The 112,693-nt window shown below is 38.4% G+C and overlaps 5 protein-coding genes and 1 pseudogene across 13 annotated transcripts; 1 reads left to right on the top strand and 5 right to left on the bottom strand.

The window, feature by feature from the left end:
• Positions 1-17,312: 17,312 nt before the first annotated feature.
• Positions 17,313-18,405, bottom strand: LOC110795145 (abscisic acid receptor PYL4-like). The gene has a single exon (XM_022000127.2). The coding sequence runs from the start codon at positions 18,199-18,201 to the stop codon at positions 17,374-17,376; it is 828 nt and encodes a 275-aa protein (XP_021855819.2). The 5' UTR covers positions 18,202-18,405; the 3' UTR covers positions 17,313-17,373.
• A 23,604-nt stretch (positions 18,406-42,009) lies between these two features.
• Positions 42,010-43,851, bottom strand: LOC130469804 (uncharacterized). Of its 2 annotated transcripts, none has more exons than XM_056839295.1 (5): positions 43,640-43,851; positions 43,405-43,568; positions 43,066-43,309; positions 42,783-42,925; positions 42,010-42,714 (listed from the first exon to the last, which is right to left on the bottom strand). In XM_056839295.1, the coding sequence occupies exons 1-5, from the start codon at positions 43,848-43,850 to the stop codon at positions 42,172-42,174; spliced, it is 1,305 nt and encodes a 434-aa protein (XP_056695273.1). In that variant the 5' UTR covers position 43,851; the 3' UTR covers positions 42,010-42,171. The 2 variants fall into 2 exon arrangements, with proteins under 2 accessions (XP_056695273.1, XP_056695275.1); XM_056839297.1 differs by having other exon boundaries at positions 43,066-43,306.
• A 2,809-nt stretch (positions 43,852-46,660) lies between these two features.
• On the bottom strand, positions 46,661-55,517 carry LOC110795146 (SNF2 domain-containing protein CLASSY 2). 4 transcript variants are annotated; one of them, XR_008930086.1, is made up of 9 exons: positions 54,852-55,516; positions 53,782-53,846; positions 52,220-52,291; positions 51,725-51,972; positions 49,567-51,057; positions 49,317-49,472; positions 47,179-49,166; positions 46,795-47,085; positions 46,661-46,691 (listed from the first exon to the last, which is right to left on the bottom strand). XR_008930086.1 is itself a non-coding variant. In XM_056839286.1 (9 exons), the coding sequence occupies exons 4-8, from the start codon at positions 52,266-52,268 to the stop codon at positions 47,208-47,210; spliced, it is 3,903 nt and encodes a 1,300-aa protein (XP_056695264.1). In that variant the 5' UTR covers positions 52,269-52,291; positions 53,782-53,846; positions 54,393-54,709; positions 54,852-55,517; the 3' UTR covers positions 46,736-47,085; positions 47,179-47,207. The 4 variants fall into 4 exon arrangements, 3 of the variants coding, with proteins under 3 accessions (XP_056695264.1, XP_021855820.1, XP_021855821.1); XM_056839286.1 differs by lacking the exon at positions 46,661-46,691 and adding an exon at positions 54,393-54,709 and having other exon boundaries at positions 46,736-47,085; positions 54,852-55,517; XM_022000128.2 differs by lacking the exon at positions 46,661-46,691 and having other exon boundaries at positions 46,736-47,085.
• A 14,851-nt stretch (positions 55,518-70,368) lies between these two features.
• On the top strand, positions 70,369-75,458 carry LOC110795178 (18.1 kDa class I heat shock protein-like; annotated as a pseudogene).
• Positions 75,459-76,577: 1,119 nt separating this feature from the next.
• LOC110795148 (dehydration-responsive element-binding protein 2C) lies at positions 76,578-79,150 on the bottom strand. 5 transcript variants are annotated; one of them, XM_056839280.1, is made up of 3 exons: positions 78,849-78,902; positions 78,153-78,241; positions 76,578-78,009 (listed from the first exon to the last, which is right to left on the bottom strand). In XM_056839280.1, exon 3 carries the CDS (start codon positions 77,856-77,858, stop codon positions 76,944-76,946), a length of 915 nt encoding a protein of 304 aa, XP_056695258.1. In that variant the 5' UTR covers positions 77,859-78,009; positions 78,153-78,241; positions 78,849-78,902; the 3' UTR covers positions 76,578-76,943. The 5 variants fall into 5 exon arrangements, with proteins under 5 accessions (XP_056695258.1, XP_056695255.1, XP_021855823.2 ...); XM_056839277.1 differs by having other exon boundaries at positions 78,150-78,241; positions 78,849-78,894; XM_022000131.2 differs by lacking the exon at positions 78,153-78,241 and having other exon boundaries at positions 78,849-79,150.
• An 8,075-nt stretch (positions 79,151-87,225) lies between these two features.
• LOC130465604 (uncharacterized) lies at positions 87,226-89,508 on the bottom strand. The gene has a single exon (XM_056834434.1). The coding sequence runs from the start codon at positions 89,506-89,508 to the stop codon at positions 87,226-87,228; it is 2,283 nt and encodes a 760-aa protein (XP_056690412.1).
• Between the last annotated feature and the right edge of the window lie 23,185 nt (positions 89,509-112,693).

Genomic DNA, 112,693 nt, shown 5'->3' with positions numbered 1-112,693 from the left:
ATGTTTAAAATTAGTAAAGCATATGAATTTATTGGTTTGAGTGGGAGCACTTTTTAGTCATAAACTCTTGATTAGGTCTACAAATCCTTAAGGTTAAAACAACTCGATTAGAATTAATAAGGACTGAATAATTGGTAGATTATTGATGCCCTTGATTAATTGCTGCAAATGTTTACGTGATGCATAATGTGTTTAACTAACCAGCTATGTGGGCCATTCATGATAATGAATGGGTGAATGGTATATATTGTATATGTACTGTTTTGCAGGTTATGAAGTGACTAGTATGGCCCAAATAGGATAGAAAATATGGTCTGCGTACCATTAATTTGAATGTAATTGGTCTAAAGTACCAAAGTTGTTTTTCAATTCAAATATGGTCTGCGTACCATCAAATAGTTGTAATTAGTTATAACTTATCCTATTTGAAGAAAATGGTGCCTCCCACGGAGATTTTCAAGACGGACTTTGAAGTCAAAGCTTCAAGATGAAGTCGGGCCATACTAGATCACAAATATCTTATGCATGTTTTAAGTTATTTATTGCTTTAAATATGTCTTAAAATGCATGAGATCAAAAGCTTGATTATGTTGCATGATTAAGGATTTTAGTTCACTTAAAATCTAACCAACATAGTAAGAGCCTTAAGTTCCAAACTTAAAAATTGAGTTAAAAGGTGCCATGCCAAAATATACACTTGCTTGGATATCCTTTACATCAATCTAGTAATAGTTTTCGCTCAGCGAGGTGTTACTTATTGGTCCTAAAGGGGCAAGGTACACAAATAATTGTGAGTACATGTTAGTTTTGGTGAAACTCAACGATATAAGTAAGGAGTCCTTTTATGTCGTGGCAAATTCGATAGGTTTACCTAATAAGTTCTTAGACGTACCTATCAACCAAGAATAGTTTCTAGACTATTAGCAAAAGGCTTTTGCTTACCTAAGATGTTCTAGGATTAAGTCGACAAACTGTGCTTAGTTCTTCAATGATTTTAGGATCTTGGAATCATTTTATTCACACCTGCCGGAACACATAACTTGAATAAAATGCTTAATAAACATTGAATTATGCATGAATGCTAGAATTTAAGTTTATTAAGAGAAACTGTGAATGGTTATTTATTTGTTTATTCTTTTCAATTGTAGTTTTTAATATGGCAAACAACAATTCATTCAACATTCGATCAATTCTCGAAAAGGAGAAGTTGAACGGGAAAAACTTCCTTGACTGGCAAAGGAACTTGCAAATAGTTCTTATGCAGGAAGAAAAGGAGTATGTCCTAGATGAGGCGATGCCCGAAGCTCCAGGCGACGGGATCACTCAGGCAGCCCTCAATCGTTGGATTGATGCCAACAAGGATGTGAAATGTCTAATGCTCGCCACTATGAGTGCGGATCTGCAGAAAACGTTCATCAACTCAGATGCTTTCACAATCATCAGTGAGTTGAAGAACATGTTCCAAGATCTGGCTCGAGTCGAAAGATTCGAGACTCATAGGCAAATTCTTGAGACCAAGCTTAAGACAGGCGAGCCCGTAAGTCCACATGTTCTCAAAATGATTGGACTCATTGAGAATATGAGTCGGCTGGATCAGCAATTTTCTCAGGAAATGGCTATAGACACCATCCTCCATTCTCTTCATAGCGGGTATGATCAGTTCAAACTGAACTACAGTATGAATAGTCTGGACAAAACGCTCACTGAGCTTCACGGTATGCTGAAGACCGCTGAAAAGACGCTCAAAAGTGATAAGCAAGATGTGCTTATGGTGCGTGGGGGCAAGTTCAAGAAATCTGGAAAGAAGAGGAATGCTAAGAAAGGTGGCAACAAGGCCAGCCCAACTAAGCAAACTGGCGCCAAATCTGCAAAGAGGAAGGTCAGTCAACCCACTTCTGAATCCGAATGCTTCTACTGCAAGAAGAAGGGGCATTGGAAGAGAGATTGCTTGAAGCTAAAGGAAGATCAGAAGAACGGAACAATCGTTCCATCTTCAGGTATTTTCGTTATAGACTGTATACTTGCTAATTCAACTTCTTGGGTATTAGATACAGGTTGTGGCTCACACTTATGTTCCAATCCACAGGGACTAAGAAGAAGTAGAAAGTTAAGCAAGGGTGAAGTCGACCTACGAGTGGGAAATGGAGCACGGATTGCTGCATTAGCCGTAGGAACTTACTATTTGTCGTTGCCCTCCGGGCTAGTTTTGGAACTGGAAGAATGTTTCCATGTTCCAAGTCTTACTAAAAACATCATTTCAGTTTCTTGCTTAGATGCTAAGGGATTTTCCTTTATAATAAAAGACAATAGTTGTTCGTTTTATTTTAAAGAGATGTTTTATGGATCTGCTAGATTAGTCAATGGACTTTATTTATTAGATCACGACAAACAAGTATATAACATAAATACCAAAAAGGCCAAAAAGGATGATTCAGATCTCACCTATCTGTGGCATTGTCGATTAGGCCATATAAACTTGAAACGCTTAGAAAGACTTCAAAGAGAAGGAATTCTAGAACCATTTGACTTAGAGGATTATGGTAAATGCGAATCATGTTTACTTGGCAAAATGACAAAGCAACCTTTCTCTAAAGTTGGAGAAAGAGCAAATGAACTATTGGGTTTAATCCATACAGATGTATGTGGACCAATGAGTACAAATGCTAGAGGTGGTTTCAGCTACTTTATCACTTTCACTGATGACTTCAGTAGGTATGGTTATGTCTACCTAATGAAGCATAAGTCTGAATCCTTTGACAAATTCAAGGAATTTCAGAGTGAAGTAGAGAATCAATTAGGCAAGAAGATTAAGGCACTGCGGTCTGATAGAGGCGGTGAATATCTGAGCTATGAATTTGATGACCATCTGAAAGAATGTGGAATTCTATCAGAATTGACTCCTCCTGGAACACCACAATGGAACGGTGTGTCAGAACGGAGGAACAGAACCTTGCTAGACATGGTCAGGTCAATGATGGGTCAGGCCGAACTTCCATTAGAATTTTGGGGACATGCACTAAATACAGCTGCACTCACTATAAATAGAGCTCCGTCTAAAGCTGTCGAAAAGACTCCATACGAATTATGGTTTGGAAAACCTCCAAATGTGTCTTTTCTTAAGATTTGGGGATGTGAAGTATACGTCAAACGATTAATTTCAGACAAACTTCATCCAAAATCTGACAAATGTATCCTTGTGGGCTATCCAAAGGAAACAAAGGGGTATTACTTCTACAATACATCTGAGAACAAAGTGTTTGTTGCTCGAGATGGTGTCTTTTTGGAGAAAGATCACATTTCCAAAATGACAAGTGGGAGAAAAGTAGACCTCGAAGAAATTCGAGTCGAACAACAAACTCTAGAGAATGCTCAAGATGACATTCAGGATGAAACTCAGAGACCTTTAGAAGAATCTGGTGAGAATCATGGTCAATCTAGAAATGTTACCCCGCGTAGATCGCAAAGATATAGATCTCAACCGGAAAGGTACTTAGGTATTTTGACGAACGAGAGCTATGACGTTCTATTACTTGAAAGTGATGAACCTGCGACCTACAAGCAAGCTATGACGAGCCCTAGCTCCAAGCAATGGCAAGAAGCCATGCAATCTGAATTAGACTCCATGTCTGAAAACCAAGTATGGGATTTGGTCGATTTGCCAGATGGCTACCAAGCCATTGGAAGCAAATGGGTTTTCAAACTGAAAAAGGACAAGGATGGGAAACTTGAAGTTTTCAAAGCTAGATTGGTTGCAAAAGGTTACAGGCAAGTCCACGGTGTGGATTACGATGAAACCTTTTCACCAGTTGCAATGCTAAAGTCTATTCGAATAATATTAGCAATCGCTGCATATTACGATTACGAAATATGGCAGATGGATGTCAAAACTGCTTTCTTAAACGGCGTTTTAACAGAAACTGTGTTTATGACACAGCCTGAAGGTTTTGAGGATCCAAAGAATGCTAAAAAGGTATGCAAGCTAAAGAAATCAATCTACGGATTGAAGCAGGCATCCAGGAGCTGGAATATACGTTTTGATGAAGCGGTCAGTGACTTTGGTTTCATCAAGAACGCAGACGAATCTTGTGTATACAAGAAGGTCAGTGGGAGCAAAATTGCTTTCCTAGTATTATATGTCGACGACATATTGCTTATCGGAAATGACATTCCTATGTTGAACTCTGTCAAGATTTGGCTTGGGAAATGTTTTTCGATGAAGGATCTAGGAGAAGCACAGTACATATTGGGCATCAAGATTTACAGAGATAGATCTAAAAAGATGATTGGACTTAGTCAAAGCACTTATATCAATAAGGTGCTTGATAGGTTCAAGATGGCGGACTCCAAGCGAGGCTGCCTACCCATGTCTCATGGAATGACTCTAAGCAAGACTCAGTGCCCAAAAACACTTGATGAGCGTAGACGAATGAATGGGATTCCATATGCATCATTGATTGGTTCAATAATGTATGCTATGATATGTACACGCCCGGATGTTGCGTACGCACTCAGTGCTACGAGCAGATACCAGTCAGACCCAGGAGAGGCGCATTGGACTGCTGCCAAGAATATTCTGAAGTACCTGAAAAGGCACAAAGATGACTTCCTGGTCTATGGTGGAGATGATGAATTAATTGTTAAAGGCTATACGGACGCAAGTTTCCAAACCGACAAAGATGATTTCAGATCACAGTCTGGGTTTGTCTTCTGCCTCAACGGAGGAGCAGTAAGCTGGAAAAGTGCTAAGCAAAGCACCATTGCGGATTCTACAACTGAAGCGGAGTACATTGCTGCACATGAAGCAGCAAAGGAAGCTATATGGCTAAGGAAGTTCATAGGAGAACTTGGTGTAGTCCCCTCCATTAAAGGACCAATAGCCCTGTATTGTGATAATAACGGAGCTATTGCACAGGCAAAAGAGCCTAGACACCACCAGAGAGTCAAGCATGTACTTCGTAGATTTCACCTTCTACGAGAGTTCGTTGAAAGAAAAGAAGTCGAGATAAGCAAAATTGGAACTGATGACAACATATCAGATCCATTAACTAAACCTCTGCCGCAAGCGAAGCACAACTCGCACACTGCAGCTATGGGAATCAAGCATATTGGAGAATGGCTTTGATGTCTCTGTTTAATGTTTTAAAGTTTTAGAGTTTAAATCTTTGTAAAACATTATTGGTTAATCATTCACAATAAATGAAAGGAATTCATTTTTCCATTTAATTTGTGGTTTATTAAATGATGAGTCCCTTCAACTTGACGATATATTCAAGATAGACTGTCAGGACCAGTCCTGTGACTAAGAAATGTCTATCAAGTGAACTTGAATGTCAAAGGTTGAAAATGGTCCCTAGTCGGAGTTTTCTATAAAATTGGACGCATAGAAAACGTTAGACGATTAGAATGCAAGATGACTAGTAGTTCTGTTTCTTGAACTATGTGGACATGGCAATGTCATAATCATTTGCATAGATACTTACTTTGGGAAGACTAGTATCGGACAAGACCTATGAAACTTTACTGTAAGAGATGAAAGTCTGTCATAAGTAAATTTCATTAAATTATTAGACACTAAATCCTCAATACCTGAGTGATTTGAGATTACTTGTTTGAGAACTGGTTGCTTTGACGTTGACCAACCGTCGCACCGTAAAAGGAGGCTATAAAGGCAACGCTCAGGTAATCACCTATCAAACGAAGTCTAATCTCAAGATCGCAAGATTGGGATTGTCCTCCCATAAATCGGGATGAGATGCTTAAAAGTTGTACAAGGCCACTCGGAGAGCTAGAAACTGTGAAATGCATGGCCGTGCTCGGATGAATCATAGGCTATGATTATCTGTTTATTTGATCAGTTGAACTCTGAAACCGAGGAACACCTCTGGACATAATAAGGATGACAACTCTTACCTTATGTTCAAGAGCAAGCATCGAGCGACAAAGGAATTAGGAAATGCACACTTGTCCCTAAGGACAAGTGGGAGACTGAAGGAAATAATGCCCTTGGTCCAAGTATGCATTCTATGTTAAGTCTAATAAATGCGGTTCAGTATTAATTAACAAGTTAATAATTCAGTGAGATCAAGTGAGCTGAATGCCTAGCTAGAGGCCGCTTCAGTTCAAGTGGAATTAATGATATTAATCCACAGCTTACTCTTGACTGAACCCGTAGGGTCACACAAATAGTACGTAAACGGATCAAGTATTTAATGGCATTAAATACTCCATCTATGAATATTCGGAACCGACGGATCTTGGTTTCAGTGGGAGCTAGGATCGTCACAGGCAAGAAATGAATACTCCGGAAACGATGATATTGCCGGAAACGGAAATATGGATCGTATCGGAAATATGAATATTATCCAAGTCGTAGATGTTGCCGGAAACGGAAACATGGTACGTATCGGAAAATATTGTTGGAAATGGAAAAATTACCAGAATCGGAAATATTTCCGGAAACGGAAATATTGTCAGAATCGGAAATATTACCGGAATCGGAAAATAATTCCGGAAACGGAAATATTAAATATTCGTTCGAAACGGAAATTAATTCCGGAATCGGAAATATTGAATATTGTTCGTATCGGAAATAGATTCCGGAAATGGAAATTTAATCGGAAGCGTATCGTACGAATTAGCATCGGACGAGGCCTGCCGGACGAAGGCCCAGCACGAAGCCAGGCCATCGCCCAGCAAGCACGCACGCCACAGCCCAGCGCGCACAAGGCCGCGCATGCGTGGGCCGCGCTGCGTGGGCTGCTGCTCGCATGCGTGGGCAGCCCTTGTGGCTGCCGTGTGTGTGTGAGTTTGAGCTCATGCGAGATTCCTGAATCTGCAAGAGTCAGTGTATGATTAAATGTCTATTCCTATTGGATAAATTGATTAAGTAGAATTCATGTAGAATTCTAATTCCAATTAATTCGCATCCTACTAGGATTACGATTCCTTTTCCATAACTCTATAAATAAAGGCCTAGGGGTCATAATTTATACACAAGTTTCAAAGTATTCAAAAGTGAGTTTTTTGAGAGAAAATTCAAACACCCATCTTGCCCCAAAAGTGCCGAATTTTCTGAGTACCTTAAGGGCGATTCTAGTTGGTCAATCTTAAGGCGGATCCGGACGTGCTGTGGACTTTCTACGGAGGGACGACACTTGGAGTCCTAAAAGACTTGTTCTTGTTCGGTTCGGGCGCAGCTAGGGAAGGCACGCAACAAAGAGTATGCATCTAATTATGCTATATGATTATGTGTAAATAATATGTTTCCTGGGTTAATGGTTGTTTCCGCATGATTTATGTAAATGTCATATGTATCATAACCTAACAGGTATTGGAGTATATAACATAGTATAGAACATTAGCTTGTAATTAGTTTGTTACTTAGTATAAATACTCTAGATTTGTACCATCTCAATTAGTTACACAATTAATAAAAATGTAGTCTCTTGTTCTTTACTCTCAGCCACGAGCTCCTCAAGCTCATCAATGGCTTCCTTAGTTTTCCTTCCTTCTTTCTTCTTCTTTCCTCCTTCACTCACAAATTCAACAGAAGCTACACCTCTTGTGTTTACCAAACACATAATGCTCATAAAAGCCAAGACTTCCAAGCTTCAAACTTCCAAAACAACCTTGCTTGCTAAGCTCCGACATACCATACTCCCCCATATGGCCAAGTCTCAAATGCCATAACTTGGTTTAACTATCACTAATATTACCCGTGGAAATATTTGCCGAGCCTACCATGGTGGATCCTTGCAATGAGTACAAGCTACCCACTTTAACACCCTTCATCAACACAAGAACACTCACAACCTTCATTACTCCACCTTCCGCTATATACTTACAACCGTTAGTGTCAAGAGTGCCAAGAGAGATCAAATTCTTCTTTAGCTCCGGAACATGACGAACTTTAGTTAAGGTTCTCACAATACCATCTAACATTTTGATGGCTACCGTTCCAATTCCAATCACCTTGCACGTTGCATTGTTTCCCATGGTGACATTACCTCCATTATACTCCTCACAGGAGCTAAAGAGATCCTTGTTGGGGGTCATATGAAACGAGCAACCCGAATACAAAATTCATTCATCCTTACCCTTGATTCTTCCATGAGTGGCAACCAATACACGGAAGAGTTCTCCGAATATTCTAGTCTTGATTAGTGATAGCTAGCCTCGACGTACGGTAGCATGAGGTTCCTTTCCCTTCCGGACTTACCATCACCTCCCGATTGTTTCTTTTGTCACTTCCAACATTCCGACTTAATGTGGCCTTTAATGTGACAATAATTGCAAGACTTGTTACGGTTAGGATTCGGTTTCTTTGACTTGGACCGACCCCTATTCTTTCCCCCATTACCACCATTACTAGTAGAAGTCGTCTCATGATTTCTACCCCTCACAAACAATCTATCATTTATTTATTTGATGATTTAGAAATTAATTGATTATCAATTAAGTGCCTTTGGGTCAAAGCATCTCTAACATCATCAATACGCAAGTCATCTCTACCATACAAGATAGTTTTACGAAAATGTTTATAGGAGGGTGGTAATGACCATAACAAGTAAATTGCAAGATCCTCATCATCTAAAACAACATCGATATTTTGAAGATCCATAACAATTGAAAAGAACTCATCTAAATGAGACTTAAGAGAATTACCTTCCTCAAGTCGAAGATCATAGAGTCTACTCTTGAGTAGTAGACGATTGGTGACACTTTTAGCCATATAAAGAGCCTCCAACTTCGACCATAGATCATCGGGGGTTTTCTCCTTGGCAACTTCCCTCAATACTTCATTCGAGAGGCAAAGTTGTATCATCGACAAAGCATTCAAATCAATCTCCTCCCACTTCTCTTCAGTCATGGTAGTGGGTTTCTTATCCTTCCCATCAAGAGCTTTGTGCACACCATTTTGTATCAAAACAGCTTTCATTTTCAATTGCCAAAGGCCAAAGTTGATTGACCTATCAAACTTCTCAATATCCAACTTCATTGTCATGTCCCATGAAATCAAAAAACAACCCAAACACAACCTTAACTCTTGATACCAATTGTTATGAATGAAGGACCCTTTTGTGCTTAAATGTTGATTTATATGACAATTTGATATTGGAAAAATGAGAAGAAATAATTGAAGAAATTAAAACACACACAAAGATTTAAGGTGGTTCACTCTTCAATGAGCTACATCCACCAAGGGGGAGGGTTTGGAGCTTGTATTACTCTTCAATGGAGAAAGAATTACAAAGAGGAATTCTCAAAGGTGAAGAAGAGAGAATTCTATGTATGCTTAGATCTAGGGTTTCAACCTCACTTGTGTTTCTCTCTCCTAATTATGAAATTCTCATTACATTTGGTATTTGTAGTATTAGACATCAAACCAATCTAAGGGACAAGAAAAGGCCACGTCGATTGAACCTTGCGGAGAAGAAAACAGTTCACCCGCAGGGTTCGGTCGAACCTTTAAAGGATTTGGCCGAAACAAGGTCAGGTTCGGCCGAACTTACCCAAAGTTCGGCTAAAACTCCAAAATCTCAAAGCTACTGACTCTCTCAGGTTCGGTCAAACCATCTAAGAGTTCGGTCGAATTTCCCATGCTTCATGACAGCTTCTCGTAAAATAATCATAACTCCCTCATTTCTCATCCAAAATGAGCTTATGACCAAGCGTTGGAAAGGTATTGAGACAAACTTTCACCTAAAACTTGAATCAACTCAATCTAATGAGTAGATCATGAGATATGTCCATTTGAAGTCAGACCTTCCACTATAACACCCTAACATCCTTCAAGTAAGATTCGAGGCACACATAACAGTATGTATGCTTCGCCAGTTTGGTTATCCCTACTTAGTAACATAGGACAAAAAATTTGACTAGAAAGTAAGACCGCAAGCTATTTTGAGACTTAACGACCTGTTTGGTAGCCGGTAATAAATGGAGGGAATAGAAATAAATCTAAGTGTAATATGGCAAGAAAATAACATCGTGATGTTCATGGTAATGAAATTTTATCTCAAACTTAGTGTTTTTCTTCGTAATTTTGTATTCCCACCTAATACCACAATTGATACTTCGTTGCTCAGGAGTATACAATGGAGAGGTGAACCAGAAGGTAACTGTTACAATGAAACAACTCCAAATCTCCAATAGAGGATCCTGAGTAGGAGAGGGGATTAGTTGTGGGCTCTTAATTGTATTGGGCTTATGTCTACGTAGCAATATCAAGTAAACAAAACAAACGATTTGATTTTAGGCTCTTTTTTAAAGTATCTCGATGGCTTTTGCGCAATTTAGATGGTAGATAACGATATTTACCAATTTAAGTTTTATTTCTCCTTGTTTGGAGAAATTGAAATTATCCAAAAATCATATAAGCTAAGTTTTGATAAATTTGGTGTCTATGTAAGTGAGTATAATAAGAAGTAATACAATTAAAATGAATCTCGGTCTTTAACTCTTTTTTATTTTCCAAACCTTAACTTTAATCATATCATTTTATTGTATGCAAGTTGTATGGAGTATATACTTTCCATACTTACTACGTACGTCTTAAAAGATTTGTCATTAACAATGAAAGTTAAATCAATTTTCCTAAAACCATGCCTGTATCAAAAACAAGTTGAATAAATAGGGATGAACACAATATAAAATTATGGTTTATTTTCAACTCTATTTTTACACCCCGTTCTTGAAGCTACAGTCCGAGGAAGTCCAAATACATGCCTGACATGTATTTGCAAAAACATGCCAACCCCAAATAAAAAGGTAAATGTTAATGTTAAATATTTTTGGGGGGTAATGTATAACGGAATTGTAAATTTGTAAAACGGGGTGGTGATTTGGCATTGCTGAGTTGGTATTGGTATTACAAAAATGGTATTGGTATTACAAAAATGGTACTAAACTTTTTTTAAATGAAATTCATTTTCCTTAAATGGTACTCGTTTTGTACTAAATTTTATAAAGTGGTATTAATATCACAAAAATGGTGCTAAATATTTTAAAATGGTACTCATATTACAAAATTGGTACTCAATTTTTCTATATGGGATCCAAGTTGGCAAACGGGATTGACTATTCAACAATTTCAAAATGGCTGGGAAATTACAAACAAGCTCATGACATGTATTTCATAATACAAGCCTGGCTGCGATTTTGACGCCCTCGCTATAGTCCAGTTGATCCACTTGGAGAGAGAAAAGTATGGTCTTTACATTTTGGGAAGAATAATGTAAATGTATGGATCGATCGACACTTCACTTCTGGCAAACTGCATGCCATACTTACTGGACAGAGTATCATCCTTTTCAATCTACCAGCCCACTTTGACCATTCACAGATCGGTCCTAATCCAATACTTCTATTTATCATAATAATAATAAACTCATAAATGTATGTTACTATGCTAGTAACACAATTATTATAAACGTGTGCCTTATTGTCTCACAAGTGGGATGCTTACTTTCGCATCCCTAAAATACCCTCCAGGAACATTTTATTTTATTGCCTATTATTATTATTGATATTTCGTATCTTTTGACCTTAATTTTATATCAACCAATAGGCCATTATTCTACTTTAAGGTTCTATTTTCTATAATAAATAAATTAAAATTCTATTATAGGTTACTTGCATGTACAAATAAATAGTACAAGTTTATATATACAAGGTTACCCTAATGATGCTATGGGTTGGTTGCACATGAAAATAAAAATAAACTATTGATCGACTATGTGTCTATGTTACAACTAATCAATAAATTTTTATTTTCTCATATTTTTTCAATGTAAAATACTAATTAATATCAGATTACGATACAATATCCAGAATTAAACTATCTAGGCCTACGTTTTGATGTTAGGTTCACATGAAGGTAAATGAGTCATGCATATAGTGATATAGATAATGAGCGACTCAATTTTCTAAATTCCTTCACCCGAACATGACTCCGATTAATTACAGGACGTAAAGTAGTGTACTTACTTGATGTATCTGCATTACAAAGAGAACTATACAAAAAATTGGTGGTAAACTCACCTTGTGATTTTAAGGTTACAAGTTTGAATCACACCACCTGTTTGCGTCATTCCCTCCCCCCATGCTCTCGATTTTACCTCTGTAGTTCTCTTATCAACTAAAATATTCCCTCCTTCCTTAGAAGATTATCTCATATTCCTTTTTGGGTGTACCTTTAAGTTTGCCTCGGCTCATACCTTAAATGCAATGGTAAATTTACCTAGTTGTTCTCTCTCTCTCTCTCTATCTCTCTCCTCGTGTGCCTACTCTATAAACTCATGTGCATATTTTACACTCAATTATTAATAAAGTGACTTTCAACCATAAAATAATCTTTTAGAGACGGAAGAAGTAGCTGACAATCGGAGTTGAAAGTGTATACTCCCTCTGTCCCTGAATTAATACTCGCACCGTTTTGACTGGACACGCTTGTCAATGCACAACTTTGACCACCAATATTTTTAACTACATGTTATAGAAACTTATAAAAAATTTAATATTTTAAAAATATATATCAAGATGAAGCCAACAATATATTATATACTATCATTTGTTTTCATATACTAGAAATAAAATAGGGTCAAAGTAAATTATATGAATAGTGCAAAAAGTCAAAACGGTGCGAGTATTAAGGGAAAGAGGGAGTATATTGATTGGTCATGTGAGAGTAGTATATACTGATGTGGTTAACATAGTTGTATTTATGATAATACTCCATAAACAAAGTACGTGGCATTAATGTGATTCTGAATTGTTGTTGCAAGTTGAAAATGAAAGCCCACTTGCATGCCAAGTTGCACTTCAATAACAACCAAATGGAAGTATAAAATTTCAGAGAAAGAATTGAAGAGGCCGGGATTAGCAACTTGCACCGTTTGTTTTCCTTTTCCACACTTTTCCTTTTTCTAAAGCAAATTCAAATTTTCGATACTCAAAATTACAACTTGCAAGCGTCTGCTATGCTTTTGATTCCTTCCCGCAGTTCTACTTCACACGCCAATAGGACAACATAATTTTGTTTATAAAATTAGGGTGATGATAAAGGTCGCAAGTTGCGACAACATTTAGTTGTCGCAATCTTACATGTCGCAGTTTAATTGGTAGATATAAGCGCCACGTATGCTATGCGTCATCATACATATTTTACTATCAATGCAATATTTTTACTATAAAAATATATAAATTAGGTAATCGATGTAAAGAAGGAAACAAATCAGAATATTAAGATTTTCCTACCTTTTTTTGAAACATATATAATAGATTATATAAGTTAAATATTTTAGTTTCCAATTTAAATCATGACACATAAGCATGCCATGTCATCATTGTGACACGGCTTAAAGGTCGCATGTTGCGACCTTTATCATTTAAAGGTCGTAACATGCGACATTTAAGCCGTGTCACAATGATGACATGACATACTTATGTATCATGATTTAAATTAGAAACTAAAATATTTAACGTATATAACATATTATACATATTAAAAAAAATGTAGAAAAATCTTAATATTCTAATTTGTCCTAAAAAAAAGAGTAATATTTTTACTTTGCAAATTATTGCGAATGTGAGTATTTTGATACGGGGTAGTTTGAAAAAAGAAGTAAAAGTTCCTTACAAGTTGAGTCCCTAGACATGGTTGTTGAGCTAACATTTTAGTGAAAATTTTGGAGTGTCCTCTATTTTCTTATTCCAATAACATTGATCAATCCATAGGATATACTTGTCATGTTATTTATTTGTACCCTCGACGTATCTTTGAATATAAAAACCTTGTTTTTCTCAATAATGTATGGGAGAATTATTAAGAATTAAGAATACAAGCTCAATTCCAATAAAAGGAGGATGAGGCATGATGCGATATAAGGATGAGGCATGGTAATTGTATCAATACACTTTAAGGTATAAATATACTTTAAGCTCGTATTTCACTACAATAAATTGTACTATTAACGACGGAAAATCCCGTCGCTAAAGGTCAATAATTATTGATTAACGACGGATTTTCCGTCGCGAACCCGTCATAAAAGGGGGCCGTCGTTAATGGAAAATCTCGTCGTTAATCCGTCGTAAAAGACATTTGCGACGGTTGTTCCCGTCTTTGTTGGGTTGTTATTCCCGTCGTAAAAGCCCTTTTACAACGGAATTTTTACCCGTCGTTATTAGATTGTCATAAAAGATATAAATTTTTGTAGTGTTTGTATCAATACACTTTAAGGTATAAACTCCGTACATGCATGATGCGATATAAGGATGAGGCATGGTAATTGCTAGTTTTGGATTCGGTCGTATCAATTTTAAATAAAGACTTGTGGAGTACTCCGTATAAAAGTTAATTAGAAAACATGCACTTGCATATTGAAGTATGTCAGAAATATACGGCTCATAAAGTGCGACAAAAATGAAGGCCTTGAAATTTGAACACCGTTAGCCTACTTGGCGGGTCGTTTTTTTAGATATTATATATGTATGGCTACACACATATCAGCTAAAAGACTAATAGCTAAAAGATAAAAAAGGAAGTACTATTATGTAAAAAAAAGTGCCATTTTGTAAAAAAAAATACATTCTGTAAAACAAAGTACAATTTTTGTTTTAAAAAGTAATTTTTTGTATTTTTCCTACTTTTGTCTTAAGCTATGATATACATTAGCAAACACATATCAGACATGCAAAAATATTTCCTCAATTTGAACCCGCTCGCCTACTTGGCTACTTGCAAGTTGCAACTTACTCCACTAGTTACGGAGTACTACTCTACTGTACGTAGCTATGCGGCTGTGTTGATAATTTGCTTGCCTCACTGCTTGGAACTTGGAAATCATCGGATCCCTAATTAGAACTTGTACGTGTGTGATATTAGCAGGTTGGTAACACCCTTTTTAAGAACATGGCAATAAGGATAATCCAAACAACTTTCCTATCAGTCGATATAGTACCATCCCTACAATCCCGTATCATATCGGTTGTTGGAGTAGGACTAATCTATAGAGGGAAAGTCAACGATCGCTATCTTATGAATACAGTTCTTATAATATACCTCATTTATTGCGAAAGGTACGCAATTTCAATCATTTCACTTGACTCTTTTTTCATAATCTCTATATACTCAGTATCTGAGGGGATTCCCGAATCATCCTGATCAAGGGCAACCTAAAATTCTTACCAGTACAAAATAGTACCAAGAGGCAAATCACAAAGGCAAACGACATGATTTCTCAAACCGTTTCTAATATATACCGGAACAAGAACATTGTTAATTAAACCCATAGCATAATGCACATTTGCGTCTACATCGTGCTCCAGGCGTATGATCTACAGAGTAATACAATACTACTCTTATGTATTTCATACAGTACATATTTTCTCTGTTTGAAATTAACTATGCATAACTGTGGAGAAGATTAATCCACATGTAAGTTGAGATTAATTGTCCTACATAAAAGAAATAGAGGGAGATTGACTAACATATACTTCCTCCGTTCCGCAAAGGATGCATCATTTCTATTTGCACGTATGTCAATACGCTTCTTTGAACATTAATATCTCTAAATGCGTGTAAGTAAAAATTATAAAAAGTTGATATTTGAAATCATTGCATTAATACGAATTTAACAAGATCACTTGACTATGTTTTTTCTTACACAACAGTGAAAAAATGATTGTCAAAGTTGATTGATGAATAGTGCGCAAATGAGAAACGATGCATCTATTGTAGAACGGAGGAAGTATATAAGATTGGTGGGCAACTCCACATATCACCAATTGGTTTTAGGATGAAAACTCATATAACTATATGCGCTCAATCTCTTCTCATGCATGGACTTGTGGAAGGGCCGGTGATAAAACCAAAACAAGTTGGCGAAATTAGTGGGAAACTTACCTTGTGATTTAGAGATCGAGCCCCTTCAACTGCAATTTTTTTTTTTTTGGTGAGGACTGTGGGAGTGGTTTAACTTATAGTTGGTCTGACTACTCCTTATTCCTTAATAGATAAACAAAATCTAATCAATTTCTAGGTTTTTAATTGATTTAGCCGCACCATTTCTACCAGAAATATCATTCTTTTCATACATGATACACGCATCTTAAAATGCTAAGTTGCTAACCCAAGTTTATTTCTATATGCCCATTTATAGATCAAGAAGATCGATATATTCGTACATTTTAATTTGTTGGTTAATTTTATTTCTATAGTTCGAGGTCGTTCACTTCTTCCTTGTTAAGTCTTTTTCGAAAACGACTTCGATCAATAATTCGAGTTAAATTAAGTTATATATGGAGGTCAAGTTATAAACTAATCAGCCTGCATCATTGAATTGGTAAATATATACAATTAGTATACTTCTTGTTTCGCAAATTTTATAATTTATACTCGTATATGATCATATAGACTATCCAAATTATATAGTTGACCATCCACAACTCTTAGCTATAATAACGTTTATTTAAATTATTATAAGGTACTGTAAATTAAAATACTCTATTAGGATGCTCAACTTATTAAGATCCATTGAATAATCCTCCAAACTTGATGTTTGAAATAGTCTTAACATAATAAAAAGACAAAATGTATCAGAGGACCAACTCAACCAAAAGCTTAAGCTGATGGTTGAAGCCTCAAGATTAATTTTATACTCTATCAAGCCCCTCACATGAAAGCCCTTTGGGCTTGAAGTGTGGATGCAACATAGGCTACTCATACCCAGCGCGAAATATTACACTTTAAAAGGAGGGATGGATGGAATTTGAACCCGTGACCTTTGCGTCACGCTGGCTTTAATACCATGTCAAAGGACCAACTCAACCAAAAGCTTAAGGGCAACCATGTATCTATCTCAAATTCTTAGCTGACACAAACTATCAAGAATTTACCCGATGAGCCATACATACATTGCAAAATTATTAATGATGAATGTGGATCCGAACCTACAACCTTTTGTAGAATCATATTTTTTTTCATAGTAAAATCAATTTATTCGGAAAAAAAAATTGAATCTAACTAATACTTTTTACGTACTTAACAAATTAAAGTGAGACAAATAAATGTATCTTTCATTAAAACTACGATCGTAAAACCACACTTGGCACTTAGAAAAGGCAGTAATAAACAACGAATAACATAGTAACATGAGATTAAAATGTTGTTCGTAGCAAACAACCTGCCCTCCTTTAAGGGTGAAAGGGGGGTGTTAATTGTAACCACATTTTCAATTCCTCTCCCTAGAATCAAGGGAAAGAAAGAAAAATCCTAATCTGTGTATCAACAATTTTTAACAAAATTAAAGAAATAACAAAAAGAGAATTAAATTAATCTTTCAAATCCAAGATTAAACAAAAAATTAAAAAAAATCAAGAAACTTTACATGAAGAAGAAGAAGATGGAGTAGTAGGTGTTGTACATGATGATCTGGCGATTCTCTCAGCTATTTTGGAGAGAGACTGCAAGTTGCAGCGTACAATTGTATCAACAAACACACACGTCTCTTCTTTTGTATTACCACTCGGTACGTCTACGACATACGACTCCACCACTACTGTCCCCTTGCAGCCGCTCGTGGGACTGTCTGTTGTCGTCGTCGTCTCACCACCGTTGTCCTCTCTTCCACCACCACCACCACCAGCACCGTCGGTGGTAGAAGAAGAGTAGGACGAGGGGTGCAGCGTGGTTACGGATCGATAGTTGTGAAGGCGGTGCTCACCGCCCACAACACGGAATCCTATCGCGTGTTTCTGCTCGTCTAGTACTTCCAGCCGCTCCGTACTGCAATAAGCTGGCAAGCCTGACACCACGTGAACCTCCCTTAAACATCCGACTTCACACCCGTCTCCGGCGATCACGCGACAGCTTCTCAGGAAATGTTTGTACGTCTGCGGCTGGTCAAAGCGGCGGACTAACGCCCATACGGTTTCAATAGGGGCGGCGATCCTCTGTACGACAACAGAGCAACACTGGTTTGACCCCACCTCGTGGTTGTGGTACGTAGCTACTGTATCCATTTCCTTGTCAGGAGACGGGCAGCAGAGAGAAAGCTCCCTCGCTAACTCATGAGCTAGCGACGGTTTCATCTCTGCTGCCATAGTTGTAACCACCGGTGCGATATCGGTGGTATCGGTCATGAATGTGGTGGTGGTTGTAGTTGTGGTCGTATATGTTTGAAGTTGTAGAGTAGGAGGCATGATAGGAATATAGGATACTCTCTTTTTTCTCTCTGTTTGTAAGAGAAAATAATTTGGAAGGAGAGAGATTAAGGAGAAGTGGGTGTGATTAAGAGATAGAGAAAAATAAGGGAAGGGAGGGTTGATCTTATCTGGCGGGATTACGCCGGACAAGGCAAGTGGGAAGAGCAAGTTGCATCAAATATATTTTTGGACGTGGTTTTTAGGAACTTGCCCCTTTCTTTTACTAGTACTACCCAACTACTCTAAACTTTTCCCAATTGTACTTTTTTTTTAATAGAATTTTTATTCAACTATTGCCAAACTGCTATTATAATATTCTAAAATACACCCTCTAGTCCCGAGTCTTAAGTTCCCTTTTACTCCGTATTCGACTTATTTTATCTGAAAATAACTTATTCGTGTGAAATATTTTTCTGAATATTTTTTTTTTTGAAGTAAGTCGAACGTAATAGACCCTTAATCCCTTCTCTTATTTCCCCTACTATCCGATACAATATAGGTGTGCATACATTTTCAAAAATCGTGTTTCATAAACAAGCAATATTCTATTTTTTTCCCTTTTTGAGGGAGCAATGTTCTAACATACTTCCTCCATTTTTTTTTAATTGCACCATCTGGGATTTCACGCTTGCCAATGCACTATTTTAACCACTAATATCTCTCATTATACATTTTGAAAAATTATAAAAATTTGAAAATTTGAAAGTATATTTCGAAACGAATCTAACAAGATCCCACATGAATATATTTTTCCTTGCATATAAATCACAAAAAATAACTATATAAGAATGTGTGAATAGTGTTAAAACCAAAATGGTGCAATTATTAAAAAATCGAGGAAGTATAAGTTTTTTTTTATGGAGTAATAATAAGTAATGGTATTATGACATTATCTACTCCGTATATTTTACGTGGACAGTTGGACAAGAGCTCAAAGGTAAATTTTTTTATGCTAGAGATATTGCGAAATTCACTTTACTAAGGTTTGGACATAAAAGTTACACAACGATTAATTTTTTGTCCTTTTGTAAGATTGCAACTGGAGTATGGACAAGCTTAAACAGATATCGCCCAAAAAAATGTGGAATTGCAATTGGTTTATAAATACACTGGTTTAATTGCGGAGATATGAACCAATGGGATGCCATCGTACCAATTCTAAGTTAAATTGGCTCATTTATTTATTTATATTTTTTTTCAGGATGAAGAGGAGGTTATTTATGGGTTACGCAAGTGTGGGAATGGTCCACCCTACTTACTCTAACCTCGGACCATCGTGCAAAGTATTATTTATCATATTGGTTTGGAGTTTGAACAATGAACATGACTACCAATCACATCGATCGTCTTGCAATATTATCTTCGTTCGAAATTAATAGAGATCACCTAATCTAAATATCTAATTGTTATAATAATAATTGTGGATGCTAATCATAACTAGTTAAGTTGGCTAAAGTAATAAAACGTGGTACTCTTGTTTTGAGATTGAATTTTGTCTAAATTATTTATCTTTTGTGGCTCGCTTTATATCAATGAGGAAAAAAAATTGCTATTGATAACTAGTACATACTCCGTAATACAATTTCTATCTTTAAAAAAAATTATTTTTTATTTACGATTAGTCGCATTAAAAAAAAAAATCTTGATTATCGTAATGTAATAATCTTCTACTTCCTATATTTTAGGAGAGAGTACACGTCCAATTTACATGGTCTGACTGTAAAAGTTATACCTTTTATAGTTTTATCCCTTTCGGTCACGTATTTTTTGCACATGAGTATATGGGAACTATTTTTTTTTTTGGTGCGAATGAGCCACAAGGGCAATATAAATTACAAATGGGGGCGGGGGGATTCGAACCTGAGACCTATCGTACACAGACCCTCAGTCTTAACCACTAGGCCAAGACATCATTGGTAGTATATGGGAACTATGAGTATAAAGGGACCGGGATAAATGTAAAAGACCGAGTATAAAATTTTAACTCGAATATAAAATAAAAGGTGTATTTAGGAGAGATTTGGGGGATCGAGTAACGGATTTTGCGTATTTCCGAATGAAATGGTAATTTTGATATTAAACGGTCGATGTCTAATAGAAGGAAGAAAAAGATTCAGTAAGGTAGCCAGGATATATCGGACATATTCAAAGTGAAATGGCTTAGTGATGAATCATGTACAATGACTTAACATGCAACTTGGTTGATATCTAATTATCTATTAATAATCTACATGTGCCATGGAACTTTTCTCAGTACTTTTTTATATTTATTAACACCAACTTATATTATGTGACGCAAGCTAATTAATAAACTTAATTAAAACTTGGTTTCTAAGAGAATGCAATAAATCAAGATATATTATATCGTACTATTATGCTTATTTTACGAAGATTTGTTCATCTACTCATGCATACGTACTCTAGACTAGTTAGATTAGATATTTAACTTAGCTTTTTATTTGATGGAACGTACACTAGGACCTAGAACAACACTAGAATGTCACGAATTACGTGGCATTTTTTCTTAAATGAAAAATACTTCAAAAATCGTAAAGTATTTCAGATGATGTATGTTCAACGGTTCTTTTGAGAGTTAGATCGACCTTTCTAATCCTAAACGAAAGGGAATATGATTCCCTAGCAAGAGATTTGTAGGTTAGATCTCCTTTGCTGACGGGTGCGATTTAAATCCGTATTTTACACGTTCTGGTTGGTCCACACTACACTTTACAAGATAAAAGGCGTTTCTACCTTAAAATCGATCATATGGCAATAAGGGAGTAGCGTCTTAGCTTTATAAAGTGATTCTCTCTCTTCTTTTATCAATGTGAGATACTTGTAGTGTTATATTTCATGGGTCAGATTTTAACAACCTTTTTCATTACGATTTACGGAGTATTTTGAGAAGAAAACTAATGATGGGAGTTGCTTGGCTTTGAACATCTCTCTCACCTGCAGTACTTCTAAGGAGCAACTTGCGTTGTAGTTTGATTACACACAATTGGAATCTAATTTTAATTGAATGATTAGAATCCAAAACCCTACCAAACTTCTCCATTCTACTCCTTAACTTTAATCAATCCCGTCCCGTACGGACATGCCCACCCCCTAGCTCTTTCGATCATCATGTCAAAGTAATTCCTTTTATTGCCTTTAATTTAGTGTCGTGTCTAGCTAAATAGCTAATACAGCTCTCTTATTGTTTTTCGGAATTAATTGTTACATTGTTATTTCAAAATATACCCCCTAGCTCTTTCGATCATCATGTCAAAGTAATTCCTTTTATTGCCTTTAATTTAGTGTCGTGTCTAGCTAATACAGCTCTCTTATTGTTTTTCGGAATTAATTGTTACATTGTTATTTCAAAATATACCACCGACTAAGGTGAAAATTGATTTCGTGATACACATATATAGGTCGTGTTACATGCACAAATTTGATGCATACCATTGATTAAATAATGAAACATAAAACAAAGAAATACTACGAAGTATAATTTTAAAATAAAATAATAAAATTATTGTGAAATGGTAGGGGATTATATTATGATCGGGTGTAGGAACATCTTTCCAACAAAATAATTATGAATTGCAATTTGCATAAAACTTGATAGTTCTTCTTGAGCCGATGAATACTAGGGAAAGATAGGACCCCCCCCCCCCCCCCCCCCCCTAAAACCCGCAAATCCGTGGCAACTTGTGTTTGACTTTAATTTCTTTTTAACCATTTGGTAATTTTTCTTTTTGACAAATTGTTGAAGAATATTTATTATGTTTATAGCTACTTGCAACAATATTTTCTTTTTACTTTGTCACATATGTTCTAGTTGAGTGGTTGATCAATGATGCAAGTTTAAGGGAACGTGTTTCTTGTCTAAGGTTGCATTATATTCAGCTAATTAATTTTTCGGAACTTATCTTGTCTAACTTATCAAAATTTAATTTAAATAGTTATAAATTGTACTTGGATAACCCGACTTAGCTTATTTTTCATGATATCTGAACATATTTTTTCTGAAACAAGTGTAAATAAGGTGAATAGAACAAGGCCTAATTGTTTTGTATAGTAGAGAAGACACTACTCCGATAGTCCGATCCACTTTGTAGTACTACATGTGTACATATCTCTCTTGAGACGCGCGATCATTTTATTTTCTAGAAAAATCCAAAATAAATTTTGCTTGATGACTGATATGAGACTCCATTACCAAAAATAAACAATCCTTAATTAATTAACTTGATTAAATAGCTTAATTAGTTAAGTTTAGATAAGTGAAAATCAAGTGAATAAAATGGAAAGCACATTTGATGACATCCATACTAGTTGATCTTTGATTAAAAGTTAGAGGAACCTTCTTGTATTGAATTGTAGAAAAGAAATGTCAAGAAAATATAGATTAAGAGAAATATTCAATCAAATTGCATGGATAAAAGAGAGATTATGTTATGTTCAATGCATGTGTAGCAAGAGGCATAATATATAGCATATATTTTCCAGATCGAGGAAATTGAGAAATGCAAGTTGTGAGATGATTTAGTACCAACTACCACGGCCACCCTGAAAAGATTATATGGAATATTTGGTGTACGTATGCAATGATCAAGTTTGGCATTGAATAGTATGCACCCTTTTGCAAATTGCTACTCTCTCCGTGGCTCCGTCTCTTAATACTCGACCTGTTTTGACTTTTTGCACTATTCACATAATTTACTTTGACCCTATTTTATTTCTAATATATGAAAACAAATATTAGTATATAATATATTGTTGGCTTCATCTTAATATATATTTTCAAAATATAATATTTTTATAAGTTTTTAAAATATGTAGTTAAAGAAATTGGTGGTCAAAGTAATATTGAAACCGAGTACTCTGTATAAGGTAATATTGAAACCTTCCAACATGAGTTACCTAGTTGTTATCTTTATGTGTATCGAGTATCTTGTTGGTCCTCGTTCTCTGATTATTTGTTATGAGTTCGTTCTTTTTATCTTATTGGAGTATATAACATAGTATAGAACATTATCTTGAAATTAGTTTGTTACTTAGTATAAATACTCTAGATTTGTAATATCTCAATTAGTTACACAATTAATAAAAATGTAGTCTCTTGTTCTTTACTCTCAGCCACGAGCTCCTCAAGCTCATCAATGGCTTCCTTAGCTTTCCTTCCTTCTTTCTTCTTCTTTCCTCCTTCACCCACAAATTCAACATGGTATCAGAGCGGGAACGATCCCGACTCTACAATTCCGCATAAAATTTCCGTTCGGTTCAACTCATCAATTTTTCCCCAATTTTTCTGCTTCGAATTTATTTTTGGGTCGAATTGAGTCAAAACTCGACGAATTAGGATGTAATTCGCCCTAAAATCTCATATTTTCGCTCACAAATCTTCTTTCCATAATTGAATCAAACGTTTTTTGATTCTTGAGTTTTCCCCCAATTTCTAGGGTTCATACCAAATCGCAGAATTGAGCGATTTTCCCCAATTCGATTTTGCTGGGTTTTCGATTGCTTTGGATTTATTGAAGTTTTTTTGTCGTCGTCTTCTTCGACGTCTTCTTCGACGTCTGCTTCTCCTACTTCAAGAATCTGGGTACTCCTGAAATTAACCGCAAACGTCTCATCACATATTCCTCGCCGACGATAACAAGAGGAAGATGGATAATCGTCGCCGCCATGGAAGAAACTCTTGGAGGATTGCGATTCTTGAATTCGCACGTTGTCTGGAGAGTTCTTGGTTTGATTTCTTGATCTTCTTGATTAATTCATTTGATTACAATTCGCTGCTTGGTGATTGTTGGTGAATTTCTGGGTGATTTTGTTCATTAGGGAATATCTACAGTTGATTTTAAATTTGGCAATATATTTTGTCTTGCCTGTATTCTGGGAATTACTTCGTCTATCGTCCACGAATCATGGCTCAATTTTAGCTAATTCCCAATCATCTGTTCAATTGAATTTTTGCTGTTGGTGGTTCTTGTGTGAGAATAGGAGTAAGTTTAGGTTGAGATTGTTTTCGATTTTTGATGGAGCTCATCTTCTTCGATGAATGTCTACAAGCAGTGGTATAGCTCTTTCTTCTGCAATACATTTGTGCCCCTGGTCTGCTGGTTTGTTCTGTGGTCATGTGATGATCTTATTTGGTGCTCAACTATTTCTCTACACTATTGAATTGCAATATAGACAATTCAAATGGAAATTGCATAAAAAGGCTGCACAAGTGTTGTTGTGTTTACACTTTGCATTGAAGAAATGTGTGATAATTGGGGATATTCACGAAAAACAGGAACAGTTTAAAGAATGGCTGCAAAACCTTGGAATAGTAGATCATGCAGCAGTTTTGCAAGAGGATAGTATACAGTTTTGGGTTGAAGTTTTTTTTTTTCTTTTGAATGTTGGCACGATTCAACATTTCTTTCCAGCAACAGATCTGGAGTTCAGTACCTGTATAATCAGGTCAATTTTGTTCATTTTTCCCAGCAACAGATCTGGAGAATCAGAACCTGTAAAATCAGGTCAATTTTTGAGACCCAAAGAGGTCAGTTTTGAGACCCAAAGATGTCAGTTTTGAGACCCAAAGAGGTCAGTTTTGTGACCCAAAGAGGTCAGATTTCATTGATCCATTGTGATCATTCTTTTGATGAGACCCATTGAGGCTCATTTCTTCAAGGCAATATTGGACGTTGCAGTTTGATATGAGCAGTTGGTACAACAGCAACAGCAGTGGCCAACATCTATGCTTGTTCATGAGGAGTTCTTGGTGCAAAGTTAATGAAAGAGTCTGTTTTGAAGCTTTCAAACTGAAGATGTTTACACCATCTCCAGTTTGAGGGGGGGTATTGGAGTATATAACATAGTATAGAACATTAGCTTGTAATTAGTTTGTTACTTAGTATAAATACTCTAGATTTGTAATATTTCAATTAGTTACACAATTAATAAAAATGTAGTCTCTTGTTCTTTACTCTCAGCCACGAGCTCCTCAAGCTCATCAATGGCTTCCTTAGTTTTCCTTCCTTCTTTCTTCTTCTTTCCTCCTTCACTCACAAATTCAACATATCTGAATCATCAATTCTTAATTAACTTATCCGAACTTATATGTTGCTTTTTACATTACACTTTATTACATGCATGTTGGTGTAATTAAGTTGGAATTTTACTTGTGCTAGCAAGTTATTCATGTAGAATCTCAGTTGTGCTTGCGTAAAGAGTAAAGACCATTATATTTGCAAAATGGAGGAAGTTCTTCAAGGAGTTTACTCCCAACTCCCAAGCCCCTTCTTAGGGGTCCAATGGGTTCCCCCCTTGCCAATTGCCAATTGCCATTATGGTCATAATAAAGTCATATAGATGGTACGTACACGTAGGGTTGTCAAAAGGTGATCCAACCCGAAAAACCGACCAAAATCAATCGACATTCGAATCAAATATATTCGAGAAATAGTGAGATCAAAATCGACCTGGATCGTACTGTTGCTGACCCGAAATCCGATTTAATCCGTGGATTCAAGACTCGAACCCGGACAGCTAGGATCTTGATCCGACAACTATTAACCGAACCGAACCCGTATTCGATCCGGTAACAATCCGAAAACTAATCATACTGGATAACAACCAAAACCAACCCGATCCGATAAAAGTTGATCCACTCGACTTAACCCGATAAACGAAAGTTACCCGAGATTTAAAAAAAATTAACACCGAATTTAACCTGAATCCTATTCAATTTACTCGTCATTAATCTAACTTAAGATAACCGAATTGATGTACTCCGTATTAATTATGTAAATCCAACTCGATATATGAAAATAAATTCATTTATATATGTTCTATTTATATTAAATATTTGTAGACGAAGTAATAGAAGTTCTTAAAATTATTTATGTGGCATGAAGTCTTAGAATAATAAAGTGATCTAAATTTTAACGCGAACACGAGAGTCACTCGATTAATTATAGAACACAAGAATACAAACTTAACTCGATCTAAACTTGAACCGGAAACCCAATCCGTAATTGACCCGAACCCGAGGTACATTTTAACCTAAACCCGAGACTCACCGATTCATACTTGACCTGAGACTTAGCCGATTCGGACATGACACCTATTCTAAGTAAAACGGTCAAATTGTGCCCGAATCCGAGATCCACCGGGACAAATCAAACTGATACAAAATCGTTTTAATCCCGAATTACTTTCAACCGAACACGAAATTGACCCAAATCGAAACTGAGTTAAATCCCAAACAATTTATAACCTGAAATTGACCCAAACCGAAACTGAGTTAAATCCCAAACAATTTATAACCCGAATCTATCCACCCTAACCAAAGGTATTCATACCAATCCAAATTGACCTAAATAGAAATAATGATCCGACATTAACTGATTTTGACGTGATTGTTTAAAACCGATCCGATAATTTGATTTCTGCTTACACGTGCTACTCGATATCTCATGAAAATCCATCTTATGCAACTATATGACGCAGTCGGAATTACCAAAGAAAAGCAAGCGCTTATCTTTAGAACGAACGAACAAATTTACGAGCGATAAATCTGTAAAAGCTCCGGAATCCACCAAAAAAGAGATTAACTCTCAGAATTTTATTATCAAAAGAATAGTTCCCTTTTATTGACGAAAATAAAGTGTTTAAATAGTTAACACAAAACCCTAATACGAAACGAAATTAAAAACAAAAGTCGAAAATAATTAAACTACAGTTTTCGAGCCCTAAACGAACTCGGATGAACTTGTGGGCCCGTTTCCTTTCCAAAACATATTCTATTAAGCAATCGGACACCGGAGGCTCGACTAGTAGAAATCATTTCAGCAATTTTTGGCAATTTGCTTCTTTGTCGAATCGTGCAGCCATCCTTCCTACGTCACTATATTCACGCCGTTACGCGTTATTAGTATGATAGGTAGGATTTGAGATCAAATTCTATCTATAACTGATGTGGGCTTGAACAAATCTCCCACAAAGCCCAAAGAGGCAGCCTACGACTCATACTGATCATATGGGCCCAGGCCTGGAAAGAAGGCCCGAAGTCCTGCTACTCCACCAGAGTAAAGACAGAGCCCCGTTGGGCAAAGCCATTGTCTTTAAAAGCCGGTCCAAATATGGGAGGCCCATCATTGCAGGCCAAAGGCCACGTGTCCTAAATCCCCAAGGGGCACGTGTCCCATAGTTAGGGTTGAGGGTGCAGTCCCCAAGGAACCCTAGCACTATAAATAGCTCAGATCCCAAGGTAAAGGATATTCAATTCTTGCCCAACAACAACAAACTTATCTTTGCTCTGCCTTCTCTCTACAAATTACTTATCTGTCTAACTTATACTTACTTAAGCATCGGAGGGAATATTCCTACGGGAATATTCTTGTTTTGCAGGTTGCCAGAAGTTCGTGCCAAGTCATACTTGATACCTCCGAGGAGCGCGTGCCACATCAGCACCGTAAAAGTTCCAACAACATTTGGCGCCGTCTGTGGGGAGGTACAGTGTCATGGCTTAACTTCAAACTGACTGCGGAAAAACCAAGGGTAAATCAGAACTCCCAGCCAGAAAAGGAGTGTTTAAGGACGGGTCCAACACTCAATGTGACACGGCAGCTAGCCAGCCTGCTGCCGTCATTCCTATTCGACCCTTGCTGGATGGTCCTCACGGAGTCAATCCTAAGCATGACAATGGTAGGACGGTAGAGTTTCTGTCAGAAGATTCTGACTCGCCTATGAGGAGACGCAACCTGGAGGAAGCTAGTCGGCATGTCAAGGAGGTTCGTCCAGGAAGAAGGACGAGACGAATCTTGCAGAAGAAAAATGCGGACCGTTACTCTCTAGAGGCTCCTGTAAGACAGCATGAGAGCGTCGCTCGAAGGAAGAATGGGTGTGGCTCCGAAGAAAAAAGGGGGCGAAGGAGGACGTTGATAGATTAAAAAGTGATACCGCAAGTGCACGGTGTCTGTTGTTAGCAGATACTTAGCAAATACGGGTCGATCCCACAGGGAGACAAGTTCTATTAGTTTTTGCCCAATTATACGGACTATTTCAATAACGAAAGTTGAGTTGAGTATTAACTACTAAAGCTAAAACAATAATAAAAATGCGTAATTTATCAATGAATTAAAGGTCTAGGGCGTCTGTTCGGTTCACCATGCTTATACCAATCCAAGAACATAAATCAATTCGGAAATGAATAAACTAAGCCGAGTAATTAAAGTACATGCTAAGCCTACGGTCGGGTCTTAACACTTTCAATTCAACATATGCAGTACGGTCGCTAACATAATCAGAATTGCCAATTGCACTAAGCCTCTAAAAATACGATCTTTCGATTCTAATTCCTATTAGCTAGATAATCAATTCATGAAATTGGCCGATAACATGAATCAACAATTAAAACAAATCAATCGGAATACTCAAGCAATAATCTATAAATTAACAAACTTTATGCATAATAATCATGGTATAAACATGGTTTCCCTTACTTAGCCCTAGAATACGACTACTCGCTCATAATTGAATTAACAAACATGATAGAAATAATAAACATGAATTTCATAATCAAAGGAAAATTTAAACTAAGGAACGAAAACAATAAGAAAGAATAAAAGCAAAAGAAATTATTGAATTACCTCTAGATTGATGAATTGAAAATTGAAAGCTAGGGTTCAACAATGGAAAAAGGGAAGAATAGAAAACCAAAAACTGGCGTTCAAGTGTTCTCCCAATTGAAAAACGTCAAAAGAAATTAAAGCATAAGGGAATACATTAATTCCCTTGAGGTATTTTAGTGTTTCCTCAATTCTCAACAAAAAAGGAAAATAACAATTACATAAGCTATGATTTTATTGGACGATCACCAAGACGAAAGCATGAACCCGCGTGGAAGTAGCTGGGCGGAGAAACCAGCGGGCCCGCTGGTGGGTCGCTGGTTTTCGCGCCCAAGGGGAAGATTGGGCCATCGTTTTGGGCTTCGGGCGAATCGGATAGTCGAGCCATCTTGTTTATGTCATAACTCTTGTTCTACAATGCCTATAAGGACGTGTGACCTGTCGTTGGAAAGCTCTTGAAGTCTACTTTCTAGGCCAATAAAAATCGCCTCATTCCGACATGTAGAACTTGAGATATCATCAAAAGAGTGAACGCCTGTCCGTTTTGATGCTTAGAAAAATAGCGTTTAGCTTCGTTATTGACTCAAAATTATCCCTAGAGATATGCAATGATCCTCGAGTCAACATTCCATCCGTTCATCATCCAAATCAACTCATAACACTCCGAAAGCATCCAAATGACCGTAAAATCACCTGAAACATTAAGAAAACACAAACGGGGCGTAATAGAGTACGACAACGATAACTTATGCAAATGTGATCCTAAATGCAACTAAAATGATATAAATGCCTAATAATGCAACCTAAATGCGCCTAAAATACCCTATACAAATATGACTCATCAAATTCCCCCAAGCTAGACTGTTGCTTGTCCCCAAGCAACACTAAACCAAAGATAGAGAAGCAAGACGCACTTGACTTTCATAAAACCATGGTAAGACCAACCTAACTCTCGAGCAAACAATCAAACAGAGTTATTGAGACGGAAATCTAGCTCAGATACAAATAGAACCACAAAGCATCGTGATCCACAATCGAAACAACCAAGCTTAGCCACAAACTATTCTCAATCAAGCTAGTCGTCGCCGCATACCTTGTAGAATATAAATATATGATGCAACATAGGGTAAGATGACAATAGCAAGAAACGATTTTCATTCAATCACAAAACAAACATGCCGATCAAGAGGTCTTTATAATAAGCTTGTAATGGGGCTAGGTGAAAAGGAAGGGTAGGGTATAATTTGGGAAAAAGTGAGAGTAAGGTCCAACTTGGGGAGCAAATGTGAACTATATGCGTCGGCGTGATAATGCCGCAAATCCAACTCCATCGAACCATGAAACCCTAACAATCAACCAAGTTACAACCAAGGGAAAACATAATATAATGTCAATGATCTTTCTTCATTCCCCTTTCCTTGCTTTCAAATTACATACAAGAACGAAAAACATATATATATATATTTTTTTTTTTTTTCTTTGATTTTTCTCTTTTTTTTTTTTCTTCTTTCTTTTTTCTTTTTTTTTTTTTTCTTTTTTTTTTTTTTTTTTTTTTTTTTATTGAATGAAAATGAAACTAGATAATGAAATCGAAAGTACATAAATAAATCTAATGCTAACTGTTACAAGCTTGGGTGCCAACAATAATATACACCATTTCCGAACCACAAATCCAAACATAGCCTCGAACCACGAACTATTGGCTTAGTGTGCCAATCAATCAACATCAATGAAACCATTACGAACACCGAAGCTCCCCCAAGCTAGACTCGGGACAAGTAACCAACGGGGCTAATAGGGCTCAATTTTGTGGAGTTAAAACAATAAACGGACAAGGCTACAACATGGGTATGAAAGGCAGGAACTGATGTTTCTAAGTTCGTCTGAAGGCTTCCTAAGAGAATGGCCTCTGTCATACGCGGCATGCGTGAGTTGCAACTAAACTACTAATGAATCTCAAGCCAAAATCATACGATAACAAGTCACATCAATCACACAAACACATAGTAAGGTGACCTACAAGATAATTGGCTAGCTATTCTTGACACGAGACCAACATCTTACCGCATACCATTCAATTGGTTCACACAATGCCAAGCAGTTATCAATGTATAGCATGACCGACTGAATTTCAGAATCATAACTAAGTTCAAAAGAAGCTCAAGAGAGTCAAATAAAGCCCGAACATAGTTTGAAAGTCAATTGCACAATGCAAGGTATAAAGACATATGAATGCAAGTAAGAATGCAACTAAATTGAACAATAACACTAGGAAAGCAGTACATTTTTTTCGTTGCACGTAAACTCCCACCCCTAATGGACGGTACAAAGCGTACAACACCTAAACAAAACAATAAAACTATACTAGAAAGCAACAAAGATAGATATCCCTCCCCCAAGCTAAACAAAACACAGTGCCCTCACTGTGAAAATAGCAACAATATAACTCAAACAAGGGAGAGAGATGGAAAGTGCTCACTCGTGATGAGCCTCGTCGGCCGAGTAAGACTCGGTAGGACTGGCGACAGTAGAAGCGGTGGGGCCAGAAGCTTCAAACTGACGACGCAAAGAGCCAATCTCCATAGATGTGGTGGATTTGGGTGAAAGCTAGTTGGTTTAGTTGTTTTCATGATACAACAACCGCGAGTTAAAATACTCCAATCAACCAAGACGGTGCATACTTCAAGATTCAACGATCAATCCCAACGAATAGTTCATGCAATAATCAATAAGTTCCCAATGCTACCAATTTGAACTCAACAATCAACAAACGTTAACCAATCTCGATAAATAATTCATATAATATTCACAACGACAACCATTTGAATTCAACAACCAATATTGTCATCAAAATTCCAAATTTCTTTTCAAAATATGATTCAAGTGAATAAACGTTAGAAAAATTGAAATTTTAATATCTTTTATGCACCACAAAGACCATAATTTAGTTGTGAATTCCGCAAACGAGCCATAATACTACACAATTTACCAATGTCCACAAAGAACCAAAAATAAAAATAAAAAATCCCCAAATTGATTTCAGAAGTTAGGGTTTTAAATCATGAACCAATAATGGTGAAGGAGGGAGATTTGAGAGGTGAAGAGGGGGTGGTGGTGCGCTGACCGCCAGTGTAGCGCCGGCGGCCGTTGGAGGACGAACGACGAGCTGCTTTTCGCAAGTAAGGGAAAGAATTCGAAGGAGGGAGAGGGAAGGCTGGCGGGCTGGTGTTGGCTGGGCTTGTCTCAGGCAGCGGTTCGACGCCGGCGTAGCGCCTGTGAGGTGGTGATTGTTTGGACGAGGGAGGACAAACAGGTGGTGGGTGGTGCTGTTTCGTGCGTGGCTTTGTGAAGGAGAGCGGACAGGGGCAGCTGGTGCGCAGACGTAACGCCGGTAGGGTGATGGCTGGCCGTAGGGTGGTGCGAGAGAGAGAGGGACGCGGGCTGGTGGCAGGGTTTTCTCGTGGGTTTGTGAAAGAGAGGAGATGGGTTTCGTTTGTATTTTTTTTGAATCAAGAGGGAGGCGGGAAATCCAGCGGCGTCGCTGGTTCGCCAGCGGGCAAGGCAGAGAACGAGGCGATTTGGGTAAAACAGACAAGCGGGCTCGCTGGGCGAGCGCTGGGCAGTCATGAATGGCGAGAGATCCCTCGTTGTATCGAGGGAGCGCTCGCTGGGCCCGCTAGCATGGGTGCAGCGCATAGTGTAGCTGGTTGCCGCGAGATTGTTGATCCACTTGCGGCTTGTCGATGCATTAAAATTTCCGGAATTAACTCGATCTTGCACCTACACATCTTTAAAAAAAAAAATCAAGCACCACTAAAATAAAACATAAGGATCGTTAGTAAAGGTTAGAACACGCAAAAACAATGAATAAATACGATGAACGAAAAACTAATCTAAAAATAAAATAAAAATACGAATTCAAGTGAAATCAAAATAAAATATTTTTGTTCTTTTGTTGTTTCTAATTTTTTTTTTTTTTTTCCAATAAAATAACCAAATAAATAAAATAAATTAGATTAAAAATAGAAATGAATGAAAAAATTGAAAAGAAAAAGAGTTAGAAATCGGGTTGCCTCCCGATAAGCGCTCGTTTTAAGTCATTAGCTTGACTCCAAACCTCATAAATCAAGCGTTGATGGGTGGATCGGAGAGATAGATCGTCTCCAATTTTCCGATAAACGCTCCTTCAGTGTATAACTTCAAATGTTGGTCGTTCGCTTTGAACTTGGTGCCATCGGGCACCGAACATCTTGCTCCAACTGTTGGACTAGCATCAACTGCATCTCCAGGATCATCATCACCTGCAAACCTTTTCAAACCAAGTGCATTATTTGAAAAATTTCTAGAATAAGAATGAGGCAACTTGGAATTAGAGACAATCACTGAACAAGACACTTCTTGCATTGGACTTTTCATTGGACTTACATATGCAGTACGGTCTTGAATTAGAGACAATCACTGAACAAGACACTTCTTGCATTGGACTTTTCATCACATGAGACAAGCTAAAGGTCACCTTGTCATCCCCTACAGTCAAGGTTAGCTTCCCTTTCTTAACATCAATAACTGCCCCTGCAGTATGAAGGAATGGCCTACCTAAGATTATTGGAATCTGATTGTCCTCTGCTATGTCAAGCACAACAAAGTCTACGGGAATATAGAATTTACCTACTCTCACGGGGACGTCTTCTAAAACACCTAAGGGGTATTTAATAGAATGGTCGGCCATTTGAAGAGTAATGGTGGTACATTTTAATTCTCCCATATTTAACTTTTTGTAAATAGAGAGGGGAATGACGGACACACTGGCACCTAAATCACATAGGGCCTTATCAATGAATAGAGCACCTATATGACAAGGGATGGAGAAACTACCGGGGTCCTTTATCTTAGGAGGAGACTTGTTTTGTAACATAGCACTACACTCCTCAGTTAAAGCCACTCTCTCTACACCACCAAAATCCCTTTTCTTAGTGATTAATTCCTTTAAATACTTTGCATACATAGGAATCTGAGATATTAAATCAGTGAAAGGAATCGTTACCTCGAGATTCTTGACCATAGCCAAGAACTTACCGAACTGTTGATCAACCTTTGTTTTCTGCATTCGGTGAGGAAATGGTAGTGTAGGTGCAAAAGGGGGAGAATCAGTAACCTTCTCCTTGCCGCTTTCCTTCTTTTCTATTTCATTCTCAGCACCCGGGGTTTCAATCCCTACATCCACAGTCTTAATTTTGACATATGCCTCTTCACCAGACTGATGATCACCCTTTGACTTATATTGTCGATGTGGAAATGGCAATCGAGGAACAAAAGGGCGAGAATCATCAATAACCTTCTCCTTGACTCTTTCCTTAGTCCTTCTAGCCTCATCTCTCCCCTTTTCAATATCTATAAAATCAGTAGGTACCAAGGGGGCATCATATGTAGTACCACTGCGAAGAACTATGGCACAAGCACTCTCTCTAGTGTGATCTTGAGATGAAGTAGATTGCCCTGGAAGTTTTCCCGGTTGCCTTTTTGACAAAGTATCAGCGAGTTGAGCAACTTGGTTTTCCAACATTCTATTTTGATTCTTCAACTCCTTTATGCTCTCATCGTGGTTCTTTTGAGCAATCTCTGAGGTCTTCTGCATATTCGCTATGAGTTTATACAGATCACTCATGTTAGGCTCTGGAGTGGCATTGCTCTGCGGAGGTTGTTGCTGATAGCCTTGGTGCGGGGGTCTATTAAACCCCGGGGGAGCATTATGTGAGGCTCCTTGTGGAAATGGAGGCCTAGCAACATGTGCCTGAGGTGGATGGAACTGTGGTTGTGACCATTGTTGCTGGGGTTGAGGATTTTGAGCATTGTTGCTTCGATATGAGAAATTTGGATGATTCCTCCAACCTGGATTGTACGAGTTGGAATATGGGTCATCGGGTTGCCTCTGTTGAAAAGCATTCACTTGCTCCATTCGCGTGGTATCCTGCAGACTATAAGAGCACTCATGACCAAAGTGACCTTGGATTCCACATACTTCGCAGTAAGAAGTTGTTACCGGAGCTACACTGGACATAGCATTGATACTCATTGGGGGAGTACCAGACTGAGGGGACTTCAAAGCATCGATCTTTAGGTTCAAGGCTGCCACTTGTGATGACAGTAGGGCATAAGCATCGACATCAATCTTGCCCTTCTTAGATGTAGTTCTGGTGGTGCTGTAATGATTAGCGGCAAGATTGGCAAGGAAATCATAACCTGCATCCACTTCTTTGTCAAGAAAAACACCTCCAGAAGCAGAATCAACCGTGTTCTTTGTTTCATCTTGCAAACCATGGTAGAAAATCTGAACCAAGAACCATTTTTCAATATTATGATGCGGGCACGACCGCTGCAAAGCCTTGAATCTATCCCAGGCTTCTCTAAGTGACTCTCCCGGTTCTTGCGTAAATGTAGTCAACTTGTGCCTTATTTCAGCCGTCTTGGTGGGTGGAAAGAATTCTTCGAGAAAGGCTTGTGAAATAGCACTCCACTCTGTCTCCTTGACATCGTTCAACCATATTTGTGCCTTGTCACGAAGGCTAAAACCAAACAACATTACTTTCAATTGGTCTTGAGTGACCCCTTGATGCTTGATAGTGCCACATAGTTGGTTGAACCTCTGCAGATGGTTGGTGGGTTCCTCAGATGGATGGCCACCATATTGATTTTGTGAGACCATAGAGATTAGAGCGGGCTTGATCTCAAAGTTGATTGCCTCAATAGTTGGCATTGTGAGCCCAGTCGGAACACTGCTCGAGGAAGGAACCCCATATGATTTCAAGGATTTAGACATCGTGTGACTCGGTGGAGTTTGTGAGTCTTGAAACCCTGACTGCTTCTTGTTTTGTTGTTTCTTTTTGAGTTGTCGAAGAGTCTTACCAAGATCGGGATCGGGTGGAACTAAGGTACCCGTTCTAGCAGACCTGGGCATAAACAACAGACAAGAAAACGCAGTGAAATTTGCCTCAATTGGAACTAAAAGTTCCAATGAGACGATGGAAACAGTTCAAATAATCAAACTAAAACTAATAGAATCTAGCCGTCTCCCCGGCAACGGCGCCAAAAACTTGATAGATTAAAAAGTGATACCGCAAGTGCACGGTGTCTGTTGTTAGCAGATACTTAGCAAATACGGGTCGATCCCACAGGGAGACAAGTTCTATTAGTTTTTGCCCAATTATACGGACTATTTCAATAACGAAAGTTGAGTTGAGTATTAACTACTAAAGCTAAAACAATAATAAAAATGCGTAATTTATCAATGAATTAAAGGTCTAGGGCGTCTGTTCGGTTCACCATGCTTATACCAATCCAAGAACATAAATCAATTCGGAAATGAATAAACTAAGCCGAGTAATTAAAGTACATGCTAAGCCTACGGTCGGGTCTTAACACTTTCAATTCAACATATGCAGTACGGTCGCTAACATAATCAGAATTGCCAATTGCACTAAGCCTCTAAAAATACGATCTTTCGATTCTAATTCCTATTAGCTAGATAATCAATTCATGAAATTGGCCGATAACATGAATCAACAATTAAAACAAATCAATCGGAATACTCAAGCAATAATCTATAAATTAACAAACTTTATGCATAATAATCATGGTATAAACATGGTTTCCCTTACTTAGCCCTAGAATACGACTACTCGCTCATAATTGAATTAACAAACATGATAGAAATAATAAACATGAATTTCATAATCAAAGGAAAATTTAAACTAAGGAACGAAAACAATAAGAAAGAATAAAAGCAAAAGAAATTATTGAATTACCTCTAGATTGATGAATTGAAAATTGAAAGCTAGGGTTCAACAATGGAAAAAGGGAAGAATAGAAAACCAAAAACTGGCGTTCAAGTGTTCTCCCAATTGAAAAACGTCAAAAGAAATTAAAGCATAAGGGAATACATTAATTCCCTTGAGGTATTTTAGTGTTTCCTCAATTCTCAACAAAAAAGGAAAATAACAATTACATAAGCTATGATTTTATTGGACGATCACCAAGACGAAAGCATGAACCCGCGTGGAAGTAGCTGGGCGGAGAAACCAGCGGGCCCGCTGGTGGGTCGCTGGTTTTCGCGCCCAAGGGGAAGATTGGGCCATCGTTTTGGGCTTCGGGCGAATCGGATAGTCGAGCCATCTTGTTTATGTCATAACTCTTGTTCTACAATGCCTATAAGGACGTGTGACCTGTCGTTGGAAAGCTCTTGAAGTCTACTTTCTAGGCCAATAAAAATCTCCTCATTCCGACATGTAGAACTTGAGATATCATCAAAAGAGTGAACGCCTGTCCGTTTTGATGCTTAGAAAAATAGCGTTTAGCTTCGTTATTGACTCAAAATTATCCCTAGAGATATGCAATGATCCTCGAGTCAACATTCCATCCGTTCATCATCCAAATCAACTCATAACACTCCGAAAGCATCCAAATGACCGTAAAATCACCTGAAACATTAAGAAAACACAAACGGGGCGTAATAGAGTACGACAACGATAACTTATGCAAATGTGATCCTAAATGCAACTAAAATGATATAAATGCCTAATAATGCAACCTAAATGCGCCTAAAATACCCTATACAAATATGACTCATCAGACGTCCTCTAGAGGTCCCTTTAAGTTTAATACGGCTCTTGGCGAGATCCTCCTTGCGAAAGGACCAAGTCTGGGAATAGAACCGTCCGCCCGACGATCGTCCACCTCCTGCCCACAAGTACCTTTCTGTGCTTTTCACAACGGCGAAGGGCATGACACCCAAAGTTGCCGGATGTTGAGGAAGATATTAACTGATCGCGTGGCTGAAGGACACCTTCGCCAGTACGTCCATCTAGAGGCCGCACATGAAGAAGCGAGCCCCACCTCTAAGTACGCAAATGAAAGAATTATGGTAATATCAGGAGGAATAGCGGCAGGAGAACCATGTAAGGAGGGACGACAAAAAGGTCCACCTCATCTTCGCCCAGCACAGAAGAACCTACCCTCTGTAGAAATTTCCGAAGACGACTATAGAAGGGCGGCCGCGCCATATGATGATGATCCTCTGGTTATCGAGGTTAAGGTGGCTAATCTTAAGGTAAAGAGAGTACTGGTGGATACGGGAAGCTCGTCTGACATAATCAGTCTGCAATGCCTGCGGAAATTAAGGCACAATCTAGGAGACATAGAAAGAGTTTATGGGCCCTTGGTAGGATTCGGGGGGAGCATCGTTCGTCCAATTGGTTCCATTTTGCTGCCGGTTTCTTTTGGAATTCCCCCAGTAGTCAAAGAAGTTGTCATCAGGTTTATAATAGTGGCAAATCTCACCACATTCAACATCATACTTGGTCGTCCAACACTCAACGACCTAAAAGCTGTGATCGTCCCACATTTACTATTGGTAAAATTTGTTGGAAGTAACGGACGCGTTGGATCTCTCTATGGAAATCAACAGTTGGCCAGGGATTGTTACTTGTCGACATTGGAGCCAACGGCCTGGGGAGCTTCTCAAAAGGGAAAGGAACAAACTAAACCTCCAGCGAGTCGCCGTAAAACCCGGAAAATACCGACAGAGCACAATGCAGAAAGACGACCTGAGCCAGTGGGAGCACTTTATGACATAATTCTGGACTTAGCGGATCCGTCTCGAACAGTCCCCATTGGGGTCCACCCTGACGACCCCATGTCAGCAGCATTAGTGCAACTACTCCAAGAATATAAGGAGATATTTTCCTTCACGGTAGAGGAGATGCCCGGTATAGACCCGGCGGTGGCCGTGCATAAGTTGAATGTGGACAGTACTGTGAAGCCAGTACGACAAAAGAAAATGAATCATGGAGAAGCAAGAAATTTGGCCGCCGCTGCCGAGGTTAAGAAACTAATGGATGCAGGCTTCATACGCCCATGCCAGTACCCAGACTGGGTAGCCAACGTAGTCCTGGTACCCAAGCCCAATAAGACGTGGAGAATGTGTGTTGATTACACTGATCTCAATAAAGCATGCCCTAAAGACAGCTTCCCACTGCCGAAGATAGACCGACTCGTCGACTCCACCGCTGGACATGCCATGATGAGCTTCATGGACGCCTACTCCGGACCACCAAATTCCATTATGGCCCGAAGATCAGGAGAAGACGTCTTTCGTCACGGAACAAGGATTGTACTGCTACAAAGTAATGCCGTTCGGTTTAAAAAATGCCCCTGCTACCTTTCAACGGTTGATAAACACAGTTTTCGTAAAGCAGCTGGGGAGGAATATAGAAGCCTATATTGACGACATGATTGTAAAAAGAAAGCAGAAGAAGGATCACCTTGACGACTTGAGAGAAACCTTTGAAACCATCATGACATACCAGATGAGACTCAATCCCAAGAAGTGCATATTTGGGGTATCTTCTGGCAAATTCCTTGGCTTCCTGATTGACGAAAGGGGCATTGAAGCAAATCCGGACAAAGTGCAAGCGGTCATTGATATGACGTCGCCAAAGACGGTTAAAGACGTGCAACGCCTCACTGGGTGTCTCGCCGCCTTGGGACGATTCTTATCTAGAGCTGGAGACAAGTGTCACTACTTTTTCAGTACCATAAAAAGGGCACCCAGTTTGAGTGGACGACGCAAGCTGAGGCTGCCTTCCTCCGCCTAAAAGAACATCTGCACACCTTGCCACGGCTGGTCAACCCTCTCTTGGGGGAAGTTTTGTATCTGTACCTTGCCATCTCAGAATACGCGCTAAGCGCCGTCTTGCTTACGGAGAGGGAGGGAACGCAACTACCTGTGTACTTTGTCAGTCACATGTTGCAGAATGCTGAACTCAAATATCCAACGGTCGAAAAATTTGGTTTTGCTCTGTTCTTGGCTAGTAAGAAGCTTCGTCCATATTTCCTGGCCCATCGATTGGTAGTATACACGGATCAACCGCTTAAGCGACCTTTCACCAACCTTGAAGCGTCGGGAAGAATGCTCAATTGGGCAATTGAGCTTCACGCGTTTGATATCTCGTATGAGCCAAGGAAGGCAATAAAGGGACAGGCATTTGCTGACTTCATCGCGGAACTGACCAAGCCACCCTATTTGAAGAATGAAAAAACTCAGTGGATAGTGCATGTGGACGGCTCTGCTACTCAGAACGGGTCAGGAGCCGGCATTATCTGTGAGTCACCAGAAGGAGATATCTATGAATATGCAATGCGATTCAACTTTCAGGCGTCAAACAACGAAGCCGAATACGAAGCCCTGATATGTGGAATTCAGATGAGCAGAGCCGCAGGGGCAGCAGACGTCCTAGTTTTGTCTGACTCGCAATTAATTGTCAGTCAGGTCAAAGGAGAGTATGAGGCTAAGGACGAGGCCATGATAAGATATTTGGAAAAAGTCCGCCAAGAAGCCCAACAGTTGTCTAACTTTGAAGTAAAACACATCCCCCGGTCTGAAAACAACAAGGCAGACGCTTTATCTAAACTGGCAAGTTCATCATCCTGCGACACGCCACGTCATGTATTCTGGGAGGTAAAACAGTCCAAAAGCATTGACGCCTCGAGAATAGACATCTTGGATCGAACAACCACCTGGATGGATGACATTGTCAACTTCAAAATGAATGGAGTACTCCCTGACGATCCCAAGCAGGCAGAAAGATTACAAAAGAAATGTACATGGTTTGAGATATGGAATGGAACACTATACAAAAAAGCTTTCTCACGGCCACTTCTCCGTTGCGTAACCCCCGAGAAGGGGCAAGAGGTACTGGAAGATCTTCATCAGGGATTATGCAGCTCCCACATAGGAGGGAGGGCCCTGGCCGAAAAAACTTTAAGAACTGGATACTATTGGCCCACTCTCAAAGAAGACGCCCTCAATATGGTCAAGCGTTGTGATAAATGCCAACGATTTGCTCACCTAATTCGACGACCAACACAGAAACTGACGCCAATCACCAGCCCTATACCTTTTGCCAAATGGGGGATGGACTTATTAGGCCCCTATACGACGGCGCCAGGAGGACTGCGTTATGTAATAGTAGCCGTCGATTACTTCACTAAATGGGTAGAAGTTGAGGCTTTAAAGAACACTAAAGCACAGGATGTGAGAGCATTCATCTGGAAAAACATAATCACAAGATTTGGCGTGCCTCAGTCTATCGTCTTCGACAATGGGCCACAATTCAAGACGCCCAAATTAGAAGAGTGGTTGGCCGACCATGGTATCACAGCATGTTTTGCATCAGTAGGACGCCCCCAAGCTAACGGACAAGTAGAGGCATTTAACAAGATTATCTCTGAAGGGATGAAGAAGAATCTTGATGAGGCAAAGGGTTTATGGGCCGACGAGTTACCCAATGTTTTATGGTCTATACGGACCACGGCAAAAAATTCCACAGGAGAAACACCATTCTTGTTAGCCTATGGGGCTGAAGCCGTCCTACCCATTGAAATGTGCGAACCCACCCTGCGCGTCATGTTGTTTAATGAAGATGCCAATTGGGAAATGATGAAGGCGGCTTTGGATTTCTTACCAGAAACCAGAGGGAATGCGGCTCTACGACAGCAGCTATACAAACTCCGCATGACAAGGGAATACAACAAAAGGGTTTCTAGAAGAATACTTAAAGTTGGAGATTTTGTGCTTAGGAAAATGGAAGCCGTCGGACGCGCCAATGAACAAGGGAAACTCACCCCTACTTGGGAAGGTCCGTATGAGATTTACGAGGAGGTTCGAGACGGAACATACCGGATCCAAGACATGCAGGGACGTCCGATTTTGCGTACTTGGAATGCGGATAACCTCAAGAAGTACTTTTTCTAGATTGACACTTGTCTAGATTATATGCATTGTAAAGACGTCTAGAGCCTAGACGCACCGTGTAGCATGTTTTAAGCATTAAATGAAAAATTCACTGCAAGCCGGTCTTGCTGGGAAATCCTTGTGAAAAGAATGTCATCAAAACTCTCGGAGAAATGCAAACTAATGCTCTCCCAAAAAGACTAGTCGTTTAAAGGCCTAAGAAGTGGCCCAGACTAGCACCCTCACTAGGCTGATCACCTAGAACACAGGGGTTACACATTCCTAACACAGCTATATAAAGTAGCGAAAGACCTTGGCAAAAAGACCAGGGCAGACATCTGACGACTCAAATTGGGGGCGTCGGACGTAATCATAAAAAAATATATGATGAAAGCTACAAAGTAGTAAGACGTTCAAAAGGGCATCATGTCATTCCCAAAAAGTTAGCCATAATTACAAGAATTATGCACAAAAGCCACCAAGCATGGCGTCCAAAGAACATGTGCAAAAAAAAAAAAAAAAAAAAAAAAACAAAACACATTAATAAAAGCAAAGACGCGTAGGAACTCATTCCTCATCCTCGCTGGGCACGAACTCAGGAGGGGTGCGTCCTTCCCTTTGAGCCTTCTCCACCTCAATCTGATAGGTGAGAAACTTCTCAAACCAGCTGAAGGGACGTTCGCTTGCAAATTCAGCATTCCATGCAATCTCCATACCTCTTCGGATCGATTTCTCACCCAGCATGGCCGACTGGTCAAGGACGCTCTGTGACGAAGCGACTTCCTTGCTAGCCGCCTCCAGTTGAACCTCCAACTCCTTAAACTGAGTCTCCAGACGAGAAAACTCAGCCTCTTTCTCCTTGATCTTCTTGGAAAGATCCTCCATTTCAGAAAAGTTCTGATCAATATGCAGGAGACGATTTGTGTTCTCAGCATTTTGAGAGGCCAGGGCAGTAGTCACAACGTCAATCTGTTCCCGCCTGTCTAAGCGAAGCTTCTCCAGTGCAGCAAAATGCTGGTCACCACACTGACTGGCCAGAAGACGGTGACGAGCTTCTTCATGCACCAAAGCAGTGCGCCACTTTTTCAGCGAGTCCAGCAGAATGAACATCTGCGCAAAAATAGTAAGTCAAACAAAAAGAAACGAGTGTGTAAAAATAAAGGTATAACGAAACTTACGTCCAGCGCCGAGGACTGCATGGCGGCAAGCATATTCTCGGCCGCCTCAGGAAGAGTTTCAGCATATTGGGGAGGAATGGGACTGCGCATCAGCGTCATTATCTTCCTACGGTCATGAGATTGAACCCGCCTGAAGAAGGGATCTGATCCAATTCAGCATCTATGTCTTTCTGAGGATCAGGAATTTCTATGGGAAAAACAACGGCCTTAGAATCCCTGGGGGAAACTATAGAACTGCTAGACGAGGAACGGCAGGTGGTTACGATGTTGAAGTAAAACTTACCCCCAGAATTCCTAGCTCTCTCCGCCGCCCTCAGAGGGATGTTGCGGCGGACGACTTCAGGAATCCCCGCAAGAGGATCAGCTGTCCCTCCAGTTTTCTCCAAGCTAGGAGAAGCAGATGCAGCCTTGGGGATGGCAAACTCCTTAGAAGCCTTCGACGTCATTGACTTGAAGACGGGTTTCCCTGTGCCGCCAGCCCTGCATTTGGAAGTAGGAGCCGCGTCCGTGCTCGCCTTCCTCGTCTTCTAAAAAAAAATAAAAAAAAATAATAAAAAATGATGATGAATAAAAACAAGTTGTAAACAACAAAGGAAATCACGTCTGAAGATTTAATCAATACCTTCTCCTCAGCAGGAGGGGGAGCCATTTGCTCATGAATGGCTTGCTCGGCTGCCTGCTGACGCTTCCAAGCTCTGAAGGTACTGGCGTCGAGTACCTTCGCCAACCAAGACGGCCTGTCCACTTGGCCTTTGGAGGCATCATCCATCTGACCCATGGCCTCGTCTAACAAAACGAAATAAAGACATTAGTGCGGTTTTGATTAAACAGAAAAATTTGAAGTATAGATACATTACCTCTCGGCATATACGGACACAGGCCTACAGCCGAGAGGAAAGTGGGATTGCTCAGTTGATTCAGATGAGGCAACCACCCCTCGGGTATGTAGGCCGTCTTGTCCTTGATGACGAGCGGCTTTGACCAGGAACAACGATGAGATCCGCTCCCAGAGCTCGGCGGAGATGGGAGGTAAAGAAGCACCTTTCCCAACGAAGTTGGGCTTGGCATTCCAACGTCTCATCCTCTCACACATCTCCAGATTGGTGGTTTTGATAACCACCCACTTCTTCCTCCAGTGATGCCACTTAGACGCCTTCCCCATCACCGTCCGATAGGCCCCTTTGTATGTAAGAATCAGCCAGCCCGCGGCGGCTTTCGAAACTTGGGACATAGAGGCGATTCTTAGGAACGCCGGAAGAGAAGGGGTGATGCCGGCAAGCTCGCAGCGAGCAATATAGCCAAACACACCCGCCCAGGAGTTCGGGGACATTTGGCACAGGCCAATATTGAAGCTGTCCAGCAACTCCACCACAAAGGGGTGAGGGGGGAATCTCATACCCAGCTTCAAAAACGAGCCGTAAACGGCGAACTCTCCTTTCACCAGTCCAAAGCTGGTGCAGTCCATGCCAGCCGGCATGCGGAATTTATACTCCGAACCTAGATTCAGAGACGCCCCATAGGCTTTCCCGTGTAGAGTGAGGAAATTCAGCCACGTCTGAAGTGGGAAGATGGCGCTGGGATGAAGGTGACCTTCCTCTCCACCTGACGTACTAGCCGGCGCGGCATCAGTGCTTTCTGGGACGTCCTCTATAGGAGAAGAGGATTCTCCTTCAAACTGCTCCTCGTCTTCTATTCGCGCCATTAAATCCTGCAACAAGCCAAGACTTGCCTCAAAACAGGGACAAACTTGAAAACAGAAGACGTCAAAGGGACAAGATGACGCCTTCAGTTTGACGAGACCCATGCAAGACTAAGAAGAAAATTTGGAAGAATCAAAATAACAAACACATTTTTCCAAAGAAAACCTTTACCTGATAAATCAAAAGGGAGTTTGTGAAAGAACTTGGATGAAGACTGCAAGAACACGACTTTGAAGATCGTGGCGGTGCTACGGTGGATGTCGGTGGATATAAGACGCCGGAAATCGCTTTCTCCTATTTGCTCTCAAGTGATCACTGGAAATGAGGGGGAAAATCACTCAAATTGGCCACTTATTTATAGAGGGGTAAGAAATGATTACCCCTGCCACGCGTCATCACCTTGTTGGACACTCCAAGAGCAGTGAAAACTAACGTCTGTTTTCACTCCTCATGAGGGGCAAATGATGTGGGCTTGAACAAATCTCCCACAAAGCCCAAAGAGGCAGCCTACGACTCATACTGATCAGATGGGCCCAGGCCTGGAAAGAAGGCCCAAAGTCCTGCTACTCCACCAGAGTAAAGACAGAGCCCCGTTGGGCAAAGCCATTGTCTTTAAAAGCCGGTCCAAATATGGGAGGCCCATCATTGCAGGCCAAAGGCCACGTGTCCTAAATCCCCAAGGGGCACGTGTCCCATAGTTAGGGTTGAGGGTGCAGTCCCCAAGGAACCCTAGCACTATAAATAGCTCAGATCCCAAGGTAAAGGGTATTTAATTCTTGCCCAACAACAACAAACTTATCTTTGCTCTGCCTTCTCTCTACAAATTAGTTATCTCTCTAACTTATACTTACTTAAGCATCGGAGGGAATATTCCTACGGGAATATTCTTGTTTTGCAGGTTGCCAGAAGTTCGTGCCAAGTCATACTTGATACCTCCGAGGAGCGCGTGCCACATCAGCACCGTAAAAGTTCCCACAACAATAACTATCTTTTACAACCCTTTATACACGATAAATTACGTTTGTTTGACAGCCTTATCTATGGCAACTAAAGAATCAATAAAAACAAAAATGGAAGTGTTTTTTCCTAATGGTCAATGAGATCATATATTCATATATGACATCAAACTAAACATGTTGATGTTTGTTTTTGACAAGAAAATTTTGTTGTTATTTGTAAAGGCCTTGAAGTCATCCATACTACTCCGTACATGAAAGACCATTCAAAATTTTGTAGAAAATTTCGATTCTGAGTCCCCCATAGTAGCTTTTCATGTTCGTCCAAGGACGACGCATGTTACGATTTAATTACGAACATTTTGTAAGTTTTAGGGAGGGTGTAGTTGTTTTCCTGGAAAATAATTTTCCCTTCTTAATCATCTTTTCGTTGTTTATTTTTGTAAGGGATGAAAATACCGGTCCGGTCCAGATCAGAGTTTTTTCGATCCGGTCTTCGGTCCATAAAATTTCTTGATTTTGTTTCCTTCTCGAACCGGCTCCGGACCGGTCTGGTCCTACCGAGTAGGTAAAAAGTACATCAAGTTGCGTTTACATCTATATGTAACCGAGTCGTTTTATTTTTATAGTTTAAAAACACATTTTTTTATAGTTTAAAAACACATTTTTATATGCGTAATCACATTTTTTACAACTTAAAAGAACATACGTTTAAAAAGAACATATGGTTAATAAAAAAAAAATTAGTATGAAAAGGGATGCACTTGGCCATTAAAGGGATTTAAATTAACACTTAATAAAATAGGGTTCTTAAATTTGGGTTCTTGAATAAAAATTAGTATGAAATGTGGTAGAAATTAACACTTGGAAGAAGACTATGTAGTGTAGAATTGAAAAAACATGTGCTTTAGAATCGTAAAGATGTGCTTTTAAACCATAAAAATATTATTTAAAAAAAAAATAAAAAATTTAAGGGTTAACAATGCAAAATGACATGGTTACATCTAGCTTTACAAGCAACCGATTGTACCTTCTAATCTGTGGGGAAACCGATGGGTCTGTATCGGGCACAAATCCAATATCAATAGAGCAAATAGTTGTCATTTCCCATCTCAAATTTTCTCATGCAACTTTTAGATTTTGCACGCACATACAGACATACTTTCTACGGCCCAACTAATAACAAGCCCATTAATTTCCTCAATATGCAGGGGGAAAGCACTTATGCAGCTTATTTCTGGTGGATATTTTTCCTATAAAACAAAGTTTCAAAGTTTCAAAGGCGCTACGCGCTAGGTTCAAATAAAGGGTAGTACTTCGCAATTAAAATAAGATCAGATAAGTTCAGATACATACGGAGTAATAAGTAGCATGTCAGTTATTTATGCACAACCTTAAGAGACCGTTAACTTTGAATGGAGGGAGTACGTACGCCGTCTACATGCATCAGTTTTAGACTACACTCAGGATCCACAAACTCTGCTACATGAGTTACAAGGAAAATGCAGAATTTGAATCCAATTAGTTAGTAATAAGAATCATCTTTTACATTCTTACTTGACCGAATGAGAACATCAACGATCTGGCATTCCTGCTTCGATCCAATGCCAACATCAATGATCATCCTCCTGATTTTCTTACACAATTCTGCTCAACAAAGGACACCAAATTCATAAATAAATAGGAAAATTATGCAATTTGGAGCATTTAAAGCAATACGATGAAAAGTAGGGTTCTTACATTTTACAATTTCTGGAGGGTCTGATTCATTACTCATTGATCACCTTCAAAGGATTCTCATAAGAAGCCTTTTCATTCTTCATAATCATATGGAAAGACTTAGCATGATCTTCCTCCACAATTTCTCTCAACAAAGCGTCTTCGATCTTCTCCGCTTGCCATTTTGAAGGATCATCCACATGTTCTTCACTAAATATCATACAAGAAACCCATTCTTTCCATGTTGTTCTACCATGCTTATCTTCCTCCAATGTACCATTAACCAACAGCTGATAAACATACACCACCTTCTCTTGACCGGGCCTAAAAGCCCGAGCAATGGCCTGTTTTTGCTTCGAGGGGTTCCATTCAGAGTCCAACAACACCACCCTAGAGGCAGCTGTCAAAGTAATACCTTCAGCACAAGCATTGATTGAAGCGAGTAACACCTTTGACGGCCCACCACGTTCCTCGAATTTGTCCATTACTCTTCCTCTCTCAAAGAGCTCGAGGTCTCCTTGAAGTACGAGAACCTCGTTACCTTTTCTCCAACCATATATCCTCTCGAAAAGTTCAAGGAAAAGGTTGATAGGTGCGATGTTATGGCAAAAGATCAAAACTTTTTCTCTCCTTATTATAGACCTTTGAACAAGTCCAAGGACGAATTTCACCTTCGACCCTTTTGTAGGGTCTAGCCTAAACTGGTCTAGACTTTGTAGCTCCTCCGAGCTTAAGAACTTTCCTGCGCAAACAGCAGATTTAATCAACCATGGATGGATTGATCCAAGGGTGATCATGAGCTCGAGCTCTAAAGGAAAACCTCGAGCCACATTCATGAACTTGTGAAGTTTCACTAGGATTTCATGCTGCAAAGGAGTTGGCTTCATCATTAGGGTATAATGCTGAAGACCCGGCAAGTTTTCTGAGCCCCCACCTTCATATACATCGATAAACTTATTCGTCATGTTCTTCAACATGTTTAGTCCATCAGCTCTTTCTCCTGTTTCATTTGAGTTAATCTTCTTTGCAATGATATCCATGAATACCTTCCTGGCTCGGTTTTCAATGGAAGTTCGCGTTTTATTCTGCCCCTTTATTTTCTTCTTGTACTTCGGGTCGAGTACCCGAAGCACCTCGTCGACAAACTTCGGCCTAGCCAAGCAAAGGGTGTTGAAATACTCACCAAAGTTGTTCTGAAACAAAGTTCCCGAGAGCAAAATTCTGAATTCTGTGTCGACTCTCATTAAAGCTTTCCTCAGCCTGGACTTTGTGCTTCTCGGGTTGTGCCCTTCATCAAGTATTAAAATCCCGGGACTTTCCCTAAGAATTTGACCCATATACCTACGATGAGCGTACTTTGAGTCTTCTCGCATGAGGGACAAAAACGAGGTGTAACCCATGAGAAGCACACTAGGGTGAGCATGCCACTTCTGTATTTTCTCCAAGCAATCAAGAACATGCATGATATCTCCGTTTGGAACGACAGTTGATGAGGCAGTTCCAACTTTTTGCATGTAAATCCTATCTCTATACGTTCTTCGGCCATGTATTTGATACACCGGGACAGGAAATTCCCACTTTATAATTTCCTTATACCATGTATAAAGCGTTGTTTTCGGTGCAAGAACTAAAGGTCTCTTTCCCGGGAATAGCTTCAAGTAACTTACAAGGAATGCAATGATAAGAAAGGTTTTCCCGGCACCAGGAGCGTGAGAAATTACACAACCGCCCACTTTCTTGCCTGCCGGTTCCATTTCTGAAGGTATCAACGACCCTGCAAGATTTCTCCAAAGGAACTCAAATGCCTTTTTCTGATGATCATGTAATTTCTTCTTTATACTCGGGATTAGACCCCACACATTGTCGTTTGATTCAGACACAAGAGTTTCATAGGAAGCAGGATTGTAGACAAGATCAGCACACGCCTCATCTAGCAACTTGTGCTCCGTATCATCCTTTTCAGTCTTATCATTTCTGTCATGTTTTGCTGTAAATCCTGATGGTCGCATCTGATGTGAACCAGAAAGAGGAAATTATAAAGAAAGAAGTTAAATAAAAATGCTGAAATGTTTCTCAGTAATGCTATGCAAGTATGCAATGCCTTTAAAATGTTATAGTTGAAGAAGATATCTTAAATACTTAGCCTCAAAATCACTTACAAATTCTGGTGTAACATCTCTGATTTCAGTGATTACATATCCACATAACCGGCATAGAATCCCGATCTCATCATCTATGGTGTACACATGCTGACAAGAGCCATCATTTTTGAAGAACTTCTCTGTTGATTCATCAACATCTTCAGCTTTTGAATTCTGCACCATTAAGTTGCAAAAGCTTATTATTACATAAGAGTTTACTTTTGGTCAAAAATGGGTTTTTTTTAGCAGCATATAAAAGATTTGGTACCTCTTCAAAATAAGCTGAAGCCAAACAAAGATCCATTTCTTTAAACAACATCTCAGTTTCGGACTCTTCCTCTTCTTCTTCCTCCTCAGGGGGTCGAGCTTCATCAGCAGCCTTCTTCTCATACATAGACGATGCTCCTTGAAGATTTTTCCATGCATCAGTAGAAATTGGCTGTTTATTCTCTATTGTCAACTGTATGTTCTTCATGTAAGTTGATATAAGGTCTTTGTATGCAGAAATATCCAATGGTTTCTTTTTTCTCGAAGGATCCTCAGATCGCTTATCGCTTCTAGAAGAAGCAAATGCCCGATGCCTAAACTTGTCATATTGTTTATTATTCATGCTCCTTCTTCCACGTGATGGTTCATTATCAAAATCATCTAATTCTGAGATCTTCTTGGTGCGTCCAGCTGCGGCTGTTCCTCTCCGCTCTCTAAATCTTCTCTGGTAGAATTTTAAGGGGACGTTATCATCATCAATATCGAGAGGATTTGGTCGGATCTCATTAAGGAGATGACTTTGTTCACGGGGCATTTGATTGCTTTCATCATGAAGAGGAACAATAGCAAGTTGATTCTCTCCTTGAATGTTTTCAACATTCTTTCCTTTGTTTCTTTTGACATATTTCCGCTTCCGCAGTAATAGTAGTCCGTCTTCATCCATACTCTCTCCCTCGCTCCTAATCAGATTCTCTTCTCCAATGTGACGAGAATCTCCCGAATATATCTCAATAGCATGTTCAAAATCCGGATTATCAGGATCTTCTTCTAAAACAGGACGACCAGTAATAATATCATCATCTTCATTATTTACAAGCACAATGGCCAAGTCATCCTGATTCCAAAACTTGTACCCTATTCTGAGTGATGTAGTATCAGTCACCTCAAGACCAATCTCACCCAAGTATCTCTCAGGCTGAACATTCCTACGTTTTGATCGCCTCAACTCCGTAAGCTCATATCTTGCAAGTGGATCTTCCTCCTCCTCCGCCTCATGGACAAGTGGCAGTACTTGATTGTCTGCCGGAACAAACGGGAAAACAGTTGAGAACATGATTTCGCCATCTGTCCTGAAATTGACACCACTTAGATGGACAGAAGTTGAGTAAGGGCTGAAACTTGTGTCCAATATTTGATACACTATTTTCCTTTCTATTGCTCTTACGTCGAATGAAGTCTGCTTCTGAACGGATGCCACAAGAAGCCAAGAAATATCAGAAGCAAACTTGGATAGAAATAACTTAGTCCTTGACAATGAAGTGCAGTCTTCCGCCAGGTGCCACCTGTAATGTGTATTTTCCGAAGGCTTTTGCTCTAGAACTTGAAACACAGATATCTGATCAATCCCAACAGTCTGAATTTCCTTGCCTAGTTTTTTTCTGTCTGTTCCAGCACTGTCACTGATGTAGTAGAATTTCACGTAAAACTTGCAGTTGCATTCACATTCATGCGGTGTCCTCTCAACGGAAGCTATTCTTGCATCAAACCATCCCTGTATTCAAAAGAGTGGTCAATGAGTTTAAGACTTTGTTTCACCTAATAAGTTCAAACAAGGTATAACGAGTACTCAAGTTCAATTTACAACTGAAAAAAGTTCAGATAACGGCTAATTAGTTTTGATAGATCCAAGTTCTAATAAGGGTTTACTAATCCTATATGCACGCGATGTGTACTTAAATATTTATTTGGGAATTGTAATAATTAATATATGTAATTTGTAATAGACAGGGGCGTTATAGACTATTCAATTGGGGACACCAAAAGGTCAAAGACCTCGGGAGTTCCCTTCTAGAATAAAGATTTCAAGTTTTCTCAAGTGAAAAACCAAAGCCGGTTATTTTGTACTAAGTAATAGAAGGTTTAAAAAATATTTAATACGGAGTAACTTGGTTGATCACAACATGTTTTCTCACATGATCAAATAATTACATGAAAACAAACTAATGCCTAGAAAACTTTTTCCAAGAAAGCAGAATAGCATAGCGGCAAATGACATTCACAACCGCTTTGGTAGACAATAATAAATGGCAGTAACGGTCCTGAATTTCAATGAAGTAAATAATCAACATGGTGCTCTCAACTTTGAACAATGCAGAAATTCAATAGTAATCCACTTTTTCTTGGGGGCGGGGGGGAGAGAAAGAGGAGAGGAGACTTACTGTAGGGGATTGTTCAGATGATTCTTCCGCATTATCAGGCGTTGAAAACACAGAAACATCAGCACCAGGTCTTAGTACACAGGTACAGTCCGTCATAGTTGCTCTTCTTGGCCGTAGCCTTAAGGTAGAAAGGAAACTCTTTTCCTCGAATAAATATCCATGGTCCAAGAAGTTAAAGTTTATTGCCCCGTTAATGATTCTTAAACGCTCCACACTTTTCCATAGACCTTGATAAAATACCTCAAAGGCTGCAACATAGTAGAAAAGAATAACAAAATCATTACTTCAATTTTAATCCATTTCATTAACAAACAATGGAACTACACTATAGTTCTACATAAGGTACTCATATGATGGTTAGATGTTTGTAAAAGTATATCATACAGCAAAATCCATAACATAATACTGCAATCCGTGTTACTATAAAGCAAGATCAATTTCATTTTCATTACAAAAAAACAATTAGAAAGTGAAGGAGGAGAGATTGTTTCTTACGAAGTTCATCGAAAGGATGTAAAGACAGATGAAGACTTCTTTTTCTCATTGTGTGCCCTTGATATGCTTAAACTGCAGGTGTTCAAAAACTTATGTTAGAAGCATTTCTCCTGTCACGGAGCACACAAATGTTAGCAACAATTAGCTGAAAGGAGTTATCATTAAACTACGGGCAATGAAATCATGAATAAACTCTTGGTAAAGTTTGCTTTAGGTAATCCTTTTTTTCCCACTATTGTTTGAGTAAAATAGTTAGTGTGTAGGGGGGCAACAGAGAAGAGAAAATTGAAGCAAAGTAGTAATCACACTTTCGGCTGTTAACCCCAATAAAAGTACTATACCACTTCTCGGAAGGATCTAATTTAAAGAACTAGGAAGAATTAAAGATGTTTTTCTTAATACATTAACAATTATGTGTCCATTTCCACTTACAGCCATCTCACACTAATTAGTAATTACTTGTGAGAGATTAAAAGCTATCCCTAAAACAAGTAAAGAGGTCACCCTTAAAATAAAAAATTAAAAAAAGGCACCCCTCTCGCGCAAAAGGTTATACGGTTATACGGAGTAGTTACAGTGTGAGCCTATCATGATTTGTCTTCCATCCAAGCTCTTTTCACTTCAACATAACAAAATAATACGGGATTAGGTCAAATCAGTTTTAATCCGTAAACATAAGTTTCAATAAGGCTCCGTTTGGTAGGTGTAAAACGTTTTCATGGAAAACGATTTTCCCTTTTCCGATCATTTTACGTTGTTTGTTTTGGCAAGAGATGGAAAATAATTTTCTATAACTCACTCAAAGGTGGAAAAAACTTTTCCATTTGAAAGGGGGGAAACCACTTTTCCACCTTTCCCCCTCACCTCCCTCTCCCTTCTTCCCCTCAATTTTCACCATCTTCCCCTATTTTCTTTTAATGAACCAAACAAAGGAAAATTAGTTTGGAATTGTGTTTTCCCATGAAAAATATTTTATGGAAAATCATTTTGCACTGAAAATATTTTACACCAAACCAAACGGAGTCTAAATCATCACTAGAAACCTGACAGTGATAAGATTAAGTTTCAATTAACCATCACTAGAAACCTGACAGTGATAAGATGTGCTGCATAGAAGTCACAAAAGCAATAATGGTGTCCAAAACCGGAAAAACATGGGGTCGAATCTAATCTACATCAGTGCTTGATTGTCCTTTGTGGCTAGCTCTCGTACAAACCCCACATCTATTGAATATTGATTTACTTTTTTACCTCATGCACAAAACTTCTTTGAAAATAATTAGTGTGTGGATTTCAACATTCATAAATCTAATAACAATAAGGTCTACGACTCTACGTACGATAGGTCACACATTCAAATCCTCTTTACTCATTTGTAACCTTTTTACTCATCTGTAATTTATGCGGCCCTTGTGACTTATTTGTACCGAAAGAAACAACGATGGCATCAATTGGGTTAATTGACCCACCCTCAAATACAAAAATTAAATTTTTAAAAAAAGTTTGAGAATTTATTAATAAGTACTCCATGAAACAGAAATGAAAGATTTAACAGTTCTTACACGAGGACCACAAGGCAATGTCAGCACAGCAGAGAAGCTCCTTCACTCTTAAGTCCACACTTCACCTACCAAAATCATCAACAGACAACAATAATTATCATATTAACAATAATATTTCTCCATTATATGAATAAAATAACTCAATCCCACATTAAAAAATCATGAAATAAAACAAAATCTACTAACCAAAATCTAGCTTTTGAGAATGTTTTCATTTTTTTTATTAAAATATAGACAACCTGAAACGGAAAAGAAAAACAGACGGACAACCTGAATCGGCCGTTAGGATGAATAACAATCCTTATGGGATCGATCAAACTCAGAAAGAGAGAACAAAAGAAAGAGAAAAGGCTCAATTTTTGTTGGTGTGAATAAAAATTAGCAAAATAGAGCATATAAAACCAAAAAGGGGAGCACAAAAAGATCATTACTTGAAAAAGCTAGTTAATACCAAAGATTAAAAGGTAATAAATCACACACAAATGGAAATATCCAGAATCCAAATTTTACTTTAATTTGTTAAAAAAAAAAAAAAAAAAAACCACCAAATTAGTACTTAAAAATACCCAAAAGCAAATTAATTAAACAAATTAGGAAGAAAGCTTCTCCACCGGTCAGTCGAAGAAATTCAATTTGAGTTACTGCCATCAAGCACGGGCGGGGGAGTGGTGATTAGAAGGCTGTAGTGGATAGTTGGTGGGTGGTGGTAGCGGTGGTGCGAGGCGGTGGTGGTAGAGGCTAGGTTGTCGAGAAGAGGACAGAGAAAACAGAGCATTCCTCTATCCACCATTAGTATATCAAAATCACTCTAATAAATAAATCAATCATTAATATCAACTTAATCACCACCATTTCTTTTGTCCTCCAAAACACAACAACCACCGTCTCTATCTCTCTCCTCGCCTCACTCACCACCGCCCCAGCCCTGCTGCATTACACAACCACCATAAGTCTATAACCCACCTCAACGCCGCCGCACAGATCCAACAAAAGCTACTAAACCCACTTACAATCATCATCAAATTAAACAAAAAAGAACAAAAAATTACAAATACACTAAATTTAATTACCTGGGTATCATGAATTTAGTACAAACCCACTGATTTTCAGAGCAGAAATGACGATTGATCAAAGGGAGTTTAATTTTCTTACTTTTTTCCACAAGAAGTAGTGATTTTAGTAGAAAGTAAATGAAAAAAAGCGGAGAAATCAAAGGGAGGCACGGAATTTGGGATTGAGATTCTGTAAAGTTTATGCATGAAAATACGGGAAGAGGAAAAAAAGTTGGTTTTTCCAATGGCTAAAAAACGCACTGATATTATGAAAAAGTCGTTGGGAATCCCGCGGTAAAAGGACCTCACTGTCCCTTCTTGTTATTTTCTCTTTTCCCCTCTTCTTTTACTTTTTTTTTCTTGAGTTTTGGGAAATCTTAATGTTTTGGTTTTTGGGGACGAGGATAATGTAGAAAATTGTGGTATTGGAAGTTGAAAATTTGTAAAATTTGTAAAATATTCTCTCTTTTTGTGTTTTATTTTCTTGTCTTTAGGGTTTGTTGGAAGGGTGGAATCGGAATGATTTTGATTGTCTAAGTAAAGATGCATGAAGCTAGATTGAAGAAGAGTTTTGTTTGGGGAGAAAAATATATATAGGAAATGGGCGATGATGTAGTGTTATCTAAAAGACGAGCGATAAAGTGTAATAGTTTACGAACATTCGATAATATCGGATGTAAACGCCAGATTTATATGATGCGAAGTATTGTCGTTTCAGGTATTTCGTACTAAGCATGATGTTGGAATGTTATACCGTGGATACCGTTTATTTTTCCTAGGATGGGATAATTCGAAACTAATTTGATGGGATAATTCGAAACTAATTGTTAATTGAATGAATTAATATTTGATTTTGATGAAAGACTTTCTATGATTTTCTGTGTATGTTTGGCTCACCTATCTCAATCTAATACGAATTGTCTATCCTTGTTATGGAGAAGAAAATAAGTTATTGATATTACAAAAAGAATTGTCTGACATTTTTTTCTCTCTCAATATTCGTGTGTTCAATTCACAATATTTCTCCAACTACCGTGACATTTTTACTCTTCTGTTTCTTTCCTTGTCTTTCAAGTATCGCAAGTCATCCTAAGAACTTATAAGGGAATCACAGACATAAACACACAGGTGGTGTAAGAATTGTGACTTCAATAAACGAGGAGATCGATCGTACTACATACATACCCTGTTATTTTCTAGCATTATGTATTTAGTTTGTGTTATGGTCCGTAAAGACCTTAGTGTTTTAGCTTGTTTAAATTGTATTATGCATGTAAATAATATTAATTTATGGAAATTTATTCTATGTAAAAAAAAAAGCAACTCACCAACTATCAACACAATCCTATTATCTAAAAAAAGACTTATACCCATAATAACCTACCAATTAATCATGTCAAACAATAAGAGATTACACTTATTGATAATGTGATTATAATGGGAATGGAGAACCATGAGAGTAGGGATCTACGTACTAGAAGTTTCACCATCGCTTCTTCATTCCATCATAAATTGCACTTTATGTCGTCGTAATAATTAGTTGTTAATTAAGTGAATTTTAATATTATTTGATAAAGTTGTTATTATTTAGCTTTATGTGTCTGGCCTACCTACCTCTATTTAATATAATATTCCTTTTCCCTTTATATAACTTTTATGAAGTATTTTTATTTATTTATTTCATAGAGGGATAATATAGAATATTGCAGAATTGATAGACCTCCTTTTCTTAGATCGAATACATGAGCCACTTGAATTTGTGGATTTTGGTAAGTTTTGTTTGAAAATAAAATCGGGGTGTATTGCATGAAAAATGTGATAGTGAAGTGTTACAATTATAATGAACAATGATTATGCTGAGTAGTAAGAAATGATATACGGAGTACATCGTTGTGGGAGAAGTAAAGACACAATTTTTTTCCGGTTATAAAGACAATGTAAATTATAAAGGGGTGAGGGTAAATTCGAACCTGATACCTACAATACATATGCGATCAATCTTAATAAATAGGTCAAGACCTTATTAATAATAACGACGAATTGTTAGTTAGAAATAATATTAGGTGCTATCACCATTTAATTGTGTGTATTTAAGAACTTTACATTTATGTGTGTCTATTTTACCTACCTCTATCTATTATTGATGTGAAAATTGTTAGCGTAGTTACTCAATGTTGGTCCCATTGTTAGTTGGAGTTTTATGAAAAACATTTAGATTGTGACAACATACATGGTACTATTTCACATTTTGCTATATGAATTATTAGCTACTTTATACTCCTTTAACTAAAGTTCTTGCTATATATCAAAAAAAAAAAAACTAAAGTTCTTTCTCCAATTTACTCGAAATGTTATTATTTCTCCATACAATTGTGAAATTATATTGTACATCATTGTTCTTTTCATGACTGATGTAAAGATTGAAGGATTTTCATGAGATAAGGCATCTTTTTTCTGATTAAATGAATTGTAAGCTTTTCTTAAAAATCTCTTCACTACAAATTTTATGCAACGAATTTTAAGACGGATACTATAAACATCTCAAACTTGAGGCGGATTACTAATATTTTGTCTCTAAATTAAAATTGAGATGGTATTATATATATATAGTTTCAAAAAATTTCGTCTCAAATTTGTAATGGTTTTACCAAAATTTCCGTCTCAAAATTTTTGAGACGCCCTCTATAGGGCGCCCTACTTGCGTCTCGAATTCGTCTTTAATCATCATTTTGATACGGACTTGGACTATTTAGAGACAAAATTCCTCGTGTCTATAAAATAATATTTTTAGTGCTTCCTAATTAAAATGAATGGTAAATTTTACAAACTCTTGTGAGATTGTCTTACGGTTAATCAATATTCCAAAATGTTACAAACTCTTGTAAGATTGTCTTACAGTTAATTAATATCCAACCTACATGTTATGTCATCCATCTCCTTCCCTATTAACATACTATTAAGTATAGCATGACAGTTAAATAAGTGTCCTATGGCATGAATGGGACTAGCTAGCTGATTGTATAAATATCTTCTAAAGAAGGGAACGATATGGTCACCCAAATTAAACATCTCAAACACCTCAAACTTTCTAATTTCCTATCAAATTGCATTTCAAAATGATCATTACACGTTTGATTTTAATATGTTTCATACGGAGTAATGTTCTTTAAATTGTGTATACGGAGTAGTATTTTTGGACATGAAAATATACCATCTTAGTATCTTACCCCCCTTACCCCACAAATTTACATATTTCCACTCACTTTCTCTTGCCTTATTCACTTTTTTACACCCACCCACCCACCCACTTTTTTATTTTTTCTTACTTTATCCATATTTTATTATATCCACTTATCTTTTTACACATTTTTTTTCTCATTTATCTTAATATTTGTACAAATAGTAATTGTAAAGATCATTATAAAAATATATAGTGATTAATATAATTCATTGAGAATATATTAGAATATCACAATTAAATTTAGTTTAAAGTTGGAGAAATCACTAAATAAATTAGGCGAAAATATCAAGCTATCATAAGGGTAAAAAAAACTACAGAACAATTTAGAATGAATATAATTTTGATTAGGTTGTATTAATCGATGTTATTTTTAAATATCGTTCCGTTATAATCGATGTTAAAATGTTATCTTGAGAGAGAAAATTAACGGATATACCAATTTCTTAGTTATTAGTTGGCCGGTTGTATAATTGTATTGTATTATTGCTTGGTAGAGCCGTAGAGTCATCAATGAAATACTTGTATTTTTTTGCCTTTTTATTTCTATGTTTATGTGTCTGGTTTACCTACCTCTATTTAATATTCTTATAATTCTTCATATATATAATACCGAGTAGTAGCTAATAAGACAATATATTAGGTTATTTGATTTTCATATATATAGCTATGGTTGTAAACTTGTAATAGGAGAAGTTTCATGCATGTACAAATCTATTAGCTTGAAAAAAAAGTAAGAAACAAAATTTAGCGAACATAAAACCTATGAAACACCACTGAGTACATTAGGCAAAATCGTCTAGGCATAATGAGTGTCAATAAGCTTAGATTGACATTCCGTACTTATATAAAATGCTTAAGTTGATTATTTGGCCATATTGCTTTGTTTAAAAGTAATCCAAAATATTTTTTCCCTTGAGGTTTTGTTTAGGAGGATAATTATGTTTTATCATACGTTGTTCATCCAAGAAATTTTTTTTATTTTTTAATCTTAAAAAAAAGTCCATTGGCCTGAAAAGAGTAAAAACTGGGTTTGTAATATTGCTAGCAATTCTGGGCAGAAGAAAGCGACGTTTCAGATTAATGGGGGCCTGTAGATAATATCCAAGGGCCCAAAAAGCCTATAAATTAGATACCACAAAATTTAAAAGTTCTGACTAAATTTACAAGTCTGAATTTTTTATGAATGATTGAACTGTACTACGCGAGTATTGTACCAATAAAAAGGGTGATTGCATATCTAGCACTTGACTACACTTATGTCTAGAGACTATAGTATTCCCTCGTGAGTCCGGAGGGCGAAGAGGCCAATATATGGTATGTATTTTAAGATATATATTACTCCACTAAATGATAAAATAGGGATAAGACAAACATCAAAATATGTGCCATTTTTTAAAGAACAGATGCCATTTTGGAAAAATGGATGTCATTTTTCAAAAATAGATGTCATATTTCAAAAACGGATGTCATTTTCAAAAAAATAAATTGATTTTGTCCTTTAACATTTGTCTTTAGCCTATTTTGTCATTTAGTAGGGTGATATGTATCTTGAAATACATATCAGATATTGATTTATACTTCTTCCGTGAGTCCATAACATAATGGAGTGACGGTGTTCCTTTGAGTTTGCGCCATTTTTATTTTAGTACTTCCTTAGCTCTTAAATGTTTTTCCTATTTGGAATCTTGACACTATTCACAATTGCACAGAATCAATATATAAGAAAAAAAAATATAGTCATTTAGGGTATTATTTGATTCGTCTCGATGTGTACTTTAATAATATGAAAATTTTATAATTTTTAATAATACATAATTAGAGATATTAACGATGTAAAATATACATGGACAAATGTACCAAAATGAAATGGGAAAAACATTTAGAAATAGAGGGAGTGTGTTTTTCCGTTTGCATTCACTCAATTTCTTTTCTTATGGATCTATTTTATCAATTCATGTGTACAATTTACACTCAAGTTTTAATAAAGCAAATCCTAACACTTTAAAACATGCAAAGTTCAAGTTACTATTGCAGCAATAGTGCTATGACCATTTTGCCCCCACCTCTATCCCAATACTACTGATCTACCCTTCTTCCCGGATCTTGCCACGTTGCTCTCATCATCTACGTTTCCTTCATGCTTCCCTTCTCCCTCTTCACTGATTCTTCTCCCTTTCTTCAGCTTTCCTTCTCCTATTCTCTCTCATGGCAGTAACTAGATCTGCCATGGCCACCTTTCACTTCTTCGATCTTACCTTTCTCTTCTTGGATCTTACCCTTCTCTTCTTCGATCTTTGATCAACGTTGTTCTTAGCAAGGTGTTCCCCGTTCTGAAACCTAGGATTGCGATTTAGTATGAAAAATATCTCGAAGGTATTCTCTCTTGCTCTTTTAGTGTTCCTGTTTTTTTGTCTTCCATTAGATCTGGATGTCGTTTTTGGTTTTCACATGAATTCCCGATTTTAGATTTGATCTTGGTTGGGTTGGAATTTTTGGGTTTTGGTGTTCTTAGTTCAACTGCTTCATTCAAATTTCCGATTTTGTTTGTTCTTGGTTCAAATGTCCCTAAATTATTGTGTGTGTCTTTTTTTTTTGGGTTTTAAAACTAATTACTAATCTTCAGTGCAAATGAATGTTTATGAATTTTTGGGATATTTTTTGTTCTTGGTTCAAATGTCCTTGGATTATTGTCTTTTAAATATATTGAGTTTCAAGAATCATATTATTACCTTCTTATCTTTGATTTAGCAGTTAATTGGGATTTTGATTTTCAATATTTTAGGGTTTAAGATTCTTTTTTTATTTTGGTTCTCAATCAATTGGTTGATTTAGAGATTATTTGATTGAGCATTTGTTAATTGTTCTTCTTCCTCGTGAGTAATGAAGCTGACACAACTGAGGACAATTCCTGGGTAATAACCGCTGATTGTTGTTGACTGGGGTAGCTTGCTGCAGAAAGACAGATCAGTCAAATTGGACTGTATCTATCTCTATCATCTGCGATTTCTCTTTCTTTTCTGGGTTTATGGATTGAATTTATGGAGGTATTAGTTTGGTAAAACTTGTTTTCTAATGTTTCGAATTTTTAAGTGTTGTATATTGTTTTTTTTTTTTTTTTTTTTTTTTGACAGGCACTAAAACAATAAACCTAGCTGCTTTGTTGGAGACCACTCACCCTTGCATGGATAGCAAGTTTATGGGCGTCCAACGTAGCTTGTCTACTAGCATAAGAAATTTTACAATAATTAAAAGAGTAACCTAAATTGAGAATATCCTCAATGATGTTCTTAAGGTAGTTAGGAGCTTCTTTGATATCCTTCATGAATCCAATAAGCGACTTGCAGTCTGTGTAGATGTTAATCTCCTTGTAATCCTTATCTTTGAGCCACTTTAGCAGTAGTAGGATGCCTCTAGCTTCTGCGTCTGTTGCTGACGTACATCTTATTGGCTTGCTCATTGTATGCAGGGTATCATCTGTGTTTTTGTTGAAAATTCTCCATCCAATTCCTGCCTGACACTTGTTTCTTTTGGTATCAGTCACTTTCCATGCTCCATCTACATTTGCTGTAACCGAAGTATTGCTTATATCCCTCATACCAATGGAACTATAGAAGTCATTATCAATCCCAGCTCTCCTTTGTGGTTCCATGTGATGATCCACTCTGTTGTGGGAAGCCATATGTGCATTTTTGGTCCATTGTTGCATTGACTCCATGACAGTGTTTGGATTAGGATCTACCCCTCGAAAGATGACTTTATTCATGTGCTTCCAAATTGCCCAAAAACCTGCAAAGAAATTGTTAGTAGTATCATAATAAGGTATATCATCTTTGGTTATTTTTGTAATCCACTGCATGGTCCAGTCCTTGATTGATGTTGTATTTCCAGCCCTCGTGTTGATGCCCAACGGGCTAGAAAGCCACATTCTTGTCGCCCATTCGCAATCACGAAATAGGTGAGCTGCATTCTCTTGTTCCTTGTTACAGAACACACAGATGGGATCAACTGGGATCCCTCTTTGATTGATATTTTTTTTTGTTGGTAGTGCGTTGTTGCATAGCCTCCATATGAACACCTTTCACTTGTGGAGTGTATTGATGACCCAAAAATGCTTCCAGATTTTACTGGTGTCTCTATACTTTCCATGCATTTCACACTCATTAATTAGGAAAGCATACCCAGATTTTACAGTGTACCTCCCTGAAGGTGTGAAGGCCCATGATTGTTCATCATTGCTTTTGACTTCCGGTATGTAAGTGTTTAGTATACTTTGAGCATCAGATCTTGGGAAGCTATTCCAAATGACATTCTGATTCCAAACTCTTCTCTCTGGGTCTATGAGGCTATCTACTGTGGATAACTCCTTTCTTCTATCTTCAGAGATCTGTGGTTTAAAATTGACATTACACCCTTGAGTCCACCTGTCTTTGATTGTGTTAATGTCCTTTCCAGAACCTAATCTCCATCTCGTTCCTTTATGGAACTCTTTTGCTACTCTACATATACCCTTAAACCCCCAAGACCAGTGGGGTTTAATAATGCCAGTGTTACCAGCATTCAGTGGGAGGCAACCATATTTCCCCTTATAAATTCTTGCAAGAATGCTGTCCTTATTCATCTCACACCTCCATGCATATTTGTAGAGAAGAGCTCTATTGAACATAGACACATTTCGAATGCCAAGACCTCCCATCCCTTTGGGATTTTCCAGAATCCATTTATTTCGCCAATGCATCCCATTTTCTTTTCCTCGTGCCCTCCAAAAAATTTTTTTAATCATAGAATCAAGAGAGTTCGTAATTTTTTTTGGTAACAGGAAAATGGACATAATGTGGTTGCATAAGGATGCCAGAACTCCATTAATCAAAACCAGTTTCCCTGCCTGAGTAAGTGAGGACGCACTCTAAGATGAAATCCTTGATGATACTTTATCACAAACAAACTGAAAATCTTTAATCTTTGAAGGTGAGAACGAGATTGGTGATCCAAGGTACGTTCCAATGTTCTCCTTAAGAGTGATGGCCATGGAATCTTTAAGCTCATTCTTTTCATTTGTACCAATGTTGGGACTGAAAATAATAGACGATTTTGCCAAATTGATTACCTCTCCTGATAAATCACAGAACGAATTCAGTGCTTTTTTGATGTTTTCGCAACCATCTTTATCAGCATGAATAAAGAACAACGCATCATCAGCGAAAAAAAGGTGTGAAATTGATGGAGCTCTCCTCGCTATTTTAATTCCTTTGACCTGGTTGTTGTTTTCTAAATCTCTTATTTGCCATGATAAAACCTCCATACACAGAATAAACAAGTAGGGGGACAAGGGATCCCCCTGTCGCAAGCCACACTTTGGCCGAATAATGTTTGATGGCTCACCATTGATCAGCACCTGATATCTTGCTGTTGTCACACATTCCATTATCATGTTAATCCAATTTTCCGGGAATCCCATACCTTGTAGTATTTTCTTAAGAAAATCCCATCTCACTCTGTCGTATGCCTTGTTCATATCGATTTTAATAGTTGCCAATGGTTGCTTGCCATGTTTTTTCCTCTTAATATGGGTAATGAACTCGTGGGCTACCAAACCTGCATCTCCCATTAACCTCCCTTGAACAAAGGCACTTTGGTATGGGCCTATCACCTGTGGCATGACTTGTCGTAGTCTGGTTGTAAGGCACTTCGAAATTATCTTATAGACTACATTACACAGGCTAATTGGCCTAAATTCACCAACTGAGGTAGGGTTAGTGACTTTTGGGATAAGTGTAATGAAGGTATTGTTCCATTCCTTTAGAATCTTCTGGTTACTGAAAAATGTGTGAACTCCTGATAGAATGTCAACAGAAATTGGTTCCCAAAGTTTGTGAAAAACCTCACTTGGAATCCCATCAGGTCCTGGAGACTTGTTACTTGCTATTGAGAAGACTGCCACTTTGATTTCTTCATTTGAGAAAGGTACGTTCAGCAATCTGATGTGGTTATCTTTGAGTTTCATACCATCCCATTGAATTTCGAACTCCTGTACACAGTTTCTTGGTTCATCCTGTTGATTGGAAGCACGAAATAGTTGTGAGAAATGCTTGGTAAATTGGTGTTGAACATCTTTCTTATCCGATACCCATTGACCATCATCATCTTTGATTATGAATATCTCATTATGTTTTGTTCTCTGCTTAGCTGATCTGTAGAACAAAGTAGAGGGAGAATCCCCCCATGTATTCCACTTGATCCTTGACCTCTGCTTCCAGTATTCCAACTTAGATTGAATGACTTCTTCCTGCTTTTTCCTAGATTCAATTTCAAGCTCGAGTTGCATCTGTGAGGTTGAAGTACTATCCGTGGCTGTTGTCTTTTGTTGCATCTCCCCTGTGTTCTTTGTGACTTCTTCCCAATCTAAATTATTTTCCTTCTTGTACTTTCTGCACCAGGTAAAGGATTTTGATTTAATTTGGCCTAATTTCCTCGACGATCTGTACATAGGGGAGCCATGAGAAGTCTGCTGCCATTCTTCCACTAACTCTTTCTTCATGTTTTCAAATTTCAGACTCCAAGTTTCAAATTTGTAGGGTCTTTTCCTTCTTCCTTTGTCTGGTTTCAGCTCTAGGATTATAGGTGAGTGGTCAGAAATGAGAATAGGAAGGTTTAGAATTGATGCTTCTGGAAAACAATCTTTCCATTCTTCAGAGCATAAACCTTTGTCTAGCCTTTCGTAAAGTGATTGACCTCTTTTTCTATTGTTGCACCAAGTGAAATTGACTCCTGTGAATGGCACATCAATTAAACCATTCTCAATTTTCCAAAGAATGAATTCTGTCCACCCAGCAATTATATGACTTCCTCCTATTTTGTCTTCATATTTATCCACTTGGTTGTAATCCCCTATGATGATTACCTTATTGTTGAGTGATCTCCTTTCTATTGACAGTTTGTTCCACACTCCTGCTCTATCTGAAACGGCCGGAGCCCCGTAAAGGCAAATTAAGGACCATTCATTTCTCCAAACATCTACAACATTACAGGAAATGAAATTACAACATGAAGCACTAAGATTAACATCTACTGTGGGGGAACTAAACATGGCTAATCCTCCACTTCGGCCTACTGAGTCTACACCAAAGCTTTTATTAAACCCATATCCACGCAAAAGCCAGTTAAGGTTCGAAGCTGCACACTTTGTTTCCATTAAGAAGAGAATTTGTGGCTTGAACCTGCGGACCATCCATTGTAGAAAGGGAATTGTAGAGTTGTCCGCACATTTTAGTCCTCTACAATTCCATGATAGTACTCTCATATTTCATTGGGGTGGGCCTTTGGGGCGCCCACTCCAACTCCACAACAGATCTTTCCAAGTGACAGTGATGTATCTACCACAGCTTCGTTGATTCCTTCATTCAGTTTGAGTTCTGCAGCATCACCTTTCTTGTTCTCCATCTTCCTTTTTTTATCCCCAGTGCAAGGTAGTTTACTGATTGCCTTGCCAACCCTTTTCTTCCCTACATTATCCGTAACCACTCCATTTTTGGATAATGTTTTTCTTTTGTTCAGATTTTCCCATGCTTGATTACTTTTGTGTAACATTCCTGCTAGTAATCCCTTTGAAGTCCACAATTTTTTGCTCTTGGGGACTTTCCCTTCCTCAAAGGTTTGGATGGTTGAAGGTTGCTTGGTTGGGTTTGGAGATGATGGGTGGTACACTTTTGGGGTTTTGGTTGAGCTTTTCTGCAGGGAGGATATCTCATCATGAGTCTCATGGTCTGATGGTTCTGATGAATCATTTTCTGATGGGTATGGGGTGATGCAGTGGATGTAAGGCTTCCTTTTTTTGTGTAGAAGGTGGGAGTTGGGGGAGTCAACCATGGCTGAGAATGTTTCTGAATCTGATGATGTTTCTGATTCAAAGTGAGGATATGGTGATATGTGATTAGATGGGTTGTTGAAAGGGTGTTGTTGGCGGTTGATGGTAGTTGGATTAGGGATTGGTATGAAGGGGTCAAGGAGATATGGTGATAGTGGGCTAAGTCTGTCGGTTGAGGTTAAGGTAATTGAATCCGAATTAAGGGGAGGTAATTCAGTTGACCATACTTCTAGTATAGATGAAAATGTGAGTTTGATTGATTGTGGTTCATGTAGGTCAGCAAGGTTTATATCCTCCCAAATGGGATCCATTGGGTCATTTTCAATTATTGGTTGGGTTGGATTATTTGGAACTTTCTGTTCAAGGAATTGGCTTGGTCGGCCTTGGACTTGGTTTATTTGTGTTTTAGGAACAGGTGGGCCAAAGATTTCACCTAATGGGCCCATAGCCTCAAGTTGGAGATTGGATAGCCCAAAAGGGTGTATGTTATGCTCTATATCTGGACAAGGCATATTTGGGAATGAAAATTCCAGATTGGGAAAGGTGACATCATCTTTTGGACATATGTTCGGAATAATTCCCGACAGGGCCCCCACATTATCTTCACATTCCTCTGAACTCATTAATGCATCATTAATTATGCACTTACCTTTGTCATCTAGGTTGCACATTTGTAGTAAGTTACCATTGTGCCCTTCCTTATGTGTGAACATGTTGCATGGCACTGTCATTCTGAATGACGTTGCACCGTATTGGTTAGCACCTTCATCTTCTTCACCCCTGTTAGCATCTGACTGGTTTCCCGGTGTATCAGGGTCATTAGATCCGCCAGAGCTATTCGATGAATCGGATGTATCATCCATATCTTCATCACTGTTTTTCCCTTCACTACTACTCGACACTCTAGGGCTTCGAGGTTCCCCTGTTAAATTTGGAATGGTTGTTGTATATTTCCGAGTGGGAGCAAGCCCTCGAATTTTATTTGTGAACAGGGGTAGTTCATTATCATCAAATATTACACTCTCATCCCCCTCGTTCATACTTCTCATCATTTCCATAATGTCTTCCTCTGCTTTTTTAATTGGTGTTTTGCATGCAATAGTTTTGTGGCCTACCCTACCACACTTTTTACAGAATCTAAAGATTTTTTCATAACGAAAGCTTACCCATGCAAGATGTCCTTCCTCATACTCAAAATAACACCCTGGAGCCAGAGGTTTACTTAAATTAATTCTGATTCTTGCCTTCAGGTGTGGTCTCGCTCGATTTTCCTCATCTGGCATTTCCACTAAGAGTGTGTGCCCTAGTTTGGACGCCATCCTCATAACAACAGCAGGTCTGACATAGAGGAAGGGGAGTCCTTCAAACCGCACCCATAGGGCTGTTTCAGTTGGTTTCATTGATCCAGGGGTTGCACCAAAAAAACACGGTTTCAAAACTAGTAGTGCACTGTCGTAGTTAATCTGGTTGAGGTTGAGTAGATTAATACAGTCTTCAGCATCTTCACAGAAGAAAAGAAACAGTTTCTTCCCAACCTTCTCAACAACTATGTTATCTCTTTTGATCCACTCATTAACCCAATTTTGGATTTTGTTCTCAGAGAATTCTCTTGAATCTTTGAATCCACCCATAATTGCATTGTTGTATCTATTATCTGCTGGGTGAAGGCTATTTGGTGGTGGGGTAATTCTTGGGCCTCTTCTAGTAAGGATAATTTTCCTTTCTGTGGGGTTTTGGTTGTTTGGGTTTTGGTTGGCCATTTGTTGGTTGCTGGACTTGGTTTAGGAACTAGGTGTAATTTGATTGCTATCGCTTTCTTGATAGGGATTGCTATATGAAAGAGATTGATGTTTGGTGTAATTTTTATGCATTGCTTAGTGGGTTTTTATTTGCCAAGTTTGGACAATAAGGCAGTTGAAACAGTAAACCGATTGCTTTAGGATTTAATGAAGCTAGCTCAAAATTGAATGAAGTAAGCTTAAAGATGGAACATATGTTGCAGGTAATTAATGGAACGCTTACTTTGGTTGAGGGGTTTAGGATTATAGCTATACTTGACCGCTTAAGAGGGGTTGCACCCCAATGATCTCCCTTTGAGGGAGAGAATTACTCTCCTTATTTTTTAGAGAGATAAAGTTTTTTACTTTCCCTTCCTTGATGTGTTTTTAGAGAGATAAAGTGTTGTATATTGTAATTAGCTACATTTTGCGGATTTATTTTTAATGGTCGTTTTGTTGAATTATGAATGGTTAGGGTTTCTGGTGGTACCTGGAGTTTAATGGTAGATTCACGATTTCTAGGTAATGATCACACATCATTCTATTGTGATTAGGTTTGATTTTGGTAGCTGGGTGATGGATCATTTCATTCGGGGTCAATTATTGATTAAACTCCATTACTATTAACTATTAAGTGCATGAACGTTTTATAAAAAATGGATACTTCTAATCGTCAGTAGATGGAAAGAATACCTCGTTGAGGACCTTTGATCTTATCAAGGATTCTCACTTCAAACTGATGCGATGTAATGTGCTTGATGAGTGCAATATGCTGGTGAAGATACACAATACAGGTCCTATTAAGTGCGTTTTGGCATGCTAATTTTATATATTTCTGTTGATGTGAATCGATATTGATATTTTGTGTCTTCTTAAGTCGCTTAGTATTCTTAGTGAGTATTTTTTATTGTTGATTGTTTCAAGTGTAGGATGGGGTTCAGACTTTCATGACTCTGTGTTGATGATTTTTTTTATTTTTTATTTTTTTGCATAGGTTGTTGGTAATGCAAAGGAAAACCAAGTTGTTGGTTATGCAAAGGACAACCAATTGGAGAAGGACTAGAGGGATCGGATGTTGTTATCATTTGTGCTGGTGTGCCCAGAAAGCCCAGTATGACACGTGATGACCACTTTAACATCAATGTCGATATTGTGTCAAATCTCTGCAAATTTGTTGCCAAGTATTGCCCTAATGTGAGTACAATCTTATTCTTTAACTCCCCCCCCCCTTTAGTTTCTTTTTTTAATGATGGGTGACCAAAATATGCATACGATGCCTAACTGGTGGCTTCCTGTGGGTTAGGCTATTGTCAACATGGTTTGCAAACCTGTGAACTCAACAATGCCTATTGCCTCTAAGGTATTCAAGAAAGCTGGAACTTATGATCCCAAGAAGTTGTTTGGTGTGACAACTCTGGATGTGCTCAGGGCTAATACTTTATATGCTACAAAGGCTGGCCTTCCAGTTGCAGGTATTGCCATTAAGTCATATCGTAACATCATGTGAGGCCCGTCTGCCAATTTACTTACATTTAATATGTGTTGCTGACATTTTCAATCCCACATTGTCCATGAAGGGAACGGTTGGAAGTAGATTGAATGGTTTCCCAGTGGTCCGTAGTTGCACTTATATGATTTTGTTAATTTCTTTTGTTCTTGTAGAGGTCAATGTCCCTGTTGTTGTTGGAGCACATGCTGACATAACCATTCTCCCATTTAGTTGATTGTATTAGTTGTTGATCAATTGTTGAAATATATGCAGATAGCTGAAAGATAGAAAATGCGACGACTAAAGCATTGGTTTTGGCATTAGATTCTGAGATTGGCGATTGGCACAAAAAAGGGTGTGTTATTATCCTCAATGTTGACTTGTACTGCTAATGAACTTGATTTTTTAGTCCCCATATTTAATTGATTGTTTTTAGTTTTATAGTAGAGACATTATCTATTTTATATTATCTGCTCCATGGCTAGCTGAACATGGGCCATAAGTTGTATTATGACACAATGTGTGTTTTATATTAATTCATTAATGTAAATGAATAAGAGATATCCCTTGATTTTCCTTGATTCAGTATTTAGGTGGGATTGAGACATTATCTATATTCAATCCCTTGATTCATTATATTAATTCAGTAATTTCAGGTGGCACTATCTGCAGGTTTTCCAGCGTGATATGTAAAGCAGTAGAGAAAGGAACTTTCATCGTACGTGACTTGATCATAGGCTTGTATGGCCATTTACCTTTATTACTCTTGATGATTGTTTCTTTTGTGTTGCATCAGAGAAATCTTGTTAATCATAGGTTTTTATGGTCTGTATAGATTTATTACTCTTGATGATTGTTTCTTTTGTGTTGCATCAGAGAAATCTTGTTAATCATAGGTTTGTATGGTCTGTATAGCTTTATTACTCTTGATGGTTGTTACCTCTGTGTTGCATCAGAGAAATATTGTTAATAATAGGTTTGTATAGTCACTGTAGCTTTATTACACTTGATGGTTGCTTCCTCTGTGTATTGATTCTTCTCAAGTATAGTTCTTACCTAAGGTAACCATCTTGGAATATATTGATTCTTCTTCCTTACTCTCCTTCACTCTTTTAAGTTGAGGGTTGTTATTAGAGTACAAGGACGCTTTAAAAAGAATATGGAGAATGGAGTGGAGAGCTTTCGCTGCTATAATTTCCTTTATGTGGCCTCTCCTCTGTAGAGGTCTTCTTCCACAAAAACTTTCAACAATGACAGCTAATGATGAAGTACCACTGACTTTGTTCCTCATGATAGCAGATTTGAGGTATTTCAATCCTTTACTTTTATACTTTTGTGTTCTAGCTTCTACTTTAATGAGAAGAGGGTGCTGCTTTTGCTTTTGCATTGAGGGCTTATATACATATAGATCATCAATGGCTGGATAAACTAAGGATCTTGTTGTTTGATATTAGAAGCAGACGCAATATGTAAAACCTCGAAAATTTCCATGTTGGTGGTGGTTAGGGAGCATGTCCGCTAAAATATATGGATTTGCAACAAATTATTTTGGCCACCTATACTAATGAATTTTCTTGAGATATAGAGTATTTTCTTAGACATTTACTCTTGAGTGGTTGAGATATCTGATAATTTTGAATTTATGGTGGAAGCTTCTTGTGATCCTCCTGCTTTTTTCTTTTAACTTATATTTTGCAGGCAAGATCTGTTTTATTGAAATAACATTGATATTATTTCATAGTATTGCTGCTTAATGAAGTGCTAGAGACATATTCGAAAGGAGACAAATAGGCATTATAAGCCAAAACATAAACAATACTCCGTACTCTGTACTATTCTTGCTTAATGTTTGTCTTTGTCTACCTTTGCAAGTACTAGCATTTTAGCCTTCCCTACTTTTCAACTAACAGAAACATATTATACTGGATTTTCTTTAGTTACTTGGATGAATGGTACTTGTGAGATCTATGTGGTAAATTCCTGATATTTGGAGCACATGTTTCACTCTCTAGATAAACCTGTAGTGTGGAATTTGACAAAATAAACTATTGAACGCCTTTACCATTGTAGAAAACTTTCTAATTTTAGAAGTACATATCCTAAATTCCTAATAAACATCAACTATAAATAATTGGGTGATGTGACTTATTTTAAATGAGACTTTTGGTAATGGCCATAGTCATACACAAAATGAATGCATAGTCGCGCGTCATATACACAAAAGCACGAGAAAACTGAGGTTTTGTCGCATAGTAGTATCAGATATGACATGGGGAGCGCGAGCTATTGATACATACCAGTAAAAGCAAGCTGTTGGCATAGTAGTATCAGAAATAGCCTTGGTTGTACCATGAACTTTCATTTAGATATGAAAGCGTATATTTTTAAACCGAGATACTCTATTAATGCTTATCTTCTTACTTCATATTCTTGTTTCCAGAAATACTTTCTTGCAGACTATGGGTAAATGTCCATAAAGAAATTCGTCAAGAGAATTGCTGAATTTTTTTAGAATCAATTTGGCAAGAAGAAAAGGAAGTTACTGGCTAAGGTAGTACAACATCGGAAAAAATAAATCTTCCTTGAGGAATGACTTACATTTGTGATTCTTTCAGAGAATTAAATTTCATACATCTCCACTTATTAATCACCCACTCATTTCGGTGGTTGTGTGAACACCCCTATGAAAAATTTGAGCATCATTCCCCTCATTGCGGTCGAGGAGTGTTGCTTTTAGAGACATCTCCTTTTTGCATAGCATGCTCATGCACGCTATTGTAGTATTGTATGTGTGAAAGTAAATTAGTATTGTGTTTTATTAGTATTGTGTTGTATTAGTATTTAAACTAACTTATATGGTGGGATTTTCATGTTCCTAGAAAATACCCATTGCATTTAGGCTGATAACTTAAAATTTGTAATTAACTATGTTACCGTCTATGTCTAAATGTCGTCCCAACTATTTCCATTGCGTAGTTAGGCTTATAATTTATATAATATTTCGGAAGATAGATTTGTATAACTTGGGGGACCGCGCGCGCTAGCGCGCGGGCCAACAACTAGTTTTATAAATACGAGGATGGAAAAAAGGGATTATGATCATTTTGTAAATTATAAAGGGACAATCATACTTAATGGACTTATGGTCACTTTAAATAGAAAGAGTCGAGACAAACATAAAAGGACAGGGAGTACTCACCATGAGTAGATAGTTATTACTCCCTCTGTTCCTAAACGTTTTTCCCGTTTCTATTTCGGGCGTTCCTATATATTCTTCCCATTTCTATTTTTGGACATTACTTTTTACAATAAATTTCCCCACCATCCCTTATTTCCCTATTTCCCTATTTAACCACCCAACCCCACTTTTATGATTTTTTATTACTTTATTAAAAATATGTTCTCTCTTTCAGTTCTTTATTACTTTCTCTTACATTCAATCATTACTCTTACACCCAATCATTACAAGATTCCATTTTCTTAATTCTCACACCAATTTCCAAATGGGAAGAACATAAAGGAACAAAGGGAATAGTTAATTGAGCATTTGAGCATATATATTGTATTACAAGTATAGCTTTATTGCATATTTTTTTCAGCAGAAAGTTGCATATTCTTTTAATCTTTTTCCTCTAGTCTTATTAAGAATCATATAGGTGTTGAATTGAAGATAGAAAAGAGGTCCACCTTCAACTGGTTTTGCGCATCGAATCATTTTATCAAATTGATAAAAGTTAGAAACTCAGTAGAGCATATACTGAAAAACTTAGGGAGTATTCAACACTGCCAAAGTACTCCCTCTGCGTATCACATGAACACCTTGTGAATAGGTTCGGTCAAAACTTATTTGATAAGTTCATAAATAAGGCAGAACAAAAAATTTAAACTCGTTAAGTAAACGAGTCATACTCGGACAACTTTATGTCCGGCTCGTTAATACGGAGTATCTGTCAATGACAAATACGGCTCAAATCTTGTCGTTCTCATTATTCCCACATATATATATATAGTACATTGTAATTAACCTAGTAAGGCTAAATAAATAACTTAACATATTTATCGCTTTACGGAGTAGGCTAAATAAGTAACCTAGTAAACCCAAATTAGTTATTACACTTTCCTTTTTCGCCCGTTCCAGATTAGTTGTTACACTTCTAAATTAGGAATGACCCCACAATTATTATATTGTCTCTCTCTTCCCACTAAATTTTTTTTGTCCTCATACACTCTCTCATTCAATTAAAAAAATACCCCACTAACTCCTATCACATCTACTTTTTCAATAAAATAACAATTGATAACCAAACAACTACTTATCATCTAAAACTTTGTGCAAAGGTAAATGTAACAACTAATCTGGGACGGAGGGAGTAATTTTTATTTTTTTGTTAAAAAAAATCTCTTTATTACTCCCTCCGTATTTATTTAGGGCACGCTTGGATTGGGTGTAATGGATTATGGGGTAATGAAAGTCAAACCACCATAATAAAAGGACAATGAAGTTGAATTGAAGTGGTTGCAAGGGGGGTGGTGTGGTGGTATTGTGATGAGAAGTTGTGGTAGTGGTGGTGTTGTGAGGAGAAGGGAGGAAGGGGGGAAGTAATTATCCCCTAAATGAGGGTAATAATCACCCTAGTGGGATGGTGGGTAACTATTCCCCCCATAATGAGGGTATTTGTTCCCCCTTCCCTTTTATTTTCTTCTTGCCAACACTAGCTTGTTCCCTTTGCCACCACTTCAACCCCTCATCATCACCTTCAATTACCTTAGTTTGACTTTTATTACCCCTTTACCCTCAATCCAAGCATGCCCTTAAGAGATACACTTGATTGGGCACGGATATTAAGAAAAAGAATTGAATGAAATAAAATAATAAAGCAAGTGTGGTTGGGTAGATATTGTAGTAAGTAAACAAGTGGGGATCATGTTATTTTGGTGGGGTGAGAGGTGGGGTGGAATTATGAAATTATTTGTTTAATAGGATGGTGGGTCATAGGGTAAATTATATATACTTCCTCTGTTCTTATTTACATGACACAATGAGGTTTTAGACAATATTCACACAAACACCTTTGACTTCCTTTTGTGGTTTATACATAAGAAAAAAACATAGTCGTGTGGGTCTTATTAGATTCGTATCAGTAAATATTATTTAAATATCAAATTTTTTTAATTTTTTCCGATACACATTTAGAGATATTAATGTTTGAAATCGTGCATTGGCAAACGTGCCTAAATAATTGTGTCATTTAAAAAAGAACGGATGAAGTATTATATAATTAGATAGTGAGGTTGATAAGTTACTAAAAATGACAACTGTATCTCTTAAATAAATACGGCCGGAAAAGACAAGTGTATCCCTTAAATAAATACGGAGGGAGTATCTGCCAAGTCAAGTGACCAAGTAGACTATTTGTGTATTCACCAAAAAGAACAAAAAGAACAAAAAGGAAAAAAAAAAAAAAAAGACTATTTGTGTTATGTGATTGAAGCCCAAATATTTTATCGATTGGCCATAAGTCCATAACCCAAAATACAGAAATAGCAGATTCGGTTAACTGAGAAGCCCAAAATCCCAAATACGTAGGATTGTAGGAAGGTTCCAGAGTACAATTGAAACTCAACTCCTCTGATTTCCTATTCTAGTCTTACCGCGCCTATTCAAGAAACATCAGTTTTTGAAATGGAATCATTCTCTGAACGAACTACAACTCTCTGTTTATCCCTTCAACACCCTTTCTCGGCCTCTCTCCTCTACCGGAGGAGACACTGCTGCGATTGTGAACACTCGAATCGACTGGAAAGAGACTCCGGAGGCCCATGTTTTCAAGGCGGATTTACCCGGATTGAAGAAGGAGGTGAAGGTTGAGGTGGAAGACTGAAAGGTGCTCCAGATAAGCGGGGAGAGAAACAGAGAGCAAGAGGATAAGAATGAAAAGTGGCACCGTGTCGAGCGGAGTTCTGGAAAGTTCTTAAGGAGGTTTAGGCTGCCGGAGAATGCGAAGATGGAGGAGATTAAGGCGAATATGGAGAATAGTGTTCTTACCGTCACTGTGCCTAAAATGGAGGAAAAGAAGCATGAGGTCAAGTCCATTGATATCTCTTCTGCTGCATAATTCCAAGTTCTCAAATGATAGAGTGCTCTTTGTTCAAGGATGTTGTTTAATGTGTGATGATGTGTAGAAGTGAATTTGTATAATGTAATGAGTTAACTAATGAAGAAATATAAGTTATTTTCTTTTGTTATTCTTGTCAAATTAAGCTTTAATTTGTTATATAAGTACTTTTTTTATTTGTCAATGTAAAATGCTTGAGGCTCCGTTTGGTAGGACGTAAAACGTTTTCATTGTAAAATGAATTTCCATGGAAAATATTTTTCAAGGGAAAGCACAATTCCAAACTAGTTTTCCTTTGTTTGGTAACTTAAAGAAAAATGGGAGAAGATGGTGAAGATTGAGGGGAAGAAAGGAGAGGGAGGTAAGGAGGAAAGAAAGAAAAGTGGTTTTCCTTCATTTCAAATGGAAAAAGGGTGTTCTACTTTTGACGGAGTCATGGAAAATTGTTTTCCATCTCTTATCCAACCAATCAACGTAAAATGATTGAAAAAGGGAAATCGTTTTACATGAAAACGTTTTACGCCCTACCAAACGAAGCCTGAATGTGAACCACAAAATATCAAGAGTTTGATCTGGAAAATAAAGGTTGTGAAACTTATGTTTTCGACCAAAAATCAAACTACGGAGTACGGACACTAATGTAAATCCTGACCATTCTATTCAGGAACCTTGATCAAACATGAAGAGAACAAATTATGATTTTGAGAAAAAAGAAAAAATTACTCGTATAACATTTAAGCAAATTAAAACACTTTAACAAGGCTCCATGACTAATTTTGATAAGGATGATTACAACAGTGAAATCTGGATTGCAACAGAACATTCAGACAAGCAATAACATTGTGCTTAACGTAGTTTCAGAACACAGGACCAGATCATTCGTAGAGACATCAGAAGTACCCAAATTCCATTTATATGGCAAAAGAATGAACAAAAATTGGTTCTGTTTGAACGTTTCTACATGGAGCATTCAACATGCCAACCAAGTCAAAATAATTAACATTAATTCCGAGAGGCAAAGACTTACATAAAACACAAGCCTCTATAAGAAAGCCCTCTACCGAAAATTATAGCAACTCAGGGTGCCTAGTCGTGGCTGTACATTTCACAACAAAACTAGCCAAAATGCACCACAATTTACAATCACTCAGGGAAAGTGCATATTCTGTTGGAAAAATTGTGACTCGAGTAAAAGTTCACAGTTACAACAAATCGCGCAAAAGAAGATTAAGGCAAACACCAAAAGTTGAATGTAGGAATGGAACTGCAAAAGGATGTCAGTGTAGCTTGTTTCAGGCAAGGTCAGCAAAGTTGATTTGTACAAAAAAGAATTACATTCCCTCAAAAAAGTATTCAAGCTTCACATCACTAGTCCTAAATGTTCATTGTTAGCAAGAACAAGAGGAAAAAAGAAAGAACAGAGCTTATGTCTCTTATATCAAAAACCTATTGAGAATAAGCTTTGCTTCAGTTATGAAGGTTCCAGAATGAACCAAGTGAAACTAATTGGAGCACCCAACAAACTCAAACTAGACACCAAAATACCATTCTGAGTTTTTTGCTACATGAAGCTACATTATGATTTCTTCACCATTGCTGCTGTACAAAGAGGCCCATCACCACTGTTAAAACCCCAATTCTCCGAGATTCAGAAAGCCATGATCTTCGACTGGTAGAGAAGAATCCTCTTGTCTGTCAGGGTTTAAGAAGTCGAACCCATAGTTAACCCCATTGTAGCCTTGATCACTGTTATTCACACTTCCGTACAAGTTGACATCATCTTGATTTTGAAACAGATGAAAGTAATTCGGATTTTGTTCGTGATTCGACCAGCTCTCCGGCCTCTCTAGCTGTATACTATTGTTCTCTACTTGAGATCTGAAAGCACCATATGCATCATGTCCTTGTGTTGTCGTATTACCTACAGGGGAAACAGGGCCAGCATCTATAGCTCCAAGTAATTCATCAACGTCAAACATTTCATCCATTGTCAAGTTATGCAAGTAGTCATTGATGTCAATGCCACCTTGGTCACCTTCACCGTTATCAACAACTGCCTTCTCTTCTTTATCAACAGGAGTACCTGGGGTGCCAACCTTAAAACCTGCTGAAGCATTTTTAAAATCAAACTCAGAATCACCTTCAATGTCTTCTCGCTTAACAGTAGCACCACCCGTTACACCATCCCATTGCTCTCCAACATAGACATCAGAGTTATTACCAGAAGTTGTACATGCTGTTGTGTATGAGGCACTAGTCGTAGTAGCTGTTGTGTATGAGGCACTAGCAGAATCATCTCTGGAATCCTCCCTTACTGGTGCAGGGTAATATGGCAAGTTCAATCTAGCACTTTCACCATACATAGCACGAGCAGCCTCATCATAAGACAATGCAGCTTCAAGGGCAGTGGGGTAAGTACCGAGCCAAAGTCTTTTACCTCTGTTCGGCTCTCGAATCTCAGCTACCCATTTACCCCAAGTCCTCTGTCTAACTCCTCTGTATTTAAAAAGGGAATTCTCAGGTCCACCTTTGCCTTTCATACATCCTTTCTTCGACCCCTTTGCAGGCGCCTTCCTAACAGGCTTGCCATCTTCCTTTTGTTCACAGAGTTTCTCATTGATTTCTTTCCATTTGGCAAGAGTATCAGCCAGAGAATCAGTTCCATCACACCTTCTCCGAGTCTTCCTTCTCCTGGTGCAATCAAAGGGTACAGAAGAAGAACAATGTGTGTTAGAGGAAGCTTTGTCGTAATGGAAAGTGCCCATCCTGGCAAATTAAAGATAATTTCCGAGTTAAAATTATAACTAAATTCAATTTATAACAGCAACTACCACCTCTGGAAGGAATAATTCAAACAAGGGCGATGCAAATTAGAATCAAAACCCGTCTCCACTGCCCCCGACACAACTACTTCGTTCACAATCTGCAACAAACGAGATCACAGGCTAAGTTTTTCTATTTACTTCAACAGTCAGATATTCACCATCAAAGCATAAAATCAAGCTAAACAATTTCCCCCATATTGATACACCAGTTCATTCATTAGTGTTCCAATCAATAAATACCATACGCAATTCGAAAATTCAAGTAAAACCTTACCCTAAATCAACAATTACTTCAACAGTCAGATATTCATCATCAAAGCATAAAATGAAGCTAAACAATTTCCCCCCAAAATTGATACACCGTTCCATTCATTAGTGTTCCAATCAACAAATAACATACGCAATTCGAAATTTCAAGTGGAAACCCTAACCCTAAATCAACAAGTTAATCCTAACCCTAAGGAGTTCAAAGATTTTTTCAGTTCTTTAACCAAAGTGTTCATTTCGCATCACAAAACAGACAACAAAAACTAACAAATAAACTCAAACCCTAAGGAAAGAAATAAAAAATCAACCTTAAAAACGAACATTTTTCTCAAATTCCAACTCTTACAACTAAAAAGAATCCCACAAATTCCTGAACAATAACGATAAATCAACAATCACGAACAAATTGATGAAACAAAAATGAAAAATCAAACCAACCTTTCGGAAATCTCCGAGGACATACGACGACTGCGAAACACCCAAAATCGGTTTTCAAATCCGCTGTTCTTCTTATACGATTAAGATTTGGCAATTTGTTTTTCGATCGATTCGATTTTTGTTAAGTTTTTTGGATTTTGTTTTTGATGAGAGAGAAAGTAAAAGAGTGGTATAGAAGTATGGTTTGTATTGCGCGCAGAAACCAGAAATTTTCAGAAGCTTCAGCCAAGAGAATCGTGAAGGCTATTTATAAAACTTTTCTGGACTTAGATATTTCTGGTCAAAACCGGATATTTTGGAAAATAAATAATTTGATGCGATGACGTGGGCTTTTAAGGCGTGTGTCATGAGTTTTAGCGGCTGGTTGTTTGACACGTTCTCTGGAATGTTCCCGAACCACTCGATATTTCGGCGTAGTTCGCTTCATCTTTAAGTTTTTTTTTTCATTTTTTATTTACTTGGGGTCCACGTCTTCAGCTGGGCATGGGCTGGCCTCTCCGATCCTGGCCTGAAGCTGGTCTGGAACTATACAAGTCGAAGATGGTTCCATACTCGTTCGTGCAGTAATAAGTGGAGTAAATAATTAATTAAACTTAATGTCCAAGGTTTAGTGAAATAAGGCAGATTGGAGGCTGTCCAACTTACTGCATGTTTACCAAGTGTCTAACCGTACGGAATATCTCATCACTGACGTCTCGCTATTCCCTCTTATTGCGTGTTTTTCAGAGGCATGCTACATCGCTGTCCACCAGCGATAAAAAAGACCCATACCCACCCTAAAAAAATAAAAAATAAAAAATAAAAAAATTTGGAAAGATGGCCCACACTTAAATAAATGTGTACAAGTGTTGCTAACTTCTTATATACTGTCATCGGTAATATAAGTATTGTCATTGTTATATATATACTGTCATTGTTGTATTAAAATACTGTCACAATCACCCAAAAAAAGAAAATTATGTATACAAGTGTAATGAAATAGAAAAAGTAAAGGGGTCACTTAAATGAATAGATAGAAGCGTTGCATATTAAATGAATAGATAAAAATATGTATACAAGTGTTATATAAGTATTATCATCGTTTACATAAATACTGTCATTGTTGTATTAAAATACTGTCATTGTTTTATCAATTACTGTCATATTGCCGATATTTAGTAATTTGTTTGACTTTTCAACTCATGTAGCGAAAATACCATTTTGCTCTAGGTATGGGCTCTTTTTGTCGCTGTCCACCAGCGATGTAGCATTCCTCTGTTTTTCATTACTAGTATGGACGATACGAAGAAAATGTAAATATAATGATACTGCTTATATTAATACGGGTGTATTAGATTGTTATATATTCCCTCCGTCCCAAAATTATCTTCCTACTTTCTTAAATGAGCGTCTCAAAATTATCTTCCTGTTTCTAGTTATAGATGTATTAACTTTTCACTTTACCCTTGTTTGGGACCACTAAAATTAAAAAGAAAATCAAGGAAAACTAATTTAATACCACAAAAATCAGAAAAAGAGGAAGGGACCATTTGATGGAAAAAATGACCCCGTATTACCCCTATTTGTGTTGAATCTGTGTGCTTTAAATCTGAGCATTTTGATTGGTTGAGAATAAATATTATTGTATTCTTATTGGTTAAACTATTTTGATTAGGATCCATGTGCAAAAGATGAGGGGACCATTTTGCTTATTCCAATACAAGTACAATCCAATTATTAGACTTATCCACTCCAAATATTTTTCTTAAAAACCGTGAAATTGGTTAAACAGGAAGATAATTTTGGGACGGAGGGAGTATAATAATATCGTACAGTAGTACAATTAAACCGTCAATAATGCACAATTTCGAACTTCCTTTTTGAATTAAATAATAATAATAATAATAATAATAATAATAATAATAATAATAATAATACTTGTCATCAGTGCACTAATTCAAACTTCCTTTTTGAATTAAATGCCCGGACTTTTGGACTTCAAAACCGTCAAGTTGCATATGGATACCCATTCATTAAATCTTGCATGAAATGGATTTGGGAGGCATGTTGTTTGGGGTACGTGTCCAATTGGCTACCAATTGGGCATGCTCCCCAAAAGCCCACTTGGCTAACATAACTTAAGTCAGCTCCATTCATTAGGCTCTACGCTAATTTAAGTGGCCCAAGACCCATTTGTAGTCAAGCCCCAGCTACTGCTACACAAACATTATATATATCGCCTTAGCGCATGTATCAAGGTACATTTATTTCCTTCACGATTACAATTCTCTTGAGAACTCTCTCTAGATCCGAACCAAGTGTTTACTTAGGCATCGAATGGTCTTTCATCGGAAACACCCCCGAGGCTGATAATCTTACTCGTGTGCAGGTATTCTTGGACTCCATACAATAAAAAAATAGTTAGATTTTCCACATCAACGAAAGAGCCTTCATCCAAAACCTATTATTTCATACCCGAAACACTTACTATTTTTTTCATTCGTGGAGCTAATTTTTTTTGAAAATGAACATTGAACTTACCACTATATAGTACTACGTCTGTTTTTCACCGGGTAAGGCAGTGGCGAACTTCTTCACTACCGTGTAAACCAGCGCCCGATGGATAAGTTGCATGTGCCAGTCCCAGCTTGTTTCCGTCGGCTGCATTCTTTATGTTTTGATCAATCGGCGTTGATTGTTTATGACCTTTGGATTTTCATATGTATACTGTTCCGGGTGTGGAACTGGGAGGACGTTCCGGAGTGCCTTGGCCCTGTCAAGCAGAGCAAACGTGAGCTAACCTCGGGGGTTTAACCGAGGAAACCCCCTCCGATGCCTAAGTCAGCAAATAGGTAAGAAGTCTTTAGAGAGGGAATATAGAGAGAAGGTGGAGCAAGTACCGTGTGTAAGAATCTGTCCCATCATGAATGATGTGGGTGCTATTTATAGGCGTACTATTCTGTACTTTGGCCTACTCAGATGCCGCCACGTGTATGACGGCGATGTACTTTATTCCTTGTCGTTGTCGTTTAGCCTGCAGGTCCCTTCTTGGACTGATGCAGCTTTGCCTAGCTCTGCTCTGTGTCTTTACACGTGATCTGGGGAGGTTTGATCTGCCTGGGCTGCATATACTTGGCTTGGGGTTTAGAGTCTTTCTTTGACTTGGGCGTGCCCTGGGTGTCAGGGTTTGCTCTGTCATTGATGTTCTGCCCTCTCTGGATATGATCCCGTACAACTAGTCCCTCAAGAGTAGAGCTGACCTTTTAAGTCAGGTTTGCTCTTCTGTCCTTGATCTGGATATGACCCCGTACAACTAGTCCCTCAAGAGTAGAGCTGACCTTTTAAGTCAGGTCTGCTCTTCTGTCCTTGATCTGGACTCTTTGGGGCTGCAATGCTTGTTTTGTTGGTTTTTTGCTTTTGTCCTGGCTGTGTATTTTCTTCCTACCAGTCCCTCCAGAGTAGATCTATATTTTTTTTTTTTTTTTTTTTTTTTTTTTTTTTTTTTTGGGCGGGCTTTCTGAATGGTAAGAAATCTTTGGGGATTTTAACCGGTTTTTCCTCGTGCCACGCGTTGCCCATCCGAAGAGTCGATTGGAATCGTCGCTCAATCTGGGCCGTCCTTCATCATGATTAAGTTTGGTTGTATTGAGGTCTACACGTGTCCTTCATCCTGCTTGTGCAACTGTATCGTTGCTCGCATCCCAGCCGTTCTTCTTTGGCTTTTAAAGAGAAAAGGTAACTTCCTTCCTTCTTCATCTTCATTTCTTACCTTCTCTCTCCTTGGTGTTTCTGAGAAAAACACTCGAGTGCTCTCATTTTCCGTTGCTTGTTATTTGCAGAAGTCTTCTCAAAATTCGATCTTTCGCACATTTTTGTGTTTGCCGTCACTTTTCCGGTCGATTGCTAGTGTTCTTGTTGCTTGTGGTGGTCATTTGCCCCTCGTGTTTTCGTTTGCCATTTCGCGAAGGGAGGTTTTCGTTGCTGTGTTTCTTTTGATTCTAACTCTATCTTCTTTTTCCGGTAAGTTTCTATTTTTTGCTGTTTTTTCGATTCTTTTGCATGACCTTTGTTTGTTGTTCGCTTGATTTTAGTGTCTTTGGGGTTTCAATTTCTGGTATTTTTCGCCATTGTTAAGTCGTTTTTGAACTTCCGCCATTGTTGAGTAGCTTTTCCCCATCTTTTTTTTTTTATTTTTTCTTTTTTTTTTTTTTTTTTTTTTTTTTGTTATTTACTTTTGTGCCCTTTTCCCTTGTCCTGTGACTTTCAGTTCATAATGTCTGATGCATCTGATAGCCAAAACCTTAGTAGCTCGGGCGCTAAAAGCGTTTCCTCTGCTTCTTATGTTACCTCTTCTCCCTCCTCTGTCTCTTTATCTTCTGATGAGGAGACTCGGGCTTCTGCTGAGCACAGAACCAAATCAATGCATGATGTTTTGTCTCGCTCTGTGCCTGTTGTGATTCCTTTGTCCTCTGACGATGAATCCTCTGGGGAGGAGCCGCCCCCCCCAGATGCGGGTGATTCTGGGTGTCCTGACTCTACGGCCGACCTGTCCCCATCTTTACGTCAAACTCTTAGGGAGATGCGCCATGATTATCTGTCGCGGATAGTTAGGATAAATCCGCCGTCCAATGTCCCCCCAGGGCTTGATGTTCAGCCTCTGTCTGAACAGGCCTGGTTAGATGATTTTGAACAGCTTGCTGGAGCTAATGAGTCTGAACTGTCTTTGCGTGTTTACAGACGCCGGGAATCTATTTTTCGTTCTATGATGGCCAACCGTGTCACTATTTCCGTGGGTGGGCAAGCTGGTGGGGAGGATATTTTGGCCCAGGTGAATGAGATGAGGCCTTTTCCCAACTACGTGGAAGAGAATGTCGTTCCTGGGGATTCGACACCCTACCTTTCTGAAGCCTCTGCTTTTGGTCCCTTACACGCGAAGCTGAACACTAAGTGGACTGATGATGCGCGAAAAGAGAATCACGCTGTTGTTGGTAAAGAGTTTTATGGTCTGCCTGATGGTTATCGACTCATCGTGCCAGACGATGATGCTCGGATTACGCATCCACCAGAGGGGTGCATAGGCGTTTATGCCTATAGTCTGGATTTTGGTCTGCGCTTTCCTCTGGATCCTACCCTGGTGAAGATTCTTCGTGCCTTCAACGTTTGCTTAGCTCAGCTCCATCCCTTCGCTGTTCGTACTTTGATCAGCTATATTTGGGTCTGCCGGTTTTTGGAGTTTCCTGAGACCCTTTCTCTCTGCAAGCGAGTCCATCATCTGCGCAACAGCGGTACTGGGAACAAGATTGGCTGGTTTTCTATCTATTGCAATCGTGGAAGATTGACCTGCCATGGGATGCCTACTGGCCAAAAGGAGTGGAAGGATAGGTTTTACTGGCTCGCTGTCCCTGCTGACTTTCCTGTTGCTCGGGGCTTTGTTAGACCTCGGACTCGGCTAGAGGGAGTCGAGATTTTGGATGGTGCTGTCTTGGAGGAGAGGGCTTTTGAGCATTTTTCATCTGAGCCCAAGTTAAATGCTGCTGGTAAAGAGGTTGGGCGGTTGCCTCGTGTTTGGCTTCCGCATTCAAGTTATGTTCTGCGGAATGACGTGCTGTCCGCTATGTTTCTTTGTTCTACTCACCCTCAAGGTTAGTTCTGTGTTATTTTTTCACTTCATGTTTTCTTTTCTCTTTGTGCGAGTTTTTTTTTTTTTTTTTTTTTTTTTTTTTTTTTTGCTTACTCCTTTTTTTTTTGTTTTAGGTCGTCAATTCTTGAATCTTGAGGAATTGGGTGTTCGGGCTGATGGTTCTTTCATCTGCGCTGCTCCCCCCGATCCTGCTGCGAATGGGTATCAAATTTTGGCTGACCAAATAGAGGGCAGCAGGAGAAGTTCTACACGCCGTTCTGGTCGGGGTGGCGGTTCTGGGATCGTTCCCAGAGTGTCTCGAGTGGTCTCCTCTACAAACACTGGTTCTGCGAGCACTCCTATTCGTCGAGGGCAGACCTCTCGCGGAGCTTCCCATCGTGGTGCTCTGTCAGGCTCTCGTCGTGACCGAGCCGATTTCGAGGCTGGGCTCGAAGCTCCGACAGAGGGTGCAGGCCATGATTTTGGGGAAGTGGCTGGTGAGGTATGTGACCAGCCAGGTTGTTCGGGCTCTGCGTCGGAACCTGTGGATATCGAAGCTGAGGAGCCGCCTTTTGTTCAACGTCCTGGGAAACAACCTAGGTTTGATAGCGGAGCTGAGCAACTTCGAGCCTCCCCTTCTGCGGCTGATCCCCATCGTAGCAACACTTCTGGTAGCTCTCTTCGACAGTTTTTGGAGCACGAGCTTCAAGGAAGTGATCTGGCTGCTGATGATCTTGACCTGCATATCACGGGTCGGCATAAGGAGTTCGTTGAGAAAGAATTTCTCGACATTCGTCCCCAGGCCGATCCTGAGCTGGCTGCTATCTTCTCTGGTCCTGCTGCTTTGGATCGTACTTTTGTCCCGCGCTGGGATGTGTCCGAATCAGAAAGCTTATATGGGAACTACCCTGAGAAAGGCGGGACGCTTGCCCTGAGGATGTTAAGAGGTCTGCAGTTGCCCAGCGACCTGCCCAAAGAGCGTTTGTATACTCCTGGGGCGAATGCCTGCCAGAAGGTCATGGAGGTATACTTGGTTTACTTCTCTTCTCCTTTGGTACATTGGTTTGTTTTCTTTTGTTATGCACTAACTTATAATGCTTGTCTCTTTTTCTATGTTCTTAGTGTGGCAACGCTGTTCGTGAGTTGACAGAAGTTTTCATAGTTTACCAGAAACGACTTGCTGCCAACGTTGCTCACATGGAGGCCCAGAAGAAGAGAATTGAGGAGCTAACTGCTGATCTGGAGTTATCATCGACCTGTCTCACTTCGGCTAATGATCAATTGAAGATTGTTACTGAAGAGCGTGATCAGCTGCAGGCTAGCTTTTCCCAGGCCCAAATTGATCTGGTCACCGGACAGCAGAAAATTGAGACTCTTCAGCAAGACTTTCTCTCTGTTGAGCAGTCTCATGATAATGAGATGGCCCAACTGCAGAACTCCATCGAAGATCAACTTGCGGCTGCCATTCGCGACTTCCGTCGGTCAGATGAGCAGTATGCTCTGCGCACTCAGAGCTATGATGGCGGGTGGAAGGCTGCTTCGCTAATAGTGCAAGAAAAGCATCCTGATCTTGACTGGTCTCCTATCGAAGCTGCTTGGTTGGCTGGGCTCCATGTTGAACTTCTGAGAAAGAAGAGGGAGGCCGAGCAAGCGTCTCTGGCTGCAGGCGGTGTGGTGCCAGAGGATGATGGGGTGCCTGATCATTGTGTTGAAAATGTTCACCCTGGGGAATTGCCTCTGTCTGATGCTGAAGATGATGTTGGGCAATAATGGCACAGGCGGCTGTCCCCATGTTCATCTTGCACTACCTCAGCCAATGCATAGTTTATTTCTTTTGGTAGTTTTTGTCCTCCCTGCGTGGAGAGTAAGAATTTGTTTCTGGGAATAATATTTATCGTTTTTAGTTTTGATCAACAGTGGCCATTTTTGTAGGGCTGTACATTGCATAAGTTTTTGAGGTATAGCCGCCGGTCCCATTGTTTGTTAACTCGTCGTGCCTATGCTGCGTTTTACCTTGTTGCTTTTTGCTTGCTATTTTTTACTGTTTTGTTTCCCCCATATTTCCATTTGGCCTGCTTTGCATGCTTGATTGCCCTGGCTTTGGCCAGGGCAAAACTCAAAAAGTATTTCTATATTCGCCTCGACCTGTTTTGGGCTGTGTATTGTTGAATTGTCCTGGCTTTGGCCAGGACAAAAACCGAGAAGTGTTTTCAAATTTGCTCCAGCCTACTTTGGGCTGCGTATCATTGAATTGTCCTGGTCTTGGCCAGGACAAAACTCAAGAAGTATCTTCATATTTATTTCAGCCTACTTTGGCTGTGTATTATTGAATTGTCCTGGCTTTGGCCAGGACAAAGCTCAAGAAGTATCTTCATATTTATTCCAGCCTACTTTGGCTGCGCATTATTGAGTTGCCCTGGCTTTGGCCAGGACAAAGCTCAAGAAGTATCTTCATATTTATTCCAGCCTACTTTGGCTGCGTATTATTGAATTGTCCTGGCTTTGGCCAGGACAAAACTCGCGAAACGTTTTCGCTTAAATCTCGTTGAGAAAAAACTTACCCAATAACTTGGTTGATCAGACCAAGTTATTCGTGGGTAGCGTTTCTCTCCGAGTTTTAGCCGTTTACCTTTTATTTTTCCAAGAGACCTGACGCGCTTTCTTCTCATCGAAGGTAGCTGGGCCAATTTTTATTATGCTTGTAAGCGTGGAAAGTTACAAAAGAAAAGAGATTCACTTTGGCTTCTATTGCCTTGTTATAATATTAACTTCTTGTGTCTATACATAGTATTTCTTTAGCATGTTGGCGTTCCAGCTGTTCTTCAATTCTCTTCCTTCCATCGTCATTAGATGGTACGAGCCTGGGGCTACTTCTTTTGTGATCTGGTAAGGTCCTTCCCAATTGGCAGTGAATTTTCCCTCTGCCTTTCCCTTTCCAGTGGCAGCTGTTCTTCTGAGGACCAGATCCCCCACCTGCATGGGTCTGTGCTTTACCCTCTTGTTGTATGCCCTGCTCATTTTTTCTTTGTTTGCTGCCAACTTGAGCTCTGCTTGCAGCCTGACTTCTGGTAAGAGATCTAACGCTTCTCTCATACGCTGCTCATTAGTGCCTTCCTCATAGTACTGCACTCTAAAGCTAGGTAGACCCACTTCGACAGGCAGGACCGCCTCAGCCCCAAAAGCTAGTTTGTAAGGACTTTCTCCTGTTGCTTCTTTTTCAGTGGTCCTGTTGGACCATAAGATCTCTGGAATAAGGTCGGCCCATGCACCCTTAAAATCTTCTACCTTCTTTCGCAGTGCTCCCAGGATTTGTTTATTTGCTGCCTCTGCCTGACCATTGCTCTGGGGATGGCACACAGATGCGTATGCGAATTTTATTCTTAGTTCAGCGCAATAATCCTTTATAGGAGTGCAGTCGAACTGTGTTCCATGATCGAAGACCAAACTTTCTGGGATGCCGAACCTTGTCACAATGTTCTTCCAGATGAAATCCTTCATCCGTTTGGCTGTTATGCTTTTAGTGGGCTCTGCTTCGATCCACTTAGTAAAATAGTCAACTGCCACGATCAGAAATTTTCTTCCCCCGCTTGCTGCTGTGAATGGTCCCAGAATATCCATTCCCCACTGGGCGAATGGTATGGGGTTGATGATTGGCTGTAAGTCATTAGAGGGTTGGTTGATCACTGGGGCGAATTTCTGGCACTTGTCGCACTTTTTAACATATGCTTGAGAGTCACTTACCATGGTTGGCCAATAATATCCTGCTCTGAGAGCTTTCAAGGCTAATGTCCTGCCGCCTATGTGGTTTCCACATATTCCTTCGTGTATTTCTTCAATGACTCGTTGCGACTCCTCTGCTGATATGCATCTCAGCAGTGGCAACGAAAATGATTTCTTGTACAGTTTACCCTGGTAAATGACGAACCAATGCTCGTTTCGTTTTACTTTTTTCTGCTCTTGCTCTGCCGTGGGAAGGCCCCTTCCCAGCTTGTATGAGACTATACTGTCATACCACTGTGGCTCAGTGTCAATGAAGTTGACTACAGGCTTTTTGTCAATGCTCTTTTCTTCCTGGACCTCTACCATCACTGTTCTTTCCAAGTCCTGTAATGTCGAACTTGCTAACTTAGATAGGGCGTCTGCTTGACTGTTTTCTGCCCTGGGAACCAGTTGAATCTCAAAGCTTTCTAGCTGGGCTACTGCTTCTTTCATCAAGGCCAAGTACCTCTGCATAGACGGTTCTCTGGCTTCATATTCGCCTCTATATTGGCTGGCCACCAGCTGTGAATCGGTTTTGAGCACTATTTTCTTAGCATCTGCTGCTTTGCACATCTGGATTCCTGCGATTGCCGCCTCATACTCTGCTTCGTTATTTGAAGCTTTGAATTTAAATTTTATAGCATATTCGAAAATGTTGCCTTCTGGTGACACCATTATGATACCTGCGCCCGACCCTGTGACTGCGGCGGAGCCGTCTACTGAGATCTGCCAAGTCCCCAATGGTTCTTCCTCCTCCTCGTATGATGCCTCTGCAATGAAATCTGCCAGTGCCTGTGCTTTTATGGCGGTTCTGGGTTTGTACTCGATGTCATATTCTGAGAGTTCCACTGCCCATTTCAGGAGTCTACCAGAGGTATCTAGCCTCTGCAATGACTTCTCTAAAGGCTGATTAGTCAACACTTGCACTTTATGCGCGTCAAAGTATGGTTTCAATTTTCTGGCAGCTATCATGATGGCGAAGGCCATTTTTTCAATCAGGGGGTACCTCTGTTCTGCTGGGTTGAGGATGTGGCTGACAAAGTAGACTGGCTGCTGGATTTTATCCTTCTCGACTACCAGAGCTGCTGCTACAGTTTTCTTGGAGGCAGAGATGTATAGCTGTAATATGTCCCCCACTTCTGGTCTGGCTATGGTTGGGAGGCTTTTCAAATGGTTCTTCACCTCCTTGAATGCTTTCTCTTGCTCCTCTCCCCACTTAAATGTTTTGTTTCCCTTTAGCACCTGGAAAAAGGGGAGAGACTTGTCTGCGGACTTGCTGATGAACCTGGTGAGTGCTGCCATTTTCCCAGTCAACCTCTGGATGTCTCGTATGTTTCTTGGTTCTGGTAGGTTGAGTATGGCCTCTACTTTTTCTAGGTTGGCATCAATTCCTCTTTGACTGACCAGGAATCCCAAAAATTTTCCAGACTTAACACCGAACACGCATTTTTTTGGGTTTAATTTCATACCAAATTGCCTCAATGTTGCAAAAGTTTCCTTCAGATCCTTAATGTGATCGCCCTCCTTTTTGCTCTTGACTATGGAATCATCTACATACACCTCCACGTTTCGGCCTTTTTGTCCTGCAAATATTTTGTCTACCAGTTTCTGGTATGTGGCCCCTGCGTTCTTTAGGCCAAATGGCATAGCCCTGTAGTTGTAAACTCCGGCGTCTGTGATGAAGGCGGCTTTTTTTCCGGTCTGATTCTAACAAACTGATCTGGTGATAGCCCGAAAAGGCATCCATGAAACTCAGCAGGGCATGCCCGCTGGTGGAATCCACCAGTTGGTCTATTCTAGGCAGCGGGTAACAATCCTTTGGACAAGCCCTGTTTAGGTCTGTAAAGTCTACGCACATCCTCCATTGACCATTTGCTTTCTTTACCATCACGACATTAGCCAACCATTCCGGGTAGTCACACTCTTCTATGAATTTGGCTGCTAACAGTTTGCTGATCTCTTCCTGGATGGCTACATTCTTCTCTGTCGAAAAAGTTCTCTTCTTCTGTTTTACCGGTCTGACTTCTCTGTTAACATTCAACCTGTGGACCATGACGTTGGGATCAATCCCTGGCATTTCGTCGGCAGAGAAGGCAAATATGTCTGCGTGCTCTCGCAACAGATCAATGATATTTACCCTCAGGGAAAGGTCTATATCTGTGCCAATTCGGACTGTTCTGTCCTCTACTCCTTCTTCCAGCTCTATCTCCTCTGTTTCTTCTGCTGGGGCTGGTTTTAACAGTCCTTCTTCACGATGCTCAAAATTCTCCATGTCCAGTAGTGCGTCTTTTTTACGCTCTGCTCTCTTTCTCTTTCTGGACAAGGGAATGTCTGCCTCTGCCAGGGGCGGGGGTCTGGGTGGTTGTTTCAGGGCTGTGTGGTAGCATCTCTTAGCCTGCTCTTGGTTTCCCCTGACCTTAGCTGATCTGTTATCATTCGTTGTGTACATCATGGTGAGGTGATAAGTAGACACTACTGCTCCTGCATCATGAATGAATGGTCTGCCCAGAATGGCATTGTACGCTGCGGGTACCTTGACTATCATGAAATCAACCATGACATCCTTGATATCTTTCCCCTGCCCAATTTGGACAAGTAAGCTAACTATTCCTTCTGGTATCACCGTTGCTCCTGTGAAACCAATTACTGGATAGCTAACTGGCTTTACGTGCTTCTCTTCAATCTGCAGCTCTTGGAAAGCTGGCCAGAATAGAATGTTTGCAGAGCTTCCTCCGTCTATCAGGATTCGATGGACTTTTCTGTTAGCCACATCCAGAGCTAACACCATTGGGTCATCATGGGGATAAATTATGCCCTTGCAATCATCTTCTGTAAAAGTGCACTGTGGGATTTTTGGAGGGGCAGGCCATTTTCCTGAGTTGTGGTAATTAACCTGGTGTTTGAATTCGTTCACACTGGCTTTAGCACCGCTGGCTGTAGTACCAGCGTAGACTGGTCCTCCTGTTATGACCAGTATATCATTCGACCTCTTCTGCTCTGCTGGGTGGTTCTGTTTTTGCTCTGTCTTCCTGTTATCAAATCGACCCTCATCATCCCTGCTTTCGTAGGTCCTGCTGTATGAGCTCTTTGCCTTAAATTGTGTTAGGTACCCCCTTCGGATCAAGTCCTCAATGTTATCTTTCAGGTGAGTGCATTCCTCTGTGAGATGACCATGATCCTTGTGAAAATCACAGTACTTCTTCGTGTCCCTGTATTTGTTGTACATTTTCGGTGGTCTCTGCCACTTCTCATCCTCCTTGCTGATAGCAAAAATCTGGGTTCTGGATGCAACTAGAGGAGTGTATTCGTTGAATTTGCCTCGCTTTTCAGTTTTGAACTCACTACCCCTTCCTCTGACCTGCCCGTGCCAATCTTTTCTGGGCTGCTGATTTTCCCTTTTGTCTGGGTATTCTTTTTTGTATGGCTCTTTTCTGCTCTGACTACCGTAATTGTTCTCACTTGCTACATATCGTCGTGAGGTTGCTCTGCCAATCTCTTCACTTTTTATGAATTCATTTGCCTTCCCCAGTACCTCTGCCAGAGTTGTGAATGACTTTCTGCCCAGATAACTCTTGAATTCTCCATCCCGCAGACCAGTCATCATCGCCAGGACTGCTACCTCTTGCTGTAACTTGGGTATATTCGATGCCTCCATATTGAATCTGGATATGTACTCCCTCAGAGATTCCTGAGGTCCTTGGATGACTGACATCAGCTCCCCTGTCATCCTTTCTCTGGCAATGTTTGCCACATATTGGGTGCGAAACAAAATGGCTAACTGCCGGAAAGAGGTTATGGTGCCCTTGGGTATTTTACCGAACCAGCTCTGTGCCATCCCCTCCAGAGTGGAAGGGAAAACCTTACACCACATAGAGTCTGTGTTGGTATATAGCATCATGTGTCCTCCAAAGGCAGAGAGGTGATTCGTTGGGTCTGACTTTCCGGAATATTTGCAGGTGGGCATTTTTATCTTTTCCATTTTTTCCGAGAGTATCTCATCACAGAAAGGGGAATTATCAGGTTTAACTATTGCTCGGGTGGGATTTGGCATACCTGACCCGGAGTGGTGCCTCTGGCTGGGTGCTTGTTCGGTTCTCGCTCTGGGTTGAGCTCTGCTAGGTGTGATACTTTCTGCCTCATATTCCTGGCTGTCAGCCCCTTCCATCTCCTGCTGCAGATTCCTCCTCCAGACGTTCGGACTGTTTTGGGGTCTGGGACGTTTCCTCCTCTGCTCAACCTCAACCTCTGGGGCTGTCCTCACGACCTGGGCTTGCGGTGTTGTCTGGGTAAGGAAGGTCAGGACTTCTATGGCTGTGCGCATCTGGTCGGGTGAGAACTGTGCCCCCAACCGTGCTAGTGAGGCACTGGTTGGAACTGGGATGCCCTGGCCCTGGCTGGGGGTTGCCATAGCTCTGGGTTGTGGTGTCTCTCTTGGCGGACCAAGACTCTGAGGCATGCCGAACAAAGGTACGTTTGTGATTCTCTGGTTGTTTCTAGAGGTGGGTGGTTCTATCTGCTGGATTATCGGTTCGCTTGACTCAGTCATTTTGTGGGAGGGTAGGTCTTTTAGAGGCAAGGTCTGGGAAGTCCCCTCCTTCTAGCGCCACTTGTTCCGGGTGTGGAACTGGGAGGACGTTCCGGAGTGCCTTGGCCCTGTCAAGCAGAGCAAACGTGAGCTAACCTCGGGGGTTTAACCGAGGAAACCCCCTCCGATGCCTAAGTCAGCAAATAGGTAAGAAGTCTTTAGAGAGGGAATATAGAGAGAAGGTGGAGCAAGTACCGTGTGTAAGAATCTGTCCCATCATGAATGATGTGGGTGCTATTTATAGGCGTACTATTCTGTACTTTGGCCTACTCAGATGCCGCCACGTGTATGACGGCGATGTACTTTATTCCTTGTCGTTGTCGTTTAGCCTGCAGGTCCCTTCTTGGACTGATGCAGCTTTGCCTAGCTCTGCTCTGTGTCTTTACACGTGATCTGGGGAGGTTTGATCTGCCTGGGCTGCATATACTTGGCTTGGGGTTTAGAGTCTTTCTTTGACTTGGGCGTGCCCTGGGTGTCAGGGTTTGCTCTGTCATTGATGTTCTGCCCTCTCTGGATATGATCCCGTACATATACCCTAGCAATATACGAAGTATGTACTAGTATGCTTGTTTTACGTATACCGGAGTACATTGTTAATTTAATAATTAAGAGAGATAAATTCCTTATTGAAAGCTCATGCACTTAAGATTTAAGTGAGAGATAGTTATGAGGTGAATTGAAGCTTGGTTATATAATCTTTTTGTTAATCTTGATAATCTTTTTGTAAATATATATTCTTTTTGTAAATATTCATCATTATTTCTAGTAGATAGATGGATTTTTCTCCTATTACTCGGTTTTCCCACGATAAATTATTTTGTCTTCACTTTTTTTTTTTAGGGAAAAGTTAGGCTAGGCATATTATTTCAGATCAAAATCGACCAAAGTAGAGACACTTTGGGGAAAAGAATTCATACAAACTAATTCTGAACTACCACGAGTATCCCATCTAGCAATGTGATGGGCTACCGTATTGCCTCCCCTTTTCACATGAGAAATAATAAAACCTTCAAATTGAGAAGAAAGCTTGCAAATATCATCGTAGAGTAGCCATGCCGGGGCTTCGCCTTTTATGTTACTGTCAATAGTTCGCACCACATTCATTGCATCCCCTTCCACCCATATTCTATCATACCCAAACCTCTTAGCTAGTATCATACCATACCTTACTGCTGCAATTTCAGCTAATTCCACATCCATTTCCCCTTCTATGCGCCTGGTTGCTGCAAGCATTAGCTCTCCTCTGTCATTTCTAACAGCTACCTCTAGACCAACATAGAAACTAGCTAGAATATGCGCATCAACATTGATTTTAATTTTACCTACTGGAGGCTTCACCCAAGATGATGCAGACCGTAAACCCGCAAGAACAGACCCACAGTGCACCTTTCTCGCATATACACCGTAGTCTTCGACCAGTCTTGCGAAGCCCCTTGCAATTATATCAACATTTAGGACCTCCTGCGCATGAATCAGCTTGTTGCGTAAGAACCAGACAGACCAAACAAGTGCTAGCAGCTCCCTTAGCTTCGACCTATCCAATTTGCTTGTCAACCAGAGCAGTATCTTCACAAAGGAATCCTTTGGAGCAGCTATGATTAGCGCATTGAACTCGCTATTCTCCCAGACCTCTTTTGCAATATCGCACTCGAACAACACATGGACAATGGACTCTACCTCAATTCCACAGCAGCAGCACAGCTCATCAGATGCAATGTGTCTCCTACATAGCTCTTCCTTTACAGCCATACTTCCCTTAAATGCTTGCCACACAAAATGGGATAGCTTCGGTGGACCGCCCAAACTCCAAACAGTACGCCATATCTCCTTCTCATTGCTAGATATGCTCGCATCAGCATCTTGGATATGTCCCATACGCCCCAGCCAATATCCCGACTTAACATTGTACTCCCCGTTCTTTGATGGCCACCCGAACAGCTTGTCGCATGGTAAGTTCATAGACAATGGTAGCTGCAGAATACGACTTGCATCTCCTGGTGTGAACATATCTTTGATCATGTCATACCTCCATACTCCATAATCCTCATCGATTAAATCAGCAACCATGAGCGAGGGATCATAACTCGGGCCATGAGATGGGGCTGCTGTCGACGGTTTCCCAGGAAGCCAAGAGTCCAACCAAACCCGCACCAACCTACCATTCCCCACTCTCCATTTTAGACCCTCCAACAGAAGCGCTTTCGAACCCCAGACGCTCCGCCATGAGTAACTGGGATCATAGCCCCTAAAAGCTTCCAAAATAGACCCATGTTTGAAGTAACGAGCCTTTAACACCGAGAGCAACAGAGGATTAGGATTGGAATACAGGCGCCATATTTGTTTGGCCAGCAAAGCCTGTTTGAACACCCTCAAATCCCTGAACCCCATCCCCCCCATTGATTTAGGTTTACAAAGAGACTCCCATCTATGCCAATGCATCTTCCTTGTAGTCCCATGAGAACCCCCCCAAAATCGAGCAAGCATAGAATGAATTTCCTCCAACAAACCATCCGGAATTTTAAATATGCTCATCATGTATGTTGGGATTGCTTGTGCCACTGCTTTCAACAAAATTTCCTTACCAGGCCTTGATAACAATTTCTCCTTCCACCCTTGAAGCTTCTTCCATATTCTCTCCTTGATACTTGCAAACACCACCTTCTTTGATTTTCCAATGATTGTTGGCAATCCTAAATATTTCTCATGTTGTACTACCTCTCTTACCCCCCAGAATATCCACAATCTCCTTCCTTCGATTTGCACTTACACACTTGCTAAAGACTACATCGGTTTTATTAAGGTTGACACTTTGACCAGATGCTCTCTCATATTTGCTGATAATTTCAGCTATCACGGAGCATTCACTAACCGTAGCTTTTGCGAATAAAATGCTATCATCTGCGAAAAATAAATGAGATATTCTGGGGGCTCCATTACAAATTTTGGCCCCGTGGATCCTTCTCTCAGTAGCAGCATGTGATATAAGGAGTGAAAAAGCATCTGCAACAAACAGAAATAAATACGGAGAAATCGGATCCCCTTGACGGAGGCCGCGAGAAGGAGTTACTGAGCCGGAGATTCTCCCATTGATTTTGAAAGAAAAGGACACACTAGAGAGGCAGTCAAGCACCCGTCGTACCCAATTATCATCAAACCCCATCTTATACATCACTCTCTCCAGAAAACTCCATTCCACTCTGTCATATGCCTTCGTCATATCAAGCTTCAAAGCTACATTACCATCCTTTCCCTCCCCTTTCCTCTTCATTGCATGGAAAATCTCAAAAGCCACAAGGGCATTATCCGTAATCAACCTTTTCGGGACAAAAGCGCTCTGATTAATAGAGACAATTTTATCCAAAAAAGGTTTAAGCTTATTAGCCATTGTTTTCGAGATAATCTTATATAACACATTGCAGCAACTTATCGGTCTGTATTCCGTTATCCGCTTTGGGCTATCACATTTCGGAATCAATACGACACATGTTTTATTAACCTCCTGCAAATTAACTAGACCTCGCCACCATCTCTTTACAAAGCTAATAATATCAACACCCACGATATGCCAAAATTTTTGGAAGAAGAGAGCATGCATACCATCCGGTCCGGGGGCCTTGTTAGGGTGCATTTGGAACAAAGCATTTTTTATCTCATCATCTGAAGGTTCCTCATTCAATCTCACATTCATATCATCAGAGACCACTGTAGTCACACCCTCCATTGCTTGGTCGAAATTGCTGGGATAATCTGTTGTGAATAAATTAGAAAAATAATGCTCCACAATTTCCTCCAATTCCTCCTTTTTTGATCGCCAAATACCATCTTCATCCAGCAGCCCCTTAATGGTATTAAAGTGTCGACGTTGATTTGCCTTTTGATGAAAATAAGCTGTGTTGCGGTCTCCATCTCTCATTTCGTTCGCCCTAGCTCTTGCGTGCCAATAAGATTTCTCCAATTTGTGCAACTCATCAAGCTCTTCGGATAGCGTCGTGCACATAGCAATCATACCTGCATCAGGATTTCTAATTTGAGCTAACCGTAATTTCTCTTTTGTGGATTTTATTTTCCTTTTCACATCACCAAAAGTGTGAGCTGCCCATGCCGAGAGACTTTCGGCACACACCGAGAGCCTTTGAGAAGCTTGTTCCCCAATGCTTTTCGCCCATGCCTGTGCCACAACCGAGCCACACTCTTCGTTTGAGAGCCACAAGGCTTCAAACTTAAATTGCTTTTTGCTACAACCTCTTTCACATGTGTTACTAGCAGTCAGTACAAGCGGTGCATGATCTGAACGGTATATAGGAAAGTTCCGCACCTCAAAGAACGGGAACGTCGAGCACCAATTTACGTCCGCTAAGAACCTGTCCAGCCTTTCACGCTTGAAAGTTGCTACTGAAGTGCCCCTCTTCCAAGTAAAAATACTCCCACGGTCTCTCATCCCGCAATCATCTATAGCCGAACGGAATGCATCCATCAGTCTCTCACTTCTAGGAACACCCCCCTCCTTTTCCTCCGCACACACTACTTCATTAAAGTACCGAACATGACACATGGAAATTCATCCATCAGTCTCTAACAAGGTTATTATTAATGCTTAAAGCCTTGAATTATATTGATGAATCAGCGAAATATATATAGTACAAGATAATAACGAATTATACTCCTGCTAGCCTTAGGATGACCTGACATTATAATCTAATACTACCACTAATACTTAGGAATCCAAATCTAGCTTAAACTCTAGAACTAATATACCAATATTAGAATTGTAGTCCAATTCTAATTCATCATCCTTCCGTAACACCCCCCCTCAAGTTGGAGCATGGTGTGGATCATGAATGCCCAACTTGGACAACAAGAAGTCAAACTGTTTCTTGCCTAGAGCTTTGGTAAAAATTTCAGCCAACTGAGATGTTGTAGCAACATATGACGGTGCAATAATCCCTTCGGTCACTGCATCTCGAACAAAATGACAGTCGATCTCAATATGTTTGGTTCGTTCATGAAATACTGGATTTTTTGTAATATGTAAGGCAGACTGACTATCACAAAAGAGCGGAATAGCCTTAGGATGATGAACTCCGAGGCTCAAAAGTAAGCCCTTCAACCATTTAAGTTCGCAGGTTAGAGCTGCCATAGAACGATATTCTGCCTCTGCTGATGAGCGTGAAACTGTGTGTTGCTTCTTAGTCTTCCATGAAATAGGTGATTTGCCCAAAAAAACGAGCCAACCGGTTAGGGATCGACGAGTAATCGGACAAGCTGCCCAATCTGAATCGCACCAACCTTGAAGATTTAAATCATTATCGGCACGTAGGAGAATGCCTTGACCCGGAGTGCCTTTGAGATAACGAACAACTCGCAACGCAGCATCCCAATGGGCGACTCGGGGTTCCTGCAAAAATTGAGACAAGACATGTACGGAATAAGCAAGATCGGGGCGAGTAACAGCCAAGTAAACAAGTCGCCCTACGAGGCGACGATATGCCTCGGGATCTGTGAGGAGCGGACCTTCTGTAAGACTGAGACGGTGATTTTGCTCAATTGGGAATCCAGAAGGTTTAGCACCAGATAGTCCTGCTTCAGTGATAATATCAAAAGTATACTTTCGTTGACATAAAAATAAACCTGAAGCACTCCGGGCAACCTCAATGCCGAGAAAATATTTCAAATAGCCCAAATCTTTCATTTTGAAGCAGTCACTCAAGTATGACTTAAATGTAGTAATTGCAGCAGAATCGTTCCCAGAAATAATAAGATCATCAACGTAAACCAACACATTTATTTGGACGGAACCTTTGGTGTATGTGAATAAAGAATAGTCTGAATAAGATTGAAGAAAGCCAAATTCTTTAAGAGCATGTACCAATTTTTCAAACCAACACCTAGGAGCTTGTTTCAGGCCGTACAAGGATTTGCGTAGGCGACATACCGACTTTGGGTTAGAGCATTGAAAACCAGGAGGTAATTTCATGTAGACCTCTTCCTCAAGATCACCATGGAGGAAGGCATTATGAACATCCATCTGATGAAGTTCCCAATTTTTGGAAGCAGCTATAGCAAGAAAAGCACGAACAATGGTCATCTTGGCAACCGGAGCAAAAGTTTCATTATAGTCAATACCTGCTTGTTGATGATTTCCCAAAACAACCAATCTGGATTTGAGACGTTCAATGTCACCACTTGAGAAGAATTTGGTTCTGTAGACCCATTGACTTCCTAAAGCACGTTTTCCTGGAGGAAGTTCCTCTAGGGTCCATGTCCCATTATCCTCTAAGGCCTGAATTTCTTCCTGCATTGATTTTTTCCATCCATCATCCCGCATAGCCTCCTTGAAAGTCTTTGGGTCTTTACCAGAAATAATTGCTGCCAAAAACTTACGATAATTTACAGAGAAATTGTTGCAATTAATATAATGTGCCATGGGATAAGGAGTACATGAGGAGAGATGTGGAGACGGAGTAGAAGGAGATGGACTTTCTGCAATCACTGTATGAGTCACATAGTCCCGCAACCAAGATGGGAGATTTTTCTCCCTTAATCCTCGGCCCAAATCGGATGAAGGATCATCTAGTAATGTAGCGGATGGTATTGGATTAGGTGTGGGCTGAATAGTTGTGTGAGTGTCTAGGTCCGTTATAATGGGGTTAGAATCCGTGTTGGGCTGAGATAAGTCAGCTTGTTCTGGATCTAGGTTGGGTTGTATGTGAGATAAGATAGAAGATGGATCAACATAATTTTGGGCTGGGCTTGGTGTTTCAGCGAGAAGGCCAGGGAGAGGAGAGACAATGGGTTGGTAGTGTAGTAAAGTAGAATGTTCACGTGGGGTAAGGGGGTTTGGTGTTTCATCATTAATAGCATCATCCAAATTCTCGCGAAAATCAAGATCAATTTCCCTCTCCCTAAATGTTGGAGCAATATTATGTGGATCAATATTAACATCTTCCGGGTTTGCAAACGGAAACATGTCCTCAAAAAACTTTACGTCCCGAGATACAAAGAATTCATTTTTATCTAGATCATAAACCGTCCAACCTTTCTTGTCAAATGGATACCCCAAAAAAATACACTTTCGAGTTTTACTCTCGAATTTATCCCCCTTCGTTTTTTGATTATGAGCAAAACACAAGCAACCAAAAGTATGTATGGCATCATATGAGGGTGGAAAACCAAATAAAGTTTCGAATGGGGTTTTGTTATTTAATAAAGGTGATGGAGTTCTATTAATTAAATGTGCGGACGCAAGGACACACTCTCCCCAAAAATAAATGAGTAGTTTTGCTTGAAATCTTAAAGCACGTGCGACATTTAAAATGTGTTTATGCTTTCTCTCAATCCTCCCATTTTGTTGTGGTGTACCGACACAGGAAGAGAAGAACAAAATTCCAGTTATAGAAAAATAATCACGCAAACAATTAAATTCTGTGCCGTTATCACTTTGCACAATTTTATTTTTTTGAGAAAATTGTCGATCAACCAGTGCAATAAAATTCATGAAAACACGAAACACCTCAGTTTTGTCATCCAACAAATAAACCCATACAGCTCTAGAGAAATCATCAACTATAGTCAAAAAATAACGAGCTCCACAAGAAGAAGCATGTCTATATGATCCCCACAAATCACAATGAATTTTCTCAAAAATACGACTAGCTCGATTGTCACTAATAGGAAATTTGTCTTTATGATGCTTAGCGCGAAAACAAACTTCACATGCTTTATTTAAACTGCCCTTAAGGTTAAGAATTGGAGAAAGTAACTTTACTACTTTTTCTGAGGGGTGCCCCATCCTTTTGTGCCACAACTTCAATGACGATGTTTCCCCATTCACCGAAACATGATGCGCCGACTCAGCTTCTCCAAAGTAGTAAAGTCCATCTCGTCTAACTCCCGTTCCAATTACCATCTCCGTGGGGTCCTGTATAGCACACATAGAAGAATTAAATTTGACAACACTCTGTAAATTATCGTTTAATTGAGAAACAGAGAGTAAATTGCAGTGTAATTGTGGAACATATAGCACATTTTTCAGAGTAATATTTTCTGATAGCCGAACCGACCCTTCGTGTGTAGCATTCACAGTATTTCCATTGGGAAGAGCGACGGGACAATCATAAATAATATTTGAAATGTCAAATAACCAAGACTTGTCACCTGTGAGATGATGGGTGGCTCCAGTATCAATAATCCATAAATCAGTAGTAAACTTACCATTTAAACGATTTTCGGGAATTTTGGTGGTCCCGAGAAGGCCAGCAAGTGCCTGCCATTGTTCGGGTGAGAAAAGATGTGTCTGAGTGTTTTGAATTGCTTGGGAGCTATTATCCATGTGCTGTCCAGAAGAGTCTTCAATTGATTGGGCCGTATGTGCACGAGCAGGCCCACGACCTCCTGCTCCTCTGCGCCCACGTGAACTGAACCTGCCACGGCCAGACTTTGGACCATTATTTTTGGGCTGTTCTGTTGAGTCTTCTGGATATCCAACAATCACATAGCAATTCTCAGGAGCATGGCCATGCTTATTACAATGATGGCAAGGATGCAAGGCCCAACAGGAAGAATTGTCATGACCATGTTTTTGACAATGTGAACAATATGGCAGATCATTGCGGCCCCTTGGTTTTTCAGTGCCGACTGTTGCTCGGAGGGCAAATCCTGCAGGCTCTACAGGTGGGTTGACTGGTGTGGGCTGGGCTAGCCTGACCCGTTCGTCTTGTGTAACTAGTTGGTATGCGCGATCAAGGGAAGGCAGTGGATCTTGTGACAATATATTCGTACGTTGTTGGGCATAATATGGAGCATATAAGCCCATCAAAAATTCATGTAACTTAGCCGTTTTGCGTCTTTTCACATGTTTATCTGCAGCGGAACAATTTGAACAACACATACAAGTAATAATAGGTTCAAGATTGTTTAAATCTTCCCACAAGGCATTCAGTTTACCATAATATTGAGAGATAGTCATAGACTTTGATTGTTCACAACGGGCTATAGAAGATTTAAGTTGTTGAATTCTAGGGCCATTAACAACCGAAAAACGATGCTTAAGATGATCCCATAAACGCTTAGGATCTCTATATTTTGTTAATTGAGATTTTACCACGGGGTCAATAGTGTTTGTAATCCAAGAAACGAGCATGGCGTTAATTGTATTCCAATCCGATTGAGTGCAAGGTGGGATTGGAGCCGTGATGGTGCCATCTAGGAACTCAAATTTTCGTCGTGCTTCCAACGCGGTTTGAATATCATCGGCCCATTCATCATAGTTGTTATTGCGAAGACGAGTTGGAGTAATAAAATCACCCGGACGATCTTGACTGCCTAGGTAAAATGGAGAGTCAAAAGTTATACGTTTTGTCGGGTTGGGTGGGGTTTGTTCGTCACCTCCCGTCATTGGAAAAGAAAAATTTATACGTGAGAGATTATCTGGCTTGATACCATAACAAGGTTATTATTAATGCTTAAAGCCTTGAATTATATTGATGAATCAGCGAAATATATATAGTACAAGATAATAACGAATTATACTCCTGCTAGCCTTAGGATGACCTGACATCTATATATTATACTAAAAGAGAGGAAATCAATGTGGAGCTGACAAATGTCACTCTCTGATTTGCCTCTCTTTTAATTAAAATAATTATTTTAATTATAAAACTATATTATTTTCTTTGGTTTATTTTTGTTAAAAAGGTCTCATACTGTATAAAATATATGGTACATAAATCATAGACCTGTTTCTACTTTAGAATGAAATAATAAGGAAGATAATTAGCCGGAGAATAAATTATGGGAGATATATAAGGAAAACTGTATTATCGATACGTTTTTGTCACTTATAAACTAATTGCGCTTCATTGCAGTATTATGTAAAAACCAGAAAATAATATAGTATATATAGTCTTATAAACTAATATGATTGTGAGGATACTTTCATACTATTTAAGGTGATCGAGTGTTCAAAACATAATATTGTGGACTAAGATATGTTAAAATTTAAACAAAATAATTATTCAATTAATAGGTACGTATAAATGAAGGGATGACTTTTACTCAATTAATATAGTTATTCCACACTACAAGAAATTGTACTATTAACGACAGGAAATCCCGTCGCTAAAGACAAATAATTGTTGGTTAACGACGGGATTTTCCGTCGCAAACCCGTAATAAAAGAGAGTCGTCGTTAATGGAAAATCCCGTCGTTAGCCCGTCGTAAAATACATTTGCGACGGTTGTTCCCATCTTTGTTGGGTTGTTACCCCCGTCGCAAAAGCCCTTTTGCTACGGGATTTTTACCCGTCGTTATTAGGTTGTCATAAAAGATACAGATTTTTTTAATGTCTTTATTGGCATATAAGTTGAAAAATAACATTTACAATTAGAATATTAAAGTTGCATGCCAACGATGAGTAAGATAACTATCTATATACTATATTAAAAGAGAGAAAATTAATGTGATGATGATAAACGTCACTCCATAATTTACCTCTCCTTTAATTAAAATAATTATTTTTAATTATAAAAATATATTTATTTTCATTAGTTTAATTTTTGTTATAGTAATCGTAAAAATACTTCATGAAAAATATCTTTTGATATTTCTAAATTCAAAAATATATTTTTTTTATATATTCTTTAAAAATAAATCATTTTCAAAAGTAACATATGAATATGGTAATTAAAAAAATATTTTAATATTACAAGAAAAACGGATAGCATTTTGAACATATTTAAATATGCAGCTTCACAAATAATAATATGTTGAAATTAAAATATGACTATTACTAAATTATACATATCGTTACAAGAATTCTTTTAAGAAAATGTATAAAATGAAATATATCTGATCGAGTACTACCTTCGTTCCTAAAATATCTTTAAGTTCACTATTTGCACGGTAATTAAGGAACTTTGGTGAACATGTGATGGCGGGGTAACAAATGGGAAAATGAGTGGCTATTAATTGTCCAACAACGTGACTATGTGAGTGGATGAAAATTCATATTAAAGTATTGTGAGTGGGTAAGTTATGATAGACTCACATAATACACAATATTCAAAGTTGTATGTTGTAGTGCGCCAAATGAAATAATGAATGTAAAATTTATATGCTAAAAATGGAATAAAGTAGAGTGTAAAAACCTTTCAGGAACGAACTAAAACGGAAAGCGTAAAGAACATTTAGAAACGGAGGTAGTGTGTAAAATTGGTATGTGCTTCCTCAAATACTATGAACAATATGACCAAAATCAAATTCTACAACTGGTGGACTATGGTTTATAGTCATATATGAATTATAGTCATGAACCCCAATTTACTTTTGGGACATTAGTACTTAGGAAAGGGCCCACATGCAATTATATTATTACTTCTTTTTTCCCACTGCTAAAACCAGGGTCTCACACTCTCTCTCATCAATTAAAAAAATCACTATCTTGCATTCTATTTACTTTAATTTCTCAATAAAATAATAATTGATAACCACACTTCAAAACTTATACTAAAATTATTTGTCATGATAAATGAACACTTTAAATTGGGATGGAGGGAGTAGTTTAAGAATTATTTAAAAAAAATTAATGTCAATCAATATATGCTCAAAAGTATAAGGGTTAGTATGCAATAAAAAATGTGGTGTTTAAGATGAATTATTTATCATAAATGATAAACAATTACTTAAATAAAACACTTCGTATTAAGGCGCGCTTTGTTAAGTTATTTGTTAATAATATTTTTTTTAGCCGTAGAATATATAATAGGTTAATCCAACGAATGCAATATCACTTATGTATAAAATTTGTACAAAATTAATATTTTGATACGTAAATCAACCTTTATTTTTCCAGAATTTAACTCATCTGTGATTATCTGAACTTGATTGAACTTATGTGAAATTATTTTTAAAAATAAATGAAAATAAGTTGAACAAAACAGAGCCTTAGATTGGAAACGTCTTCCTAGCTTATCTTTCATCTAATTGATTATGAATATATCTACATCTTTTCACTACTAACATGTATATTATATATTCTGCTTATTACACTCAATCGCTTGAATCAGACAATCGGATTAAATTATAGAAAAGAACAGTGTTTTAAAATTCAAAACTCTCCTACCAAATAAAATAAATTTGTTGGGTCTAGGGTGAGTTTGAGATGAATCATTGATCTTATTTATTTCTTAAGATGAATCATTGATCATATTTGATACAAAATTACTTAAATAACACACTACGTCAAAATTCATCCACAATAGTAAATTTTGTTGGATCTAGAGGTGAGTTTGAGGCGGGTGTATATATTTGGGGGGTGAAGGTGGGATAAATTTTATTTTGTATCCAGCGAGGTGGTGATTGGGGTTGGGATGGGGATGCGTACCATATACTATCGTGGGTAGCGGAGACAGAGATGACATTATTAGGCGGGTATGGAAGTGGAGGGACCATATACTATCGTGGGTAGCGGAGACGGAGATGACATTGTTAGGCGGGTATGAAAGTGGAGGGACCATCTCCTGCACGCACCCCACTTCAGAGTCATCTCTACCTGAATAAAGTAGATAGTGTGGACATATGTTAATTGATCGGGTAATTGGTAGATGGTATATAATCGGGTAATTGGTAGATGGTATATCGAGTATTATATGTTATTATATATTATCAGAGTAAAGATTTATGAAAATAACTTTATATATGTTGACATGGTGATGAACAGGGTCAAAATAATCTTTGTGTGGAATAGGAGGTTCTCCAACAAATTTGCTTCAAGTGTGGTAGATTTAGATTTTAATTAGAATAATATCTATAAGAACTATTCATAAGACAATTGTATATAACTATAGTTCAGATTTCATGAAAAAATAATATTTAGATCATAAATCGTGCATCGCACGGGTACTATACTAGTTATAATCTAATACTACCACTAATACTTAGGAATCCAAATCTAGCTTAAACTCTAGAACTAATATACCAATATTAGAATTGTAGTCCAATTCTAATTCATCATCCTTCCGTAACAGTCTCTCACTTAATTTTGGTTGTTTATTTTGTCTTCACTTTGTTATGCTTAGTTTTTTTTTTTGCTTAACCATTCTTCAATATCATTCATCATTAAGTATTATCACAAATTAGTTTGCGGATCTCTAATTCACAACATGTAAATCACCTAAATTTCACACACTTTATCCGATTAAACTTACTTTTTTTTTTTCACCTCTTATTCGCCCTAAAGCAAACAAACATTGTTGCAACTTACTGGTATTAATTACTTTGTATGTCATTTTAATATATATTACCTCCGTTTGAAAATGATCTTTACGCTTTTCGTTTTAGTTTGTTTCATAATGTTCTTCATACTATACTTTATTCTATTTTCGAACGAGAAAATTAATCCACAACATTTACAATTTTTCACTCACTTTCTCTTACACCACCCACCTTTTTACACATGTATCTTACTTTATCCATATTTTATTATATTTACCTATTTTTTTACACACCTTTTCTATTTATCTTAATATTTGTGCAAATAGTAGCTCAAAACATCACTTTGAAACAGATGTAGTATGAATGTATCTTTAGATTTAGTTTTGGATCAGTTATAATGTCAACAAATGATTAACAAGAAGAATTAAATACTTGGACAACAGGATGAAAATAGTGTAATTTTAAAAATAATTAGACCATTTTCGGCCCAATAAGATGAGAAAGTTTGAAATCAACCATAGAAAAGAAGGAGCTAGATCAGAGTAAGTGGGAAGGGAGGTAGGAAAGGTGGCATAAATTAATAAAGTAATGGATGCCATCGCAACGGGCAAATGTTAGTAGGACGACGAGGAGAAACTTTGTCATCTTAAGTCTTACTAGTTGTTGGATCGTCCAAAATTATTTTTGTAAAAATGTTACTCTCTCTGTCCCTTAATACTCGTACCGTTTTGATTTTTTCACTATTTAAATAATTCACTTTGACCCTATTTTATTTCTAGTATATAAAAACAAATGTTAGTATATAATATATTGTTGGCTTCATCTTAATATATATTTTCAAAATATTAATAATTTTATAAGTTTTTATAATATGTAGTTAAAGATATTGATGGTCAAAGTTGTGCATTGGCAAGCGTGTCCAGTCGAAACGGTGCGAATATTAAGAGTCAGAGGGAGTACTTAAAAGCTAGGAACTTACAATTTATGGTAAATGTTAGAAATGATATGTTAAAGTTAGATGTTGGATTTACATGTAACAGGAAATAGAAACCATATGTGTTTTAATTGATAGTTCGAAGGTACAATATATAGGAAATTATACCCAAAGAAAATAATACATTTTGTATAGCAATGGAAGGGTGAAATCGTAAATGCTCTATTGTTAAGAATAAGACAAAATAAAACAAAGAAGGAAATGAGGGGCATGCACGTAAATGCACTATTGGGTGAATAGTAATCAAAGTATAAAGCTTTATAAATGTTAGGATTATTTTGTATTTTTATTGGAGATGGGATATATATATATATATATATATATATATATATATATATATATATATATATATATATATATATAAAACTAATTTAAGCTCCTTTTATAACCTATATCTCATTATTTCAATCACCTAATTAAAATTCAATGCTAGCTCGTACAATGTTGTTGCAACCGTACCTAACACAACTGCATGTAAACAAGAATCACGTGTTAGATTATTAATGCATATTTTACTCTATTGCTTCAAAAAAATTGCTACTAGTATATTTTTACTAACACGTTTTTTCGAGATATAACTTTGACTATAATTATCTCTAATATGTTTTTCTAAAAATATTTAATTTTATGAAAGCATGTAATGAAAACAATTTAAAGACATTTTATTTAATAATATTTATTTTCATTTGTTCTTTTGGTTTTCATTTGTTCTTCCATTGACATAAATTAATCAGGGGTTTTAGGCTTAGTTTATTAATTTGTTCTTCATTAATTAAAATAAATTATTTTGCGGCTTTAGGGTTCATCTGATTTTTCATTTGTTCTTCATTGAAATAAATTAATTCGGGTTTTAGGGTTCTCCATGTAAAACGAACGATCTCAATTCCTCCTACAATCGGAAAGTTGTCCGACTTCTTAAATCTAAAGCTTGTACAATCTTGTTCTTCAAGCCCGTTCCAAGAATAATATATTGTTCTTCATTCCTTACAATACAACAAAGGTTGAAGACGAAAGGTTGGTGATTAAATGACGGTTGTTCATGATTTTCCGACGATTAAATGGGTTATTTGTGCGTTTTGGGCGGACCAAATTAAAGGGCGTGTTTTGCGCGATGGGACTGTTTTACATCTACCCTTATGATTCGCCTATAGCTAAAATGATCCCATGAAATATATCTTTAAACTTAAAAAAATCATATCTAAAGGTGAAGAAAAACATCCAACATTTTGACATTTTCATGACATCCCATGATATGGTTTGTTACAATTAAAAAATTGGTTATTTTTTCTCTTAACAAGAATCGAAATGGGTGTGTGTAGTTATAGTAGATGTTACAGCAGCGTAGTAGTGACCAATGTAGCAAGGAGGTATCAGCACATAAGTCATTACAACCAAAAAACTTTCATTCTAATTTTATTTAGTTTGAGAATTCTGAATAATATTTCTTTAAAGATGAAATGATCCTTAATAATCGTAGATAAAGTTATAAAATATTGTGTTCTAGCTACCTTTTCCAATTTCGGCGGTGGTCGTAATTTATATTATAACAAGAAATTAAATAACTTATATGTTTATGAAAATGTTAGGAGTTACGCATCTATTTTACTTGAATTTGATTTTATTTAAATTTAATTTCTTCAAAAGTTTAATGATCCCTTGTAATCGTAGCCAAACTTAGTAATTAATTATAGCCAACTCTTCGAAGTTATGATCTAAACCATTTATTACAACTTGTCGTAGTTATTATTTTTAGATATCGTTACTATTTTACAAGTTTAAACATACGGTAATAAAAAAGATATTTAGGGATCGTTAAACATTTTATGGTATCTTTAAGTTTATTGTAAGACTTTGTGTAATCATAAAACTATATAGTACAAAATTAAAAAATAATACATGACGTACATTTCCAACAACCAACTCCTTTTTTTCTAACGGGGATTAATTATCTGATAGTTCCCATAAAGGCAACGAATCACCGAAAAAGCATAGTTAAAGGTGAAAAAAAACATTAATTATTTTGAACTTTTTATGATTAAAATGAACCCATAAAAATGGGTTGTCGCAATTTTTTTTTGATAACTTATTATGACCTTGCACACCATGTGTACTCCTATCCTTTCTCAAAGTAGATAGTTGTATATACGTTTATCTTAATAAATAATCCCGAAAATGTAACTAAGGGAGTAGGCAACTCTTAAATGAAGAAACACACCTTTTTTTTTTCGCATGGGTCCGTCCATGTGAGCGTGTTTGTAGTCTCGTAAACTTGTCTTCAAATTTGGCTCATTTAGTTAATGACTAGTTTTTAAAGCCCATGTGATAATTAATTAAATAACTTAGCTACCAAATTAAGATATAAGAACAAAAAGAGCAAAACTCTAAAAAAGTAGTCATAAGAAAGTAAAAATAAAATGCGAATTGCAATGACCTTAGAATTATCATGAACTTAATTTAAAAAGAAACATAAACATAATTATTTAATATAAGTAACACATAATCTCCTACTACGTACATACTAGTATCATGGAGATCTAGTAGGAGCATTTTATTTATTGTAGCAACGTACATACACTTGATGAACAAACAAGCAAGTGCAACTGACATGCATGGATTAATGAAAACAACATACGTGAATTAATCATGATACAACAAGGTCACTCGTGGATGTAAGTTGATGTAGTTAATTAACGGCATGTGCCACTAAAGAAACCATCACATGATAAACCACGACAACATTTATCCAACGCACCGCAAGGAAACCCAGCTGGTGGGCACCAACGACAAATGCCCATAGCTGTACCAGAGATCGGTTTGCAATTGTTTCCTGCACAACAATTGTTTGTAATGCAAACAGATCCACCCGGAACACAACCATATTCAAGTTTCTCGCCGATTTCTTGAAGCATGATGTTAGAAATCGGGAGCTGCTGCTGCCCGCCAAATTCAATCCGGCCAGCATTAGTAGTGGATGATGCCATGGCAACGATGGCAAAGGTTATTAGGAACAAGAGGAACTTTGTCATCTTTATTGATTTGTTTTTTAAAACTATTATTTATTGTATTGCAGATTTGCAGATGAGATGAAACTAAAGCTAGCTCTGGTCATCCACCTTTTATAACCGAGCTAGTAGACTATTGCTTTCGCTTTAAAATGATCTTTACACTTTTTAAATTAGTCTATTTCATACTCCCTCCGTATTTATTTAAGAGATACACTTGATCGGACACGGGTATTAAAGAAAAAGAATGGAATGAAATAAAGTAATAAAACAAGTGGAGTTGAGTAGATATTTTAATAAGTAAAACAAGTGGGGACCATGTTATTTTAGGGGATTGGGGGTGGGATGGGGTGTAGATAGATTATTTAATTAGATGATGGGGTTGATAAGTTACTAAAAATGGCAAGTGTAAATACGGCCGGAAAATGCAAGTGTATCCCTTAAATAAGTGAGGGAGTAATAAATGATTAAAATAAAAATAAATTAAAAACACTTAAATTTGTAATCAACTACTCTCTCCGTTTCTTTTTGTTCTTTACGTTTGGCTTTTTATATGTTTATTAATGACTATTAATGTACATTAAGATTCCTCTATTTTTTTATTTAAATAAGACAAATTACTTTTTTTTTTAATAATAATTTCACTTTTATCAAATTCTGATATTGGGAAAATGAGAAAAAATTAATGTACTAATGAAAAAGTGTGAAAGATTAAATGACCCAATGAACTTTTCCTGAACTTATCTTATCTGAACTTAACAGAATTTATTTTTCATGAAATAAGTGGAAATAAGGTGAATAGAAAACAGAGATAGTATATATCATTATGGCAATCTACTAAAATTGAATGCTCATACAACATATTGTTGCAACCTAACCCAATTGCATGTCGATCAACAAACAACAAGAATCACATGTTAGATTATTAATGCATATAATGGGACTTTATTGGTAAATTGATCGATCATCCAACTCCAACCTAACTTTTGGGCAAATAATTATTTTGCACAGTTTTTAAATGCAGAAAATTAATTTCTTTGTGCAAAATTTGAAATGTCATAACTATCCTTTATATTTTTTTAAAAGTTGAAAAAAATGAAATATAGTATCATATACTCCCCTGTTTTTTGTACTGAGACTAAAAATGAAAAAGAAAAAAAAGATAATTAACCTCTTGTCAGGCCCCCACTGTGCAGTCTGTGCTACTTGAAAGTTGAAACAAGCGATGGTCATGGCTCTCAAAACCTTCAATTTTCATTCAACATAGTCTTTGCTTGTTTTAATACTTTTAAAAAATAATTCCAGATTGAAAACCTTAGTTTTTTTAAGTTATAGTACAAATTTGTGTTAATTTTTTTTTCTTAAAATCACTAAGGAGGAATAATTGTTCATCTATGTTTATAATTTCGAATTAAGAAATCTCTACTGAATACGAAGAATTTCATTTGTCAAAAAACTATTAGGTCTACATGATGATGATGGTTGATTTCAGGGATGATAAAGTCCAAATCCAAGGATTTCATCCGCCATTAACAACGTTCTTTCTTCAACTTATAAGCGTCATTAACAGATCAAGTGGGAAGATGACAGTTCTTATTTTTTTACATTTTGAGGTTATTTTTGTCATTTTCAATTTTTTGTTAAGAAAATTAATTCTACATTTAGCAACACCCTTAAAAATAATACGGGCTGGAGTAGATTGACACTTTAATACATTGACACTTTAATAATAATACGGAATAGTAATGATATGCACTAAACTTTACCTTAAAAAAAAGGACTGGACTACTGGAGTAGTAAAGATTAACAAGACTTGTTGGAAACTGATTTATGACAATTAACTTCAATAATACTACCTCTGTATTTATTTAAGTGATACACTTGTCTTTTCTGGCCGTATTTATTTAAGAGATATACTTGCCATTTTTTAGTAAATTATCAACTCCACCATCTAATTAAATAATATATCTACACCCCACCCCATCCCCACTCCCTAAAATAACATGGCCCCCACTTGTTTTTATTTATTAAAATATCTACTCAACCCAACTTGTTTTATTATTTTATTTCATTCAATATTTTTTCTTAATACCCGTGTCCGGCCAAGTGTATCTCTTAAATAAATACGGATGGAGTAATAGTAATGAAAATCATGATTTATTGGAAAACACATGATTTATGATAATTAACTTCAATAATAATAGTGATGACTACTGTATATAGTACAAAGTAGGTAGTATTGTGGTATGGTCAGGGCTATCAATTCTCAACCCGAACCGTTAAATTCGGCGGGTTAACCCGATCGTTAAGAAACCGAACCTTAAATAACCGTGAGTTGGAACCCAAAACCCGATCCGTTCCGATAATGTTCAACCCGAACCCAAACCGTCTCGAAATATTAACCCGATTAATCCGATACTCGATAACAAACCGCCATCTGGCAACCCGAACCGTTTCTACCCGAACCGAATGGATCCGAAAATCGTTAATGACTCGATTTGTTTCAATACGAACCGTTTCAACCCGGGAAAAATCCGTTCACAAACCGAACTGTTTCAACCCGGACTTTTTAACCAGACCGTTTACAACCCGAACTATTTCAACCCGAACCGTTTACAATCCGAAATCTGTTTACAACCTGTTAATTCAAACCGTTCTATTTCAAGCTTATTTAACTTGTAAGTTGTACTTCTTGA

The sequence above is a fragment of the Spinacia oleracea genome, chromosome 1 (assembly GCF_020520425.1).
Source record: "Spinacia oleracea cultivar Varoflay chromosome 1, BTI_SOV_V1, whole genome shotgun sequence".
Lineage (NCBI taxonomy): Eukaryota > Viridiplantae > Streptophyta > Magnoliopsida > Caryophyllales > Amaranthaceae > Spinacia > Spinacia oleracea.
Note: the sequence above shows the minus strand (reverse complement) of the source record. Positions and strands in the feature narration are given on the sequence as shown.

Excerpts from the sequence above, each read along its gene's own strand:
- LOC110795148 (XM_022000130.2), bottom strand. The coding sequence starts at position 78,871 with ATGTCCTCGGAGATTTCCGAAAG. Across the intron at positions 78,085-78,848 it reads TCCTCGGAGATTTCCGAAAG|GATGGGCACTTTCCATTACG; the intron begins GTTGGTTTGATT and ends TTAATTTGCCAG.
- LOC130469804 (XM_056839295.1), bottom strand. The coding sequence starts at position 43,850 with ATGCCAAGCCCAACTTCGTTGGGAAAGGTGCTTCTTTACCTCCCATCT. Across the intron at positions 43,569-43,639 it reads GTGTCCGTATATGCCGAGAG|ACGAGGCCATGGGTCAGATG; the intron begins GTAATGTATCTA and ends TCGTTTTGTTAG. Across the intron at positions 42,715-42,782 it reads TGCAGTCCTCGGCGCTGGAC|ATGTTCATTCTGCTGGACTC; the intron begins GTAAGTTTCGTT and ends ATTTTTGCGCAG.
- LOC130465604 (XM_056834434.1), bottom strand. The coding sequence starts at position 89,508 with ATGGCAGCACTCACCAGGTTCATCAGCAAGTCCGCAGACAAGTCTCTC.
- LOC110795146 (XM_056839286.1), bottom strand. The coding sequence starts at position 52,268 with ATGAGAAAAAGAAGTCTTCATCTGTCTTTACATCCTTTCGATGAACTT. Across the intron at positions 51,973-52,219 it reads ACATCCTTTCGATGAACTTC|CCTTTGAGGTATTTTATCAA; the intron begins GTAAGAAACAAT and ends ACTATGTTGCAG. Across the intron at positions 49,473-49,566 it reads CTTCAGCTTATTTTGAAGAG|AATTCAAAAGCTGAAGATGT; the intron begins GTACCAAATCTT and ends TTAATGGTGCAG.
- LOC110795145 (XM_022000127.2), bottom strand. The coding sequence starts at position 18,201 with ATGCCTCCTACTCTACAACTTCAAACATATACGACCACAACTACAACC.